The sequence below is a fragment of the Rattus norvegicus genome, chromosome 13 (genome assembly GCF_021556685.1).
Source record: "Rattus norvegicus strain SHRSP/BbbUtx chromosome 13, alternate assembly SHRSP_T2T, whole genome shotgun sequence".
NCBI lineage: Eukaryota > Metazoa > Chordata > Mammalia > Rodentia > Muridae > Rattus > Rattus norvegicus.
Window position 1 is genome coordinate 61,728,658 of NC_141546.1, and position 144,179 is coordinate 61,872,836.

The 144,179-nt window shown below is 37.0% G+C and overlaps 1 pseudogene; it reads right to left on the reverse strand.

The window, feature by feature from the left end:
- Positions 1–9,068: 9,068 nt before the first annotated feature.
- Arpc1b-ps1 (actin related protein 2/3 complex, subunit 1B, pseudogene 1) lies at positions 9,069–70,722 on the reverse strand (annotated as a pseudogene).
- Between the last annotated feature and the right edge of the window lie 73,457 nt (positions 70,723–144,179).

Here is a 144,179-nt window from a genome sequence, read left to right on the forward strand (position 1 = left end):
CATACTACTCACCTGTCACCTTCTCTGAATGCCAGTTAGAGATGCACATTCATTCTTTGCCAAGCAGCCCTATGATAATCATTACCTTTATTGCACAAGGCTTTTGGCTCTAAAACATATTTTCTGCATATTTACTGAATTGATTTCAACCACACAAAGATAACATTGACATTTAAGCTTATGTCCATGTCATATTTGAACATTCATTGTATTTCTATCAGTCCCCCCCCGTGTGTGTGTATGTGTGTGTGTGTGTGTGTGTGTGTGTGTGTGTGTGTGTGTGTGTGATCCCACTGTAACCGTCTTGCAATTTACCAAATAACAAAATTTGGCATGCTTCATTATATTTAGGAAAAGGAAATCTTATTTGATTTTGTCTTATTAACATGTGAGAAATTGTGACTCAGTTAATGAAGAACTTTCCAGAAGAAAATAATCAAAATATAAGTATTATCCTTCTTTTTTTCCACATATCTCTTTATATAAAAATGTCATTATATATATATATATATATATATATATATATATATATATATATAAACACACACACACACACACACACACACACACACACACACACACACACACACTTTGAGAATGAACATGAGCATGTACTGGTAGAGACCAGAAGGAGCCATTTGATACATAGGTGGTAGCATAGGTGATAAGTAGTAGTAAGGTGCCATGTCCCTGGAAGGAACAGAACCTGGGTCCTCTGGGGGGAAAAACAAACAAACAAACAAACAAACAATAAAACAAAACCCAAAACCAAACAGCATCAGGACTTATCTACTGAGCCAGCTTCCCAGTTGTTTAGCCACATTCTTTTTTATTAATCATTTTGTTTCTTTACATTTCAAATGATATCCTCCTTTTCCCTCCACAAACCCCTTATCCCATCCCCTTTCTCCACTTCCCCACCTCACTGCTCTATGCCCCTATGCTGGGGCATCAAGGTTTTATAGGACCAAGGGCCTCCCCTCCGATTGATGTCACATAAGGCCATCCTTTGCTACATATGCAGCTGCAGCCATGGCTTCCTCCATGCATACTCTTAGGTTGAGGCTTCAGTCCCTTGGAGCTCTGGGTAGTCCAGTTAGTTGATATTGTTTCTCCTATGGGGTTTCAGCCCTCTTCAGCTTCCCCAGTCCTTCCTGAAGTTTGTCCATTAGAGTCCCCGGGCTCAGTCTGATGGTTGACTGTGGTTGCCTGAATCTGTATTGGTCAGGTGCTGGTAGAGCCTCTCATTGAACAGCCCTACCACGTTCCTGTCTGCAACCGCTTCTTGGTGTCAGCAATAGTGTGGGGGTTTGGAGTTGGCAGGTGGGATGGATCCCTAGTTGGGGAAGTCACTGGATGGCCTTTCTTTCAGTCTGTTCCATTTATCCACATTCTTTCGAAGGCCAGGAAAGAAGTATCTGATTACAGAAGGTGCTAGGGAAATAGAAGGCTTAAACTCAGAATCCAGAACTAACATTAAAATTATTTCTTAGTGTAAACTTGGATACTTTGGAATTATCATATTATTATAAACCATAATTTATGATATGATGCAGAGAAAGAAATTGTGTCTCTATGCAGAAGTTATAAACTGATTATGTATTCTAAAGGAAGCACTCTATGCAGATACCAAGGACAACATAGTGAAGAGGAAAATCAAGGACACATACCAAACTAGTGTCAGAGTAGGGAAATCGAGCTATTTAAATAGTTTGGGCAGATATGAAGTGATGTTATTTGTAAGTAGCTGAAGGGTACCTGAGTGGTAGGGTGATATAGCTCTTAGATAGATTTTATGAGGCCCACATGAAACCTGACGTTATTCTATGAGTAATTACAAATTACTTAATGGTTAAAAGTAGGAAATACTTGATTTGATTTATGTCCATGTTTGTTTCTTACATTGGATACAGTTATTCCTTCATTCTTCTGAATAGCATTTGCAAGATATATGCATTACTTTTATGCATTTACTTTTAACAACATTAAAAGTTGGTTCTTTACAAGCAATATATAGTTAGAATTTTTATCTCTCCTGATGATTCAATTTTAATAGATGTGTTCTATGTACCCTGCCATTAGACTTCAATATATAATTACTATTTAAATTTCATTTCTTTATGCTGTTTTCTTTTCTCCATCCTTCTTAATGTTTTGTTTCAGTTGTTTTGGTGTGGAGTGTTTTGAGTGTTCTTTTTGTGCTCTATGCTTTCTTCATTGGGATTAATTTTACCTCTTCTGTTTTTCTTAATCAACCTTATTTGCAACACCTTGGTCTTTTATTTATAATATTTGTTGTAATGACTAGAATTTGAATACATGAAAAATGAAGATACTACTTCAAGCAGAATACAGAAATCTTATTACTACCAGGAACATTCCTCTCCTTTTAGATTATAGTGGTCTTTTATATCCCGTTTGCGGGTGTTTCAAACGTCATCAAGCTGGTATGGAGGCTCAAGCTGGCAATCTAGGCTTTGAGTAGACTAAGGCAGATACATGAGCATGTGTTCAAAGCTAGCCTGGATTAAAGAGGGAGTTAAAGGCCTGCCAAGGCTATAAACTCAAACCTTTTTCAAAACAAACAACACAAAACAAACAACAACTGAATAATGAAAAACCAAAACAACAACCACTTCTTCAAACAATGTTGTAATGAATGCTGGACTTCAAATATTAAACTTCCCTAAAGAGCCAAAGAGAAGAACACCTTGTTACACATACACATTTAATATTTTATTGATGTTATCCATTCCCAATGATCCCTGTTTCCTTCAGCGGTCCTTCATTTTTTCTAAGGGCAACCTTCAGTAATTATTTAGAAGATTCTCACACCCAAAGTGTTTCTTCCGCTTTCATTGAGAAGCCTTTATTTTCTGTTTGTTGTTGAAGAATATACTTCTTTTATGTAAATACTTATTTTTCTTTCATGAACTCATTATTGTTATCCACCTTTTCTTCTGCCTTTCTTGGTTTCTGATGAGGACTTAGCAGTCTTAGAATTTCATTACTCTTCAAAGCTTCTGATTTCTTTGGAGACTTCTTCACATGCATTTTTCTATTGCTTGATTAACAGTGTTTGGATCTGGCTTCCCATAAGGTCCCTTGTTTAAATATTCTCGCGTTTCTTTGGTATGCCACCAATGTGACAGATATCAGTCAGTATTTCTTCACTTTCTCCTACACATGACCTCTGGTAGAATAGGATGCTTCTCCCAGAGTTTTAGACAGGGTAATAAAGCTAGTATTTTCTTATTCCATGAAAAATCTCTGTTTTATATTTTTCAACAAAGAGCAGGGATCTTATAACCTGCTCTGACATACATGTTTGTGTATTGAATTCCTTTCCAAACTTGTCTAACTACTCCTTTGTGGTTACCACAGACACAGCGTAAGGGACTCCTCTTTTCTTTTGCATTTCAGGTTTCTATGGGTCCTTGATATTATCATTATCGTGGAGAAGAGACTATGTTCCCAGTATGTCTATTGTGAACCTCATATCCACTTTTGTGATTCAGGTCATTGGGTCCAGAGCAGGAGAAGATTCAGCATTATACTTTCAGAATTACCTGTGACATCTACTTTGCAAAATCCTTGCTGCTTCTTTTCTAGAATCTTCACATATCTACCTGAGTATTTCCCCTAAGTTTTGGAATCAAATACTCTGGGACGTAGGCTGTGTTATTATTAGTCTTTCTTATCTACAACTGCTAATTAATGTAACTTACTATGGGTTCTATCTACTAAGATACAATAGTTTTTAACATCAAAAAGGAAGTGGGTACACTCGTTATTCATGTGATTGAGGTAAAAGATAATGGTAATTTATAGTATTATGGTAATAATGAATAAAGGGAATAAGACATATTTTAGATATACTTTCCTTGATAAGACACAAAGTTTATAGAATTTAATATGAATAAAATGAGATGAGAAGTACTTAGGAGTAAAAATTGATATCTGACACTGACAAATCAAGATATGGCACTTCTGAAAGCTGAGAATAGATAGAATAGAGAAAAAGCATATCTGAGTAAAAGAAAAATAAAATAAAAGTAACTTTGAATCTGCTTGGAAGGATTGAGAGAAAATAAATTATTGTAGATACAAGACAGTAGTAGTTCATAATAATTAAATAGATTATGGCTTCTTCTATGTCTGGTTACGTCATATACATACACATACACATGTACATATATTTAAATGGTTTAACAATGAGTTCAAATTGAAGAGATTTAAAAGAAAGCATGTATTCTGGGTTTTCCTATGAGGAAAGGACTGAGAAACATAAAAGCAGTGATCCAGAGCCTACAAAATGGCACAGTAGGTAAAAGCACTTGCCACCAAGCCTCACAGACTGAGTTTGACTGCTAGAACTCACATGGTACAAAGACAGAACCTAAGCTTTTATGCAGTTTTTCTGACCTTACACACACACACACACACACACACACACACACACACACACACACACAGGGAGAGAGAGAGAGCGAGAGAGAGACAAAGACAGACAGAGAATGTGAGGGAGAGAGAGAGAGACTAGAGAATATTTATGCACCCATTCATAAATAAAGGAATTTAAAAAATAACCATTTCATAATAATAATGATATAATCCATATGTTTGAATTGTTCAAAATCAGTGATTCACACTTAATACAAATAGTAGAGTTTGACACAAAGTACATGATTTTAAAATGCCTCTTGGGTCCATTTTAAAACTAATATCAAGATGATGATAAAGACAATAGTCCTTGGGAGTCACTAAAACCAATTATATTGGGGACATGGAAGCTAAGTGAAATATAATTTTATTTTTTAAAGTATAGTTATGCCACTTTTCCCTTCTTTTTCCCCGTTCTAACTCTACCCATTCATGTCCCACTTGCTGTTTTAATTTTATGTACTAGGGCCTATTTCTGTTTAATTCTTGTCACAAACACACAAAGACACACATTCATTCATAAAACTATGTAAATATAGTCTGTTCAGTTGTTTACTGTTACATGTAAGGATATATGCTTATGATTTCAGGGCTAAATACTTGGAAATGGATAAGCAGTAGAGAAATTCTGTCCTGAGGAGTATTATTTTTTTTGACTAGAAATGATAATTTTTATGTGTTTGCTTTTCCTCAAACATGTAGGAGATGCTTTTATAGAGACACTAGAGGTAAGAGCACTTCTTGTTCTTGGACAGCAGTGAGTTTCAGTTTCCAGAACCAACATTGTATGTCAGACCTGTCTGTAACTCCAGTTATAGGGGATGCAGTGCTCACTTCTGGACTCTGAGAGCACAGATACTCTGGTGGTGCATAGATGTACATGCAGGCAAAACAATAATACACATAAATAAAACAAAATGGTTGTTTCTTTCAATTCAGAAGAAATTGTATTTTTATCTGCTCATTTCCATAATGAATGGCAACAATCAATATTGAAATAGAGAGCATGCTATAAAGGCGAAAGACTAAAGAAGAAAGTAATAAATGAGAAACCCTTACAGATATTATGCTTAGTCTCTACTAAGACCTATAAGTAGTCTTGAGTTAATAATAAAATATGAAGGCTACCAACTTGAGAGTGGGGAAGGAACATGGAAGAAGTTGACTAGAATGCAAGTGAAAAGGGCTTGGTGGAGGGAAGGGTGTGTGTAATGAGATACAGTTCTATGTTAATTTTCAGTGAGCTAACTCAGACCCAAAAGGATATGCATGGTATGTACTCACTATTAAGTTGATATTAGACAAAAAAGTACATAATTCTCAGGATAAAATCCACAGAACTTGAGAAGGCTAACAAGTTGAAGGGGCTAAGTGAGGATGCTTCAATCCCACTTGGGAGGGAGAAGAAAACAGTCACAGGACTGGGGAAGAAAAGGGAGGGAAGGAGGAACCTGGTGGGAAATGTGATGGGGAGGGGAATAGGGGAACATGATCAGGTCTTGGTGAGTATGTGGGCTAAGTACTGAAGTACACGAATTAGGAGGTGGGGAAACTCTAGAATATATCAGAGACCTGGGAGTTGAGAGACTCTCGGGACTTAAAGGGAGGCACCTTAGATCAAATTCCCTGCAGTGGGAGAGGGAACTTGTAGAGTCCACCTTCAGTAGAATGACAAGGCATCAAGTGAGGGATGGTGTTGCCATCCTACAATCAAAAACTCTGACCAACATTGTTCCTATCTGAAAGAACTGCGCAGACAAAAATGGAGAAGAGCCTGAGGAAAAGGAAGTCCAGTGACAGTCCAAAATTGAGATCCAGCTCAGGGGGAGGCCCCAAGGCCTGACACTATTACTGATTCTATGGTGTGATTCCAAATAGTGGCCTATCATGTCTGCCCTCCAAAAGACCCAACAAGCAGCTGAGTCAGATGCAGATATTTATACCCAACCAGTGGACAGAAGCTGCTGACCCCTGTGGTTGAGTTAGGGAAAAGCTGGAAGAAGCTGAAGAGGAGGCTGGCCCTATAGGAGGACCAGCAGTTTCAACTAACCTGGACTCCCTAGTGTCTCTCAGAACCACCAACCAGGTAGCATACACCAACTGGTATGAGGCTCCCAACACATAGACAGCAGAGGACTGCTGGGTCTTGACTCAGAGAAGATGTACCTAGCTCTTGTAAAACTTGGGCCCCAAAGAGTAGGGAGGTCTGGTGGGATAGGGGTGGGGGTGGGGGATGGAGACATCCTCCTGGAGAACAGGGGAGGTATGGGATGTGGAACAGTCAGAGGTTGGACTGGGAGGGAGAAAAAGTTCAGGCTATAAATAAAGATTAAAGGGAAAAAATAAAATAAAGTAAAATAAAAATAAAAACATTAAAACCAAACCAAAACAAGTGTTATTCTCATTCATGTTGTAGGAAAATGAATAGTTACGTAGTATTTTGAATGGGAAACACAGATGATCCATAACCACAGAACTCTGATATGCATCTGATATAAACATATCATGTAAACTCCACTGTGTTCATAACCATAGTGCTAGCTGATGAGAGGGAAAATGACGCGTGTCACTAGGAAATATGATATGGGTGCAGTATAGCGTATATCTATAACAGGACAATTTCTAAGTAAAGACTATATTGGGTGCTTAAAGATTCGTTTCAAAATATATTTTCATGCTTCTGATTGTGTTTTAAGGATGGACTTCTCTACCTTATGCACAATATTTTTTATTTCTTTCTGTAATTACATCTTAAAGGATTTGAATCACGTTGACAAATATAAAAATCAAAGTAATTTTTTTAAAAAAATTAAGATATGCGCTCTTTAATCTTCTGTCTACATTTTAAAGATAAATAAATTCATTTCTTAAAGTACTATCAGTGAAGTTTGAGTATTTTCATTTTCTAGCACGTAAATAATGATGTTGTGGGATACTTGGGTCTTAGTCAGAATTGACCACTTCAGCAAATGGGTAGGATATCATGCTAATGCCCCAGAGTTTTCAGTCTTTACTCCAACTGAAAAATAATCTGTGACTAAAATTTTCACTGAAGAGGTAGAGACAGGAGGATCGCGGCCAGTTAGGCAGCACAGTTAGACGATGTCTCAAAACAAAAACAAAAACAAAATGTGAACATTATCACTTGAGTAAAGAATTTTGTGCATCCACGTGCATTAAATAAAGTTACTGCAAAATACTAATAGGAAATTTTAAAAATTAGAAATGGGGAAGTGGGAGATAGATCATATTTTATTGGTAGCCTTTTGGTGTTCTCAATATTAAAGGAAAAAGGGTTAAGCATTAAATTTTGTTGTAGAATAAAATATTAGCCGAAAAACCATTTTTAAAAAACATAGTCAGGAATCATCTCATTTATAGTTGGAAGTTTCTAGTTACACTTGTCAAATGATCCAAAATAAAAAACAGCACTCTGTGTGCTTGCTCCTAAGTGTCTTTGTATACAAAGAAAGTCAAAATATATAGGGAGTCTGAAACTAGGAAGATTTGCTGACAGCAAAAATATGGCTTAACTTTATAACCATGGTGATGGTGAGACACAGACACTATGCTTTGGAGACTATAAATTATTCATATACATTACCACCATATAAATAATGGTTTATATAATATTAACAATAAAAGTGGCTCTTTTCAGTGTAAATCCCAATCTAAGTTTGCATATCTTTTATTTGTTTGAAAAAAATCACTTAAATTTTACTTTGCACAATAAACATATTAAATATTTATATTTAATTGCACTCTTTAAAACAGCTTATAATCAGCATATGGAAAACCATTGAAATCTACATCAAATTTATTCACTGATAATTAAATATGTTTAGATTTCTAACATGAGGGATTCTTAAGGATTATTACAAAATAAAAATGTAGGCATACATTTTTAATTTTAAGTTACTAGCGACTGCATTGTATTCATAAAACAAGAGACATAAAAATCCAAAATACTTTAAGTAAAATGTGTTAATTTAACAGTTTCAATACCAAATCAAATACCAATTCAACCAAATTGATTTCACACTTTTTACCCACAGAAAGTGCATTAGTTCCTTTTAGTTGTTATGACAAAGTACTCAAGAAAAGCGACCTAAGGAAAAGGGTCGTTTTGACTGTAATCTGGGGTTGAATCCACCCTGGTGGTGCAGCTTGGAAACCCAAACAAGTCCAGCCATCGAGGCAGGAGCAGGCGGCAGTTGGACGCATTCATCCACAGTCAGGGAACAGAGGGAGGGAACTGAAACACAAGATATTTCATTTCTGCTTTGGTATCCTGTTTTTCAACACAGATTTTGCTTTGTGCTAATGGACTTCAAACTGAAATATGTTCTCCACCACACTATTCTCCCAGGTTTCTCCAATGTCTTACTGAGAAAGCCCTTTTTTTTTTTTTCAAAATTTTTTTGTGGGTGCACCAAACTTTATTGATGGTATTCAGGAGAGTAGGGAGGGCTCGCTAGCCCCCTTCTGTTATTATGGGGGTCTGGGATGGAAAGTGGGAGGGAGACTCTCAGTGATGGGGGCTGAGTTGGGATAGGGACTCCTCAGCAACTGAGGGCCTCTCTCTTGCTCTTGTGTCCTTGCTGGGGTGGGTAGTCCAGGGTTTTTTACTCCTTGGAGGCCATAAAGGCCATGAGGTCCACCACCCTGTTGCTGTAGTCATATTCCTTGTCATACCAGGAGATGAGCTTTACAAAGTTATCACTGAGAGCAATGCAAGTCCTAGCATTAAATCTGGAAGAGTAGGAGTTGCTTTTGAAGTCGCAGAAGACAACCTGGTCCTCAGTGTAGCCCAGGATGCCCGTTAGTGGGCTCTCAGACGCCTGCTTCACTATCTTCTTGATGGCGTCATACTTGGCTGGTTTCTCCAGGCAGCATGTCAGATCCACAACGGATACATTGAGAAAGAGTCATTTAAGGATCTTACTCTTACAAAGTAATGAACGTTAAATGACACCAGTAATTTTCACTAGCCTACATTTCTTTCCCAGTGAACATAGGTCTTCTGTATTTCAGATCAAAGTAGAAATGGAACTGTTGTTTTAAGGTCATGGTACCACGGTGGCACTCATCTCATTGGAGGCTGGGATTGCCACACACACACACACACACACACACACACACACACACACACACACGCACACACACACACCCAAACACTATACTGTTTCATGGATGCTGATCTACTGCATTTATCTCCCACCACATTCAGTCTTTTCAGTTCTTCTAGGTCACATTGAATAGCTGCTGTCCTCACATGATCTTGTGAAATAACAAAGGTCAGTGTCTTTACCTCTAGAAACAGGGTTCTTTTCTCCTTGGAATTCCTAGGAAGAAGCAATGCCTCTTTCCCATCTTATAGGGAAAAGAAAGGCAATTATTTCAGTGTGTGTTTTGGGCCCAAGTCCACTTGCACACGTGTTTTATTTTGAGTCAATAAAACAGTATTAGTACTAGCTATTGTCAACAATGCTTACCTGGATGCAGTGGTACATGCAGAAGCTGAGGCAACAGCAAGAGGGCAGTAGAGAGATCTTGTCTCAAAATAACAACCACGAAAATAAAATTTTATGCCAAAAACACAAAGCAAAATGTTACAAGCTTCTTAAATGGGTGAGGAAGCTAAATGGCTAACTGCAGTAGAAAAGATTTTACAGATGCAATTTAAATTTATTTTTCAAACCTGAGGACCTTGTGATGAGATTGAGTTCACTTCAAGAGTAATTTGTTAAATGGAACCTTACTAGGGTGAGGCTGCTGCTCCTGGGGTGCTTCTGAGTTCAGACAGCGTGGCAGCTGCCCTTTCTTTGCCACTATAGCAGCAAGACTCCCAGCTCTCAATAGTGGCCTTGGGATGACTGACAGGAAGCTGTGGAGAAACGCCTGAGAAAAATAACCTCTGGCTCCAAGAATCCCAGAAATGAATACAATCACTGGAAGGCATTGTTGTAATTATTTGCCAGCAATTATTGCTTGACTATTTGAGAACATGTTTTATTTAGTTAGACTATTTCTTTCTAAAAATATGGCTGTCGGTTAATTACAGAGAAATTATAAGAGAGACACCATTATTTTAAAAATTATAAGTTCAAATAATTTGTACTTATGATTCAGTAATAAAAGCCTTGCACACGACCAGAAAAGAAAGATTGCAAATTACATATTCTAATTTAATTGATTTCCTTGTCAAGGATCATTTAATAAATTTCATTTACTAATTTTATATATTTCACCAATTTACCAAACTTCGCATTAGCAGAAATGATAACCATGTCATCACAAGAGAGACCCATTGAGAAATGGAAAGTTCAAAAATATAAATATTATATGTTTAACAACAGTATACATAGATATAGATGATAGATAAATAGATTAGATAGAGATAGATAGATAGATAGATAGATAGATAGATAGATAGATAGATAGATAGATGATAGATATTATATATGGTCAAGAATCACAAAAAGCTTGCAGGATGCTGGTGATTGACTAACATTAGAATTAACTAAAGATATATATCTTCTAAAAGGATCAAGTGGGATAAGCCTCTTCTAGTTAGCTTTCTTCCCTTTTCCCCATTTCAAAAGCCAGGACATTCAGAAGTCTTCTTTTCTTTTGATCTTGCTACTCTAACTGCTTTGGATTCTGTTCATACAAATGGTTGCAGTGTGTTTCTTTCCAAAGAAGATCAGGGAGCCATTATTTTTCCTATTCAGAGGGGCTGTTGATTATTTCTACAATAGGGAGAAATCAGAGAAATGTTGTAATATGGAAATTTAAAGTTTGATTAAATAGTCTATGATTATTTCTATTCGTATATGTCCAGTAGTCAATTTAGATGACTATAACAGGAAAAATCTACAAGATGTTATAAACCAATACAGAAAGTGAAATGCAGAACTAGAATTTACAGACTGTTCTCTCTTAAATGGCTGCTGCTACCTCCAAGGATCTAGGTGCCCATGGGCTAACCTAAATTGGGATGATATTTGGTTTAGAAAGCATTTACCTGAACTTGGTAACCTTTTTATTTTATGATGTTGACCACAGGACAAGATAAAATAAACTATATTCAGGATATCAGGAACAGGGAAACCTGTAGGCAGATGTCTCCAAAATAGGAATGGCTCCCAAGAGTACCACGTACCCCATGATGTTAAATGAGGTTGCCCCCAAACAGGAGCAATTATTTCATGATGAGAGCCAAATTGACCCCTCAAGGGACAGTGAGAAGCAGCGGGAATTCACAGTTCCCAGAATCAGACTTGTGGTAATGATCAAACCACCTTTGATCCATGACTGTTAACTATTCATACTTCCTGTCCAAACTCTTTGTCCCTTTCCCATTTAAACCTGAATCACTTCTCTGAGAACGAAAGCCCCCTAACCTCAGCCTACTCCCACTTGCCAGAATAGCTAATGAATAAATTCATTTCTCTCCATCCCTTACCTTTTTTTTTTCAGTAAGTTTAAGGAGAGTGATCAGATATGCTGTGTTGAGATTCCCTAAGATCACATCCCATTCTGGCCTACAGCACTGTCAAAAAATCTATTGACTATTTAAAAGTAAATAAAGATAAAGTAAACTATTGTACTATATGGGGATAAAAAGATTAATATTGCTAAATACAAAACACACTATTCATTAAAGAGATGATTCTATTTGGTACATTATAATTATGTCATCTCTAATCATCTGAGAATGTGTGAGAAATGAAGAAGCCACTAGGAATGTAAAAACAGTTTCAGCTTCAGACTTTATCTGAGTGTCATGAATCATGAAAAATAATTGATCAAACTTCTTTCCACACACAACACATTCTGTCTCTTGGTCAGCCAGCCTAGGTAAAATATATAAACATTTCTTACTAACCTTTGCTCTTTTTGGAAGTACGAAGATTAGATAAAGATTCTTCTCAAATGAATCAATTTTGAGTGTTGTTGGGAAATGTAGTTCACAACAAAACTTCTATAAAACCTCAAAGTTTTCATTTGAAGCATCATTTAATCTGGAATGTGATGTTAGTCTCAATCCCATAATCATTGAAAAGAGAAAAATAAATTTTCCCACTTTCTATAATTCAGGAGGCACAATCCGCTGCCTACATTTTCTCCATGAAAGCAATGACTAGCTCTCAACTGGACGCTGGTGTTTATCAGGCAAAGCTCATGCTGAATCAAATTGCCAATAGGATTGATCCTCTAGGTGAGCTAACTGGATTAAGAGAGTAACTGCAATATATATATATATATATATATATATATATATATTTTTACCACACAAACAGTACTAGCGTGAGCTTCTTGTCAACAGTAAGTTCATAATTTTAGATTTTCTGAAAGAAAAGCTAGTTTTTTTTTGTATGAATGGTTAATTTTATAGACCTGGTTCCCTGAAAAAATAGTTATTTAATTTTAATAAGACCTCTATGTATTAAAGAAGCAAAGATAGGATTTACATGCTCTCCAATGTAAAGTATTTAAGAAGGGATATAAGATAAAGTCTACTGGAGACGTATTAAAAAATGGGGGAATAGTTGCCTTTATATTTGATCTGTACCTATACTAATAATGGTGTCAGAATTCCACACTAGTTGGATATATTAAGTCAGTCTCTGCACAACTAACTCTATTTTCTTAATTTCTTTTAATAGGGAGGGGTGTATCATAATTTACTTTCTCAATATTTATTCAAATAACATTTACACCACATAAATGAGATATAAATATAAGGGGCTCTGAATACTATATCTTTAATAATAATAAATAATTGAACCCCACATATGATAACCCAGAAGTATCATTATTTATGTTAATCCTGAGTGTAGCAACAAGAAATTGGAGAGACAGTAGTAAGCTGTGCATTCAGACCAAGAAAGCAGACAATAGCACAGGGTGCTTGTCTCAGATAAATCAAATGGGTTTCTCTGGATTTTTTCTTCCCTGGAACCACTTCCTTTAAAGGTTTAAAATGTAGCAAATACCAGTCTATAGGCGAAAGCAAGGAAAGGAAGGAAGGAAGGGAGGATGGAAGGAAGAAAGGGTGAAAGAAATAAAGAAAACAAGTAGAAATTACAGAAAAGAGTGTAATGCCAGTGTCTGCTGGTTCTGTAAATATACTATTATACTCAGTGAAAATAAGTCACTACCTTGAGAACCACAATTTAATCTCTTTAAAGTAATCTGTAATTTAAAAAGACCCTTGTATCTCTTAAAAATTAAGACAAATGAATTCACAAGCAACCATTGGAAACTAATGTTTCTCTTCTGCAAGAGAGCTACTTCCCTGAAGCTAAGAAGAGGTAAGATTGGGAAAGATTAGACTGAACAAGAGTATTTATAGAATTGAAGGCAGTATTTTAATGCACCAGATATAAGAAATAAATAGACAATGGTCTAAAGCCAAGGAGCAATTATTCCCTGTGGCTAAGGTTAGGATAAGGCTTGATTTTAAATAGGTGATATCAGAAACCTAGATGGAATATCCCCTTTCCTTTCATTACAATAGAAACAGTACTGCTAATGGTAGAGAAGACACTTGCTCAAGCTGCACAGGACGGCTTGCCTTCAAAGTTATACAAAGCAAACCAACTCAACCAAAATAATGGCTTTTAAACTAATTAAAAACAAAACTTGTTATCCTCTTTATGCGCTGAAAAAACTCTAATTGGAAACTGCAAGTCTTCTAACATCTGTTAAATGCTTTGTCACATGATCCAAAGTGAGAAGTTGCTTAACATATTTTTTCTTACACATTTTAATGTCCCCAAACACGACTGTTCTATTCTCCCGTAATTTCTTTCTATCCATTGAGCTCCCAATTAAAACTATTTATAACAACTAATTTCTAAAATTTTGTTGCTGTTCTATCTAGGTTAAGAATTTTTTTCCAATTAATTTTTTTAATTTTGAAAATAGCAAAACAGTTTTATAATTTTTTATTAGCAAATGAGAAATTTATATAAAAAAACTTTCATACCCAAAATAAACTTAATGCAACCTAAATTCTATTTGTCTGTAACTAAGGTTCCATTACCTCAAATCATGTTAATTAATATACTGGTCCTCAAACATAATAGAATATTTGAAAGCAAGGAAAATAAATGTTTTAGAAACAGCAAACTGGAGGACACATTCTGATACAGCTGAGATCTTGCAATTATGAAAATAGATACTGTCAAAAATCAGTCACAATAGCATATTGGTATATCCCTAGATCAGCCTCACTTAGTCCCCGACAGAGAAGCTTGATTTTGGAAATTAATTCAGAGACCCACAACTGGATAATGTGCAGAGTCTGAGAGACTTCAGAAGACTCAGCCCTAACTGTGATGTCTTTATCAAATCCCTTGCAGTGGTTAACACTTCACTGGAGAAGCTCCATTTAGTGATGTTCCATTGGAGAAAATCAATTTTATATTTCACCAGGTAATAATTGCTTATAGTTTCCTGATTAGAGGTAAGTCATTGTGTCTACTTCCTCTTCTCAGTGCTAAGATTTGTCTTCTTGACTTGTACAGGTCTTACGTGGTTTCATATTTGATAGTCTTTGTGATTTCATATTTGTTTCAGTCTTCTTGTGTCTAGAAGATACTATTTCCCTGAAATCAGCCATTACCTCTGGCTTTTACACTCTTTGGCCTACAGGATAGGACCCAGGCCCACGGTTAGTTGACCAACACAAAAGAGATTTTATGGTTATTGTGAGTTTTGTTTGTTTGTTTTCTGTTTTTTTTATTCTTTTGATACTTTTTGCTGTATTTTTTCTTACAATTTGTTTTCCTTCTCACTGTTTTGCATTTCTCTCTCTCTCTCTCTCTCTCTCTCTCTCTCTCTCTCTCTCTCTCTGTGTGTGTGTGTGTGTGTGTGTGTGTGTGTGTGTGTGTGTGTGTGTGTGTGTGTTTTGAGAGAGAAAGGAGAGCTTCCTGCTCTTCCAGAGAAAACAAATTTGGTTGACAAAATCCACTTTAGCCAGTTTACCCTTTCTGTAACTCTTGATCGCTGACACCCAACACTGGCTCTGGTGTCCTGGTGCTTAATCCTATGGAAACTTGATGACCTAAAGAAGAGAGATTCTGGCAAAGGTTAGGGTCAGTAGGTGGGTGGGAGAGTATCCTTTCATAGGCAGGGGGTAGGGAGTAATGGGATGAAGAAATTGGACCATGAACAGGGTAACTTTTGAAATGTAAATAAATAAAATAGTTTAATAAATGTAAATAGAAGATCTAAAACTTGTAAGATGATTTTAACATGTACAATTTATCTGATTAGAATACCCTTGGGAGGGAATAGGGAGGCAAAGTTTAGAACAGAGGCTGAAGGAACGCCCATTCAGAGCCTGCCCCACATGTGGTTCATACATATACAGCCACAAAACCAGATACGATGGATGAAGCAAAGAAGTGCAGGCCGACAGGAACCGGATGTAGATCTCTCCTGAGAGACGCAGGCATAATATGACAAAAACATAGGCGAATGCCAGCAGCAAACCACGGAACTGAGAATGGAACCCCTGTTGAAGGAATCAGAGAAAGGACTGAAAGAGCTTGAAGGGGCTCGAGACCCCATATGCAATGCAACAATGCCAAGCAACCAGAGCTTCCAGGGACTAAGCCACTACCTAAAGACTATACATGGACTGACCCTGGACTCTGACCTCATAGGTAGCAATGAATAGCCTACTAAGAGCACCAGTGGAAGGGGAAGCCCTTGGTCCTGCTAAGACTGAACCTCCAGTAAACAGCATTGTTGTGGGGAGGGCGGTAATGGAGGAAGGATGGGGAGGGGAACACCCATAGGGAAAGGGAGGGGAAGGTTTAGGGGGATGTGGCCTGGAAACTGGGAAAGGTAATAACAATTGAAATGTAAATAAGAATTACCCAATTTAATAAAGATGGAGAAAAAAAGAACAGAAGAAGATGAAGAGGAGGAGTAGGAGGAGGAGGAGGAAGAAGAAGGGGAAGGGGAAGGGAAGAAGGGGAAGGGGAAGGGAAGAAGGGGAATGGGAAGGGAAGAAGGGGAAGGGAAGAAGGGGAAGGGAAGAAGGGGAAGGGGAAGGGAAAGCAGAAGGGGAAAAGAGGAACAAGAAGAAGAAGAAGAAGAAGAAGAAGAAGAAGAAGAAGAAGAAGAAGAAGAAGAAGAAGAACAACAACAACAACAACAACAACAACAACAACAACAACAACAACAAGAACAAGAAGAACAATAAAAAAGGAAGAAGGAGGAGGAGGAGAAAGAGGAGGAATATAGTAGATGCTTTGAAAGAATTGGAGTAATGACCAATGGGTTTTATTTTTAGCCATACGATACTTGTTTACTACAAAAAAATATCAACCCATATACTAAATATTAACATAAAAGTCTATTACAATATCAACTAATTTTTAAAAAGAATGAAAACCTGAGTCACCATTCATGAGTGTATTAGCAACATGAAAGGAAAATAGAAGGTAAATGTGTGTGCTATGTGTAGGAGTCTCTATTACAGAGCATATACTTTTAAAGTTCACTGACATATATAATGAAACTAGGGAGATATTGTTATTTTTAATCCAGAAGCAAAGATTGAGCTTAGAGTGTTGCTACATAGGTGTTTTGCTGCTAAGCTATATGCCCAGCCCTCATTATTACTAATAGATAAAAATGTGCTGTGTGAATTTTCTACTCCCAACAACAGTTTTCTATTAGCAGAAGTGAAGAGAGAATAATCAGCACTGTGAAGAAGGTCACCAGAATCAAACTTACATTGCACTATTGATTACCCTCCTTTATAGAATTATAGATAATCATTATCCTAAAATGTTTTTACTATGTCATGAAGGATACAACACAGTGATAAGAAATACATTAATATTAAAATGACAAAACTTTTCAAATGAACAAAAATGAATTTAAAAGACTTTTTATTTTGTAAAATAAAATAAGAAAATATTTTTGATAGCACACTGTGAGAAGATAACAAAAATATTTTACGGTTATGTTAAAATGCAGACAAAATAATGGAATGATTTTAATAGTTTCAGAGTTAAAAGTAATAATATTTTTCTTCAAAATATTTCAAAATATTGTGTCTTTCCTATACAAAATGCTAGATCTTACGCTTTGGGTCAATTTTATAAAAAGATAATATTATAGCATAAAGAGTTTCTAATGGTCCCAGAAATTTTATAAAGAAACTTTTAGTATCACCAATTATGATAACATTGAGTAGAATTAAATAATTTGTATATGAAAAAGTAAAACTTCTCACACACAGGGACAAAGAAAGGGAAGAAGACAGACAGATACACACACAAAAAGAAAGAGAGGGAGAGAGAAGGGGGAGAGAGAGAGAGAAAGAGAGGGAGAGAGAAGGGGGAGAGAGAGGGGGGAGGAGAGATTCTTTGATTGAACATAAGACAAAGTAGTGTGACTAGGAAATGGTTAATCTTGGAAGTACACACTTACTTGTTTTACATGTGAACACTTTGTCTGACTGTGTGTATGTATGTATATACACTATGTGAATTCCTGGTTCCCACAGAGGATGGAAAAGAGAGCCTTACATGCAAAAACTGAAACTAAAAATAGTTTTAAGGCACCACGTGGGTGCTGGTATCTGATCCTTGTTCTTTTACAGAGGCAATGAGTAGTCTTAAGACTTGAGTCATCTCTTTAGCTCTAGAAATATGGTGATTACATAAGACTTGGGAAAGAGAAAAAATGACACCGCCAACTATTGGTTTTGTTGTTGTTGCTGTTTTGTGTTTTTTTTATTATTTTTACAACAAGATTTAAATAAAATTTAAATATAAATAAAATTGATAAATTGTGAACTCTCTTTCTCTAAGGTTCTATCTGTCATGCTTGTTTACATTTTAACTTACCTATAGCAAAGCTAATGGTAAAAGAACAAAAAAACCAAAGAAAACATAGAAGACAGAAACAGTAATAGCCAATAACACATAGCCAACAGAGAAATTACTATGAATCAAAATGCATTAGAGTTTATATCATCGATTTTCTCTTATAAATTACATTACATCTTGAATGGCACATTTATCCTGTCAATTGAAAAAATATTTTAGAAATTGTGTACTGTGTTCACAAGGGTATGATAAAATGTACAGTTTCATTACTCAGTGATAGTAAAGTAAAACATTGTCAGGAGTGCAATTTTAAAATATTGATATTTCTTGTAAAATAGAAATCTAAATTTCACAAGACATACTCTAGATATTTAAACTAAAAATTAAAGCAATTAGTTATATAAACAAATATTCATCTAATTGTATTATTGTAAGATATAAGAACATAGTAACATAAAAATGAAATGACATCCAGTCTATCTGTTCCCCTGAGATAAGGCTGAGACACAGATATCAGTACCAAAATCTGTTCCTGAGAGAGCTGGACTCCCAGGAGCACTGTTATTCCTAAGTCACAGGTGAGACTGACACCTTCTGCTCCAATAACTGACGAAAGAGGGACCTGCCAGGTTTGGCAGGATTGCTACACACCAAGGATAATAGGCTCACAGATTCACAGGGTCACAGACTCACAGGAGGGGACAATCTCCAGTCAGAGAAAGCAAAACCAACTAACCTCAGACATAAGCAAATGGCAAAAGGCAAGAACAAGTATCTAATAAACAGAAACCAAAGCTACTAGGAATAATCAGAACCCAGTTCTCACACCATACCAAAAAATCTTGGATGTACCAATACACTGGAAAGGCAAGATTTGGATTTAAAATTACATCTTATGATGATGATAGAGGAGCTTAAGAAGGACAAAAATAACTCCCTTACAGAAATACAGGAGAATGAAGGTAAATAGGTAGAAGCACTTAAAAAGGGAACACAAATCTCCCATAAAGAATTACAGAAAAATACAACCAAACAGGTGGAGGTATAGGAAAAAAAATCCAGGATCTAAAAATGGAAATAGAACCAATAAAGAAATCACAAAGGGAGACAACCCTGGAGGTAGAAAACCTAGGGAAGAGATCAGTAACATTGACACTGTAAGGATGCACTTCTTGTCATCTGCAGTATTGTATGGATTTGGTGACTGTATACAGAACTGGGTCCCCAATGGAGGAATTAGAGAAAGGACTGAAGGAGCTGAATTGGTGTGCAACCCCATAGGAAGAACAACAATATCATTCAACCACAACCCCCAGAGATCCCAGGGTCTAAACTACCAACCAAAGAGTACACCTGGATTGACCTATGGCTCCAACTGCATATGTGACAGAGCACGGCCTTATTGGGCATCAATGGGAGGAGAGCCCCTTGGTCCTGTGAAGGCTTGATGCCCCAGATTAGAATGCCAAGGCAAGGAGGTAGGTGTGGGTGGGTAAATAGTGGAGCACCCTCATAGAAGCAGGGTAAAAGGGATGGAATAGAGGATTTCCGGTGGGCAAACTGGGAATGGGGAAAACATTTGAAATGTAAATAATTAAAATTTTGTATTTAAAAAAGGGAATGAAATAAAATTCTAGACAAAAAATTCCCAATGAAAATTAAAATTGTAGTAAAAATATGATTTATCTATGCAAATTAATATTAAAAGAAGTAAAAATTTTAATAAATTCTATGCAGATAAGCATGTTTTTTGAGGTGTGCAATAATGTTTCATAATATAAGATATAATGAAATATGGTCCACTTCTTCCAATGCTGAGCTGAATTATAAAAGAGGTACAACAGATGGATATATAATACATATTTTATGTTTTTATGTCCAGATAACTGGTCTTAGAATTGCATTAAGCAGTGATACACATAATCAGTATCTTCAATTAATTAGGAGATGATTTATAAGTTTTATTTGTAATTTGTGTGTATTTATGAATTTATTATAATATTTTTTCTAAATTTTATAAAAAGAACACCAGGTTTATAACATTGATAATAAGAAATCAAAAACGTTTAAATTGAATCTTTATATTTTATTTTGTATTGAATTATGCACACCAAATGTGAGGGGGGGAAGGAAGCTATCAGGAGAAAGGTCAGGGTTTTATATCTTGCTCCCACAGAATCTTCAAATATTTGGTCATGATTCCCAAGTGTTTGCTAAAGCAGTTCTGAACAGAGAAGTACAACAGTAGGTCAAATCCTTGAAATAACAACAGACAGGGCACCACAGGGAACTGGCTGGGTCCACTGATATCTTAGTAAAAGGAAGCAAAGGCATGCTTAGAACATTTTTACATAAAACAACTGGGGAAACACCATCTTTGAAGAATCTTGTCTTTGGATGTAATCAAACATAGACTGTCTTAAAGAGAGAGGAAATATCAAGCCAGCATTCATGATGCTTCCATGCACTGTGCAAGTTAAGCTGAAGAAAAATGTGCTGAATGTATGCACCTTTTTCAGAGCCAGTGCATGCAAAGTGGTCAGTTGGAATTGTCACAATAATGCTTTGCCGAATTCTACTCTTGATAGTTCATTTTTTACCATATATTTTTGAATATCCTATGTTTTAAATGTTTATTATGAAGTTATTTTATTTCTCTTACAGGCCACAAAAATATCTGTTTAATATAAACAGATCTCATTGGAAAATAAGGTTTAAAATAATGTGTGAATAACATATATATAATTTGTATATACACTTAATTACTAGCAGGGTCACAGAATCATAAGTTCTTTTTTCACTTTTAAGATTTTAGTTAAATATAATTAAATCACTTTCTCCATTCTTTTTGTGTTTACCAACTCCCCCTATGTCCATTTCCTTACTTTCCCTCTCTTCCATGTCATTTCCTTTCTCATACTGATGACTACTTTTCAATTTATATTAAATCTCAAGCCAGACAAAGTCTCAGCAAGCAGAGAGGAGGTGGGATGGAAGTCCCAAATCTGGGTAAGGAAATATTTGCAGCTGACAACTTTGGGGAGAATGAGTCACTTTTCTTTAAGGAGGTGTGTTTAAAGTGTTTTCAAATGACTATCACCTAAATAAAAACAGGATTATTTAACTGCACAAAGACCATTATGAAAAGCTATACAGTAAAACTTTCTAACTTAAATATATAGTCAAAAGCATAACATCTTTCTGTTTAACTTCAGCTTAACCAAATTTATTGATTATATACAAATGATTAATGACAAAAGTTTATTTTCAACACATAGACCGTCTTCCAAAAGTAATATTTGAAATATGTACCTCAAAATTAAACAGTTATGTAGGTACTCAAATTTCTATATCACACATAAAGGCAATTGTTTTATATGCATAAAGTTTTTTTATAGATAAGCAACCATGGTCATGGGGATCTGTAAGCTAACTATAGGAGACACATAAATAAGAATATTGATACCTATTAAGAAAATTGTGGTTCCTCAGAAATTTGGACATAGTACTACCTGAGGCCCCAGCTATAAAACTCCTGGGCATATACGCAAAAGATGCTCCAACATAGAACAAGGACACATGCTCCACTATGTTCATAACAGCCTTATTTATAGTAGACCAAAGCTAGAAAGAACCCAGATGTCCTTCGACAGAGAAATGGATACCGAAAATGTGGTACATCTACACAATGGAATACTACACAGCTATTAAAAGCAATGGCTTCATGAAATTCTTAAGCAAATGGATGGAAATAGAAAATATCATCCTGAGTGATATATCCCAGTCCCAAAAGAATACACATGGTATGCACTCACTGATAAGTGGAATTAACCCAAAATCTTCACATACTTAAGAAAAACTCCCAGATCATATGAAACTCAAGATGAAGGAAGACCAAAATGTGAATGCTTCATTCCTTCTTATAAGGAGGAACAAAATACTCATGGGAGGAAATTCAGGGTCAAAGACTGGAGCAGGGACTGAAGAAAAGGTCATGCAGAGACTGCCCCATCTGGGGATCCATCCCATATGTGGCCACCAAACCCATCACTATTGCTGATGCAACAAAGTTCTTGCCATGAGGAGCCTTACATGGATGTCTCCTGAGAAGCTCTCCCAGAGCCCTATTGATAAAGATGGGGATGCTTGCAGCTAACCATCAGTCATGGACATGGAGACCCCCATAGAGGTGTTAGAGAGAAGACTGAAGGAGCTGAAGGGGACTGCAACCCCATAGGAAGAACAGCAATATCAACCAACCAGACCCCACCAGAACTCCCAGGGCTAAAACCACCACCAGTGAATATAGTTGGAGGGACCCATGGCTCCAGTCACATATGTAACAGATGTTGTCATTGTCCAACATAAATAGGAGGGAAAGTCCTTGTTCCTGTCAAGTCTTGTTTTCCCAATGTAGAGGAATGCCAGGGCATTGAGGTGGGAGTGGGTGGGTGGAAATGGGAGCATTCTCATAAAAGCAGGAGAAGGGGTGCAAGGAGATAATATTTGAAATGTTAATACATAAAAATCCAAGAAAAATAAAATTAAAAAATGTTAGAACTGAAAAACAAGAAAATTGTGATCATTTTTCATTTTTGAAATATTAATATGTATGATGGAGTGATGGCTCACTGCTTAGTAGCACTTATTGTTGTTCCTGAAGGGGACTGGACTTGGAATTCTAGCACCTTTAGCATATTGATCACTATTGATTATAACTCTATATCCAGAGGATCTGATTCCTACTTTGTGTCACTTGCCTCACCTGTTAATCATATTATATCTTATAAATTTGTTAGCCAGAACATTCCATACATAGGACATACATAGCTTTAATATGAGCAGGTCATGCATGTGAGTTTCTGTGTGTACAACCAATAACGAGAAGATCACTTAGTGATCCATTTCTCAACATCTACCCATTTTACTAATTGATATACTGCCATATGTATCTGTATGTTTTTTCCTTGTTTGCAAGACATTTTTGAGTATCATAAGACTTCATCTTAGCATTAGTTTGGTAAAGGAACAAAAAGAACATGAGTTCAATAATTGCACAAGTATTATTTGAAACTGTTTTGAAAATAAATTATTTCAAAAAAACATTTGGTTTGTCAAAAGTATAAAGGCTTTGTTAGGTATAGCACTTCTGCAGTATGCTGCTATCAGAATGATTTCCTTAAATAGTGAATTGACATGTAGTGAGTGATATGTCAGGACATAAAGCCTATTATCAGCCTTACCAATGTTCAACCATTTATAGTTTTACATCAAGAGGAAAAATGAAGAGGGTACACATTTGCTTATTTCCCTTTCAGTAACTATTTGTTGAACCAAATCTCTTGGATACTGAGTATACATCACTACATCATGATTTCTGATCATCAATGAGTCCTTCATAATTTGAGAAAATTTCTAGTTTTGGCTTGGTGTGTGTGTGTGTGTGTGTGTGTGTGTGTGTGTGTGTGTGTGTGTGTGCTCTACATTTTTCAATTAGCCCTGGCTTTTCTTCTACATTGATTGTAAAAGCTTACCAGAAAAACAGCATAGTGTGTCAACTGGAAAACATTTCTAAAATCATTGTAGAGGACAAACAAAGAGAAATAACACTTAAAGGGTAGTGTAAAGCTCAGATCATAGCAGTAACTGTTTTAGTACACCAAAAAGATAGTGACAGTTGATAATAATTACATATAACCTCATATATGAGGAATGTTATTGAGGAAGGTTGTTAACATATAAATGATGGCAAACACGAAATGGTTAATATATTAATTTAATGGTATACTCACTCTACAATGCAAACCTATAGAAATATACCACATTACACCCTGTAAATAAATATAATTCATGTACAATAAACAAAAGCCAAATGAACAAAAGTTGTCACGAAATTATTTTGGGTAAAGAAATCATGTAGTACCCTAGAGCAGTTGACTCTCAACCTTTCTAATTGGTTCTGCAGGCCTTCATACACTTACTCAACCTGTTATGCTGAGCCCCACCCATAAAATGAATTTTGTCGCTACTTCATAACTGTAATTTTGCTACTGTTATGAATCATATGTAAATATTCTTAGAGATAGAGGTTTGCCAAGGCTCATGACCCAAAACTTCAGAACTACTTCCCTAGCATATGAAACAAATACTTTTACAGGGATAGGGGTGGGAGACACAAACCTTATAGGGCTCATTTCTGTGAGAGTTAAACAGGTCAATTTTATTAGCTCCAGTGAAATCTAAAGCTGAAAGAAGATGAAATCAAGGATGAGCATGATTCAAGAACTGAGATTACTGACAGTTCTGATGGAACAGACTGACGTTTGAACTGTCCTACTTCCTTGACATTTTCCATATAAGGTATTTGGGAGATATTTCTGTAAAGTACCAGAGAGGGGACTATTAGTCTTGCAGGACATGTGGGTTTTCTTACAACAAAAATGTAGTCTCGGTCAATATGAAAATACAGGGCTTTCACAGTGTTCCAAACAAACTTTAGGTCTCAGAACAGCCTGCTGTCCAGAGCTGATCTGTACATATGACCGCAAAAAACTGATGTTTTTGACCATCATGATGACAATTATGACTTTACCAGTGTCTTTTTTATTATTTACATAGAAATTATTGCAAATTAATTTGAAGTTTAATAACTTTGAAACAATCTGGGTTTACTGACAGTCAACTAATACAGAAGGAGATAGTTATAATAGAAAATAAAAAAGGCCTAATTTTTTTTTTTAAGTTTTTCTTTTTTTTTTTTTTTTTATTAACTTGAGTATTTCTTATATACATTTCGAGTGTTATTCCCTTTCCCGGTTTCCGGGCAAACATCCCCCTCCCCCCTCCCCTTCCTTATGGGTGTTCCCCTCCCAACCCTCCCACCATTGCCGCCCTCCCCCCATAGACTAGTTCACTGGGGGTTCAGTCTTAGCAGGACCCAGGGCTTCCCCTTCCACTGGTGCTCTTACTAGGATATTCATTGCTACCTATGGGGTCAGAGTCCAGGGTCAGTCCATGTATAGTCTTTAGGTAGTGGCTTAGTCCCTGGAAGCTCTGGTTGCTTGGCATTGTTGTACTTTTGGGGTCTCGAGCCCCTTCAAGCTCTTCCAGTTCTTTCTCTGATTCCTTCAATAGGGGACCTATTCTCAGTTCAGTGGTTTGCTGCTGGCATTCGCCTCTGTATTTGCTGTATTCTGGCTGTGTCTCTCAGGAGCGATCTACATCCGGCTCCTGTCGGTCTGCACTTCTTTGCTTCATCCATCTTGTCTAATTGGGTGGCTGTATATGTATGGGCCAAATGTGGGACAGGCTCTGAATGGGTGTTCCTTCAGTCTCTGTTTTAATCTTTGCCTCTCCCTTCCCTGCCAAGGGTATTCTTTTTCCTCATTTAAAGAAGGAGTGAAGCATTCACATTTTGATCATCCGTCTTGAGTTTCATTTGTTCTAGGGATCTAGGGTAATTCAAGCATTTGGGCTAATAGCCACTTATCAATGAGTGCATACCATGTATGTCTTTCTGTGATTGGGTTAGTTCACTCAGGATGATATTTTCCAGTTCCAACCATTTGCCTACGAATTTCATAAACTCGTTGTTTTTGATAGCTGAGTAGTATTCCATTGTGTAGATGTACCACATTTTCTGTATCCATTCATCTGTTGAAGGGCATCTGGGTTCTTTCCATTTTCTGGCTATTATAAATAAGGCTGCGATGAACATAGTGGAGCACGTGTCTCTTTTATAAGTTGAGGCATCTTTTGGGTATATGCCCAAGAGAGGTATAGCTGGATCCTCAGGCAGTTCAATGTCCAATTTTCTGAGGAACCTCCAGACTGATTTCCAGAATGGTTTTACCAGTCTGCAATCCCACCAACAATGGAGGAGTGTTCCTCTTTCTCCACAACCTCGCCAGCATCTGCTGTCACCTGAGTTTTTGATCTTAGCCAATCGCACTGGTGTGAGGTGAAATCTCAGGGTTGTTTTGATTTGCATTTCCCTTATGACTAAAGATGTTGAACATTTCTTTAGGTGTTTCTCAGCCATTCGGCATTCCTCAGCTGTGAATTCTTTGTTTAGCTCTGAACCCCATTTTTTAATAGGGTTATTTGTTTCCCTGCGGTCTAACTTCTTGAGTTCTTTGTATATTTTGGATATAAGGCCTCTATCTGTTGTAGGGTTGGTAAAGATCTTTTCCCAATCTGTTGGTTGCCGTTTTGTCCTAACCACAGTGTCCTTTGCCTTACAGAAGCTTTGCAGTTTTATGAGATCCCATTTGTCAATTCTTGATCTTAGAGCATAAGCCATTGGTGTTTTGTTCAGGAAATTTTTTCCAGTGCCCATGTGTTCCAGATGCTTCCCTAGTTTTTCTTCTATTAGTTGGAGTGTGTCTGCTTTGATGTGGAGGTCCTTGATCCACTTGGACTTAAGCTTTGTACAGGGTGATAAGCATGGATCGATCTGCATTCTTCTACATGTTGCCCTCCAGTTGAACCAGCACCATTTGCTGAAAATGCTATCTTTTTTCCATTGGATGGTTTTGGCTCCTTTGTCAAAAATCAAGTGACCATAGGTGTGTGGGTTCATTTCTGGGTCTTCAATTCTATTCCATTGGTCTATCTGTCTGTCTCTGTACCAATACCATGCAGTTTTTATCACTATTGCTCTGTAATACTGCTTGAGTTCAGGGATAGTGATTCCCCCTGAAGTCCTTTTATTGTTGAGGATAGCTTTAGCTATCCTGGGTTTTTTGTTATTCCAGATGAATTTGCAAATTGTTCTGTCTAACTCTTTGAAGAATTGGATTGGTATTTTGATGGGGATTGCATTGAATCTGTAGAGTGCTTTTGGTAAAATGGCCATTTTTACTATATTAATCCTGCCAATCCATGAGCATGGGAGATCTTTCCATCTTCTGAGGTCTTCTTCAATTTCTTTCTTCAGTGTCTTGAAGTTCTTATTGTACAGATCTTTTACTTGCTTGGTTAAAGTCACACCGAGGTACTTTATATTATTTGGGTCTATTATGAAGGGTGTCGTTTCCCTAATTTCTTTCTCGGCTTGTTTCTCTTTTGTATAGAGGAAGGCAACTGATTTATTTGAGTTAATTTTATACCCAGCCACTTTGCTGAAGTTGTTTATCAGCTTTAGTAGTTCTCTGGTGGAACTTTTGGGATCACTTAAATATACTATCATATCATCTGCAAATAGTGATATTTTGACCTCTTCTTTTCCGATCTGTATCCCTTTGATCTCCTTTTGTTGTCTGATTGCTCTGGCTAGAACTTCAAGAACTATATTGAATAAGTAGGGAGAGAGTGGGCAGCCTTGTCTAGTCCCTGATTTTAGTGGGATTGCTTCAAGTTTCTCTCCATTTAGTTTAATGTTAGCAACTGGTTTGCTGTATATGGCTTTTACTATGTTTAGGTATGGGCCTTGAATTCCTATTCTTTCCAGGACTTTTATCATGAAGGGGTGTTGAATTTTGTCAAATGCTTTCTCAGCATCTAATGAAATGATCATGTGGTTCTGTTCTTTCAGTTTGTTTATATAATGGATCACGTTGATGGTTTTCCGTATATTAAACCATCCCTGCATGCCTGGGATGAAGCCTACTTGATCATGGTGGATGATTGTTTTAATGTGCTCTTGAATTCGGTTTGCCAGAATTTTATTGAGTATTTTTGCGTCGATATTCATAAGGGAAATTGGTCTGAAGTTCTCTTTCTTTGTTGTGTCTTTGTGTGGTTTAGGTATAAGAGTAATTGTAGATTCGTAGAAGGAATTCGGTAGGGCTCCATCTGTTTCAATTTTGTGGAATAGTTTGGATAATATTGGTATGAGGTCTTCTATGAAGGTTTGATAGAATTCTGCACTAAACCCATCTGGACCTGGGCTCTTTTTGGTTGGGAGACCTTTAATGACTGCTTCTATTTCCTTAGGAGTTATGGGGTTGTTTAACTGGTTTATCTGTTCCTGATTTAACTTTGATACCTGATATCTGTCTAGGAAATTGTCCATTTCCTGAAGATTTTCAAATTTTGTTGAATATAGGTTTTTATAGTAAGATCTGATGATTTTTTGAATTTCCTCTGAATCTGTAGTTATGTCTCCCTTTTCATTTCTGATTTTGTTAATTTGGACGCACTCTCTGTGTCCTCTCGTTAGTCTGGCTAAGGGTTTATCTATCTTGTTGATTTTCTCAAAGAACCAACTTTTGGTCCTGTTGATTTTTTCTATGGTCCTTTTTGTTTCTACTTGGTTGATTTCAGCTCTGAGTTTGATTATTTCCTGCCTTCTACTCCTCCTGGGTGTATTTGCTTCTTTTTGTTCTAGAGCTTTTAGGTGTGCTGTCAAGCTGCTGACATATGCTCTTTCCTGTTTCTTTCTGCAGGCACTCAGCGCTATGAGTTTTCCTCTTAGCACAGCTTTCATTGTGTCCCATAAGTTTGAGTATGTTGTATCTTCATTTTCATTAAATTCTAAAAAGTTTTTAATTTCTTTCTTTATTTCTTCCTTGACCAGGTTATCATTGAGTAGAGCATTGTTCAATTTCCACGTATATGTGGGCATTCTTCCCTTATTGTTATTGAAGACCAGTTTTAGGCCGTGGTGGTCCGATAGCACGCATGGGATTATTTCTATCTTTCTGTACCTGTTGAGGCCCGTTTTTTGACCAATTATATGGTCAATTTTGGAGAAAGTACCATGAGGAGCTGAGAAGAAGGTATATCCTTTTGCTTTAGGATAGAATGTTCTATAAATATCCGTTAAGTCCATTTGGCTCATGACTTCTCTTAGTCTGTCGACATCACTGTTTAATTTCTGTTTCCATGATCTGTCCATTGATGAGAGTGGGGTGTTGAAATCTCCCACTATTATTGTGTGAGGTGCAATGTGTGTTTTGAGCTTTAGTAAGGTTTCTTTTACGTATGTAGGTGCCCTTGTATTTGGGGCATAGATATTTAGGATTGAGAGTTCATCTTGGTGGATTTTTCCTTTGATGAATATGAAGTGTCCTTCCTTATCTTTTTTGATGACTTTTAGTTGGAAATTGATTTTATTTGATATTAGAATGGCTACTCCAGCTTGCTTCTTCTGACCATTTGCTTGGAAAGTTGTTTTCCAGCCTTTCACTTTGAGGTAGTGTCTGTCTTTGTCTCTGAGGTGTGTTTCCTGTAGGCAGCAGAATGCAGGGTCCTCGTTGCGTATCCAGTTTGTTAATCTATGTCTTTTTATTGGGGAGTTGAGGCCATTGATATTGAGAGATATTAAGGAATAGTGATTATTGTTTCCCTTTATATTCATATTTGGATGTGAGGTTATGTTTGTGTGCTTTCATTCTCTTTGTTTTGTTGCCAAGACGATTAGTTTCTTGCTTCTTCTAGGGTATAGCTTGCCTCCTTATGTTGGGCTTTACCATTTATTATCCTTTGTAGTGCTGGATTTGTAGAAAGATATTGTGTAAATTTGGTTTTGTCATGGAATATCTTGGTTTCTCCATCAATGTTAATTGAGAGTTTTGCTGGATACAGTAACCTGGGCTGGCATTTGTGTTCTCTTAGGGTCTGTATGACATCAGTCCAGGATCTTCTGGCCTTCATAGTTTCTGGCGAGAAGTCTGGTGTGATTCTGATAGGTCTCCCTTTATATGTTACTTGACCTTTTTCCCTTACTGCTTTTAATATTCTTTCTTTATTTTGTGCGTTTGGTGTTTTGACAATTATGTGACGGGAGGTGTTTCTTTTCTGGTCCAATCTATTTGGAGTTCTGTAGGCTTCTTGTATGCCTATGGGTATCTCTTTTTTTAGGTTAGGGAAGTTTTCTTCTATGATTTTGTTGAAGATATTTACTGGTCCTTTGAGCTGGGAGTCTTCACTCTCTTCTATACCTATTATCCTTAGGTTTGATCTTCTCATTGAGTCCTGGATTTCCTGTATGTTTTGGACCAGTAGCTTTTTCCGCTTTACATTATCTTTGACAGTTGAATCAATGATTTCTATGGAATCTTCTGCTCCTGAGATTCTCTCTTCCATCTCTTGTATTCTGTTGGTGAAGCTTGTATCTACAGCTCCTTGTCTCTTCTTTTGGTTTTCTATATCCAGGGTTGTTTCCATGTGTTCTTTCTTGATTGCTTCTATTTCCGTTTTTAATTCCTTCATCTGTTTGATTGTGTTTTCCTGGAATTCTTTCAGGGATTTTTGCCATTCCTCTCTGTAGGCCTCTACTTGTTTATTAATGATTTCCTGTGTTTCCCTAAGTGTGTTCATGTCTTTCTTGAAGTCCTCCAGCATCATGATCAAATATGATTTTGAAACTAGATCTTGCTTTTCTGGTGTGTTTGGATATTCCATGTTTGTTTTGGCGGGAGAATTGGGCTCCGATGATGGCATGCAGTCTTGGTTTCTGTTGCTTGGGTTCCTGCGCTTGCCTCTCGCCATCAGATTATCTCTAGTGTTACTTTGTTCTGCTATTTCTGACAGTGGCTAGACTGACCTATAAGCCTGTGTGTCAGGAGTGCTGTAGACCTGTTTTCCTCTCTTTCAGTCAGTTATGGGGACAGTGTGTTCTGCTTTCCGGCGTGTAGTTTTTCCTCTCTACAGGTCTTCAGCTGTTCCTGTGGGCCTGTGTCTTGAGTTCACCAGGCAGCTTTCTTGCAGCAGAAAATTTGGTCTTACCTGTGGTCCCGAGGCTCAGGTTCGCTCGTGGGGTGCTGCCCAGGGGCTCTCTGCAGCTGCAGCAACCAGGAAGACCTGTGCCGCCCCTTCCGGGAGCTTCAGTGCACCAGGGTTCCAGATGGTCTTTGGCTTTTTCCTCTGGCGTCCGAGATGTGTGTGCAGGGAGCAGTCTCTTCTGGTTTCCCAGGCTTGTCTGCCTCTCTGAAGGTTTAGCTCTCCCTCCCACGGGATTTGGGTGCAGAGAACTGTTTATCCGGTCTGTTTCTTTCAGGTTCCGGCGGTGTCTCAGGCGCAGAAGTCCTGCCGCTCCTGGGCCCTCCCCCACGGGAGCCCAGAGGCCTTATACAGTTTCCTCTTGGGCCAGGGATGTGGGCAGGGGTGAGCAGGGTTGGTGGTCTCTTCCGCTCTGCAGCCTCAGGAGTGCCCACCTGACCAGGCGGTTGGGTCTCTCTCTCACCGGGTCTGGGAGCAGAGAGTTGCTGCGGGCCGGGATCCGCGGGTGTGGGACTTCCGGTAAACACAGACCGTGCCTCCTAGAGAAATTCTGCTTCCGTGTCCCAAGCTCACCAGGCAGCTTTCTTGCAGCAGAAAATTTGGTCTTACCTGTGGTCCCGAGGCTCAGGTTCGCTCGTGGGGTGCTGCCCAGGGGCTCTCTGCAGCGGCAGCAACCAGGAAGACCTGTGCCGCCCCTTCTGGGAGCTTCAGTGCACCAGGGTTCCAGATGGTCTTTGGCTTTTTCCTCTGGCGTCCGAGATGTGTGTGCAGGGAGCAGTCTCTTCTGGTTTCCCAGGCTTGTCTGCCTCTCTGAAGGTTTAGCTCTCCCTCCCACGGGATTTGGGTGCAGAGAACTGTTTATCCGGTCTGTTTCTTTCAGGTTCCGGCGGTGTCTCAGGCGCAGAAGTCCTGCCGCTCCTGGGCCCTCCCCCACGGGAGCCCAGAGGCCTTATACAGTTTCCTCTTGGGCCAGGGATGTGGGCAGGGGTGAGCAGGGTTGGTGGTCTCTTCCGCTCTGCAGCCTCAGGAGTGCCCACCTGACCAGGCGGTTGGGTCTCTCTCTCACCGGGTCTGGGAGCAGAGAGCTGCTGCGGGCCGGGATCCGCGGGTGTGGGAGGCCTAATTTTTTATTGATGAGTTACTACCCACCACTTTAATAATTTGACTATGTACTGTCTTAGGTTATCATTGCTATGATGAAAAAAAATCTATGACCAAAGCAACATAGGGTGAAAATGGTTTATTTGGCTTATACACATATCTCACTCTTCATCACCAAAAGAAGTCAGAAAAGGAACTCAAACGGGAGAGAAAGGAACCTGGAGGCAAGATCATTGAGCACGAATCCATGCAGTGGAATTGTTTCTAGATTACTTCCTCTGGCTTGCTCAGCCATTTCTTATATAGCCCAGTACCACCAGCCTAGGGATGGAACAATGGTCTGGGCTTCCCTCAGTCAATCACTAAATAAGAAAGTACACTACAGACTTCTCTATAGACTCATTATATAGAGGCATTTTTTAAAACAGGCTGGCCTTAGATTAGCCTTGGACACCCATAGCCCAACCCCCTACCTCTCATTTTCCCTAACAATTTTTATTGATTATATGAGAATTTTACATCTTGCATCCCAATCACCCTTACTTCCCAGTCCTTCCAGTTCTGTCCACTGATCCCAGGTCATCCTCCCTGCCAAAAGAATAAGAAACACACACACACACACACACACACACACACACACACACACACACACGTCTAGTTTGAGACTCCCTCTTCCCAAATGACCTCAGCTTGAGTCAAGTTGATAGAAAAATATGTAGCACAGTTATATTAAGAAAACTGAGTAACTGCACATGGTAATTTATATGAAAAGCATTCTAGTTTATATGGCCAGGAATTTCTTCTGAGCAAATACTTCAAGAAAACTATAGACAGTTGAAAATTTTGTTTACAGAGTATTATCTAGTTAGCATTCTAAAATATTTTTGTGTCATTTTCTGTTCAATGTCTTTTCCACATATTGTTTTCATTTCTGTAAATTCCCTCCCCTTTCCTTCTTTCAATTAAAGCATTCGTGTCCTGAGAATGTTAACTAGTGTTGGTAAATAGAGTTTCTCATCTGAAAGACAAGATGTTTGACAACAATAGAAGTAGCTTGTCCTAACTTCTTCCTTTTCCCCTAAACTGTTAGGCTTTCAAAACTACTGTCACTGATTCAACATACTCCTCCACCATAGTCTCTCATTTTATTGGCTTGCCTTATGTGCTGTTTAGATCCATTTCATACATTTGTTTCAGGGTTACATAAGGTCTGCCAGATAAAATTGCTTTCCTTTCAGTTGTGGGGAATCTTGATAATGCTCAGTTTGTCTTGGTTATAAATGGCATGGATTTTCTAAATATTTTTATTTATTTATTTATTTTAACTTTTATTAGATATATTTCTTTACTTACATTTCAAAGGTTAATCCCCTTCCTGGTTTCTTGTCCATAAGCCCCCATTCCCTCCCCACCCCATACAGGAATTTCCCCTATACATCCCCCTTATCCCCCCCCCCCCCATATAGGGACCGGAAATAGATTTCTGAGAGACACATCCAGAACATGTCCAATACAGTGGGCAATGTTAGCAGCAAACCACTGAACTGAGAAGAGGACCCCCTGGGGGGAATTAGAGGAAGTACAGAAAGAGCTGAAGGAGCTTACAACTCCATAAATATTTTTAACAAAAAGTTTTGGTTAGACCAAGGATAAATGAAAGAAAGTTCTTTTCGTTTCCATATATTAGATGCTCTTTGGGCTACTGGGTAATCTTAGACCTAGTAAGTCACTTACTTTACTTTACAGCTAGCCAAGATTTTAGTCATATCCCACGTTCATGCTAGTATCCAAGGATTGACTTCTAGGTCTTTGTAACTGCTTGAAAAGAAAAATAGAAAATCTGATTGCATTGAACTTCCGTGCCAATTCTCATTGATTGATAGTAGCTGCTCAGAGTAGAATGCTTAGACAAACATTCTAAGGCTACAGGCATGTTCAGTTAAAAAGTGATGCTTTGGAGGATCAGTGACATTTGGGGAGATACAGATTGGACAGTGATATACACACCTTATTACACAACTTCTAAATTAGTATGATCCTGAGAGCAATTAACAAAGTACTAGTATGTAAGTATCAGCAGTTCCAATGAATATTGACTTTGGTCTCCCCATTCTTTCTGTTGGAATAGAGATGTATATATTTCATTCATAACACTTATTATGAATATATAATCACTTTCCTTGCTTAAATTCTTAGACCGAGTCCATAAACTGACTATAAAATGAACGAACTATGTGCTTCAAGTCTATTCTATGTTAAATTAAAGATAGTTAGCAAATACATGGGGGAAGAACAAATATATTAAAAAATTAGCCTGTAAAATAGGTGAAGCAATAGTGACGGCATGATTATCAGGCAATCTCTGGGTATTTTACTGGTATAATATTTACTGCAAATGGCAATGTTTTAATGGTTACTTGTTAGATAACCATGTGGCTTCTTGACTAGACGTTGTGAATATTATATTGAATGTTTTAAGTTTTCTGATTCTATTTGTAGTGCTATGTTTCCATGTTATAGGGTATGCAATCTACTTTATTCATTCTGAAATCTATTAGGTCATAAACTGTGAGATGGTATGAATTGTTAGAGAAATGTTTGATCTGGATTGAAAAACATAAATAGAATCAGGGTAAAACAAACTATATTATTTAAATCTACTGTCTAAATTAGGTTTCATGTTACTAATATCTGGATTACAAGAATCCCTCATCTAATATTCCATTTACTATTTACTGCTCTTTTTCATAAGACAGCTCCAAACTGTCTAATGTGGAGTCTTTCAACTTTAATATTTTAAACAACTAAATGTCAACAAAACTTTTATTGTTATAAATTTAAAGTAGGACATATCAAAATAAAAGTAAGATACATAGGAATGGTCTGGTGGAGCTGGCACACCCCTTTAATGCCAACACTCAGGAGGCAGAAGGAGGAAGAATCTCAGTGAGTTTGTAGGAGAGCCTGGTCTACAGAGCAAGTTCCACATCAGCCAGAGCTATTACACGAAGACAATCTCTATCAAAAAAAAAATAGCAAACACCACCAACACCACCAATAATAATAATAAGAATAAAGTAGAGGGTTGGGGATTTGGCACAGTGGAAGAGCGCTTGTCTAGTAAGCGCAAGGCCCTGGGTTCGGTCCCCAGCTCCGAAAAAAAGAAAAGAAAAAAAAAAAAGAATAAAGTAGAAAAGGCCAACATTGATCAAAAAAATCCTATTTCAGATTCCTGCTGAAATTTCTTTTGACAAATTCAGACTCCTTTGAGGGCTATAATTTGTATGCCATTTAAGTACCTTGGAATGTTCTTTGAAACATTTGTAAAACTTAATATTTAAAGTTTACTTTTGAAAACAAAGTATGCCTTTTTGAAAATTTAATTTAAAAATTTAAGCCTTTCTTTGCAGGTACATGTAATTCAACTTTAATATAACTTTTGTTTAAACATTTATCAATTTTTAAAAGATTTTTGGGCATTCCTTAATTTTTCGAAGAATTTTTCACCCTTTATTTCATCACTGATATGTCCCACAAATATATCCTGCTCACTTTCAGTGTATGTTTTAAATTTGATGCTTTTAATAGCCTGAATTTAATCAGGAGAAAACACATGTCAAGAACCCAAGTATATGTCAGTAGGGGACACACTGAAAAAAATAACAGTTCACTGTCTCTCGATTTTTATAAAAAGTCAATGTAAGGAAAATATTTATGGAGCATAGCCCGAAGGGCATTTTGTCCATACACTCATTAAGTACCTCTTAAATCTATTTTTGGATTAAGTTTTGCAATTAGGATATCCCCACAGGATCTTCTCAGCTACTGAGAGCTATGGCCATGACAGAATCATTAAATTGAAGAACATTAAAAGAAACAGTGCAGGGAATTTGTCACTTTTTTCTTGACTAGAAGTTGAACATGTTTGTTGCTCTGTCATCCAAGGTCAATTTACAGTAATGTATTCCTCTTCAATTTCATTGCAAGAAATCTCAGCTTCTTATTCTCACTTTCTCTATGAAAAGAGAATAACACACTCTGCATGTTTCAGGTTCAAATATATCTAAGGTGATTACAGTTTGCTTCTTCAATTTCTTCATTTACTTAGAGTAACTGAAGTAGTATCATTAGTAAAGAGGAAAAAGAAACCTGCCTTTGGATAAGAATGTTAAAGCAACTATTGCAAAATGAATACTGGTGAATACATTTACCATTTTTTTTATAATATCATGAGGAATAGCAATTAGACATGTTCGTGTATCTAAAACCTAAGACAATACTATGTAAACTATATTAAAATATTTCCAAACGTCTAGAAAAAATGGCTCAGTAGGTAACTGTATTTGCTGCTTTGCTGGAGGATGTCATTTTGGTTCCTACTACATATTGATAACTTCAGTTCCAGAATATCTAGTGCCTTCTTCTAGCCTCTATGTCACCAGACATGCATGAGGTACACATGTATACATGCAAGCAGAACTTATACATTTAAAAACAAATAAGTCACTCACTGAAATAAATTTCTGTACCCTGTTATATATAGATTGTGGATAGGACAAGGCCATAGCATATATTTCTGGCCATTAGCTGTTTCAGAAAATACTAGGCAAAGGCTACATGTAGAATCATACTGCCATGCTTGGGGCACAGTAGGGAAATGGATCAGAGTTATTTTCAAAAAAAGTTTTGAGGGCATCTTCTTTGAAGGAAGTGATTGTAATTTGATACTTGTAAGAATTAGGTAAAGAAAAGGAATGAACAAAGAACTTTGAGAGCAAAGAATATGGTTTCTTCCTAGGGGTTTCAGTAAGATTGTAATGGATTTGTAATAATGTAATGCTAGACACATGCAAAGAAAGAAAAACAAACACTTGAAAGTGCTAAGACTCTGGCAGTAAATGATATGAAAATAAAATAATTTCTTCTTCTTCACTTCCATTTTCATAAACTGCTTTCTCTATTACTGGTAAAACCCATACCCTAAGGCTTGAATGCTAAACAACAGCATGTATGTAATCTCTGTAGTCTGTGGATTTGCAGGGCAGTATTTGATTCATCTCTTCAGACCAACCCTTGTCAAATAACTCTGTCATTGCATGTGAGGATTCTACCTGCCTTCAGAGAGAAAGCACTGCTGGGTGAGTTTAGGCAGTTGATATAGTTCTCATGTCTACATGTTAATTTAGTTTTGCATAGAGTTTTGGTTGCAAGATTCTAAGAGGAAAGAGATAGAAACTCCAAGATCTTTTGATGTCTGCACAGGTATTTTCATGTTACCATCTTTTTATCGTCTGTTTCCTAAGCATGAACACCACATTCCATACTCAAGGAGAGAGATAAATGATAGAGAAATAATTATCTACTAATAAGATAATAATTATACTCAAACTCCACCACCTGCTGCAGGCAGATGAGCTGGCCCCAAGTGCCTGATAGCCAGAGAACTGATTCTAACTCTTTTCTGGTTAGAGCAAGAGTGCTGGAGGGCTGACCAACTCTGCTTCCACACAAGGCCATACCCACAGCTGTGTTGGTCCACTCTAACACTATCCTGTCTATGAACTTCTGGAGTACATGAAGGGGCTGGTCCTGCAAATCCAAAGCTATAAGATCCTGACGACAGAAGACAACAACAGGATATCTGAGAGGAGTCCTGGTAAAGAGGAGTCCTCTGCTAGTGTAGCTGAACCCAGGCATCAAACCAGACCAGTGACTCATTACAATGAATATTACAAGTATAGCTGTTTGGGAAAAAAATGGGTATACTCTGTAATACATCATGACAACATGCAGCTTCCATAGCAAGATTATGTTTTGCTCTGTTTTGCTTTGTTTACTTATCTATCTGTCTATTCAATTATTTTTACTAGTGTTTTCTTTTGAGGAGGACGTTGCTAAGTCAGAGATATAAAGGGATGGGGCGATGAGTATGACAGGGGAGCATGATGTGAAATTAACAAAGAGTCAATAAAAAGTTTTTTAAAATGTTAATGATTATATAAGCTGTAGTAAATTTCAGTGCCAGGAAATATAGGTAAAATTATTAACCATTACACAATACTTTTATATTTTAACTGACAAATAATAATATAATGATGATTCAGCACATGTAGACATCAGGCAATGATCAGTTAAGGTTAAATTAATTTTCAATCTCTTTAAACATTTATCCTTTGATTATAATAGGAAACAGTGATGAACTCATTCTGCAGCCATTCCCATTTCTTCTGCCTGAACTTGAGGACACTTTTCTCCAAGCTTTGTGAAATCCCTCATACAAGGATCCCAGAGATTTCTCAGGCATTGGATCACCAACCAGGCAGCACTCACCAGCTAAGATGAGGCTCCCAACACATATACAGTAGAGGACTCCCAGGTCTGGTTTCAGTCAGAGAAATTGTACTTAACCCTCAAGAGACTGGAGGCCCCAGGAAGATTAGAGGTCTGGTGGGGTGGGTGGGGTGAGGACATTCTGGTGGAGATGGTGGGGACGGAGGCAGAGAGGAGGTATAGGATGTGGAACAGTCAGAAGGTGGACCAGGTAGGGAATAAAATCTGGAGTGTAAAAAATAAACAAACAAATAAATAAGCACACAAGTAAGTAAACAAACAAACAAACAATGAAAAGAGAACAACAACAACAAAAATGAACATCATGCAATGTTTATTTGCTTTATGACTTAATGTCTGTGAACTCTGAGGGGTTTGGGTTAGTTCATTTGTTTCTATATTTGATTTATTTTATATAATGTTGTCTCAGGCAACTCTTTATTATAGGTGTCTAGAATGTCATAATAATTTAAAGAAGTTGGTCTACCCAAGAGGTAAATGGTTTTATTAAATTACTTTATTTACATTCCAAATTTTGCACCATTCCCGTTCCCCATCACAGAGTTCTTTATCCTATTCCCCTTCCCCTTTGTTCCCGGGAGAATGCTCCCCCATCAACATCCCTTCATTTAACCACATACCCCTCCCAACAATTCCCTTCTCTGGGGCATCAAGTCTCTATAGGATTAGGCACATCTTCTCTTACCGAAGCAAGACAAGGCAGTCTTCTGCTACATATGTCCTGGAAGCATAGATTAGCCCATGTATACTCTTTGGTTGGTGACTGAGTGTTCCGGATCTCTGAGGGGTCAAGGTTAGTTGATAGTTCTTTCTATGTTGTGCTAGATACCTATCTGCAAGCAAACTATGGCATCAGTAATAGTATAAGTATTTGGTGCCTGTGCATGAGGTGGGTCCCAACTTCTGCCGGTCAGTAGATGACCCTTCCTTTAGTCTGTCCTCCACTTTTGTCCCTGCATTTCCTTATGATAGGAGCAATTCTGGGTCAAAATTTTTGAATATGGGTGGGTGGCATGAGATTCCATTGCAAATGGTTATGGTCTACCATGTGATTGCTGGAAATTGAACTCAGGACCTTAGAAAAGAAGTCAGTGCTCTTAACCACTGAGCCAACTCTCCAGCCCCAAAGTAAAAGATTTGTTTTAGAAAAATCTAGTTTAAAATGAAGGAAAATTTGAATCCTAAGTTGAAGATGGCAGGATGTACTCAATGCATAGAAAAACTTTGTTGTTTTCATTGAGAGCAAATTAATTACAGACATAGAAAGAAGGCATTCTCAAGGCAAAATTTCAGGAGGACTAATTCAAAGTTATTCACAAATGTTTGGAAAATGCATTTGTGAATGCGTAGTTTATGCAAGTGCATAGATTATACTAATATTTAATAAAATTAGCAGACAAAATCCCAAATCAAACTTAAAAATGAGAAGGAATATGAGTGGGAGGAGTGTGTAGTAGTAGTAGTAGTAGTAGTAGGAGGAGGAGGAGGAGGAGGAGGAAGAGGAGGAGAAAGAGGAGGAGGAGGAGGAAGAGGAGGAGGAGTAGGAGTAACAGTGAGTAAAGAGATGGCTCAGTGTTATAGAGCACACACTGGTCTTGCAGAGGGATGGGATTTGGTGTCCAGCATGTCTACTGGATGGTTCATAGTTGTCTTTAACTTCAATATAAGAGTTGCCTTTTCTGAGATGCCAGACACTTGCAATCAAGTGTATATACCCTTACAGATATATACACATGTACCCATAATTAAATGTAACCATGTTAACAGTTAAAATTTTAAAACTTAAAAGTGCTTGTGCTTATCTCATTTAAAAATTTAAAGGGTAAATCTTATTCCCATTTCAAAGCTGATCAAACTAAAATTAAGTAGTTAGTCCAAAAACGTCTGATATGTCTACCTTAAAAAAAAGCTAAAGCACAAAGGAATGTTGTTCCCGTCTGAGAAGTGAGATGATGGAAACTGTGGTCCCTTTCTAAGGCCTCTTTCTTTCATCTGATACTGAAATCTTATGGAGAAAGAGAGACCTGTATAATCTCAAGCAAGAACTCCAGAGAGGGGATACACTTCCTCCTATAGAATGCTATCATTGTATTTCTATGACTGACTGGCTTAGAGCCAAAGAAATGTCAGGTTTATTACTGTAGGTAGCATCATTTGGCAAAGAGAATGTATCTACTCTCAAAAGGATATTCTGATTCCACACAGTGAATTCTTGTCTTTCAGCTCTAAACTCTACAGCATGTATAGAGTTCCTCCCTTTTACAATCATGCCTGAACGTTAAGAAGGCAAAGAGCAAGGTACAGCCTTTTAGGTGAGAATGAGACACCAATATCTCTAAGTGTACGTATGATGCTCTTTTTAAATTTGTGCTATACACAAAACATATTAAGAATTTGCTTGGGTTTCCAGGTCAGTTACACCTCAAAATATGGCAAGAAGTCAATGCTGGCTTTTTCTGGGTTTGAACATAAAAATTAAAACCTTCTTTATTTCTGACTCTTTTCTTCCTGGAACATCTCCAGGGAAGCTCCACTCAGCCCAGATTGAGTGGGTTAACCTGATGCCCTCAAGACTATTTGTCTCCATGGAATTCTCCTCATTCATCCTCAAAGGCACCTTTTCCTTCACAGGCACACGAGCAGGGAAGTTTTCATACAGAAAGAGAATTAATCATGTGTTTGTCATAGTGCACACAAAATAAGTCATTTGATACAATCGAGCAAACTGCTAGCTGTTAGTTCATTCCGAAGGAGTTCACAATACATTAGGTGTGTACTTCTCAGGAGGCAGGCATGATTGATGGCAAGGTAAAATATTTTAATTTTCAATTTGCACAAAACAGCACTCCACCTCAAAACCACATTTGAAAGAAATCCTGCTGTAGTGGGACAGCATTTAGTATGTTTCTATCAAGAAATCAAAGGCATTTTTTATCATATCCTGAATTATTCAAGGTCAGAGAGGTGGCAATGTGGATATAGATAACATTTTATGATAAACAATTGCAACTTCAGTGATATTTTAATGTATATTTTATTATTTTAAGTTATGTAATATTTTAAATCAATTTTAGCTCAAGAGTGACTTTTGCATCTTATATATTTTGCTATAGTCTTAACTGCTAATAACACTGATATTTATGTAAGCAAATTTACTCTCTTAAAATTGGCCCATGAGCTGGCAGAGAAACAATCTGAGAAAGGGAATCCATGAACTATATTCATCTTTAAACAGCCCAAGGAGAAAATAAAACCTGGATTTCTGCCAAGAAAGCTAATAAAGGGAAAAATAAATTAATTTCAGAAGCTTTAAAGGAATAACTACCACTAATTTGTAGGTATATTTGGAATAATTGATAGATAAATATTTTAAAAATGAAAACGCCTCCAAAGCTCCCTGAATTTATGCATATTGCCTTCCAGACAACTACACAACCACATTGGGTAGCTTTGGTTTACATCTAAGAATTGCTTTATGGAAAATAAATGCTTTTGAAAATTGAGGTATTGATTCAAGTAATTTATAAATGGTTTTACTCAAAGCTTTTCTTTTTATTTTGATAACAGCCAGAATGTTTTGCTATTTCAAACCATCCCAGAGAGCCTTTTGTCTTTGAGCTTGTAAAATGAGCTGTCTTAGTATCGTCTTCTGCAGCAGAACTGTGACTGGATGTATCACGAGTAGGGATGAGTACGGATATTTTCCTGAATAGCCTCAGAAGTAGAAATTGTCAGGTAACTAGTGTCAATATATTTTACCATATTATAGAATACTTCATTTATGTTTCACAAGCTTTCTCAAAAGCATTCTCTGTATTAAAGGAGACTAGAAAAATTACACACACACACACACACACACACACAGAGAGACACACATGCACACAGACAGACACACACACACACACATGCTTTTTTTACCTACTTACCTTGAAATTTTAGGTTCTTTTCTTTCTTTATTTCATTCAAGAACAAATACATATTTTTTTTAATGTTTCAATCAACAGAACACATTGACCAAGTTCTTTATTCCCATATGGCGCTGTCTTTATTACCCAGAAAATAGGTACATTCTCATCTTAACTTGAGCCTAGCCAATTTGTCCCTTGATGTACCCATTCTAGTACAATCTTGAAGCACTACTTGTAAGAGCTCAAGTGTGATAGCTATGGGTATAATATAATGTTCTATTGTCTTTGCTCAGCATCTAAAGAGCCATCAGAAAGCACAGGTAGCAGACAAATGGTTCATGTCATGACACATTATGTTTGGAGCTCATTATTGTTTCTGAGAATATTCAAACATTTTAGTACTCATGTTTCATAAAAGTAACCATGAATTATAATCCAGATATGATTCAATATTGTGTGTGTGTGTGTGTGTGTGTGTGTGTGTGTGTGTGTGTGTGTGTGTGTGTGTTTGTTTTAAATGTTAGTTTTGGTTTTGTCTCTGTTGTTCTGCTGGTATTACTTCCTATCATGCTATGTCTTATAACAACAACTTTGTGTTCTGTGAACAAAAAAATACAGTAACCCATGCCACCTAGTGTTAAGTAGATTGTCTAGTGTAAAAGGAAGTTTTTGGTTTCCTGCTGTCTACACACCTACAGAATTTGCAGGAATTGGTCAGCTCATTAGATTTCTGTAGCAGCCGGTAATATGAATTGTAAGTATTAAATAAAAATTCTGCATTGCACTTCTTGTAATAGGTATTTTGTTACTGTTAGATTATTAGATTTGGGTTTAACTGTTTTCTGAAGTTGACAAATTATGTTTTCATAACAACCACAGAAAAGTAGCAGGCGACATGGTGTCAGTAATTTTCAATCAGCCAATTTTATAATATAAACATGACAGAATGCTTCAGCATGGTGGGAGGAAAATGATTTTACTAAATTCTTAATTCCATTGAGACTGTTATTTGAAATTGGCAGCTAAGGGGATACTATATGAAAATTGCAAACATTCATGGTGCATGATTTGTGATGAGTTTTTTTATTGGATATTTTATATATTTACATTTCAAATGTTATCCCTTTTCCAGGTTTCTTTCCATAAACCCCCATCTCATTCCCCTCCCTCTGCTTCTATGTGGGTATTCCCCCACCCACCCATTCTGTCCCACCTCCTCACCCTGACATTCCCCTATACTGGCAGGATGAAGTGATTCTCCTCCCACTGATGCACAACAAGGCCATCCTCTACTACATATGCAGCTGGAGCCATGGGTCTATCCCTGTGTACTCTTTGGTTGGTGGTTTAGTCCCTGGGAGCTCTGGGGGGGTCTACTTGGTTGATATTGTTGTTCTTCCTATGGGGTTACAAACCCCTTTAGCTCCTTCAATCCTTTCCCTAACTTCTCCATTGGGATCCCTGTTCTCAGTCCAATCGCTGGCTCTGAGCATCTGCATCGCTATTTGTCAGGCTCTGACAGAGCCTCTCAGGAGACAGCTGTATCAGGTTCCTGTGAGCAAGCACTTCTTGTCATCCACAATAGTGTCTAGGTTTGGTGTCTGTATATGGACTGGATCCCCAGGTGGGGTAGTCTCTTGATGGTCTTTCCTTCAGTCTCTGTTCCCTACTTAGCCTCCTTATTTCCTTTATATAGGAGCAATTCTGGGTTAAAAATTTGGAGATGAGTGGGTGACCCATCCCCCAACTGGGGACCTTGCCTAACCTCTGGTTATGGTCTCTAATGGTTTTCCTTTCCCTTTGTTGGGCATTTCAGCTAATCTCATCCCTGTTGATCCTGGAAGCCTCTTGCTTTCCTGGCATCTGGGACTTTCTGGTGGTTACCCACAGTTCCCCATCTCACATTGCAATGTGCTTTTGTATAGTTTCCCGACCCTCTGTCTTCAAGTTACACAATGCATGTGTTAGACAATAACAATTTTCAGCCAATATATACATGCACATGATTCATTTCCTTGTATTCTGTACATGAAAATCAATGCTTCAACAACATTTCATATAAATGTTTTTAAGCAAATTTTATCATTTAAAAATATTTGGATACTTACAAAAGTTTCACATTTTATTTGAAAATACGATTTTTTAACTATAAATATAGTTTTGGATAAGGCATCATTAATCATGACAAAATGTCATAATTGATACATTCATTACATTTCAATCGCTGTATCTTTATATTAGCAAAAATATGGACGTAAGGAGAATAACACATCCATTAGAATAAAATACTTCCAAATCCCATCTCTGATACTTACTACCCTATGTCCTTAGGCAAGTTAATTATCATTACTTTTCTCATCAGTAAAGGGAATAATAGTAATTTGTACTAAACAGAGTTAGCGTGAAGTTCAGTGAAGTGATACATTCAGATAGCAGCAGAATGCTTGAGGATATAGTTCAGCCCAATGTGATACCTTCTCAATATTAATAACTATGCCCGTTGGGAGATTATTCTGATAAAGTCAGCTTTTAACCAACAGCGTGGATTAGCAATGCAAAAACTATTCAGAGCTTCTTTTCCATGACTTCCTTTTTTATTGAGGATATAAAGCCTGATTTGCTATAAATAGTTATAAGACATGTGACCAGTAAGATGGAAATAAGATCTAAGTCTTGTAAAAATTTTTCTTAATTATCTTTAATCTTTTTTTCCAGGCCAGTCACTATCCTTCTCCCATTCGGTGCTCTGACAGTTCATCTCATTCCTCTCCAAGAGGATGTCCTCATACCTCCTGTGATGGTTTATATACGCCCCACCCAGGGAGTGGCATGATTAGAAGGTGTGGCCCTGTTGGAATAGGTGTGTCACTGTGGGTATGGGTTTTGAGACCCTCAACCCAGATGCCTGGAAATCAATCTTCCACTAACAGCCTTCAGATGAAGCTGTAGAACTCTCACCTCCTCCTGTACCCTGCCTGTCTAGATGCTTCCATGTTTCTTCCTTGATGGTACTAGACTGAACTTCTGAGGGCTGTAACACAGCCCCAATTAAATGTTGTTTAAGACTTGCTTCGGTCATGGTGTTTATTCACAGCAGTAAAACCCTAAGTAGGGACACCTCCATAACACCAACACCCCACTAGGCCTCCCCTTTCCTTGGTGGAAGTCTTACAAGGGTTGGGTACATCTTCTCTCATTGAGGCCAGACCAGTTCAGTACTGCTATGATGAGATAGTGTTTGCTGCCTGGTTGGTGACTCAGAGTCTGAAGGCTCTCAGGGGTCCAGGTTAATAGTGACTGCTGGTCTTTCTCTGGTATCGCCCTCCTCCTCAACTTCTTTCAGCCTTTCCCTAATTCAACCACAGGAGTCCCCGACTTCACACCATTGGATGGGTATAAGTATCTACTTCTGTCCCACTCAGCTATTTGTTGAGCTTCTTAGAGGGCAGCCATGTTAAGCTGCTGACTTGGAGCTTCCCCTTGAGATGGGTCCCAATTTGGGCCTGTCATTGAAGCTCCTTTCCCTCAGTCTCCTCTCCATTTTTGTCCCTGAACTTCTTTAAGATAGGAACAATTCTAGGTCAGAGTTTTTGACTGTAGAATGATACTCCCATCCCTCCACTTGATACTGTGTCTTGTCTTGTCTTGTCTTGTTTTGTCTTTTTTCTTTCCTTTCCTTTCCATTTCTTTTCTTTCCTTTTTAAGTTCTTAATGTTGTTTAATATTTTATTGAGTTTTTTATATATTTACATTTTAAATGTTATCCCCTTTCCAGGTTTTCCATCCATAAACCCCCTATCGAATCCCCCTTCCCCTGCTTCTATGAGGGTGCTGCCCCATTTACCCTGTCCCACCTCCTTACCCTGACATCCTTTTATACTGGGGCATCGAGCCTTGACAGGCCATGGGCTTCTCCTCCTATTGATGCCCAACAAGGCCATCCTCTGCTCCATATGCAGCTGCAGCCATTGATCTGTCCATGTGTACTCTTTGGATGGTGGTTTAGCTCCTGGGAGCTCTGGTTGGTTGGACTTTCTACTGAAGGTGAATTCTACAAGTTCCCTCTCCCTACTGTAGGTCATTTCATCGAAGGTCTCGTGCTTTAAGTCTTGAGATTCTCTCACCTTCTAGTCTCTGGTACATTCTAGTGGATCATCCCACCTCATACCTCCCTGGGAACCCTAAGGAGCCCAGCAGACTCCAGACTTACTTCCACCCCCATTCCTAAACCCTGCACAAACTCCACCCATTTTCAGACCTGCACCTTCCTCCTGGGCCAACCATCAGCTTGTAAAATTATTTTGAAGGGACAGGTTTAATTGCCATTTTTTTTAAATGGCAGGAATGAGAGCAAAGAGAAAGTAAGAAATGGGGTAGGAGGAAAAGAATGTAGGAGAGACAGGGCAAGGAGGGAGAGAAGGGAAGAAGAGAGGAAACATTAAACATGGTTTTGAGCAGTGATATAAAAAGCAAGGCATCTGGATCAGTTAGACTTTCCAAGTCTTCTGGCTTACTACTATCCTTTCTTTCTCAATGATTATCATACATTGTCCTCCACCCCAAGGTATTTTATTTTATTTTATTTTTTATCTTTACTCTATCTCAAGCTACCTTTATACAGAGTTAAGGCAGTTGTGGAAAAACTCATCCCCCTCCTGTCTGTGTCCATTAATTTCAAAATAATATTCTTGCCTTAAGTAAGAAGGACCTTGCTTTTATTTTTATGATGAAAAGGGTTTGGGGGACTCTTTGTGGATTTGAGTCAACAAATACTGTGCGGGAATTTCAAACACTGAGATTCTTTCTACCAGAAACCCAGACCTTTTTTTTTTTTAAATTAAGTCATTTGGTTTATAACCTTATTTTAACTCCTGGTCATATCATAGCAAAGAATAACATAATTTATCTAAAAGACATTGGTACATCACTTCCCATATCTATGAAATATAGTTTTTCTTACTTCACAACTGTCTGTTAAAAGCTTGGACATATAGTCTTCATGAAGGGATTTTGAGAGATTGATTTTTATAATCATCTCAAAGATTTTATATTATCTTTATATACTTAGCTATGATATGTGCAGGCGATGGTTCACTGTCATAAACAGTTGGGCTTCAGTTACCGTACTTATACAATACCATAAATCCTATTCAGCATTTTGAAAGAAAAATAAACATGACATTTTTGTAATTAAACATAAACTTCTTAGGACACCTTCACACAAATTAGTTATGGCTCCCTACCATTTTATTGGAGTTTTTCTCTTTTTCCTTTCAGATTCACATTTGTAATGTCTGAATCCTATAACTTAGCTGGAAAGACCTATCAATATGCAATATTGACACCAGTGTCATAGAAATAATGAAACATTTTCTAATTAAATTTGTTCTTTTACAAAGTTGAAATCCACTTGAAATCAGAGGCCTAATATGCATAGGTCTTAGAAGACAATCTACTACAATTAGTATCATAAATGTGTACAATATTAAGCAGACCACTAGTGAATAATAGTTATACCCATTGTTTAGTGTATATGTTAACCGTAATCAGTGAGTCTCCTTTTTGCGGAAGATGGAGTTTAATACATAAACACACAACTAGTCAAAATTCATCTCTAAATGAAAGTTTTATCACTCCTCTGGTCCCAAGGCTCTGGGGTCAGTTCTAAAAAAATAATGGAAGGATGTTAATAGCCAAAACAATGGATGGCTACATAGAAAGAGTTTTCTCAACCTAGCTGAGAAGTTGTACATATGAACTCTCAATAGTTGAGACAGTATGCACAAGCTCAAGTCAGACAAAATTTCAGCACAAATAAGGAATTGTACACAATGACTCACCACTAGCTGAAGAGCTATTTGAAGTTGTTAACTGCAGGTAGAGGAAAAGCAGAGTTTTCTGTAAGGATGTAATTAGTGGTAAGTTGATAACACTCCAGTGAAGGGTCCCCATTCAAGAGCACAATTTGGATTATTTTTTTCTGATATCATATATCTTTATTGGCTACCATTATAGTATAAATCAGGTTCAACATTCTTCATAATTGAGATATTATTTATTTTGAAAAATTATTATTTTAAAAATTGAGATCATAATTATTTTTAAAAAATAAAAAAGACACAGCTCTGTTTTTGAAATGGATGAGGAACATTGGAGGAGCAGGGAGAGCAAGTAAAGAAGATCAAAATACATTGTAAGAAATTCTCAAAGAAATAATACAATGTGGAAAAATATTCTCTTTCCTTTATAAGGGATTTAATTATTCTAAGCAATTTCTTCAGGATACACTTATATTCTAGAGATTGGCATGTTTCATTTGAGGTATTATCACAAGCCATCATTATGTTTTAATAGTGATACTTATTAAAAATTAAAATTGATTAGAAACAGATTTACATCAATTAGGAGGGTTTAACATGTCTTAGGAAAACCTGCCATTGTTCACAATGATATTTGTCAATGTTCACATATTTGATATTCTGGAATATTGTTAAAGTGGTGAGCTTTCCAATATTGTACCCAGTTGGATTTCTGATACAAATTTCTCCAGATGGTAGCCAGTAGTTTATATTTTGTCTCTTTGTAGTTTATCTGCATCATTTTTTATCTAAGAATATGTTGTTGTTGTTCAGGAATGTGTTCAAAACTTCTGAGTAAGTTGGCATGATTTTTATTATCTCTACTTTAATATATGTATGAATTGTCTTTATTGGATGATGGTCTTATTCATGTAAGGACCAGAAAATTATTCAGATCCTGATGAGTTCCAATCACAAATTTGTACCTCCCAATCCTAGAACAGAGTCTGTGGCCTTTGCAGAGAGTAGTTTTCGGTTCCGCTGTACTCTTGCTTGGATTCTTGGCATCTTGCTTTGATGGATCACATTTTACTCCAGGGTTCTACTGCTTAAGTCCTTTATATTCCTTTTTTCTATTCTTAACTTGACTTCTCATACTAAATTCTTTAACACAGAGGATATATAAGAGGATATATATATATATATATATATATATATATATATATATATATATATCCTGTTCAATGCACAGCTTACACTGGGCAAACTCTATTCTGGCTTTACAACAATGCCTTAATTATAGAATTCTGCATTGTCTCATTCCCACCATCATGTTGAAAGCTGTCTGTTTTCACTTATGTCAACATAAGTTAATAATCAAGAAAGTTACCTCAGACTCAGTGTGTAATTCCAATATTTCATCTTACCTGCCTTATCTGGGACAGATAGCATTCAGCCACATCAGAAACTCAACATTTCATAAAGGAAATCATCTTACCATAATTCTTTCAATTTATCCCCTGCAATATGATGCCCATTTCCTTATTTTTCCCAAGAGTTTCCTATGTTTATTAGAGAAAAATATCATTTAATGTTACAAAGACAAAAGTACTTACAGTTTTATTGTATTACAGCATTGCTTGTTTTTAAATAAATAAAATGGATTTGTTATGATAAGAAAAAGCCTTCTTAGCCACTGAGATTATAGTATTTGTAATATATGCTACCCTATATTTCATCAGTAGAAAAAGCACTGGGTACAGAATATAATTGTTCTATCAATTAAATAATTTCTGAAATGCATCCATTTCCAAGAAACAGAAGAAGAACAATACTAATCGTTGATTAGGAAGGAGATCATGACATGGGGCAAAAACATCTGAACACATGTTAAGGCAGAGAGTCAAAGTATACTTTTCTCTAAACACCTTGAGTTATGGAGTGTGTTGCCTTTATTCCAAGTTAGTTTCCTCACATATTTGATTGTCTCTGTGATTAAATGCTTCAGGGACTATCCAAGAACTATAAAGAACTGTACATACATTGTGCTTCATTGTTAATTTTTAACTATGGCTATTGAGTGTGTTGCATGTGCCACAAATGACTAGAAAATTGCATTAATATATACAAATATAAGGGAAAAAAACATTTTCGTGTGTGCTCCCAAGATATCACTCATCAAAATACATACTTGCCAGGGAAGCCTTAAGGTCCAATTATATAATCTCTCATGTGTTCTGAGGTCCAGTTATTTGTTTAATTTTTTGTTTTTTTTATTGTTTTGTTTTCTAAGCTAAGGGGGTAATAAAAAAAATTATTAGCTTTGAATCCCACATTAGTTTCTCAGAAGATAACAGAAGTCTTTAGATTCAGCAATCTGAACATTTTATGTTTTTTTCTTTACAGCGTACAATTAAACATTTTATTTCCCCATTAGAACTTCCTAATGCTTACTGTGATATTTTGAGTAGACAGAGTTAATTTTGACAATGCACTTTATTTCTTTGTCCTGTGTCACAAGGACCACCAGGTAAAAATGGATTTAGCATTGGGATGACTAATGATAGTACCCTGATCAGAAAGAGGGGGAGTGGGATTACATGGTTTATAGTGTCTTTGGAAATGACTTCTTTGCAGTGGCAAATAGCTAAATGCCTACTTCTTTGGTTCTTACAGAAGATTATCTTCATGGGCAACTCTGTTGGGGGTCTTGTCTGAAGCTATCCATTTGTAGGTGAGCATTGTGATGCATTTGATGAATACGTCCTTGTGTTTTCTCTGTTATCCCTTGGAAAATCTAGTTCCAGGTCATCTCTGATTCTTTAGTTACGAGGTACAATTTCAAAGAACTTAGGCAGCTTTTCAGATCAAAATCAAAGCAAGACTGATGATGCAGGACATAATTAGATTCATTCATAAGTCCCATAAGTATACATTCAAAATGAGAGGAGGAAAACATGGGTGAAAACTGGCATTTAGTGCTGAGATGTTTACGTTGCCCACATTTATTTTACCTGACTAATAGTAACAATAATTTCATACAATTATGTATTAAATGTTAAGCTTATTTTGCTCCCCATGCCCTCCCACACTCTCCATTCTTGCCCTACCCTGTATGTATGTAGACATAACTGACATTTTAAAAATATTCATTCTTTTACTGATTGACACATATCTTGACTTTAGTTCAACTATTTTGAACATAACTATTTTGAACACTGCTAAATAAACATCATATGAAGTAGCATATGTCATGTGCTGACTTAGAGTCCTTTGAAAATATACTTATCAATGGTATAGATCATATGGTAGATCAATGTCTTCATGATTTCTGTAGTTGTTGGACTAATTTGTATTTGCATTGTCACTATGTGAGTAAACATTTGTTTCTGTAATGTATTGTTTTCTACGGCTGGGATAATACACACACACACACACACACACACACACACACAGACACACAGACACACACACACACACACACACACACACACACACACACACACACACACATACATCAGACATAGTCCCTGTCTTAAAATGTCTTCCCTGGAAATTAGAGAAGTTTGATACAATTAAGGCTATATAAATGTTCAGTATATTTCTACAAGTATTCAAAAGCTAAATTTGACTAAAGCGGTTTCTGCTTTTGGTTTTTGTTTTGTTTTGTTTTTTTAGAGTCAAATTTCACAATGCAACTCTGGCTGCCATGAATTTTCTTTTCTTTTTTCTTTTTTACTCTTTTTAAAATTTATTTAATACTTAATAATAATTCTTTGGTTTCTGGGCAAACATCCCCCTCCCCCCTCCCCTTCCTTATGGGTGTTCCCCTCCCAACCCTCCCCCCATTGCCGCCCTCCCCCCAACAGTCTAGTTCACTGGGGGTTCAGTCTTAGCAGGACCCAGGGCTTCCCCTTCCACTGGTGCTCTTACTAGGATATTCATTGCTACCTATGAGGTCAGAGTCCAGGGTCAGTCCATGTATCGTCTTTAGGTAGTGAATTTTCTTTTCAGACTAGCTAATCTGGAAATTCTGTAGACATACCTGCTTCTGACACTTCAGTGCTGAGATTAAAGGAATAGTCCACACCCATCAGCTAGAGATCTTGCTTAAAACATAAGAATCCCAATGTTACCTGTGTTCTAAAATTTTTCATAGATAATTCCACACTCATTTCTAATTTTTGTGCCATCCACATTTGATCCATGGTCCCTGAACCTTCTAGAAATTTAACAGATACTTAGAAAATTAAATATAGAAACCTAAAAAATAATTTTAAATAAAAGTTTCCATTGCACAAAAGGAAACATACAAATTAAGTTTTGGTATCTTTGTATTTATCTGTATTTATCTATTTTCTGACATACGTACACCTTTCATCAAGATAAACAATAGAAATCTCAATCAGAAGTAAAAACGAAGCTAGAAATAAAAGAATCGTGATACAGATTAAATGGTCTATGTGATAACGTTTTCTGAATACAAAGGATTTCTTCTTCACTTTTACCAAATAGGAATTCTAAAATAATTTGTAAAAAGTACTTTGCTTTAAAAAAGTTTCATTGCTACTTAGACAGAAGAGTCATAAAACATTTTAAAGTTTTATGTTACAAAGCTTTTGAAAGAAAAAATGCCCTTGATCCATAATTATGTTTCATTTCATAATCTGTTAGGTCCTATATCTCTATGCTGTTAAAGATCTGAAAGGGTAATTTGCATGTTTTGATGGGAAAAACTTAGGATGGAATTTTAATATCCTTTTGAATTTGATTAAAATAAAGGTGAAAACTTGAATCAGTGCATTAAATGTCTATAACGTACAGATCTGCTCAATATAGGGAATTTTATAGTTATAACCACTAAAATAATTCTTGTGTCAGACTGCAGTGGAACTTGAAGCCATTTCTTCCTGTTTGTGTGCAGTTGCCTTACTCCTCTTATGAGCTCAGCAAGTGTCCTTCAGATACTAATGTGACTCTGCTTTTTCAGGTTCAGTTTAAAGTTGTTAAGTTATTCTTACTTCTTTCCTGTAAATTTTTATTGCAATATTCTAGCACTAAGTATGTAAGTTTGTGGGGTGGATATTTATACATACTGACAACCTACATTAAAATAAGCAATATATTTTTTTACAGTAGATTAATCAAACAGAAAAATCTTCTCTTACTGAGTACCTCGAATACCTTATCTAATAATCTTTATATTTTCTCCTTTTTAGATGAATATCATTGTGTAAAAGGAATACGTTATTCCACCTAGATCATTTTATTTTCATGTATGTGAAAAATAATTAACAGCAAAATATAAAAATACATATGAGCAAAAATATATGCACTTAGTAAGATTTCTTTTTGTACACACACACACATGCACACATGTATATAATAATCAAGCATGAATGGTGGCATATGCATTATTTTCTTGTTTTTAACTTTAATATTTTTGTAAATTATATAATATTCAGTAATTAGCAATAGCTTTCTTTTAAATCATTCTATTTTACACAATCATATCACCAAATAACATAAGAGTTTTTCTTTTTCTAATTCATATGCCTTTAATTTACACATTCCTGTCTTATGTGTTAGGCCTTCTAATTCAAAATTAAAAGAAAAGAATGAAATTATATGTTATTTTTATACAACTCTGAAAACTCTAAACGGTTTCATTAGGAAATACAAATCAATACTTAAATTTTTATGTATTTTAGGACGTTCACTTTCTAATTTCCTAATGTTATAAAATTAAGAATTTGATGAAGTAACAATATTTCTGAATTGTTACTGTAGATTACATTTACTTTCTTTTCATTTTTTTCCATTTTTATTAAATTGGTTTTTTCCTATTTACATTTCAAATGGTGTTCCTTTTCCTGGTTTCCTGCCATCAGCCCCGTAATCCCTCCCTCTCCCCTCCTATATGGGTGTTCCCCTCCTCATCTACCCCTATTACTGCCCCCCAACGATCCCCTACACTGGGGGGTCCAACCTTGGTAGGACCAAGGGCTTCCCCTTCCACTGGTGTCCCAACAAGGCTATTGTCTGCTACATATGCAGTTGAAGCCTAGGGTCAGTCCATGTATAGTCTTTGGGTAGTGGCTTAGTCCCTGGAAGCTCTGGTTGCTTGGCATTGTTGTACATATGGGGTCTCGAGCCCCTTCAAGCTCTTTCAGTCCTTTCTCTGATTCCTTCAATGGGGGTCCCATTCTCAGTTCAGTGGTTTGCTGCTGGCATTCGCCTATGCATTTGATATGTTTTGGCTGTGTCTCTCAGGAGAGATCTACATCCGGTTCCTGTCAGCCTGCACTTCTTAGCTTCATCCATCTTATCTAGTTTTGGTGGAAGTATATATGACTTGGAAAGTTCACAAGAAATCCCATGGAACAATTGCAGGAACCAACTGTTTATTTATTAGCATAGTCATTGGGAATGTATCAAAATCACTTTAGATTCTCCAGTTCTTGAGGATTTCAACCACAGAGAGACACATTAGCTTTAAAAAGCAACAATTTTTCTTTATTAAAGAGGAAAGTTGATGAACTAAAAAAGAATATCACAGAAAATACATAATGAGCAACATAAAATTATATGTAAATCAGACACTGCACTTCCCATTAATGCATTTGATTTATCTACAATATGACATTTTGTTACTGATTGAACTTGTGTTTGCAGATCTATGATAGCTGTTGTTTCTTTCCCCATTTAGTGTACAAACCCCTCCACCCACATTGTATTTTATTTAACCAGAATCTATGTCATTGATATACTTCTAACATTTCCCCAGATTGGTTAAATTTTGCATTATATAATCTAAATCCAAACCATCCATCTGTCTCATTGAATTTTTTTTACTTATTATCTTAAAAGAATTACAATTCTGTTATTTCACCGTAGCTTAAAATTAGTTCAATGAGAAATTAAAGAACAGATAGAAAGAAAGAAAAAATGTAGTTCCCTGAGGACATGCCAGTGACAAATTATGCAGTGAAAGCAAGCAAGATGAACTGGTAATGTAGCAAGCAATGTGCTTTTTAAGAGAAACAAACTGTTTCCACTTGTATCTTAATAAATTACTTAAAGAATTTGAGGTAGAACTGATTTTTTTTTTATTCCAGTCAAAATTGTTGCCTTTTCAAGCTCTTATTACTGTAGGTCCACACTTTGCGTAGACAAAAACGTAGTACCTGATTTAGATTAAAGAAAAATTAGAATAATCATCATAATAAAATTACAGTAATTGTTACTATTTAAAATTTCACTAAAATGTGCACGTGTTGAGTGGGGAATTACAATTCTCTTTAGCGTATTACTTTTAATGTGTATCTGAATAATCCACAGTCAAAGTGCAAAGTCTTCCACTCCTATTAGCCTGCCATTATCAGCACAGAATAGTACTGAACATTTTTGTTAATAAATACATCAAAATATAGGGATTTAAAAAGCAGGGCATTTAGCCATTGGGGCAACCTTTCGAATCCTAACAGACTGTCTTTGAGAATCACAGAGCATGATGAAGTATTACACTCCATGTAAGCTTAGTTTGAGAGTACCGGCCAAGTCTTGAAGGAAATCTCACATATCATGGTTGGATGAATTAAGAACATGAAAGGTCTTCATTCTAACTAATAAAACCAAGTGATTTTTAACCCATGTAGTCATCATATTAGCCTTTGCTCTGGTAGAAATCATCTGTTCAGAGATGTTATTTCCAAAACACAGACAACCATCTATAATACTGTAATGCACACATTAATGATCAGATGCATATGGTGATATCTATCCATTGGATTGCATTATATCTCTTCCTCTTTCTCTAAGTTTATGTTATCTTAGAATCAAGAAAAATATCAGTTTCTGACTTCTTTCTCATTTACAGACTCTGCTTTAGTTTCTGGCACTAAATTGTTATGTCTGGAATAATTTGCCCTTTTCTTTATAATAACTCATACCAAATAGGTATGAAAATAGGATTCCAATATGATAAAGAAATAACTAATTTCAAATAAGTATAAAAATAAAGAATTATAATCATTCACTGACTCTCAATAGACATAGCTTCCCGCAATATTAAATACTATATATAAAAATTTAAAATGGAGATGTTATGACATATAAGAAAAAAGAACTACATGTTTTTCAATATACATTTACACAATGTGCAGGTCAATTCTGCAAAAGTTGAGAATATAATTAACCTGTATTAAATGCTTTAGAAGATCATATATGGAAAAAATTTGTTTCTGTTAAAAGTAAGTGCATATTTAATAATTTATCTAGTAAAATCTTGCTTACCTAAAAGAAAATTACTCCTCTTTCATTTTAAAAAAATGAATATAAATATCCCCGAAGGTTCTAATACCTGAAAGAGAACAAAATAACTGACAAGGATAATGTTGAAATCATAGCTAAGAGTCCAGCATCAATAGGAGGAAAAGCCCTGGTCCTGTGAAGGCTCATTTCCTAATGTAGGGGAATGCCAGGGCGTTGAGGTAGGCATGGGTGTGTGGGAGTGGGAGCATCCTTATAGAAGCAGAGTTAGGGGGTAGTGAGTATGGGAGGGGGAAGGGGTTAACATTTGAAATACAAATACATAAAATATTCAAGAAAAATAAAATTAAAAAAAAGAAAAGAAACCCTGTACATATTGGTGAGTCAAACAGCAAAAAGCCATCAATCTACATAGATAAGAAATTATCACTGAAGTTGTATTATTGAAAGAAATAAGGGAAAGTAAGGGCTTTAGAAAGAGTTAGTAGATAGTTAAAATACTTTAAACAGAAGCAAAAACAAACAAATCATTCTAAACTAGATCTATGTCTCCATATATAATACTAGTTTCAAAAGGATTGAAGATCATATCTGAAGGAGGAACTTTAAATAGAGGAAAAATACATGGAAGTTCATGTGTGATACTCTTTTTTTTTACATAAACTTCATGGAACAAATTTTAGGAGCTACCAAAGTGTTTCTCACATCAAATAGAGAAATTATTTATTGATTCATGAAAATAGACCCATATTTGTCACCGGGCACAAAGCTCAAGTCCAAGTGGATCTAGGACCACAACATAAAACCAGATACAGTGATTCTAATAGAAGAGAAAGTCGGGAAGAATCTTGAAGTCTTTGGCACAGGAGAACATTTCCTAAACAGAACTCCATGGTTCATGCTCTAAGATCAAGAATTGATAAATGGGACTTCATGAGATTGGAAAGCTTCCGTAAGGGAAAGGACATAGTCAATAAGAAACATCGACATCCTACAGATTGGGAAAAGAATCTTCACCAGCTCCACATTTGATAGAGGGCTAATATCCAAAATATATAAAGAACCCAAGAAGCTAAACACTAACAAGCGAAACAACCCAATAAAAATGGGGTATAGAACTAAACCAAGAATTCACAATAGAGGAATCTTGAATGGCTGAGAAGCACTTAAAGAATTGTTCAAAGTCCTTAGTGATCAGAGAAATGCAAATCAAAACAACCCGGAAATTCTACCTTACACCTGTAAGAATGGCTAAGGTCAAAGACTCAGGGGACAACACATGTTGGTGAGGATGTGGAGAAAGAGGAATGCTCCCCATTTGCTGGTGTGATTTGTAAACTGGTACTATCACTCTGGAAATCAATTGGAGGTTCCTCAGAAAATTGAAGACAGTCCTATGAAAAGACCTTGCAATACCACTCTTGGGAATATACCCAACAGATGCCCCACCATGCCCCAGGGGCATGTGTTCCACTATGCTCAGAGTAATTATTTTTTCTTCATGTTGAGGGGGTTTGGGTCTTGGCCTCATGGCTGCAAGTTGTCCTAACTGTCCTTTCACAAGGAGAGACCCATGTTACGTAAGCCAATGCTTGTTCCAGTAACTGAACTGCCCAGTTCTGTGAAGGAGAATCTGAGGCCTGGTCTCCTGAACTGAAAGTTTGCAGACTGTCACAGTGTCCTCGTATTTCAGGACAATTTACTCTTCTCAGCCTTTACAACATCCAGCCTACTACCTTTCCTCAGGGAACTGAGAGGCACCATAAAGTCATGCAAAGGCTGCAACTCATGCTGACTAAGTATAAACAGTTAAAAATTCATGAAGGAAAAAGTCTTGAAGGTTGTCCAGGATCTTTTTTTTTTTTTATTAACTTGAGTATTTCTTATATACATTTCGAGTGTTATTCCCTTTCCCAGTTTCCGGGCAAACATCCCCCTCCCCCCTCCCCTTCCTTATGGGTGTTCCCCTCCCAACCCTCCTCCCATTGCCGTCCTCCCCCCCATAGTCTAGTTCACTGGGGGTTCAGTCTTAGCAGGACCCAGGGCTTCCCCTTCCACTGGTGCTCTTACTAGGATATTCATTGCTACCTATGGGATCAGAGTCCAGGGTCAGTCCATGTATAGTCTTTAGGTAGTGGCTTAGTCCCTGGAAGCTCTGGTTGCTTGACATTGTTGTACTTTTGGGGTCTCGAGCCCCTTCAAGCTCTTCCAGTTCTTTCTCTGATTCCTTCAACGGGGGACCTATTCTCAGTTCAGTGGTTTGCTGCTGGCATTCGCCTCTGTATTTGCTGTATTCTGGCTGTGTCTCTCAGGAGCGATCTACATCCGGCTCCTGTCGGTCTGCACTTCTTTGCTTCATCCATCTTGTCTAGGATCTTATAAGCAATTAAGTTTAAGTCATTCTTTATCACACTACAGAGGTGGGGTTATATCTTTTGTCCCTCTGATTTCTTGCCTAGTACAAATAAATAAACCTTTTCATAATTCTCAAAAGATTCATTATTAATACTGTTCTCCATAAATAAAACTACAAAAAATTTGAGTACAAATACAACAAAAGAGGAAATAGTTACTATGAAACAAATTACAATTAAAAATGTTAAAATTCTGTATAATTACTGTGTGTATATATCTTTGATGTGTTGTATGTTTGTGTATGTGTGTGGGGGGATTACAGTATGTGTATGTGTGTATTCACTTGCATTTGTAGGTGCTCCTATTTGCAAATGTGTAAGTTTGTGAAGGCCAGAAGTCTATGTTATAAAATTTGTTCTTTTACTTCTCCACCTTATTTTAGGGACAGGATCTCTCGCTAAAACCAGCTTCTTGCCAGTTTGATCTGAAAATTATGGACTTATGGTGTCAAGATTCATATGCCTCAAAGTGCATCGTTCACAGATATAGAATGCACTGCCATGTTAAGTTTTTAAAGAGTTCTGAGGATCCAAACTCAGGTCCTCAGAATTCCGCTGGGTCATCTTCTCAGCCTCTAGATGATTAATTTTGTTATCTTTTAGGGGAATCCAAAATTAAATTGAGGAATAACTTTACCTTCATTTAATTGATACAAACATAAGAGACTTATGTGTTAATTATTTTTGGAAACCAGCTGCTGAGAGTATAAATTAGATTTTTCACTTTCACAGTGAGGCATGATTTGTTAAAGTTGATTATGTACCAAGCATAGTTGTAACTCAGCTCTACTATTTATTGGCATATGTATGGAAAACTTTACACCCTGATTCACAGATATTTTCTCAACAATGTTAATTTCCAACCTAGTCACAATAGCCAGGAAATGGAAATCACCTGATTGTCCTTCGACAGATGAACGAATGAATGTGGCACATATATAAAAGGAAAGACTATTTATCTGTAAAGGAAATGAAATCATGAACTCTGCAAGTAAATGCATAGACTAAGATTATATTGAAAGGGAAAATGCAGCCTCAGAAATACAGGCCCCACATGTTCTCTTTTATCTAAGGAGCCTATCTCCCAATAATCAGATATATAAGGGGATGTGTACAGACTTTGAAGGAGGGATGAGGGACAAGCAAAACCAAAGTTGTTTTATCAGGCCTCATAAATCATATCATTTTATATTTACCTAAAATTATATACAGCATCTCTCTCTCTCTCTCTCTCTCTCTCTCTCTCTCTCTGTGTGTGTGTGTGTGTGTGTGTGTGTGTGTGTGTAGCTCAAAGAAATTTAGGCCATTTGCAATGACAATGCTCCCCACAAAAACATAGACTAACAAAAACTACAGTGCCAGACAGAAGGCTCTCTCCTACTGTTTGCAAGGGGGGCCAAATGACTTCCAAAAAATAAAGCCTACCGATGCATCCCTTGGTTATCATTCATGTTGAGGATGGGTCTCTCTTGGTGAATACTTGCACACAAACGACACAAGACTCAGATGGTTCTTTCATACAGTCTAAAGTCTACAGTTCCCCCAAATACTATACAAGGTCAAGGGCAGAAGTCAATTAAACAGTTCCACACAGGTGCAACAGCTATGAACCATGATAATACCAGGTGTAATGAGATATCCATAAGATTCATTAATTGGCTCCTGCATATAGGTGGTAACCTACAGTAACTTAATTGAATCTAATAGTATTATTAAAAAAATCAGATGTCACACTCAGTTATTTATATTGAAATGATCAACCAAAGACTGTCCTCAATTGAGATCCACCTCATGAGCAAGCACAAGTTTCTGACAGTATTAATGATAGTCTGTTCTGCTTGAGGACAGGAACCAAACATAGCTGTCCTCTGAGAAGCTCTACCCTGCAGCTGACTGATACAGATTCAGAGACCTACAGACAAACAATGGAATGAGCTTGGGGACTCCTATGGAAGAGTTGGTATAAGTATTGAAGGCGCCCAAGGAACTCCACAGGAAGACCAAGGATCTAACATAGACCCTTGAGGCTGAGAGGGAATCACCAACCCAAAGAGCCTATACAGGCTGGACTGTGGTCACCGACACATATGTTGCAAAGGTGCAGCTCAGCCTCCATATATGTCCCTCCGTATGTGTCCCCCAACCACTGGAGCAAGGGATATCCCTAAACCTGTTGCCTATCTGTAGAATATGTTCCCCTAGCTCAGCTGCCTTGTCTGGCCTCAGTGGGAGAGGACGTAGCTAGTACTGTAGAAACTTGATGTGTCAGGGTGAGGAGATACCCACGGTGGGGGCCTTCATCCTCTCAAAGGAGAATGGGAGGGGAACAGTGGGAGGTGCTATGTAAGAGGCAACCAGGAGTAGGAGCAGTGAATAAATTTAAAAACTATTTTATAAGTATAATGATATATTCATTTCTGATATATAAAGCCATCATCATTCTACTGTTATTGTCCAAATAGAAAATTATATCAGCTAATATGCTAAGAATTTATTTCCACTTGGAGACTACTGCATTCAAAGTGATTTGAAAATGATGACAAATTCAGCAAGAACAAAGAAACAGGTTTGTCATGTAGCTTAGTAATAGAGAACTTGCCTAACATCTGTGAAGAACAGAAAGAAGGAAATATGGGTATATATGGGATTTCAAAGGAAGGAAACCCTACAGCAAAAGACAAAGGGCCAGATGAGATGTGAAAAAAAGCAAGTTCTTAGGATGAAATCACAAAGCTTGAATAAGAAAAGGAAAAGGCAGTTCCATATTCAAACTGCTAAGAATAAAATCTCAGCGCACACAAGAAAAGACAGCACTCTCAATGGTGGCAAACAGCTGAAATCCATCATCTATCTTGGAATTACTACTAGGTTAACAACAGATTTCGCATCAGCACAAACATAGTTCAAGGGTATTTTATTTGCTGAGCACATAGTTCTTTGCCTACAGATTTATACTGACAACTAAATTAAAAAAAATAAATTTATAAATAAACTAAGGACACAGAGATATTTACTATAAGGACACAGTGGATATTTGTTATATTAAACAAGGAAAACAGAAATCTTTGAGAACAAAGTAGAATGTAAGAAACAGTATAGAAAAATTATCAATAAGCAAGTCAACATGATGTATTGGCTAGTTTTGTTTGTCAACTGACACAAGCTGAAGTTATCACAGAGAAAGGAGCTTCAGTTGTGGAAATGCCTTCATGAGACCCAGCTGTAAGGCATTTTCTCAACTAGGGATCAAGCAGGGAAGACCCAGCTCATTGTGGGTGGTGCCATCCCTGGGCTGGTAGTCCTGGGTTCTATAAGAAAGCAAGCTGAGCAAGCCAGGGGAAGCAAGCCAGTAAGTAACATCCCCCCATGGCCTCTGCATCAGCTCCTGCTTCCTGACCCGCTTTAGAGCCAGTCCTGACTTCCTTTAGTGAGAAACAGCAATGTGGAAGTGTAAGCTGAGTAAACCCTTTCCTCTCCAAATTGCTTCTGGGTCATGATGTTTATTCAGGAATAGAAATCCTGCCTGAGACACATGGAATTAGATGGTGTGTAGAAAGTAATAAATTAGTTTGTGACAATAAGAATAAATTAGCAGGAAACAGTAAGGTAAAGTCAATAGCAAAGAGTTAAGGGAAGGTAAATTAAAAACGAATAAAATGAATGATGGATATACCATCATGCCTTTCCTGCTTTTCTACCCTCCTTTCCCCTGACAATAAGAATAGAAATAGGACATTATGTTATAGGTGGGCAATCATCAATGTTATTGTGAGTGTGATGTCAAGAAAGAAAACAAAATTGATTTCAGTAAATTACCTGGAAGAAAAAAAACACCCTATATATTTGTGCTAATAAAAATCAAATGATTTAAAGTATATTCTCTTATCTTTTAAAGTAGAAGTAGAATAGCAAGATAACTTCATTCTCTGTTTTGTTTTTCTATATTTTGTTTTTAATTTTTTTTGGTTTCTTTTGTTGTTGTTGTTGTTGTTGTATTTTAATGTCTAGGTTTCAGTGGTACACACCTTTAATGCTGGAAATTGAGAGCTTTGGAGGCAGAGGCAGGAAAATCTCTGCATTGTGAGCTTGAGGCCAGCCTGGTCTATAAAAGTTAGTTCCAAGACAGCCAGAGCTACAATGAGAAAACCTGCCTCATATATACAAACAAACAAACAAACAACAACAACAAATGGTTTTTTCTGAGATGTTAAATTTTAAATTTTCAGAATTTAAAATGTTTAATCACATTGATTCATCTGTGTGTGTCTAGGCATATATGTGGTTGTGTTTATCCAAGAATGCACATAGAATAACTTTCTGGAGTCAGTTCTATTTTGTAATGTGGTTTTTGAAGAAGGAAGATGGTTAATGCCTTTCTGTTTCAATTATCTTCCTGGCCTCAACTTTGTTTTAATCATATATTTTTCTTCTTTTGGTGTAGAAATATTTGCTTTATGCTAGGCGTGCACATTACTGCTAACCTACCCTCTCAGCTCCTATTCACTGGCATTATTATGTTAAAAGACTGGTTAATGTACAATAAATAAATAAATATTAAGATTATAACAATGGGGAAGATTGGATTAGCAAATTATTTTTAGTGATAGCATTACAAATGAATTATAACATCTACATTTATGGGGTATAATAAGACTTCATCATATGTATGCAAACTGTGGCCTGAGTATGGAGAGGCATGCCACTTGTTCTTTAATCTAGTCAGCTGTCAATGTTGTAGTAAGGAGACATTAATAATATAGTCCCTTAGCTCTTTTAAAATACACAGACAATTATTATCAGTTTAAATCACTTGACTTTGGTTATCAGCATTCTGCAAGACCAGTGAGATGTATAATATCTTTTATGTCCCAATGTTCAATTTGTCTTTGAGTTCAATGCCTTTCCTGAACAATTCCAATAAAATACTACAATTCCTATAGGCAAAGAAATTATAGTATCAATGCATACATTTCAACTTGTTCCTTAGTTACAGCCAAAACTTTCCTTCCTTCATAAAAGTGTGTTATTCTTCAGGTAAACAGTACTAGTCACTCTACATTTCAATGTTCAAAGCTTAGAACTTACATGTCTTTATCTATTATGCATTGAGTTATCCTAAAGTTATGTAGCACTTACTTATTCTGAGCTAGTACCCTTGGATAGGCAAGTACTTTGTCAGGCATGAACCCATCAGGAACTCACAAGGCAAGACAGTGGAGTGTCAAAGAACCTGGGTTAATCACTCAGCGCTTCAACTCTTCACTCAATTTCAACTATTATCTTTCTCCACAGTAAAACACTCCTATATTTAAATGTAATGCTAGTGAAGATAGAGCCACTTAAAGTAATGCTGATTCATAAACACTTCAGTGATCCAAAAGTCTAATTTAATAGCGGAAGAAGTAGAGCTTTGAATGAAGGAAGGAGAAATTTTTCTTATCGGAATGCTGGCAGAAGGTGAGCACGTTCAATTGACTCTCATTTCTTGGGACATTTACTTGGATATCTTATATTTCTAAAAAATCAGGTCAAGTTTGTTATGTATGAATTCACTTTTGTGACTGATTTTAGTAATGAATAATATCTATTTCCACAACAATTATGAAAAAAAAAAACACTTTCGGGGGAAAGAAATGTTTGCTAGGTCAGCTGGCTTTTTAAGCAATGTAGAAAGTATATATGGAAAAAAAACCAGAATTGTTGCACAAATGAGAAAAACAAATATTTTTTTCAACTTTCATATAAATTTATAATTAAATAAAATAATTTATGGAAGTACACTTTTAGTCGGGAACAATTGCTTCAAACATACCATCAACAAAAATTAGCATTTTATACAGAATTTTTTCCACAAACTTGGAGTTGCTTCTTTTAAAGACATATAGTATCATAATTCATTAAAGTCTTTCTTCCAGCCTTTCACTAAAGGCCTGTTCAAATGTAGTGTGTGGTGTGGTGGGTAGAGACATCCTCTTGGAGACAGTGTAGGAGAAATGGGATGACAAACTGTGGGAGGGCAGACTGGGAGGGAGACAACAACTGGACTGTAAAGAAATATTAAAGATAATTGAAAAAAAAAAGAATGTCCTATAGACTAGTATTTAAAACAGCATTTCATCCTAATTTGCGAGAGACAAATTAGTTCATCACTTTGACAATAACTTGTTTTAAATTTACTTATCTTTTTTATATGATTCTGGCATATTTGAGAAAAATTTAAACTACAAATTTAAGGTGATACTATTACAATCTTGTTTCAAAAATTTGAAAACATGGGCGAAGGCTGCTTTAAATATGAGTACAGTCCAGACACCTAAGCAGAATAGGTTAAAAGCAATGTGTGAGTATGTGTGTGGGCTTGAGGGGGAGTTTCAGGGGTGCGGAAGTACTAGTTCAGTAATTGAGTACTGCCAGGTTCAATTTCCAGGAGCACATAGAAGTTCTGGGGGATCTGAGACACTTTTCAGGCCACCATGAAGACTAGATACCCATGCAGTATACATACATACATACATACATACATACATACATACATGAAAAATATTCATACACAAAAACATGAAATGACCTTTTAAAATAATTGTTGGGTTTCACAAGCTTATACTTACAGATTCACCTAGTTAGATACAAGTGTATTCCTAAGGTTCAATAGCTAGCCAACCTTGCCAATCAGAGAGCTCTGAGTTCAGTGGGAGACACTCAAAAGGTTGAGTGAGAAATGATATAGAACAACACCCAGTGATGACCTCTGGTCTCCAGAGGCTTACAGACCAATGTATACTGGCATGATGTATACATACATATGAACATTTACATATATACATGACACATCAGTGTTCACACACATTAGTTTGTCCTTCTACATTTTCATCTTCATAGATGCTCTCATATACTTTTCCAGAATTTGTGTAAAAAAAACTGAAAGTAAGAATATAAGTACTGAACACAAATTCTGAGCAGAAAGTATGTCTTGTGCATATAAAACATGGAGAAAATAGAGAGAACGCACCGATACCCTAAGATTTAGAGACTCCTTCATTCACTGTGAATCTGGGGGAACATTTGATATAGGATGCTTAACATTGTATTCTTCTTGCAGCTATGAAAACCTATTTTTCATTTGGTATAAGATGATTGTGAAACGTCCTTTCCAAAGCCCAAATCTTTAATCAAAAAAACGTTGTAAAATATATCTTTCCAATTGGACATAAATAAACAAAGGAAAAAAACTTGAACAATTAATTTGGTTAAAATAGATAAGCACTTTTCTTACACTATTTTCATCAATCTACTGGTTAAATTAAAATAAAGTATGGAAGGAGGTTGTGATACCTGGTTTCATTTACCCATAAATATTAATAGGCAATTTTATGTTTCACAAGGTGATCCATAAATGAACCCCTGTGTTATCACCCAATATAAACATGCTTTATACAGAGGTAATAGTTTGTAAGCTATAAAACACATATTTAATTAAAATTCATATTATTTGTGTACAGGAACTAAAAAATATTTATTTAACAGTGATAGTGACATGTAAGTGAGAATTATGGGACCTTTCCCAAATAACCTAATTTGATGTTTAAACCCAAACAGTGAAGAATGTAGAACAGGAAATAGCCTGGGAGAAGTTAAGTAGCTTGTCTGAGGTCCAAGTATTGAGAGGCAGCAATAAATTCAGAAATTAGGTCTTTTTTATAAGGTCACTGCTTTCTTCATACTAATACTCTAATGGACCTTCTGTACACACAGAAAATTGATGCATCCTATAGTAACATATCTTGCATAAATAAAATGTATTATACTCACTGAACAATAAAAATGTTTTATTCCAACAAATTAAACTGTAAAACAAACAATTAATATTTTAATATTTAACTTACATTTTCCCATATTGTAAATAATATGTATTACATACTATCTTTACATATTTACTTTTTTAAGAATAAGACAATAAATCACATTCTCATTTTTTTTAATTTTCCCCCTTCCTTCCTGCACTGTATAATGGCTGGTAATATTCTCATCTTACAGAAATTTCTGTGCAGAACTTTCTGTCCTGGAACTCAGAGCTCTTTCTGGCTCTGCCTCCTGAGTGCTGAAATTTAAGACTTATGCAACTGCCACATCTGACCTAGTCTGTATTATATTTCAGAATGGCTTTGAAGACTAAAACCTGCTGCTACCTACAGTAAAATCATGATCAATCTCTTCTGGATGACCTTACTAGAATGACAGATTTTTTTTGCCTTATATTACTTGTTATGGAAGTTTAAATAGGGACAATTAGGTACATTCTGTGCAGGTGCAAACCCACTGTCCTCTACTTGTGGTGTTAACTCTGTCCTTGTTCAAGGACAAGCTAATATTGCAGACATTTGCATCAATGATCTTTCCTCTATGTCATAGTCACTTATTTCTATTTCTTCACTGTCACTGTCACTCTAGACAGGCAATATTTCTGTTGCTATGAATTCTTCAAGTCATGTCAAGCTCCTGTGGTGTTTATAGGTTATAGTCATGGCAAATGTATCCTCCTCTGTTTACTTCTGACAAATCTCTTTTCCTCACATCTTCTGACATTTGATTAGATTTGCATGTCTTGCACTGAATATTACTAACAATATTTATCTGGCTACTTTTCTTTTTTCACATTCGATGTGTTTATTGGCCCACATTTTGAAGCAGTTCATGACCAACATTGTGCTTTGGGTTTTTTGTCTTGTTTTTTTGGTTTGCAATGAATGAAAGCACGTTCTTTAAAAGACACGTTTTCGTTAAATGGGCAGGAAATTTCCCCACCTTCCTCTTCCCCTCTTTTCAGACCTGTACTGCACCATAGAAGCATTCAGCAAAGCAGCCTCCCCAACCCCTTTCCCTCCTTCCCAGCACTTGGGATGAGGACAGCACTCCTCACTGCTCCTTTGATCTTCATGTCCTTCAAGGCTGACTCCAAGCTCTTCACATCCCAGATGCTCATGTCACCACCATCTACGTCTGTGGTGCAGAACTGCGAGCACTTGGCCTTACCCCTGCTGAGTACCCAGATTTGACTGATGCTGTTCTTGTGCAGTGAATCCAGGCTGCACCCTGTGGCTGCACCCCCTTCAGAGCTGGCCTTCTTGAGGTTCTGGAAGCGTTCTCAGGCTGTCAGGCCACGCTGGGAGTTCTTCTTGGGCACATCCAGCGGGCCACCAAAGCTCAGTGTCCCCGCAGCATTGTCATAGGGAAACAGCACCAGGAAGCAGTTGTGGCCCGCTGCCATGAGACTATTTTCTGTGATTAAGGTGATAGTCAAGAGTGGTAATGTCTCAGAGGTCAGGGCTGCCATGGCCATCTTCTCAGCATCTATCAGGCACACAGTGCTGTCATGGCTGACCCAAGCAACTCGGCTCCCACTGGCCGAGAAGCAGACACCATGTACCCAGCCACAGCTGCTGCTCGATTCAAAACATCAGCTCCCCAAAGGGCATCTTGGAGCCCCATGGGGTATGGGATGGCCGTTTCTCCACCCCCTTGATATAGGCAGAGAAGATCCTGCACTTGAAGTCACAGGAAACTGCAGCCACAGTACATTGTTGGGATGCCAGTCCAGGCCAAGGACAGTGAAGTGGATGGGCTTTTTGATGTGCTTGTACACCCATCAATCATTCTCCTGCTCAAAATAACAGATGGAAATGACACGAAGCCACTGCCCACGACAAACTTGTTCTCACTGGGTACCCAGTGGACACAGCTCAATTAATCCAAAGTTGTCGCGCCCACCTTGGCCGGCAAGGAAGACGCAACAGGGTCGGATTCTTCTCAACAGCCCTTACTGCAGGACCACTTCATTGTAGACACGGGGACCACGAGCGGCATACAACAGTATGCTAATAATCTTTCAGGGATTGGCGGGGCACGAGTCACCCCACTATCACCCGACTGTCATCCCAGCTACTTGTCCTCCAGAGATTGGCACAGCATGAACCACCCCATTAGCATAGTACCGCCCAGGCCAGACTGATGCCAGGTGCAAAACCTGAGCATGCGCAGTACTGTTGTTCACCACAGGAGGGCGCCAGATCACCTCATTATCATACGGCCACCCTAGCAAGGGGACAAGCCTGCACATGCGCGGTAAGTTGCTTACATTCAGACGGGGCTGGATGTCGGTGCCATCTTTGTTTTACCCAGCTGCTCCCTACACCCAAGGATGACCAATGTGGGCTTCCACGTGCAGCCCTTCAGTGTCCACACATAGGCATTGTAGTCTGTGCCACAAGTCACAATGCAGTTACTCTCAGGGACCCAGTCGATGTTTGTCACCTGCCTACTGTGCTCCTTAGCTCGTGCACCTCTTTTCACTTGGCACTGCTCTTCTCATGGATGTGCACCTCATGGTTGTTGGGGCAGATGGGGATCTGAGTACAGTCCTTGTTCTAGGCATGGCGACTGATGGGCTCCACCAGGAAGCTGTGGTAGGCTGTAATCACTTGTCTCCTGGACCTCAGGTCTCCTCAGTCGCAGACTCTGCACAGTTGATGCTCTGAACCGGCTCTGAGACTTGCACAGTGCCGTGGCCTACATTTTTGATGTTATCTTTCAAAATCATCTATTATTTTGAATGACTATTTTTCTATTTTTAATTTTTGTTTATTTAGCATTCTCAGGGTGCAAATGTCTTGTGTATGGTACACCAAATATAAAATTTTAGCAATTTTACTTTCTATATATATTTTTTAAATTGGATATGTGTGAGTTCACTGGGATGACTTAGCCAGTATGTGTAGGGGCTTTCTTATAAGAGCTCAGTTTACTCAAGGGATGCTGCATCACCAGAGTGCCCAGTCTAGTGTATCACTCAGCGTTCTCTAGAGGAAGCGAACTGAAAGAACGAATAGTAGACATCTATAAAGGGAATTACTGTCTTGACAGTAAGGGAATTACTAGAATGGTTTACAGTCTGTGGTCCAACTAGTCCACAATGGTTGTCTAGTCACAGAAGATGGAAGGTTTTAGTAGTTGTCAAGCAACTTTTCACTATATACTGTGAAACCAAACAAGTAGGCTCTAATGGCGGGAAGGGATGGACCTTCCAGCAAGAATTAGAGCAAAGAAAAAGAGAAAGCAAACAATCTTCTTCCTTGTCTTTATACTGGCTGCCAGCTGAAGGCGGGGCTCAATTTAAAGGTGGATTTTCCAACCCGAACTAAAGATCATCTACCCACTTCAAATTGTTTAATTAAGGAAAATCCCCTCACAGGCGTTTTAGGTAATTGCAGATGTAGCCGAGTTGACAACCAAGAATGGTCATCACAGAGAGAAAGAATAGAAACTCAACGTTGGGTCAAGAAAACTTCAAATTGTAGGAAATCGGCCAGCTTCAGAACTTCTTCTCAGTAGTACTAATCAATGCTGCTTAAAAGACTTTGGCAAGAACCTTTGGACAACCCAAAAGGCTATAAAATCCAATTTGGCAATTGAGAGTCTGCCTTTCATCTGAACTTGATTTGTTCAAGTTGATTTGTTCATGTTGAAGCTTTGGGTTTTTCTTTTTCCTTCCCCCTTCCCTTTCCAGGTTTTAACAAAATAGTTTTTATTTAAGATGAGAACGTCTTCCTAGCTCTTTATATTCCCATGTAGCTCCTGACTTCCAAGTTCTTCATTATGTTGGCATTCTTTGTTTTCTATAAGAGACTTATTTTCTAATTGCCTTTATCATTGCAAAACCAGAGATCAGTAAAACTCTTCTAATAGAACTCATCTTATGTCTATTAGTGTTGCCAGCCAACTTGGCAGCATCTGGAATCACTTAGAAGACAAGGCCCCAGGAATACTCCTGATGATTTTTAAATTAGGCCAGCCTCTGGGAGGGTCCATGCCTGCAATGGAGTACCTTGATTAGCTTACTTGAGGTGGGCATGTTGCTAGGGAAAAGTTATTAGAATTTTAACAGAGCAAGCACTCTGGAAGTCTCAACAACTGCCTAGAAGAAAGGGATGGAGAAGAAGAAAGGGGAGTTGCAGTTTTAGAGCAGGATCTCTAAAGGTAGGATGTTTCAGATGCTGGTTCAGTGCTAGAGGTCAGCATTCAGTACTACACTGAGAGCGGCTAGGGGAACTTGAGAATGAATGGGAAAGTCAGAAAAAGGATGCCCGGGCTATGGCCAATATTCAAATGGAAAATTTAGAAAAGGAAAAAGGAAAAATTAAGCTTCTCTGAGTGAGGACTCAGGAAACAAAGGCAGCTGCCCCAGTGGTACCTGATAGAAGTCATGTGAGTAGCTACCCCAACAGAGAATCTTGGTAAAGGACAGTAAGAAGGACGTAGATAGACCATGAAAGTGAGAGTGGAGACTTCCATGGGAGCTTCTTGTTTCTGGAAGGCATTTTAAGACAAAACAAAACAAAACCACCACTACCACCAACAACAAACACACATCAGGAAAGCCCAGATTCAGGTACCTAAACTATAGGGGAAAGGATAGGAAACTTGGACTCTATAAACTACCTGAGCAGTGTCTGGTTGAGAGTACTTCCAGCTTCCGGCCTCTCCCATGTTACTGTTTCTTAATCTGCATTTTGATCTGTGTTTCCTGAATGTTCAGTTCTTTGATCCTTCCAAGGAAGAAGCTTGGCAAACCCTTGACAGACAACTACCAGCATTTGCATAATATTCCAGATAAGCATATTTTCTCTTTTTTTTTTTTTTCGGAGCTGGGGACCGAACCCAGGGCCTTGCGCTTCCTAGGTAAGCGCTCTACCACTGAGCTAAATCCCCAGCCCCAAAAAGAGCTGGTCATGGTAGTTTACATTTCTTTTTTTTTTTTTTTTGGTTCTTTTTTTTCCGGAGCTGGGGACCGAACCCAGGGCCTTGCGCTTCCTAGGTAAGGGCTCTACCACTGAGCTAAATCCCCAGCAAGCATATTATCTCATGAAAGGATAAATAAGCCACCTCCCTCCACCTCCTAACCCCCCACCCTCATCCCCACTCCTTAAAATGTCTCCAGGTGGATTGACTTCCCTTGGATGAGGGTGGGAGACTTGGAAAGGTAATTGAATTGAATCTCCGCTCGATTAACTTTATTTGCCCAGAGCTGAGGAACGAACTGAGGCCTTGCGCTTGCTAGGCGATTGCTTTACCACTGAGCTAAATCCCCAGCCCCTTGACTGACTCTTAAAAGCTGAATACTATAGTGTCTAATGTTTAGAGTAGCTTAGAATGGCAGTCCTTCATCCAGTGTGAAAGAATAAACTATAAATAATATTCTTTTCTACCAGGTGAACTAGCTTTGTCTTAATAGGCTTAAAAGGCCTAAAGACTTATTTTCATATGACTATTTAAACCCTACAGGGACACTTCCTTTCCTAGTAATAGCAGGAAAATTTCAGGGTGGAAGGTCTATCCTTAATCACTTCTGAGATAGATAATATCTATTAAGCTACATAATGGAAGATCTATGCTAAAAATGGATAGCACCATGACATGGGCTGAGGTCCTACAGTGAGTAAAACTGTAAACCTATGTGAGGATAAACACTTAGCCCTCTCTTCTTTGTGCCTACAGGCTCACTGTGACCAGATCTTTTAGGCTCCTCATGCCTAGCCTTTCCTGCCAAGACCGGGGTGTACCCTTGATCTGAGAGTTCCAGTGAAGTGTTACCTTGTTAAGGTCCTGTTATCTATGTATGTTGTCTTAGCAAAAGAGAATATAGCTAGTAAACACCTATAATATTTCAGTACCCCGTTACCTAAGAATCTCTGTCTTTTGTTCTTGTGTTTTGTGTGGACAGGAGAATTAGCAGAGGCTGGAAACTTAGGTATTAATTTTAAAAAGCCATTATACTGGACTAGTTTTCCTTTGGCTTGCTAAATTGGAAATGAAATGGAAAATGGAAAAAAAGGGAGTTGATGTATTATGTAACTATAAATAAAGTAATTCTATGAAAGAGCAGTGAGCCTGTTAGGTGTGAGCGTTGAAAAAGTAGTTTCAGGAATGCAAACGTAATGGTGGCTGGCAGAATGGTGTTTTGGAATAACAATTCTTTGTCTTCTATATTTAATGCCTTCTTTAATGAGCTTTTATTATTTAGTGGGACTGAATAACATGCCATGCAATGCATAAAAGCCATTCATAAAAGAAAAATCTCAAAGCAGAACATAATGATAGACGTTCAGTAAACAAGAACAGGTTAAAGAGACCGAATGAAAACTAAATGCCAAATCCCAAATGCACTCAGAGGAGAGCAGATAAATCTTCAGTCCTCAAACATCCCACTCTTGTGCTTTTAAAATTCTAAACTATTATGAAAAACATGTTGGGACTGGAAGGCACTTGTTATCTACAAAATAATAGCCTCAGGAAAGCTACATTTACATTCTTGCTGTATTCTCAAAATTGGTACTACACAGGAGCATCTGTTGTGGGTTCCCCTTCCTGTATCTCAGAATAATAGAAGATGCTGGAGTGTGGGGTGCTTTAAATTCCTAGTGGACATGAAAGTGCATAAAAACTATTTCATTCGTGAAACACTATAGTGTAGAGAGGCAGTATTCTGAATTAAGCAAGTTCAAAAAATAGTGCCTTGGTGCCTTTATCCTAAAGACACTGCGATGTATGAAAGTAGTATATATTGGGGGGTTCTGAATTTTTTATCAGTTGGCTCCTTGTAATTGCACTTTAAATTATATTAGTAATACAAATTTTTAAATTCTGCTTATGAACCAGAAGATATGGCTATTGTTTCCTTTCAAAGGTGCCCTATTTCTTATTCTCTTCTAACTCACCCTCACCATAAAAATAGTTTAGTCAAAGTACCATTTGTGAAAATATGATATTTATATTAATCATAGATTTTGTGGATGAAGTCTATGAAATATATTAATAGGTGAAAATAGAAGGAGAGAAAATTAGCATTTTCTTGGATCCATTTTGAATGAAATTCTTCAACTTGTTTTGAAAAGTTGTACCATTCTATAAGTAAACTGAAATGTATAACTTTATAATAAAATGTAACAAAATTAAAATGTATTTCATTTAGTTTTCATAATATTCCATTTCATATTTGTAGCTAGTTCTGTTAAAGCATATCTCATTTCACAAATATTTACTGGAGCTTATGTTCAAAGACATTGCGTCCAACATATGAACTGCTCACCTTCCTTTCTAAAACGTTATTACAATGCTAATAAAAGCAGAAAAATAAATTTATAGTTACAGAGTAGGGGGAAGCCTGAAGTAGAAAATGGGTTTCCAGATTTGGGGAAGATAAATGTTACACAATTTATAGCTAAGGGAAATGTAACTTAAATTAATTGGTAGAAAGTCTGTCTGCAACAGAAACATCTAGAACATTAAGCACGTACTCTGAGGAGAGAGCTGGCGAGGTCAAGGGCACTAGCTTAGACTTGAAAGGGAGTGGTATATACAGTTATTGCTGATTTTTTTCTTCATTTGTTTGGTTGTGTGGTGTCATTGACCGTTTTGTTTTTATGGGCAAAGAAGACTGGATAACATCCAACTACTCTGGAACAAATGAGCCCTGGAGATGTCAAAAAAACATTACAGCTAGAGTTAAGCAAATTGAAAGCTTTTTAGACTTTCACAAACATAGCTGCTTCCTGTTATATGAAAGAAAGAAAAAGAAAATTTCTCCAATCTACTTTCTATCCCTATTCTCTTCAAAGGTTCAGCTCAGAGAATGCCGAAAGCGGCCATATGCATGCACATGGAGTAGTGTTACGTAAGGTTCTTGCTGCTGTTTTGAGTGTATAGGCCAATCACGAAAATTGTGGGTAGAATTTCTCACAACTAAAATGTTCATATTATTTAACAACATTTGATTTTTGAATGCCTTTCTTCTCAGTTTATATTTCTGAAGTATTCTTTACTGTTAACAAAAGCAAAACAAATCCACAAAAACAAAAACAGGTAGAGTATCATTTGGGAAAGTTTAAGTTAAGGAGTAAGACCTGTTGAAGAAGAGGGTTATGGGTCTGGAAAGGTCTGGAGAGGTGATGTACTTCTGCACTTTCACTGGCTTTCGAGGTATATTTAAATTTTAAAGTATTTTTACTTATTTAGGATTTATGTTTTTAGAATGTACATATGTTTTGATCTGTGTGGGTAGATCCCACATGTATATACATGTCCACAGAGATTAGAAAAGGATATTTCATACTCTGCACCTAAAGTTACAGACAGTTTTTAGCTGCCCAAACATGGGTTATAGGTACCAGACTCCACTTCTCTGGAGGACTGACAAGGAATTTGGACTACACCACCGTCTCCATCCTGTGTAGCTTTCATATAGATAGATAGATAGATAGATAGATAGATAGATAGATAGATAGATAGATAGATAGAGATAGGTAGAGATAGAGAGATAAAGATAGAGAGATAGATAGGGAGAGAGTAGATAGAGATAGAAAGAGAGAGAGAGAGAGAGAGAGAGAGAGAGAAAGAGAGAGAGAGAGAGGAGAGAGAGAGATAGACAGACCTTTCCCACAGACTGACAGGAAAACTCTGAATAAATGCTAAAGTGTTCAGAATATTGATCTGATTGTTGTTGTTAGTCTATGCCACTTTTGGTATACATGTCATGGAGTTTAACACCTCCCAGAAAATAAATTTAATTATTATTAGTCCCATTTTCTGTTTCTCAAATGTTCTACCATCAAAGTGCTGGCGAGTGTCCAGAGCATAGGAAGTGTCAAATACAGAGCTGCTTCTGTTACCGCTCACAGCTGAGAAAAATCCTCAGAACCGCTCATCTTACCAAGCTAGGAACAGAATGTACGCACTGTGCAATAACCCCCAGATATTTAAGAAATTATGACTGGTAGGATGAAATATTGCTCCAGAGCAAGTCACAGCCTTTCTACTTTCACCCCATTTGTATCTTTGCTTTCCTTTTCTACTGTGCCAATGTGGCATACTGGTGAGATGAGAAAGCTACACAATTCATTGCTCCCTTGTTCGTGCAACCTTCCTGTAAGATAATGGACCTGGGTTAATATATATTAGGTAAAGCCATTCAAAGTGTCTTTCATTAATAATATCTGCTATGGATAGTTTTATGTCAAGTAAACACTGCTGAAGTCATCTAGGGAAGGGAATCTCAATTATGAAGATGTCTCCAAAATACTGGGTTAAAGGCAATCTTGTAAGGCGTTTTCTTAGTGAGTGATTGCTGAGTGGAGTTTGCACTCACTATAAGCAGTGCCACACATGGGCTGGTATTCCTGGGTTCTATAAGAATGTAGGCTGAACAGCCATGATGAGCAAGCCATGAAGCACCACCCAAGCATGACCTGTGAATCAATCCCTTGATTCTCCCCAGCTTGTTTTGGGTCACATTGTTTCATCACAGCAATAGTATCCATAACTAAGACAGTACCAAAGTTAAATTTTTCCTGCTGCAGTAAAGCACCTCTTGACGGAACATCATGTTTTATCTTTTCAACATATTTGTTACAGTCTTAGTCTGTGTTCTATTGATGGGAGAAGACATCATACCTGGGGCAACTCATATAAAGGGAGAGGTTTAGCCTGTCATCCTGGTAGGAAGCATGGCAATACCAAAGCAGGCATGGTGCTGGAGAGCTGGGTGAGAGTTTTACCTCTGTATCTACAGGCAGTGGGAAAAGAAACCCACTAGGCTTGCCTGGGGCTTTTGAAATATAATAGCCTAACCTCAGTGACATTTCCTCCAATGAGGGCATACATCCTCCAACAAGGCACCGCCTCCTAATTCTTTTCTAGTGCAATTCCCTGGTGACTAAGCTTTCAATTATATGAGTCTATAGGGTCATTTTTATTCAAATCATCAGTCACTAAACAATGATTTTGAAAGTCAGTCATGGGCACATATTCTTTCTTTCATTCTTTTTATTACTTACTAAGTTATATTCTATTATATGGCTTCAGTAACATTTGTATACCAATCATCTTTTGATGGGCATGTGGTTCATCTCCAGCTTCAGATCTTACAAATATAGCTAAATTTATTAAACAGGATTGTACTCTGATTCTTTAGTGAATTTTTATTAGAATAACCTCTTCTGTGGGAAGCACATAGTCAACTGCCAAGTAAATGCTCAATAATATAAACGTCCTAGCAATGGATAAGTATTAAGGTTACAACCTTGATATATTAGTAGGCATAGGTATTTTTGTTTTAGTCATCATAGTATGTTCTAAATATTTTTAATTTAATTTTTTAACACTCCAGATTTTATTCCCCTCCCGATCCACCCTCTGACTATTCCCCATCCCATGCCTCCTACCCCTATCTCCATGAGGATGTCCCCACCCAACTCATCCCAACGACCTCTCAACTCCCTGGAGCCTCCAGCCTCATGAGTTAGGTGCATCTTCTTTGACTGAACCTAGATGCAGGTGTCCTCTGCTGTATATGTGTTGGGGCCTCATCTTAGCTGGTGTATGTTGCCCGGTTGGTGATTCAATGTCTGAGAGATCTTGGGGATCCAGGTCGCTTTAAACATTTAGACTCTAATAACAGTTAAGGTATTTCTTCTGGAGAAAACCATTTTCAAGAAACTTCTGTTATGCTAGGAAGGTGTTACAAGTTTCCAGACTAATTATTGGATTTGGGTCAAACGAACTGCCATGTATAATCTGAGACTTTCTTGCACTGTCACTGGCATGGCCACCAGCCTTCAATAGAGTTCTGTATTCCAGAATCGTTACATGGAACTGACCTTCCCATGCAAATGTTAGTTGAAGAAACAGAGACTTGCCTACTTCCCAGAATTTTCAACCTAAAACTTTTTTGAGTACTTAACTTTCCCATTTTGTTGCTTACCATTGTATAATTGGAGTAAGGTATATTGGTGTGTGTGTGTGTGTGTGTGTGTGTGTGTGTGTGTGTGTGTGTATACATATATATGTGTATATATATATACATATATATATATATGAAGATGATGAATATATAGATGTATGGCAAGGTCCTATTTAAAAACACAAAAAAAATTCCAGGGCTGGTATTGCTATTATAGCAGAGTCAGTGTTTTCTTTAGCATGCAATAAGCCATTGAATAAAAAACAGAAAATATATTTGTGTGTGTGTGTCTGTGTGTGTGTGTGTGTGTGTTCAGGAATATGCTTAAATACATGGGTGTGCATATACATTCACATATATATGTATAGTGTGTGTGTGTGAGTGTGTGTGTGTGTGTGTGTGTGTGTGTGTGTGTGTGTGTGTGTGTGAATGGGAAACTAATCCTTAAAGTCAACAACTGGGATCAATCAACAACAGCAAATTGCAGGCTTTGGAAAGAGTCATGAATACCTCTTAATTAGCTTCTCACTTGATGATATGGTTGATCAACAATTAAGAGAAAATTGACAAAATGTTCTGAGCAAAGAGACTGTAGTGTTTCTCTGTAGAAGCATTTTCAAGTCTCTGCTTTTCAAAATGTGAAAGGCCCAATTGATTACAAGCACTTTAAAGATGCTATACAGATATCTTTGCAGAAACTGCAAAGAGCAATTCAGGGGTTATATTAAAAAATAAGAAATGTCCAGAACCCTGAAAATTGAACTCACGTGAGCTGAGGATGAAGTTGGATGTCTGTATTGGCTGTGAAACATTGCAGTCTCTTTGACTATGGAGAAATCTACCAGTGTTCCTGCATTGCCCTTGGTCGCGTGTGGCTCAAGGACAAACAAAGCTGTCCAGATATCACACTGACTGACTTTTTGGTTGCTGTTGTCCTTAAACAGGAGACTCTATTGTTTTCAGCAAGTGCTTCTAATAATCTCTGAACAACGAACTAGATAGACATAGCATTAATTTTGGTGAACATAATTAATTTCCTAAACACACACACACACACACACACACACACACACACACACACACACACACATACACACACACACACAGACAGTAACACATAGTGTTGGGTTCACTTATTCTATGGAGAGCAAGAAGAAGAATGTAGAAACTAAGTTGATACTAAATTGCTGTCACAATTAGAGTTTTAAAATAGATTTTGCTTTTACTAATTTGGGATATGGATGTTATGGAAATTAGATAAATTGATTTATTAAGTATATTTTGTTTGTTCTCATTACATTAGTGTAATCTAGAGGCTATTACAATGCCATGGGAATGGCATTAGTTAACAAGTAAAACTTTTAAAACCAAGAATGAGATGATTCCAATTTACTTTGTTAGGCAATCCCTCTGTGGAATGCTGTCCACCAGCTCTGTGTTTAAGTTAAACGTTTCAAGTTAATTGGAAGTAAAGCATGATGACCATGTCAATTTTACTAAGACATGAGTCTATTATCAAAACAGGAAGCCATGAACATCCTCTGAATATAAACAGCTCCACTTAGACCAAAGGGATGATCACAAGTGGAGACCATTTGTCACTGACACTTTATGATGCACATTTGATTTGTCCTCTATCATGCTTCTGAACTGTTTTCCATTCTTACCCTCCATAGCCTTCCTCCTGTTACCATCCTCTTCCCTTCCACATCATTGCTGAGGATAACTGCATCAGCTCCTACAGATACTGTGGTCTATTTAACTGAGACAGCAATATTAACAGTGTGCTGGTACTGACACAGATAAAGAAAAAACATCTCGCCCCAGAATACCTCTTTTTGCTCAAGTACTGAAGCTGGTATCACTGAGACAGAGAAAGTAATAGTGCAGTTGTCAAGATTTGAATGGCAGTCTCCTGTCAGAGTATCAGAGAGGTAGAGCTTGGCCATATGAAAAGTACTTATGGGACTCTGAATTCATTTGTGACTGGTAAATCATATTTCAGAAGGCAGTTCTAAGTACTTGAACCATATGAAGACAGATGAGCCATCTCAAGATGCACCTGGCTGATCTGGGTTTGACTTTTCTTATGTAAGAGAAATATCACAATGCAACGAGCAGGCAGTCCACATGCTCAGCAGATTCCCAGTCATAAATACCATCTGTCAAATTTCCCATTTTGCTTGTCTGTTTCAAAATCCTTCAAAACATAGCATTCTTAATTACAAGTCTAGTTCTAATTTATTTGAGGATATTTCAGAATCTCCCAACTTCATTTTGACTCTTGATTTAATAGGAGTTTCATGGAAAATACACCTTTCTACCATATTTTATTTGAATTACTAACAAAATAATGATGGTAATATAGCTGGGCAAAGTCAAACAGATACCAATTCATGAGAAATCAATGTTACTCTGATAGCAATGTATTTATAGTGTTATCATATAACTATATGACATTAAATAGGATTGTCTCATGATCTAGGAGGGGCCTGGATTTGCCAGCTGCAGATAGTTTAACTCTTGAGACTTTGGAGAAGAGATATGCCTGAGTCCCAAGAGGGGCTGAGGGTACTCTGAAAAAGAAGAGGATGGCTGCTGCTCCACTTGCTGCTGGCCGGCTGCTACTGGTTCATCCTGCTGCTGTATTTGCTGTTACTGTTTTTCAGGACTACTAGATATTCTGATAACAAAGACTGAGCTTGTTCTAAGGAAACTGGCAACCCTAATCAGTAGGAAGTAGCCACAGAAGTCTATGTCCCTTTCTTGTCTAATTTTCTTTCTCTCCTACTTAGTGTTGTGGGCTGGGGGATTAAAAGGGATTAGTATAGAATAAGAGTTGGACAGGAAATATAGAATCCAAAAAATAATAAAATAAACACAAAAAACTAGTAACAGAAGGTTGTCTATTGTGATAGAGAGGGGAACTATTCATCAAAAAAATGATATTGAAAACTTGGAAAAACAGAGCTTGTTTTTAGGAGTTTTAATGAAACTCACTCTCTTCTCTGTTCTCTTAAATATTTTATAAAGATCTACAGACCAGTTGGAGTCTGTAGATGAAGCTGAATGTCGTGAGGTTTCAAGTGATAGCATGATAATTTGAAAGTTGTACAAGCCACAACTTAGTCACAAATTAAATAGGAGAAGCGAAAAGACATCTAAAGATAGAAACTCTATGAAAATAAAATAATACATGTTTTTGTTGCAGGTGATACATTTAAATGAATTATAAATTATAATCAGTTCTTGCTGCTTTTCATCAATTTATAAGCTTAATAGAATATTGAGGTAATACTCAACATTATTGTAAAGATGTAGTCTTCAAGTAGTATTAACACCTCAACAGTTACAGTCAAAATATATATATGAAAGTATATATGAAAGTATTAATATATTTATATTTAAATGTTTAATACTACTCAGCCTCTCTAATTCCACTAGAGAGAATTTTTTAGTCGTTAAAGGAAATTTAAAGTAATAGATGATAGATCTCTTATTAATACTTTTATAATAAAATATCTCATATTTACCAAACCCAAGAGACATTATCAATAGTAATGGTTCCTGGAATAGATTTATTGAATTCAGTGAATTTTATCACATCCTGCTATGTATTCTTCAATTATCTGGAACCAAATAAGAGTAGCAGCACGTACAACTATTGCTATCCGTGAGCTAGAAATGTAGCTGTGGATTGTAAGGAACTGCAAAAGTTCTTTCTACTAAACTTCTGATTCTTTAGCATGCTATAAATCACACTTGCATTCTGACTATGTTAATACTCTGGCTGTCTATCAAAACAAAACTAAAGAAAATAAAAAGAGTCAGCCATTTGGATTATTCCTCAGTTCTTATGCCAAAATAGAAACTACACAACTTCAGAAAGATAGAAGGGGAAAAAGTAAAGAAAGAAGTAGTCCTTTCAGCTAATATAAGAAGGGCACAGACAAATCTATTTTTTCATTTTTAAAAATATTTTTCTGAACATAACTTGGTGAGGCAAGATATATAATCTTACATATTTACTCACAAAATTATTTCTCCTATTTTACAATTAAGCATGTTGCTAGAATATTCTAACAGAATGCCTTGACACTGCTTTAGCTATCTGATCAGATTAAGTTCCTCAATTGTCAATTACTTAGAAACACATACCTGTAGGTTGCATAGGCCATTTTGAGTTACACACAGCTCTGTGTGGCTATGCACATGTTTCATGTCCTCAGACAACTTTTAACTTAACAAAGGAGAAAGGCAAAGCAGGTAAAGGCATAATAAAATACCCGTGCTTCATGATTCACACTAGTATGAAGGAAATAAGGAGGGATAATTCAAGATAAACCCATAGATGGTCATAGAAAAACTTTCTGCGAGTGAATTTCTGAGATCTGAATAAAGTTAAATCATCAGATAGAGAAAAAGAAGGGGCAGGCAGAGGCACACACACATATTCAGAGAGTTGATTCATGGATACAGTGCTTACTTCCCTGTCACCACGTCTGATGAGTCCTGTTTGATTCTGTTAACATCTATAGAACAAAAAAAATAATGGCAAGTTATCTGCTCATTTTTATAAATGAACTTTGGAATGAAAACACATACACACACACACACACACACACACACACACACGAAAGTCAATGCAATAATAAACAAAAATAGTATAGGTTCTTTCTAAACATGCTGATGAATAAGTCTCCATCTTTTTACCTACTCTGAATGGAGATTAGACGACCCCGAAACATGTTTTTATCCTGATTAACTAACATCTACTGCCCCAACTCTAGCTGACTCCAGCACAGTTGCCTAGTCTTAACCTTGCCTCCCAAACTTACAAAATTATTTTTACCCAACCCTCACCCTCTATCATTTTCTTCTTCTCTCTCTTTCCCTCCCTTTCCCACCCTCTTCTTCTCTCTCTCCTTTCCCCCTTCAATCTCTCCCCTTCTCTCTATTTATCTGTAAGGATTGGGGTTATGAGAGAAAGTATAACAAGCAATGGGAAAGAGTGCTACACTCTCTATAAGGTAAGTATTAATCAAGATTAAGAATAATTATAGAAGTCACATTGTTACTGAAAATACATTTCTTCATTTTCACACATTAAAGTTTTGAAATGATAGATACAGAAGTTTAGAACTTACAGAAGAAACAGTTGCTGGGAGGCATAGTGTTAACACAAGAATAGAGGGAAGATAATTTGGATTGTAAGGAAAATTTAGCATGCTAGACTAAACATAAATAACACCTATATTTCTAGATAATGTTAGTAAACACACTGCTGATTGAATAGGTGAATAGAGAGTGCATGGTACAGGTGAGTAATGTGGTACAAATGATTCTTGAATTTTCAACCCCATAAAAATGGGGGACAAAGTGTCTTTTGAAATATTAAGAAAAAATAGCAGAATAATTTGTTTAAATGTATCAGTTTTTGTTTGTTTTTTTTTTGTAAAGTTAAATAAATCTCTGTACATCCAAGCAGAGAGTTCAGAATAAACAAGAGGATATCTAACTTTGATGGTGAAAGATTATTTGTTGCAAGCGCTATTTTTCTTCTTAATGGAGATTAAGTCTGTGGCTGTGACTCAGTTTGGAAGAGAAATGAAGGTCCAGATATGATAATCCTGGAGCAACTTCAACACATGAAGATGGATAGAAAACAAGGAAACTCTTGAAGGAACCAGAAATACATAGAGAGTGAACAGTAGGCATTAATAAAACTTGGAGAAGAATGTTAGGTGCATAGCACTGCTTTGCCAACAAATTTCACTACCATGTGACGTTCTGCCAAATGATGATGGGTGAATCCAGAATCAAATTTGATGAACCCACGATTTCTGAGAACATAAAAACTAAGTTGTTCTGTCATGAATATCTTCCCAACAGGGAAGAAATTAGACAGATCAGTGAAAATTCTAAGACGGTTCCTGAATAAAGATAAAATATATACAGAGAAAAAGGTAAGGTATAGTAAATGTATCCACATTCTAAGAAAAAAAATGTGTTAGGGCTACGGGCCACCTGTGAGAGAACACAGTTTCACAGTGGGCAGGATGGTATCAGGACAGAAGTTGGGTTAAGATCTTAGGTAAGGTTATAGTTTTATTAATGAGGAAAGAAAATGGTCCTATTTTCAGTAAGACATGTTCTACATGATCTCAATCTTATAGTTTAGGAGGACTTAGCTTTTAAGGGACATGTTGTATGAAAGAAATAAGAAAAAAAATAATTTGTAAAAACTGGAGAAAGTATATAGGGAGAAATCTTAAAAACAGTTGTGTTAAATTGGTTTTCAATTATAAGAAATTAATACAAGTGAACAGAGATGCCAATAAATCAGTTGTGGTGTTTGGTGAGAGGAATCATTAGATGCATTCATCTGTAGTACAGCTTTTGCCAGATTCTTCTGACTAGAGAGCCAACCAGAAATTATTTCAAAAGATAAAAGTGCAAGAAAACACAGTGTACCCATGATTATAGTTATTTTTCTCTGAAAAGGAGCTGGCATTATTACACAACATGATATTTTTCTTCTGCTTATTTTTGAATAGGTGTAACCTCTGATCTAATTCACACTAATTACTACTAAAAGTTTTACCCTGTCCCAATCATATTTTGTGCAATAATTGGAACCACACAACTCTATTGCCACTAAGCTTGGCTCATATGTAGTGCAGATAATCAGGCACAAATCTTATTTAAAGAAATACCAAGAGTAAGACATCTACAGAGAGAATAAAATCGAGAGTCAGTATGTTCTATCCTGGTGAATTTCTGTTCCCCCCACTCCATATTGCTTTACAAAATGAATCAAAATCTTAATCAAACTTGCTTCCAGGCAAGTCTGAATTAACTTACTGCCGTTTAGATGAATCTTGCTGAGAAGACTGAAATTATACAATATTGTGACATAAAAATAAGAGGGGCGAGTATCACATCAAAATTGCCTTATGAATGCTCTATTTGTCCTGACATGCTACTTTGTGATGCAGATATAGTTTGTATTAAGTGAAAAGATATGTGAGCCTTTGGAGGAGAAGATGTATATCATTGAAATGAATGTTAAATTATCGCTCAACTTTAGATGTTGTGAAATATGACAAGAACTTAAGTGAAATGAGGATAATTTAAAATGTAAACTCTGTATACTTTTAAAATGGAGATATAAACAAATCCAAGCTGGTTGAGAATTTGTTATTTTTCTTGTTATTTAAGTGCTCTTCTTTCCAATACATGCCGGTAATGTACTAAAAACTACTTACTACAGACGAGCAGTAAGGAAGAATCAAGGGATTAAGATACTGAGTGATAGACAGCACATGTCCCCTCCAAACAAGTAAAAAAGAAAGATCATGCCTTCTGTAGTATAGGAAATGACTTTTAAATGCATAGGGATTAGTGCACAGTGAGGAAGGCACTCTGCTCATAATTAGATGATTTGTGAAACAAATTGGTTATGTGTTAACCCTAAGGCAGAATTCATGTTTAGTTATCCATTTGAATAATGATGGCCAAAAAGGTTCACATATAAAAGTACTTCATGACACTCTCTTCCCTCAAGGCAATATCATTTCTAATCATTAAAATAATAGCATTTTTACATTAAATACCTCAAATTGTTGGAATAAAGGGTCTAATATGTATATTCTATATCAAAATTAAATTATTCCACTAATGAGTATTCAAATTTGTTGATTGCAATTATTATTGGAATAGATTTGATTTGATGATTTATATATGCATACATAGTGGTGTGTGTGTGTGTGTGTGTGTGTGTGTGTGTGTGTGTGTGTATGTATGTATAAAATATTACCAAGAAGATCACTCAGAACCTGAAAACATTAGATCTGTAATTAAAAATTCAACAATATCAAGAAGATCCAGTTATGAGAAATAAAATGATTTGAAACAAACTCAATTTCAATTCCTGCAGGATTTCTGGTAAGTATACTGGTATACTGCTATGAATACACAAGAGAATTCGACTGAATTCAACTCTTTAACATGGTTTTGTGTCATCATAATTTTCATATTTTCAGCTTTGACAAAGTTAAACATAATATGAATATTCTGAATATTATTTAGAATGAACTCTTCTCTAAGGAGTGTATGAAAATGTTTTATTGCATGGTCAGCTTGCTATGAAAATCAGTAAAATAATTTTCATTAAAGCAATGAGAAGGATCAAAAGTTGAATCCTAGTATAGAAAAATGTAAAGTAGAAAAATTAATAATTCTTTATTTATTATTTTTTGTTTTCACAAATGCTTTGATTTGAAATATTATAAATATATTTCAGAAAGTCAAGATGGCAAAAATTTGAGTTATTCAGTTCAATGTGTTATTTGAAAAGTTCAAATAAGCACCTATTAATAAAATATAAATTACTTGCATGGTCCAAAGGAATGCAAAATTATAGTCAGGAATTGTAATAGAATTTCCTAGGAAATGAACCCAGAAAAAAGCATTCATACTTTGTCTTCAGGATAATATTCAGCTATGGTATTTGCTGCCTTCAATGTTCATTGCTTGGCATGTATCCTGAATTGTTCTGTGGATTTGTTCATCATAAATTTCTAGATAAATGCACATAGAAAAATAAAAAAACAGTATCTATAGTCTGCTTCCCCATAAAAACTACAGACACTTTAATGAATTTTTCCAATTATTTCTCAACTTAAGATAACCAAGAGCAATGACAATGTTAAATAATACCTAGGAGTCTATGACATATTACTGGCCCACACCTCAAAAAGAGCTAACCCATTCTAGGTACTTGGATTTTTACTTGCTAGCATTGGAAAAGAATTGTTATATTGTCTTCTCATATCTCTATTTAAATTCCTTATATAGAAATGTGTCTATATCTACACTTATATGTGTATGCTAATCTATCTATTTATAAGTACATGTGTATAAAGTATATTCATCATATACATGGATGCTTTTCTTATAGCAATTCCTATGTGGCTTTTTCAAAAGTATTTTAACATTAGTTATCTATCCCCATATACCATTGTCCTGCCCTCCCATTGGACAACCTACATCCAATTTAATCCTTCTGATTTCATTTTTTATATTTTCTCATTATGAAACATTTCAAAAGGCTGAAGGAATTTGAAATCTTACATCACAAAATCTTAAAAAATATTTGAAGGAATAGATATTATTCACATCATTATCTTACATGTGCACTAAACATTGAATGTTGGAAATGTAATAAATACTTCTTATGATATAGTACACCCATTAAAATAGTTTAATAAAATTAAAAATGTATAATTATTGCATTCTTGAAGTGAGATACAGGAGCGTGGAAGGACATATTAGCAGGTAGGAAAGTGTACAGATTCTGGGTAGTACTGGATATTTTTTTCCAGCCCTCATTTTGAGGCAATTCACAATCACCTGTAACTCTAATGGATTTGATGCTCCTTTTGTTCTATGTGCACACTGAAATAATGTGCACAAAAAGACACATACATATACATATAATTAATTATCAGTTACATTTTTCATGCAATTAGTAATAAAGGCCTGTAATTCAGATAAAAGCACAAAAGAACAAGAACAGCCAAAGATTCCAGAGTTATATTAGAAATGCTAGAGGCCTCACAATACCTTGTAACTTATCATGTAGCCATTGAACCAATCTAACATAGAACAGGCACATAAACCAACTGAATAGAATAGAGATAATGAAAATAGAATTTAAAAATGAGTTAAAGATCAGAACAGATAGTTCTCAAATATGTAGTGTAAATACCCATGGGTTTATAAAAAATATTCAATGCTTTTAGGAAAGGCAGAAAAGAAAGACAAAATAAAATTGAGATTCTCAGTTACTTCGATGTCTATTACATTAAAATAAAATAATGCGGAGTTCATTTCAATGAACATTGATGTGGGTTAAAATAATACCACTACCCTGAAGGTCAGGATAGATGTTTTTTTTTTTTTTTTGTTTTTTGTTTTTTTTTTTTTTTTTCCTGTACACGGCTTTTTTTACTTCCTATGATGGTCCATACACACTTCCACCATTGGCTCCAAATGCTAGCATGCCACTCTTGTTTCTAGCTAATACTCCATTTGCACATTTGCATGTTTTCTCGTCCCCTCCCCATTTTCTTTTTTTTTTTTTTTTTTTTTTTTTTTATTAACTTGAGTATTTCTTATATACATTTCGAGTGTTATTCCCTTTCCCGGTTTCCGGGCAAACATCCCCCTCCCCCCTCCCCTTCCTTATGGGTGTTCCCCTCCCAACCCTCCCCCCATTGCCGCCCTCCCCCCATAGATTAGTTCACTGTGGGTTCAGTCTTAGCAGGACCCAGGGCTTCCCCTTCCACTGGTGCTCTTAGTAGGATATTCATTGCTACCTATGGGGTCAGAGTCCAGGGTCAGTCCATGTATAGTCTTTAGGTAGTGGCTTAGTCCCTGGAAGCTCTGGTTGCTTGGCATTGTTGTACTTTTGGGGTCTCGAGCCCCTTCAAGCTCTTCCAGTTCTTTCTCTGATTCCTTCAATAGGGGACCTATTCTCAGTTCAGTGGTTTGCTGCTGGCATTCGCCTCTATATTTGCTGTATTCTGGCTGTGTCTCTCAGGAGCGATCTACATCCGGCTCCTGTCGGTCTGCACTTCTTTGCTTCATCCATCTTGTCTAATTGGGTGGCTGTATATGTATGGGCCACATGTGGGGCAGGCTCTGAATGGGTGTTCCTTCAGTCTCTGATTTAATCTTTGCCTCTCCCTTCCCTGCCAAGGGTATTCTTTTTCCTCATTTAAAGAAGGAGTGAAGCATTCACATTTTGATCATCCGTCTTGAGTTTCGTTTGTTCTAGGGATCTAGGGTAATTCAAGCATTTGGGCTAATAGCCACTTATCAATGAGTGCATACCATGTATGTCTTTCTGTGATTGGGTTAGCTCACTCAGGATGATATTTTCCAGTTCCAACCATTTGCCTACGAATTTCATAAACTCGTTGTTTTTGATAGCTGAGTAATATTCCATTGTGTAGATGTACCACATTTTCTGTCTCCATTCCTCTGTTGAAGGGCATCTGGGTTCTTTCCAGCTTCTGGCTATTATAAATAAGGCTGCGATGAACATAGTGGAGCACGTGTCTCTTTTATATGTTGAGGCATCTTTTGGGTATATGCCCAAGAGAGGTATAGCTGGATCATCAGGCAGTTCAATGTCCAATTTTCTGAGGAACCTCCAGACTGATTTCCAGAATGGTTTTACCAGTCTGCAATCCCACCAACAATGGAGGAGTGTTCCTCTTTCTCCACATCCTCGCCAGCATCTGCTGTCACCTGAGTTTTTGATCTTAGCCAATCGCACTGGTGTGAGGTGAAATCTCAGGGTTGTTTTGATTTGCATTTCCCTTATGACTAAAGATGTTGAACATTTCTTTAGGTGTTTCTCAGCCATTCGGCATTCCTCAGCTGTGAATTCTTTGTTTGGCTCTGAACCCCATTTTTAATAGGGTTATTTGTTTCCCTGCGGTCTAACTTCTTGAGTTCTTTGTATATTTTGGAAATAAGGCCTCTATCTGTTGTAGGATTGGTAAAGATCTTTTCCCAATCTGTTGGTTGCCGTTTTGTCCTAACCACAGTGTCCTTTGCCTTACAGAAGCTTTGCAGTTTTATGAGATCCCATTTGTCAATTCTTGATCTTAGAGCATAAGCCATTGGTGTTTTGTTCAGGAAATTTTTTCCAGTGCCCATGTGTTCCAGATGCTTCCCTAGTTTTTCTTCTATTAGTGTGAGTGTGTCTGGTTTGATGTGGAGGTCCTTGATCCACTTGGACTTAAGCTTTGTACAGGGTGATAAGGATGGATCGATCTGCATTCTTCTACATGTTGCCCTCCAGTTGAACCAGCACCATTTGCTGAAAATACTATCTTTTTTCCATTGGATGGTTTTGGCTCCTTTGTCAAAAATCAAGTGACCATAGGTGTGTGGGTTCATTTCTGGGTCTTCAATTCTATTCCATTGGTCTATCTGTCTGTCTCTGTACCAATACCATGCAGTTTTTATCACTATTGCTCTGTAATACTGCTTGAGTTCAGGGATAGTGATTCCCCCTGAAGTCCTTTTATTGTTGAGGATAGCTTTAGCTATCCTGGGTTTTTTGTTATTCCAGATGAATTTGCAAATTGTTCTGTCTAACTCTTTGAAGAATTGGATTGGTATTTTGATGGGGATTGCATTGAATCTGTAGATTGCTTTTGGTAAAATGGCCATTTTTACCATATTAATCCTGCCAATCCATGAGCATGGGAGATCTTTCCATCTTCTGAGGTCTTCTTCAATTTCTTTCCTCAGTGTCTTGAAGTTCTTATTGTACAGATCTTTTACTTGCTTGGTTAAAGTCACACCGAGGTACTTTATATTATTTGGGTCTATTATGAAGGGTGTCGTTTCCCTAATTTCTTTCTCGGCTTGTTTCTCTTTTGTATAGAGGAAGGCAACTGATTTATTTGAGTTAATTTTATACCCAGCCACTTTGCTGAAGTTGTTTATCAGCTTTAGTAGTTCTCTGGTGGAACTTTTGGGATCACTTAAATATACTATCATGTCATCTGCAAATAGTGATATTTTGACCTCTTCTTTTCCGATCTGTATCCCTTTGATCTCCTTTTGTTGTCTGATTGCTCTGGCTAGAACTTCAAGAACTATATTGAATAAGTAGGGAGAGAGTGGGCAGCCTTGTCTAGTCCCTGATTTTAGTGGGATTGCTTCAAGTTTCTCTCCATTTAGTTTAATGTTAGCAACTGGTTTGCTGTATATGGCTTTTACTATGTTTAGGTATGGGCCTTGAATTCCTATTCTTTCCAGGACTTTTATCATGAAGGGGTGTTGAATTTTGTCAAATGCTTTCTCAGCATCTAATGAAATGATCATGTGGTTCTGTTCTTTCAGTTTGTTTATATAATGGATCACGTTGATGGTTTTCCGTATATTAAACCATCCCTGCATGCCTGGGATGAAGCCTACTTGATCATGGTGGATGATTGTTTTGATGTGCTCTTGAATTCGGTTTGCCAGAATTTTATTGAGTATTTTTGCGTCGATATTCATAAGGGAAATTGGTCTGAAGTTCTCTTTCTTTGTTGTGTCTTTGTGTGGTTTAGGTATAAGAGTAATTGTGGCTTCATAGAAGGAATTCGGTAGGGCTCCATCTGTTTCAATTTTGTGGAATAGTTTGGATAATATTGGTATGAGGTCTTCTATGAAGGTTTGATAGAATTCTGCACTAAACCCGTCTGGACCTGGGCTCTTTTTGGTTGGGAGACCTTTAATGACTGCTTCTATTTCCTTAGGAGTTATGGGGTTGTTTAACTGGTTTATCTGTTCCTGATTTAACTTCGATACCTGGTATCTGTCTAGGAAATTGTCCATTTCCTGAAGATTTTCAAATTTTGTTGAATATAGGTTTTTATAGTAAGATCTGATGATTTTTTGAATTTCCTCCGAATCTGTAGTTATGTCTCCCTTTTCATTTCTGATTTTGTTAATTTGGACACACTCTCTGTGTCCTCTCGTTAGTCTGGCTAAGGGTTTATCTATCTTGTTGATTTTCTCAAAGAACCAACTTTTGGTTCTGTTGATTCTTTCTATGGTCCTTTTTGTTTCTACTTGGTTGATTTCAGCTCTGAGTTTGATTATTTCCTGCCTTCTACTCCTCCTGGGTGTATTTGCTTCTTTTTGTTCTAGAGCTTTTAGGTGTGCTGTCAAGCTGCTGACATATGCTCTTTCCTGTTTCTTTCTGCAGGCACTCAGCGCTACGAGTTTTCCTCTTAGCACAGCTTTCATTGTGTCCCATAAGTTTGAGTATGTTGTATCTTCATTTTCATTAAATTCTAAAAAGTTTTTAATTTCTTTCTTTATTTCTTCCTTGACCAGGTTATCATTGAGTAGAGCATTGTTCAATTTCCACGTATATGTGGGCATTCTTCCCTTATTGTTATTGAAGACCAGTTTTAGGCCGTGGTGGTCCGATAGCACGCATGGGATTATTTCTATCTTTCTGTACCTGTTGAGGCCCGTTTTTTGACCAATTATATGGTCAATTTTGGAGAAAGTACCATGAGGAGCTGAGAAGAAGGTATATCCTTTTGCTTTAGGATAGAATGTTCTATAAATATCCGTTAAGTCCATTTGGCTCATGACTTCTCTTAGTCTGTCTACATCACTGTTTAATTTCTGTTTCCATGATCTGTCCATTGATGAGAGTGGGGTGTTGAAATCTCCCACTATTATTGTGTGAGGTGCAATGTGTGTTTTGAGCTTTAGTAAGGTTTCTTTTACATATGTAGGTGCCCTTGTATTTGGGGCATAGATATTTAGGATTGAGAGTTCATCTTGGTTGATTTTTCCTTTGATGAATATGAAGTGTCCTTCCTTATCTTTTTTGATGACTTTTAGTTGGAAATTGATTTTATTTGATATTAGAATGGCTACTCCAGCTTGCTTCTTGTGACCGTTTGCTTGGAAAGTTGTTTTCCAGCCTTTCACTCTGAGGTAGTGTCTGTCTTTGTCTCTGAGGTGTGTTTCCTGTAGGCAGCAGAATGCAGGGTCCTCGTTGCGTATCCAGTTTGTTAATCTATGTCTTTTTATTGGGGAGTTGAGGCCATTGATATTGAGAGATATTAAGGAATAGTGATTATTGCTTCCCGTTATATTCATATTTGGATGTGAGCTTATGTTTGTGTGCTTTCATTCTCTTTGTTTTGTTGCCAAGACGATTAGTTTCTTGCTTCTTCTAGGGTATAGCTTGCCTCCTTATGTTGGGCTTTACCATTTATTATCCTTTGTAGTGCTGGATTTGTAGAAAGATATTGTGTAAATTTGGTTTTGTCATGGAATATCTTGGTTTCTCCATCAATGTTAATTGAGAGTTTTGCTGGATACAGTAATCTGGGCTGGCATTTTTGTTCTCTTAGGGTCTGTATAACATCAGTCCAGGATCTTCTGGCCTTCATAGTTTCTGGCGAGAAGTCTGGTGTGATTCTGATAGGTCTCCCTTTATATGTTACTTGACCTTTTCCCTTACTGCTTTTAATATTCTTTCTTTATTTTGTGCGTTTGGTGTTTTGACAATTATGTGACGGGAGGTGTTTCTTTTCTGGTCCAATCTATTTGGAGTTCTGTAGGCTTCCTGTATGTCTATGGGTATCTCTTTTTTTAGGTTAGGGAAGTTTTCTTCTATGATTTTGTTGAAGATATTTACTGGTCCTTTGAGCTGGGAGTCTTCACTCTCTTCTATACCTATTATCCTTAGGTTTGATCTTCTCATTGAGTCCTGGATTTCCTGTATGTTTTGGACCAGTAGCTTTTTCCGCTTTACATTATCTTTGACAGTTGAGTCAATGATTTCTATGGAATCTTCTGCTCCTGAGATTCTCTCTTCCATCTCTTGTATTCTGTTGGTGAAGCTTGTATCTACAGCTCCTTGTCTCTTCTTTTGGTTTTCTATATCCAGGGTTGTTTCCATGTGTTCTTTCTTGATTGCTTCTATTTCCATTTTTAATTCCTTCAACTGTTTGATTGTGTTTTCCTGGAATTCTTTCAGGGATTTTTGCGATTCCTCTCTGTAGGCTTTTACTTGTTTATTAATGTTTTCCTGTGCTTCCCTAAGTGTGTTCAGGTCTTTCCTGAAGTCCTCCAGCATCATGATCAAATATGATTTTGAAACTAGATCTTGCTTTTCTGGTGTGTTTGGATATTCCATGTTTGTTTTGGTGGAGAATTGGGCTCCGATGATGGCATGTAGTCTTGGTTTCTGTTGCTTGGGTTCCTGCGCTTGCCTCTCGCCATCAGATTATCTCTAGTGTTACTTTGTTCTGCTATTTCTGACAGTGGCTAGACTGTCCTATAAGCCTGTGTGTCAGGAGTGCTGTAGACCTGTTTTCCTCTCTTTCAGTCAGTTATGGGGACAGAGTGTTCTGCTTTCGGGCGTGTAGTTTTTCCTCTCTACAGGTCTTCAGCTGTTCCTGTGGGCCTGTGTCTTGAGTTCACCAGGCAGCTTTCTTGCAGCAGAAAATTTGGTCTTACCTGTGGTCCCGAGGCTCAGGTTTGCTCGTGGGGTGCTGTCCAGGGGCTCTCTGCAGCGGCAGCAACCAGGAAGACCTGTGCCGCCCCTTCCGGGAGCTTCAGTGCACCAGGGTTCCAGATGGTCTTTGGCTTTTTCCTCTGGCGTCCGAGATGTGTGTGCAGGGAGCAGTCTCTTCTGGTTTCCCAGGCCTGTCTGCCTCTCTGAAGGTTTAGCTCTCCCTCCCACGGGATTTGGGTGCAGAGAACTGTTTATCCGGTCTGTTTCCTTCAGGGTCCGGTGGTGTCTGTGGCAGGGGTCCTGCCGCTCCTGGGCCCTCCCCCACGGGAGCCCAGAGGCCTTATACAGTTTCCTCTTGGGCCAGGGATGTGGGCAGGGGTGAGCAGTGTTGGTGGTCTCTTCCGCTCTGCAGCCTCAGGAGTGCCCACCTGACCAGGCGGTTGGGTCTCTCTCTCACCGGGTCTGGGAGCAGAGAGCTGCTGCGGGCCGGGATCCGCGTGTGTAGGACTTCCGGTAAACACAGAACGTGCCCGGTTCTAGAGAAATTCTGCTTCCGTGTGTCCCAAGCTCACCAGGCAGCTTTCTTGCAGCAGAAAATTTGGTCTTACCTGTGGTCCCGAGGCTCAAGTTCGCTCGTGGGGTGCTGCGCAGGGGCTCTCTGCAGGGGCAGCAACCAGGAAGACCTGTGCCGCCCCTTCCGGGAGCTTCAGTGCACCAGGGTTCCAGATGGTCTTTGGCTTTTTCCTCTGGCGTCCGAGATGTGTGTGCAGGGAGCAGTCTCTTCTGGTTTCCCAGGCCTGTCTGCCTCTCTGAAGGTTTAGCTCTCCCTCCCACGGGATTTGGGTGCAGAGAACTGTTTATCCGGTCTGTTTCCTTCAGGGTCCGGCGGTGTCTGTCAGGATAGATGTTTTAAAAATAAAATAAAATTAATCACCAGACAGATCCAGATGTTCTATTCCTGGGGTATCTGAAGGAAAGGAAATAAGCTAAAAGAGAAAACCATATGCTCATTGTGACAGATAGTCTCAGTTGTTAAGTTGAATGGAACTAGAATCAACTAAATTGCAAGATGTGGGGCACTCCTGTGAAGAAGTTTTTTATTGGTTATTTTATTTATTTACATTTCAAATGTTACTCCTTTCCCAGGTAAAGCCCATATCCCCTCCCCAATCACCCTTTATCTGTGTATGTTTTAGGAAAGAGTATGATTACAGTAGATAGTGCTTGTATAAGGCAGATGAGGGCATTGCGTTCCCCTGGAGCGGGAGTAACAGGCAATGATGAGTTTACCTGAATTGGAATTGAACTGGGGTAATCTTCAAGAGTAGTATATGCTGATAATTGCTGCCCTATATCTATCTTCATAATCCTGACAGTATATTATTTTTAATACAGCAAATGCTTATTTCTTAAATTTATTTATTATTATTAATATTATTTTTCTTTTTTTTTAATCAGTGTGAACAACCTTCCTAGCATCTGTAAAGAAAGAAATGGGTAAAGGGTACACTTTGGTACATTGATGATAAACCTTTAACCACAGCTTCTAAGTATTTTGCTTACTGAGGTTTGCTTTAATGTATATAATGTATAGTGTGATATAAATATGTTTATGTATATATGTATGTGTATGAGTATGCATATGTATATGAAGTTGCTAGTTCAACTCTTCTTCAGAAAATATAATATATATTATATATTATATATTATATATAAAATGTATTGTATTATGTAATAAATCAATATTAATATAATTTATTTAATTAATAATTATAAAGAATTATAAGTTAATATCAATATAAATTAATAGATTAAATATAAATATCTACCAACTGATTTTTGAAAAATTAGATATTCTTATCAGAAATAATCAAGTAAAAGCTATCTGTGCCCAGTTTCCTCAATTGCCACATTATTTAAGTTTTTGAAAATCTGGTTAACAAATAGAACTTGAGTACAACGCTTTGGGATTTCTTAATCTCCTTCTGAGAGAAAACTCTAGCTTTCTGATTTATATCCCTAGAGAATTAGAGATTAGCTTTCCTTTTCTTTCCTTAATTGCTTTAATCTGAAGAGATAATAGACTTTGTCTTGTATCAGGAAGAGTCTCAACCGAGTGAAGAATAGATCCCATTACTAACCTCCTGGGTACAAGAAAGAATGGAGGTGACCTCTCTAAGCATTTGCATGGCAAAATCAGTGAAACCCCAAACTAAGAAACCAACTCAGTTTTTTAGAGACCTGGAGGCCTAAGACATGCTGTATGCTTTATTTACGTACCAAAGCTTTAGTATTAAAACACTAGGTTCCTAGGAGATTTTCTCAAGGACAGTAGGAACAGGTATCTACCCTTAGTTTAATACTCGACAACTCTATTTCTCTGGTTAATTTGAAGGCGGGAGAGAAAAATAATTCTAATTGAATCAAATATTGAAAACAAGCCAGTAAGAGAAAATCTGCTTGTACCATTCCATGTGTTTGAATGCCATAGTATACATATGCTTAAAAATGTGAATGGACATCCCTTGCATGCGTAGATGCTCCAATGCGATTTACCAGCCTATGTCGTTCATGGTAATGATCCAGTTCATTCCCACCCTTCAAGAGCTCTCCTTCCAACAATATCAAACAATACCCTGAGGGTCCTGCACAGTCCTGCCACCACACCATTTCTGTGAAGTGTATTATACATTTTTATTCACTTTCATTCAGTCTATCCTTTTGTCACCACTACTGTATGTCTTCTCCATTCACTATTCATTGTGCAAAGGACCTAAACATTTTTAACACTCAAAAATGCCTCACAGTAACATTTCCATATAGTTTAGATAATATTTACATTACTTATATCTAATACCACAATACCCTAAATAAACAGTGGTTACACTCTATAATTTTAAGAAAGGTGTCCGTAGATCGTCAGAATGGAGAAGACCTACCTTTAAGCAAGTACTTTTCATCTGCCATATATAGACATGCTTGCTGTTGAATCCATGAATGATGTTTGACTATATAACCTGTGAAATACACTAAATATAAATATAAAATTAACTGAGATTTAGAAAATATCTGACATCATGAGAAAATTAATATGCTATTTTGATTAAATTGAAAAATTACATATACTTGGAATTTGTGAGTCTAAATTCTGTCCAATGTGGAAATTTATTATTTTTTCTTCCTTTGTATTTAGAATATGTTTTGGCAGAAAAAAACATTTGATAATGTTAAATTCCAGTGATTTTGGTCCTTAAATTTTTATAAGAGAACTATGGAAAAACTATGTAAAGATTTTATCAACTTATAGATTTGTCGATATGCATTATAAGAAAATTTACAAAAAATAATGATTGTTGTTTGAACATTTATAAACCTGTTTTTGTTTTTACTACAATTTAAAAGGCAGTGTGAATCTTGCTGAATAATTAGAGACACTAATGATGATTACTCTCCCCACACCCTTTAACCAGGCCAGAACAAAATTAAGTTGTGTCATGCTGGGAACACTGCTGAGGTAATCATTTGAAAGGGCTGAGGAAGGGAATAAAGAAAAAGACACAGAAGACTGTTTTAATAAAATTTCAAAAAGAGTTTGAAGCTGCAGCCAAACTGTCAAAAGTTCTGGGGGGAGGGAGAGGGAATGGGTGTTATTTTGTAATAGTCAAAGGACAGTTATTTGGTCTTAACCTCCCTTGCCATTTGTGAAGCCCTATCTATTCTGTTAACTGGTAAATTTTGCCATGCTTGTTCTACTTATTTTTCCCATATGAATTAAGGCTTACATTTGTTGAGATAAGGATTACAGTCAGCCTCTGAATGATTTTATAAACTAGTAGCCATCACTGAAGTCTGATTGCTAAAGGATGGGGATCTTTGTTTTAGTTGTTAAGTCTTGTTTGTCTCCACAACTTAAACTTTGCAAGGTATTAAATATTGAGACTACCCTACCTTGGGATCCACCCCATGTGCAGACACCAAACCTCCACATTACTGCTGATACCAAGAAGTGCTTGTTGACAGGAGCCATTTATGGCTGTTCCCTGAAAGTTTCTACCAGCACCTGGTGAATACAGATGCAGATACTTATAGCCAATCATCAGACTGAGCCCAGGAACCACAATGGAACAGCTAGTGGAAGGATTAAAGGAGCTGACAAACATTGGAACCCCATAAGAAGAACAATATCAACTAAGTAGACTACCCATGGCTTTCAGGAGCTAAACCACCAACCAAAGACTAAATATGGAGGGATCATGGCTCGAGATACATATGTAGCAGTATGGCCCAATCTGACATCAATGACAGGGGAGGGAGGCTTGATGCCCTAGTTTAGGGGGATGCTAGAGAGGTAAGGCCAGAGGGGGTGAATGGGTGGAGGAGCAACCTCATAGAGGCAAGGAGGGGATAAGATGGGGGGTTGGTGGAGAGGTAACCAGAAAGGGGGATATCACTTGAAATTTAAATGAATATAATGATTAATAAAAAAGGATTTAAAAGTTAAAATTAATGAGTCTCAATGAATACAATTTATTTCTTATTCATTGTTCTCTCATATATTACACTTTGACCACAGTTTTCCCTCCCTCCTCTTCTCCCAGTTTTACCCCCCCACCCCCATCAACTTCTCTGTTTCCCCTTAGTAAAGAGCAAACCTCTAAGGGATATCAACCAAACATGGCATATCAAATTGCAATAAGACTGAGCACATCCACTCATATAAAACCAGTGAGACAAAAAGTCATGCAAAAGAATCAGAGATAGTCCCTGCTCCCACTGTTAGGAGTCCCACAAGTAGACCAAATGACACAACCATAACATATATGCAGAAGACTGGGGTCAGACCCATGAAGGCTTCCTGGTTTTCTGTTCAGGCTCAAGAAGCCCCGAGGAGGTAGATGACTTGATTCTGTGGGTTTTCTTGTGGTGTTCTTGTCCACTCCAGCTTCAACAATTCTTTCTCCTACCATTCAGCAGGATGCCCAGCACTCCCTCCACCTAATGTTTCTCTATGGGTTTATACCTCTGTTTCTATCAGTTGCTGGATGAAGTTTCTGTTAGCCTCAGAGTACAATATTATTAGGAATCACTTTATTGGCTTTTTTTAACTCTTAATTTTCTATCATGTTTAGTTCTTTCCTAAGTTACTAGGCTATCCAGCCTGCAGAGAGTGTCACTCTCAGGGCTTGGCTCTCTGTTCTGGCATGGGTCTCTAACTGGGCCAGTCATTGGCTGACTGCTGCTTCCTGCTTGGCCATGGGGCATCACACACACACACAGACACACACACAGACACACACACACACACACACACAAATGAGGGCAGATAGAGAGGCAGACACATTTTGAGTTTAAGGTTAGCCTAGAAGAGAGTGAGTTTAGGCTCAGGCCCAGGGATGGGATTAGTAAGTAAACTCATGTCAGGATCAACCAGCTAAGTTTATTGTTTCTGACTACAAGGGCAGGAAGATCTCTGAATCCATTTGCATTTTTTAAAGGATTTTTTAATTTACATTTTAAATGTTATCCCCTTTCCAGGTTTCCCATCCCCCAACCCATGCTTATATGAGGGGGCTGCCTCACCCATCCACCCACTCCCTCCCACCTCCCTGCACTGACATTCCCCTACACAGGATCAATGACAGGACCTCTCATTGATGCCAGACAATGCCAAACTCTGTTATATATGCAGCTGAAGCCATAGGTCCACCCTGTGTACTCTGGTACTATTGTTATTCTCATGGGATTGCAAACTCCTTCAGCTACTTCAGTCCTTTATCTAACTACTCCATTGGGGATCCGTTCTCAGTTCAAAGGTTGAATACTCCTCTGTATTTGTCAGGGTCTGGCAGAGCCTCTCAGGAGACAGCTGTATCAGGCTCCTGTCCGCATGTACTTCTTGGCATGGGTAATATTGTCTGGGTTTGGTGTCTGTTTATGGGGTGGATACCCCAGGTGGGGCAGTCACTGGATGCCCTTTCCTTTAGTCTCAGCTCCATACTTTGTCTCCATATATCCTCCTGTGAGCATTTTTGTTCCCTCTTCTATGAAGGTCTGAAGCATCCACATTTTGGTCTTCCTTCTTCTTGAGCTTCAGGTGGTTTGAGAATTGTATCTTGGATATTCTGAGCTTTTGGGTGAATATCCACTTATCAGTGAATGTATATCATGTGTGTTCTTTCGTGAGTGGGTTGCCTCAGTCAGTAGGATATTTTCTATTTCCATCCATTTGCCTAAGAATTTCATGAAGTCATTGCTTTTAATAGCCGAGTAGAACTCCACTGTGGAAATATACCACATTTTCTGTTCCTCTGTTAAAGGACATCCTCTGTTGAAGGTAATTTCCAGCTTCTGCCTAGTATAAATCAGACTGCTGTGAACATAAGGAAGCATGTGTCCTTGTTATATGTTAGAGCATTTTCTTAGTATATGCCCAGGAGTGTTAAAGCTGTGCCCTCACTTAGTATTATGTCCAGTTTTCTGAGGATCTGCCAAACCGATTTCCAGAGTGGTTGTACCAGCTTGTAATCTAACCAACAATGGAAGAGTGTTCCTCTTTGTCCACATCCTTGACAGCATGTGCTATCATCTAAGTTTTTGCTCTTAGTCATTTTTACTAATGTGAAGTATAATCTCAGAGTAGTTTTGATTTGCATTTCCCTAATGACTAAAGATGTTGAATATTTCTGTAGGTGCTTCTAGGCCATTCGATATTCCTCAGTTCAGAATTCTTTGTTTAGATCTGCATCCTATTTTTTAATTTTTTAAAATTTTTTATTAGATATATTTCTTTACACACATTTGAAACGTTATTGTCCTTTCCGGTTTCCTCCCCCATTACCTCCCCTTCCCCTCCCCCATACAAGTATTTCCCCTATACATCCACCATATTCCCCTGCACTGGGGGTCCAACCTTGGCAGGCCCAAGGGCTTCCTCTTCCCCTGGTGCCCCAGCAAGGCTCTTCTCTGCTACATATGCAGTTGGAGCCCTCAATAACAGACTCAATGAAAAATAAAACACATGATCATCTCAATGGATGCTGAGGAAGCATTTGACAAAATTCAGCACCCCTTCATGGTAAAAGTCTTGGAAATATCAGGAAGTCAATGTCCATAGGTAATCATAGTAAAAGCAATATATAGCAAACCAGTAGCCATCATCAAGCTAAATGGAGAGAAACTTGAAACAATCCCACTAAAATCAGGGACAACAACAAGGCTGACTACTCTCTCCCTACCGATTTAATATAATACTCAAAGTTCTAGTAAGAGCAATTAGACAACAAAAAGAGGTCATAGAGATAGAAATTTTAAAGGAAGAAGTCAAAATATTACTATTTACAAATGACATGATAGTATACTTAAGTGACCCCTAAAAGTCCACTGTATTCTCTGCTACATATGCAGTTGGAGCCCTCATTTCTTTACTTGCATTTCAAATGTTACCTTTCCCAGTTTCCTGTCCATAAGCTTCTGTTCCCTCTCTCTCTCTCCCATACGAGTATTTCCCCGATCCATCTCCCTTCCTGCCCCCTTATATTCCCCTGCACTGAGGGTCCAATCTTGGCAGGACAAAGGGCTTCCCCTTCCACTGGTGCCCCAACAAGGCTATTCTCTGCTACATATGCAGTTGGAGCCCTGGGTCAGTCCATGTATAGTCTTTCAGTAGTGGTTTAGTCCCTGGAAGCTCTGGTTGGTTGGCATTGTTGTTCTTATGGTATTGCAATCTCCTTCCACTCTTTCAATACTTCCTCTAATTTCCCCCAAGGCGTTCTATTCCCAGTTCAGTGGTTTGCTGCTAGCATTGACTTCTGTACTGGACATGCTGTGGATGTGTCTCTCAGGAAAGATCTATAGGCACTCAGAGCTATGCGTTTTCCTCTTAGCATCGCCTTCATTGTTCCCCATAAGTTTGGATATTGGATATGTTGTGACTTCACTTTCATTAAATTCTAAAAATTATTCTATTTCTTTATTTCTTCTTTGACAAATTTATCATTGAGTAGAGTGTTGTTCAGCTTTCATGTACATGTGGGGGTTTGGGTGTGTTTTGTTGTTGTTATTATTCTATTATTGAAGACCAGCCTTAGTCCATGATGATCTGATAGGATGCATGGGAATATTTCAGACTTCCTGCATCTGTTGAAGCCTGCTTTGTGACTGATTATATGTCAATTTTGGAGAAGGTACCATTAGGTGCTGAGAAGTAGGTATATTTGTTTGTTTAATGGTGAAATTTTCTATAGATATCTGTTATATCTATCTGTTTTATAACTTCTGTTAGTTTCACTGTGTCTCTGTTGAGTTTCTTTCTTCATGATCTGTCCATTGATGATAGTGGAGTGCTGAAGTCTCCCACAATTATTGTGTGATATGCAATTTTTATTTTTAACTTTAGTAAAGTTTCTTTTATGAATGTGGGTACCCTTGCATTTAGAGCACAGATATTCAGATTTTAGAGTTCAGCTTGGTAGATCTTTCCTTTGATGGGTATGAATTGTTCTTCCTTATCTTTATTGATAACTTTTGTTTGAAAGTTGATTTTATTCATTATTAGAATGGCGACTCCAGCTTGTTTCTTTAGACGATTTTCTGTTAAAAAGTTTTCCCAGCCTTTTACTCTTACGCAGTAACTGTCTTTGTACTGAGGTGTGTTCCCTATATGCTGCAAAATGTTGGGTTCTCTTTATGTATCCAGTTTATTAGTCTATGTCTTTTTATTCGGGAATTGAGTCCATTGATGTTGAGAGCCTTTAGGGACCAATGATTGTAGCTTCCCTTTATTTTTCACTTTTTATAGAGATAGAATTATACTTGTGGAAATATATTGTGTAAATTTTGTTTTGTCATAAAATGTCTTGGTTTCAACATATATAGTAATTGAGAGTTTTGCTGGAGAAAATAGCCTGGGCTGGCATTTGTGTTCTCCTAGAGTCTGTATGACATCTGCCTATGACATCTTCTAACTTTCATACTCTCTGTTGAGAAGTCTGTTGCAATTCCAGTAGGTCTGCCTTTATATTTATATCTTACTTTACTTTTTCCATTACTGATTTTAATATTTTTTTGTGTTGTGCATTAGTTGTTTTGACTATTACGGAACAGGAAAATTTCCTTTCTGATCCAATCTATTTGGAGTTCTGTGGGCTTCTTGTTTGATCACAGGCATCTCTTTCTTTAGGTTAGGAAAGTTCTCTTCTATCATTGTGTTGAATATATTTACTGGTCCTTTAAGTTGGGAACCTTTGCTCTCCTCTATACCTATTATCCTTAGATTTGATCTTCTCATTGTGTCAATGATTTCCTGGATGTTGTGAGTTAAGAGCTTTTGTGTTCTATATTATCTTTGATGGTTGTGTCAAAGTTTTCTATGGTATTTTCTGCCCCTGAGATTCTCTCTTCTACATCTTTGGTATTCTATCAGTGATATTTGCATCTATGACTCCTGATCCCTTTCCTAGGTTTTCTATCTAAAGGATTGTCTCCCTTTGTGATTTCTTTATTGTTTCTATTTCCATTTTTAGATGCTGGATGGATTTTGTTCAATTCCTTCACCTATTTGGTTGTATTTTTCTGTAATTCTTTAAGGGATTTTTGTGTTTCCTCTAATGGCTTCTCCTTGTTTAGCTGTATTGTCCTGTATTTCTTAACGGAGTTACCTATGTCCTTCTTAAAGTTCTCTAACATCACGATGAGTTGTGATTGCAAATCCAAATCCTGCTTTTCTGCTGTGTTAAGGTATCTAAGACTTGTGGTAGTGGGAGAACTGGGTTCTGATGATGCCAAGTGGCCTTGATTTCCGTTGTTTAGTTTCATGCACTTGCCTCTCACTATCTGGTTATCTCTGGTGTTAGCTTGTCTTGCTGTCTGTGACATGCTTCACCCACTTGTAAATCTGTATGCCAGCACTCCTGGGAGACCAGCTCTCTCCCAGTGGGATGTTGGTACTGAAAATTGTGGCACAGTGTCAACTTTGGAAACAGATAGAAACCAGTTGATCCTGTCCCAGAATCCTCCTAAGTTCCTGTGTCCTGAGGGCTCCTGTGAGGTCCCTTGGAGCAGAAGTAGTTATCTTTTCTGTGCTCTTGGGTTTATCAGCATTCCCAGGAGACCAGCTTTGTCTAGCAGGTTCTGCGTACAGAGAGCCCATTCATTTGCAATGTTTAAAAAATTATGTTTGATATTTATTTCTATTAATCATGGAGATAAGGTCATGGAATAATGATTCTAGGGATAATCAAACCAGAGCCTGAAGTATATGACTGCATTGATATATAAATGAAAGACTGGCCCTTAGTCTAGAGAGCTGAGCTACCTGAATGAGCTGTTTAGAGAGATCTCTAGGGAAAGCTGTCTCATCCAGAACATGGGCTATCAGCTTGTACACAAGATTTGACTTTGAGTCATTCTTTCTGCTATTCCTAAACACCCTGCCATTGGTACCCAAATCAAGCCAAGGCTGGTCCTCGGCAGCTGGCTAGTGACCCAATTTCTGTGCCACCTTTACCACAGAACATCTTGTATATCTTATAGGCAGGACAAATTGTAGGTCAATGGTTTAGTGGCAGAGTTGGTGTCAAGTCCTTCCACTGGATGTCTCGTTTCATTAAAGGAGAAAAACAGTTTCAGCTTTGTGTTCCCCTTTACTAGGAGTATTAGCTAAGGCTGAGGCATTCCAGATGGCTTAGTTATAATACTCAGTGAAAACAGAAAAAAAGGAACATTTTTCTCTTTGTTTTATTGGATATTTTACGTATTTACACTTCAAATGTTAATCTCTTTGTCCCCTCTCCCATGCTCCCTTCCCCTGCTTCTATGCAGATGCTCCCTCTCCCACCCACCCACTCTCACCTCAACGCCCTGACATTCCCCTACACCTGGGAAATGAGCCTTCACAGGACCAAAGTCTTCTCTTCCGCTTGATGCCAGACAATGACATCCTCTGCTACATATGTGGGTGGAGCCATGGGTCCCTCCAAGTATATACTTTGGTTGGTATTTTAATCTCAGGGTGCTCTTGGTGTGGGGAGTTTGGTTGGTTGATATTGTCGTTCTTCGTATGGAGTTGCAAACCCCTTCAGCTCCTTCTGTCCTTTCTCTAACTTCTCCCTTTGGGTACCTGTGCTCAGTCCGATGGTTAGCTGCAAGCATCCTCATCTGTATCAATAGGGCTCTTGCAGAGCCTCTCAGAAGACATTCATATCAGGCTCCTGTCAGCAAGCACTTCTTGGCATCAGCAATAGTGACTGGCTTTGGTGGCTTCATATGGGAAGGATCCCGAGGTGAGTGAGTCTCTGGATGACCTTTCCTTCAGTCCATCATTAGAGAATGAATGCAGTAAATGTGGTCTATTTACACAATGAAGTACAACTCAGCTATTAAAAACAATGACTACCTGAAATTCTGAGGCAAATGGATGAAATAGAAAATATCATCGTGAGTGAGGTACCGTAGTCACAAAAGAACACACAGGGTAAGCACTCACTGATAGGTGGATATTAGCCAAATGCTCAGAATACCCAAGAAACAATTCAGAGACCATATAAAGCTCAAGGAAAAAAGACCAAAATGTAGATGCTTTTGTTTTTCTTAGAAGGAGGAACAAAATACTCACAGGAGGAAAATGAGGGACAAAGAGTGGAACATGGACTTTAGGAAAAAGACTATTTTTAAATGTTCATGTTAATGTAGCACCTTGTCCAGTTTCAGATCATATGAACAAAAGATAATGTGAAAATTAGTTAAAATGTATCTATTTCTTAAATAGTCTTGATGTCTTCATGGTGAAATTTTATAAAATGCTTCATTCTATCCTTTTGAAATAGGAACTTCATGATCTCTTCTATAGGGAGATTATTCTATTTACAGATGGCCAAATATGCATTCATCAAATTTTACCTTTCCCCTTATCATTCCTATTCTCCTCTCCCTCCAGTAACCAGAATTTGACACTCAACAAGTTCCACAAGATCAAATTAATTAATATTCATATATATTTATATATACACATGCAGTATATATAAAATTATTAATGCATATGCATATGTGTATGTATAATGTATTTTTGTAGATTTTTCTTCTGTGCCTGCCATATTTCAGTTAATATAATGATCTCAGGTTCTAAACTGATTGCCACAAATGAAGAGACTTCACATTTTCGATTGTTGAACTATATTACATTGAATGTATGTGCCACATTTTTTATTCATTCACAGATCAGTGAACATGTACTTTGCTTCTCATTATTGTCTTCTGTGATTATTGCTACAATGAATATGAGTGTTCAGATGCCCCTTTGTAATATTCTATCTTATGTTCTTTATTCATAGGCTGCATTCTAGATGTTAAATTTTTGTGGGACCTCAACACAATTATTTGTTTGTTTGTGTCTGAGTGTATTTACACATGTATGTGGGTGCACATATCTCTGTGCACATATAGGAGTCAGACAAGCGTTAGATGTTCTATTTTGACTTTTCTGCCTATTCATTTGAGCAAGGCCTCAATTTGATTCTGGGGCTCACATTTTGTTGTTAGGACACATATTACAAATAAATTGTTATTTCTGTTTGAATGGAAAAACCCTTAGTGGTCTTTTTGTCTCTGCCTTCTTATGACCTGAGGTTGCCAGTATCTGTGGTGGCAAATTTGTTATATAAGTGCAGATCATGCGTGTACTCTTGGTTAGGTATCTAGTACCCTTTACCAGTGAGCCACCTCTCCACATAAAGTATTGCTTTTCCTAACTTTACTCAAAATACTTATTTGTTGTCTTTTAGATAATAGACATTCTTCATGGGTAAATGATAGCTCATTTTGGTTTTGATAGTCAATTTTATAATGATTAACAATAATTAACATTTAACTTTTTATTTTTGAATCATTTGTGCATTTATCAGTCTATGCGGGATTCATACACACTCACCTGCAGGGGAGTAGTGATATTACGAATGTCAAAGGCTTTGAATCCCATGGGGCTGAATTACAGTTTTTTGTTAGCAACCCAGCATGGGTGCTGGGAATCATACTCCATTCTTCTGCATGAACAGTGCTCAATTATACAACTCTGGAGCACCAATATTGAACAGTCTCCATGTTTTCGTTGTTGTTTATTTATAACATATGTGTATTTGTGAAAGGTTTGTTTTGTTGTTGTTGTTCCATTTTAAATTCTTTGTGAACTTTCACAAATATCTTGAAATATGCATTGAGCAGTCCCTTTAATTTTTTATGTTTGTTGGCATAATAAATCTGTTGGGCATTGAAAGATTATGCCTTTATTACAATATTCCTAATTTGGCTTTGTTTATGCCTATCTTTCCAGAAATGCTAAGCAGGCTGCTTATATTCTCAGGCTTCTCTAGTCATTCACACAATTTCAGCTTTGGATGATACCCAAGTCCAGATTTGCTGGAGTCTGTTTTTGGTTTGTTACTACTGTTTGAGTGCTAGAGAAGAAGCCAAACCCAGGTTTGTTCCAAGTGCAAATCTAGGGTGTACTGTTCAGCAAGAAATGAGACTGTCTAAAAGTAGTCAACTGTCCTACCAAATCCAGGTATGTGCAGGCATCTTGTTCAAAGCATTGCCTTTCAGTTAGGTACTACAGAAATCGCCCAGCATTGAACAACATGCCCTTTCATAAATGAGTCTCAAATTCTGTATCATCCATGTATATTTAAGTGTCTTATTTAGTGCAGGGGCAGGGTTAGCTCCCCATTTTTAGACACTTTGGAGAAATTAAAGTTAAATGAATATTACTATAGTTTAAATTTCTTATAAGGTAGTTTTAAGGAAATTATAAGTTATGTTAGTATAAGAATAAGAAATTTTACATTTTCTGTGATTGAAATCTTATATTGCATTTTAATGTTCTTCAAATACTGCTTTACCATCTAGAATATATGTATAATGAACTGAAAATACAAGAAAATTATAAAGAAATATGTTCTTACAAATTTATATAAGGACTCTTAATTTTAATCTTGTATTTAAAAATATATTTTAGACAAAAATGAACACATCAACTAGTCAGTTAGCTGATATATGTTGAATGGTCTGATAAAAAGAATGGGATAATCAAAATGGTATTACTTGATGTAAACTTATGAAATAATATCCAACATCTGCACGCCCTAGCCAATTAAAGGTGAGTCTACCATTTTACTTTTCTGTGAATTCTAGTAACTTTTATATTTTTGATATATTTCATGGTGAATATATTCATGCACACATATTTCTTTCTGGAAATTTGTGTACTGGAGGCTCAATACAGATGTTTTTCCTGTAAATGAATTAACTTCCAAAGAGCTATGGTAATATTCAAAAATAATCATGTTAACCAATGTTTGTGGAAAATCTATACCTGTAGTAAAAGCTGGATAACTGATATTAATATACTGACTGAGTGGCCAGAATCAGAAACTCTCGAGCTATTAGTCACTTCATTAGCCACCCATCATCTGCTCTTGAGTCTGATACAACATGCTTCTGAGATCAGTTAAGTCTTTCAAATCTGTTCTTGGCAGACAATTAATTTATACACATTCAAAAATTATGAGTGACCCTGAAAGCATGTGATATATAAAACAGAGGTTTATTTACCTCTACAAACCAACAACTTATCATCTCTAGTGATATATTTGGTAGAGGTTTGGCTTTATTCCTTATTTGTACTATAAGTAGTAAATCTTAGGCAACTCCTTCCATATTGGAAGATGTTATCTGGGGCGAAAAATCTTTCTGTAAGACAGACATTGGAGATATCTGAGGCAACTTGTGCCTCTCATTTTATCACTGCTCCCAGGATAGGACTGATTATCCTGTCCTGCATTTCAATTCTTTATGGTCCAGTGTTCACCTCATAAATTTACCGTATTATTGTTTTGCTTTAATCACCAATGTGATATCCCATGTCATGTTAATACTAATTAACTTGCATTTTTATATCAGTGCCTTACCAACCCCATATTGTAAGTGTATGTGACAGAGGACATCAGATATCTAGGCATAACAGGACAATGGTTATTATCATAGTTAAGATGCAAACTTGAAACTCATTCTACCACTGGGAAGAAATAAAAAGGTTTCTAAGTAATATTATGTATTTGTTTTAATGTTAGAACTACATAGAAGTCTAAGTGTATTCAACAGGACAAATAATGTGTGTCATACTGCAACGAAGTTGCATAGCACACATGTACCTTCCTTAGTATATTTTTCTCGAACTATGACTAAGTCTTTCATTTTATTTTATCTATTTCTTAATATACAACTGTATATTAAGTGTTAGGAATCAGGACAGATGATTTTGGAAATTTGGAAGATCCTAAGCCACAAGTGAGTCTGTAGAATTTAACAAAATACTGCACCAATGTCTTTCAATTATTGATTCCATTTCTTTTTGCATTCGTAAGTCAATTAAAATAAATAATGTGTAATTTATACATTATTCATAGAATTTCTTGTTATAAAATAACTCATATTGCAGAAAGAAAATGATTTACCTTTCATGCATATAGTGAGATGTTTCATGATAGAAAGATAACATCAATTAGATTATAATTTTATAAAAATGTTTTCATTTTAAAAAATAAAACTGTTATTAATTTTTTAATAAATAGATTAAAACTCTCTTATTAGTGTTATCTCTGTGTAATTGAATGTAGGTCATTGTGACATTGTGAGAAGTGGAAAACAAATTGATCAGTTAGAATGGTTTGCTTCATTCAAGTGTTTAAGAGGCTAAGTTTCATATAATCAGCTTCACTTTTAACCAAAGGACCTTGTCCAATATAATTACTTTGAATCTGAAATTACATTAAACAGAAGAAGAAAGAGGAATTAGTGAAATATAGTTCAAAACATAGCTACACTTCACTGACTCTCTGTTGATATCTAATTATTTTGTGCTAGTGGAACAAGGACAGATTAATGCTTGTGCACTAAGCTTGTAGAGTGCTCTACATGGATGTTTTCTGCCTAGCACTGAAATTCAGGTCTCATATTTAAGTATGAAACGATGAAGTTTTAATGATGTGGAGGTACTAAAATAAAATACAGTGGCAAAGTTGTTTCAGTAGGCTTTTAGTGTGTACCAAAATAAATTTTAATTGTAAACATACAGAAAAGGAATAGTTTTATTTTTAATGCCTTTCCCTCAGACTTACAAACTCTATGCTGAGAATTTAATTTTCTATGTCTTATCTTTCTCATAGTTTTCTTGATATATGTTATTCATCCGTGATAGAACTGAATGATTAATGAGTATATCTGTGCATTCTCGCTGTGCGTAGTTGTACCTCTAGCTCTTTCACTCTCTCTGTTTCTCCACTTCTTTCTGTTGTTCTCTGTCTCTCTTGTCTTAGTTGCTTTATGCCTCTGCCTTTTTTCAACATCTTACATCTTACTTTAAAAATCTTTAAATTTGAAAGTATTGTTTTTCAACTCCAAGAGCAATATATTTTAGTTAAATCATTTTGAATGACAGAAGTATGGACTACGTCAAGAATGAAAGCCTAGAGAGTTGTCATGAATGCATGACCATGAGATAAAGGAATCCATAATGTTTCTGTTTTCCAATAGTGAAGTGCAAAAAAAAATGGTTTTAAATGTAGATATTAAAACTTCACATTTAAAATGCAGAAAAAAAGTACTTGTTTTAAATTAGGCATCACATATCTTTTCTGGACAGATTTTGTAGTGGAATAGTGAGGGGTTATTACATAACATCCCAAGAAGTTTAAATTATGTGCGCAAATAGCAGGAGATTAGAACCTGCTCTACAGCGATAGGGTGTGTTTAAAAATTGAATCTCTGTATATTTTGGATATAAGGCCTCTATCTGTTGTAGGATTGGTAAAGATCTTTTCCCAATCTGTTGGTTGCCGCTTTGTCCTAACCACAGTGTCCTTTGCCTTACAGAAGCTTTGCAGTTTTATGAGATCCCATTTGTTGATTCTTGATCTTAGAGCATAAGCCATTGGTGTTTTGTTCAGGAAATTTTTTCCAGTGCCCATGTGTTCCAGATGCTCCCCTAGTTTTTCTTCTATTAGTTTGAGTGTATCAGGTTTGATGTGGAGGTCCTTGATCCACTTGGACTTAAGCTTTGTACAGGGTGATGAGCATGGATCGATCTGCATTCTTCTACATGTTGCCCACCAGTTGAACCAGCACCATTTGCTGAAAATGCTATCTTTTTTCCATTGGATGGTTTTGGCTCCTTTGTCAAAAATCAAGTGACCATAGGTGTGTGGGTTCATTTCTGGGTCTTCAATTCTGTTCCATTGGTCTATCTGTCTGTCTCTGTACCAATACCATGCAGTTTTTATCACTATTGCTCTGTAATACTGCTTGAGGTCAGGGATACTGATTCCCCTGGAAGTTCTTTTATTGTTGAGCATAGTCTTAACTAGCCTGGGTTTTTGTTATTCCAGATGAATTTGGAAATTGTTCTAACTCTCTGAATAATTGGATTGGTATTTTGATGGGGATTTCATTGAATATGTAGATCACTTTTGGTAAAATGGCCATTTTTACTAAAGAACTCAAGAGGTTAGACTACAGGGAGACAAATTACCCTATTAAAAATAGGGTTCAGAGCTAAACAAAGAATTCACAGCTGAGGAATGCCGAAAAGCTGAGAAACACCTAAAGAAATGTTCAACATCTTTAGCCATAAGGGAAATGCAAATCAAAACAACCCTGAGATTTCACCTCACATCAGGGAGAATGGCTAAGATTAAAAACTCAGGTGACAGCAAATGCTGTCAGATGTGGAGAAAGAGGAAACTCCTCCATTGTTGGTGGGATTGCAGACTGGTACAACCACTCTGGAAATCAGTCTGGAGGTTCCTCCGAAAATTGGACATTGAACTACCTGAGGACCCAATTATACCTCTCTTGGGCATATACCCAAAAGATTCCCCACCATATAAAAAAGACACATGCTCCACTATGTTTATAGCAGCCTTATTTATAATCGCCAGAAGCTATTATAAATAGAACCCAGATGCCCTTCAAGAGAGGAATGGATACAGAAAATGTGGTACATCTACACAATGGAATATTACTCAGCTATCAAAAAACAATGACTTTATGAAATTCATAGGCAAATGATGGAACTGGAAAATATCATCCTGAGTGAGGTAACCCAATCACAGAAAATCACACATGGTACGCACTCATTGATAAGTGGCTATTAGCCCAAATGCTTGAATTACCCTAGATGCACAGAACACATGGAACTCAAGAAGGATGACCTAAATGCGAACACTTCATTCCTTCTTTTAAAGGGGAACAAGAATACTCTTGACAGGGGATACGGAGGCAAAGTTTAGAATAGAGGCAGTAGGAACACCCATTCAGAGCCTGCCCCACATGTGGCCCATACATATACAGCCACCAAACTAGGTAAGATGGATGAAACAATGAAGTGCAGGCTGACAGGAAACGGATGTAGATCTCTCCTGAGAGACACAGCCAGAATACAGCAAATACATAGGCAGATGCCATCATTAAACCCCTGAACTGAGAACGGGACCCCTGTTGAAGGAATCTTAGAAAGGTCTGAAAGAGTTTGAAGGAGCTTAAGACCCCATAGGAACAACAATGGCAACCAACCAGAGCTTCCACGGACTAAGCCACTATCCAAAGATTATACATGGACTGACCCTGCACTCCAACTGCAATGAATAGCCTAGTAAGAGCACCAGTGGAAGGGGAAGCCCTTGGCTCTGCCATGACTGAACCTCCAGTGAACATGATTGATGGGGGGAGGGTGGTAATGGGGGGAGGATGGGGAGGGGAATACCCATAGAGAAGAGGAGGGGAAGGGGCTAGGGGGATGTTGGCCTGGAAACCAGGAAGGGAATAACAATCGAAATGTAAATAAGAAATACTCAAATTAATAAAGATGAATAAACAAAACAAAACAAAAAACAAAAACAAACAAACAAAAAATGCATCTCTTAAAGAAACATTTATCCAGTAAGGCCTATGATCATAGGTCTTCTGAAATGAGATTTACTGAACACCTAAATGGCAAATCTCAGATTATGAATAGAGTGTCAGGCCTTGAGGAACCAGGTAGAATAATTGCCTCAGCCAGTCTCAGAAAACGTATCTGAATATAAAACAAAAGAAACAAAGATGTCCAACAAGACATGCAGGAAATGTAAAACAGTAATTTAAAGATCAAACCTGTGAATAATAAGTATAGGAGAAGCAGAAGAGACCCACATCAAAGGCACAGAAAGTATTTTTAAGAAATTGTTAGTCTAAAGAAAGTATTGTTATTAATTCAAGAGAAATGCAAAGTACTAAATATATAAAACAAGAACAGAAACATTCTACATCATGTAATAGTCAAAAGAAACATCGAGGACAAAGAAGGGATATTGATAATGACTTCAGAAAGTCAAATAAAAAGGGAGCTCAATTAAGATAACAGTGGAATTTTTTTCCAGTGAAGACTAAGACACCAACATTCTACAAGTAAGAAAAGATCATAGGTGTTAGTCCACATTACCATATGGTGTAGAACTATCAATCTTAATCAAAAGAGGAAGCAAAAACTTACCATGATTTTAAAAAATGGAAGTTATCATCACTAAAACAGCTCTACAGAGAATTCTAGAAGGAATACTTATATCTGAAGATAATGTGAAAATAATCCCAAGAAGGTATAGGAAAATCCAAAATATTGAATCCAAATAGGGTAATAAAAATCATAAAAATAACAAAAGCAACAGGAATTAAAATGGCTCTCCCTCACCCATGCTGAAGTATTGGTTTACTTCTCCTATGTAGGTAAGTAACCAGAGCTGCTGTAAGTTTTCATGTGCAGGGATCTGTCCTGTCCAATTGACAGCATTCTACATCTTTCCCCTTTAATATTGTCAAATGTATTATATCAATTATATCTGCTACTATAACAATGTGTATATACAAGTAAATGGTAAAAATAGGAAACAATTGGATGATTTGGCAAATATTTACACATTTTATGCATAGGAATTATCTTCACGATAGGAAAAGACTCAAACAAAATATCAAAAAATATCCCTACTTGACACTTAAACAAATGACTGAGGAATACTATATTTAAAAAAATTAAAGTATAGTGTTTTTCTTACATATATTTTACTCTCCTTAAAATGTGTGTGGGTCATGGTATGTACCCACTGATGAGTGGATATTGACCCAAAAGCTCAGAACACAGATGATAAAACCCAAAAACCACATGAAACTTAAGAAGAAGGAAGACCAATGTGTGGATGATTCAATTTTACATAGAAGGGGGAACAAAATAACAGCAGAAGTTAGAGGCAGCAGCACCTGGAATGGAGAAAAGACGGGGGAAAGAAGATCAGGATCAGGAATGGAAAGAGACGGAATAAAAGTTCAGAGGGTCTGGCAATTGAATAAAAATATGTAGCAGTAGGGGATGGGAGATCTAGAAAGTCCCAGATGTCAGGGAAGGTAGAGACTTTCAGGATCCAACTGGGATGACTTTAAGCAAAATATAAACAAAGGGGAGATACTACTTGTAGAGACCAACTCCAGGAGCTAGGCAAGGCTCCCAGTTGAAGGATCTGGCCACTAACTCATCTCAAAAGTTTTAAACCAGAATTGTTTTTTCTTAAGGAAAGGAAGGGGCAAAAAATGGAGTTGAGACTGAAGAAAAGGCAGTCCAGGGACCACCCCTAGGGAATCCATCCCATCTGCAAACACCAAACCCCACACTATTGCTGGTGCTAAGAAGTTCCTCCAGACAGGGGCCTGGTATGGCTCTCCCCTGAGAGGTTCTGCGAGCACCTAATACAGATGCACAGCCAACCATAGGACTAAGTTCGGGGTAACCAACGGTAGAGCTAGGAAAGGACTGAAGGAGCTGAAGGGGATTGCAATCCCAAAGGAAGAACAATATCAACAAACCTGAACTCCAGAGCTCTCGAGGACTAAACCACCAACCAAAGAGTATGTATGGAGGGATTCATAGCTCCAGCTACATATGTAGCAGAGGATGGCCTTATCTGACATCATGGGGAGGGAAGCTCTTGGTCCTCTGGAGGTTTGATATATCAGTGTAGGGGAATACTAGTGCAGTGAGGGGGAAGTGGGAGAGTGATTGGAGAAGCACCCTCATAGAAGTGAAGGAGGGGGAAAGGGGGATAGAATGGGGCATTTGTGAAGGGGAAGACAGGAAGGGGGATATCATTTGGAATGTAAACTAATAAAATGATTAATAAAAATTGAAATGCTAAAAAATGAAGAAAAATGTTTATATTATTGATACTTTCTGTGGTTTTGTACAATCAGGGGCAGTCTTGAATTGTGTTTTGAGCACAAAGGAGGATGGACTATTGTATATTACTATGTATTGAACATTTTTTGCAAGGTAATTTGTGGATATGGCCTCAAGGCAAAAAAACTGGAAAGCCATCAAGTATTACTTTCTGGTAATTGTATGGGCTGCAAAATACACTTTAACATTTGCTTTCGCTGTGACATATTCTTTGTCATGACATACCAGTATCCGTAAAAAGACTAGTAGAAAAGAATCAGATTGACAAGACCCAGTTTGTCTACTGGTCATAAAGACAGACTTTATTTTGATAGCTCTGATTTACACAAAGTATACTTAAAGTGTTTACTAGAAATAAAGAGAATGTTGGTAGAGCAAGCCATCTAAATGGAGCTGTTGTGCCCTCCCAGGTCAGCACTGGGTTGGCAGCAGACACAAGACTTCCTTGTGGAATAGGGCCGTGGCAATGGTTCTGGGGGGAAAAAAAAGTGATCAAAGTCCAGAATTTAATTTGAAAGGTGAATTAATCAATACATTGGTGTTTGTATTTGGGAGACTGAGGGATAAGGAATAAGCATGATTTTGGTTTGAGTAGTTAGAAAAAGTACCTAACCCAACTAGGCTGTCCAGGAGATGTGGAGATTAGTAAGTAGTCGAGTGTTCTGTTCAGGAAGCATTTTGTTGGAGAGGCATATTCAATATTCAAAAAGGGCTGGCAGAATGGGCAATATCTATGCGTACCCAATTGTCAACGGGGGTGCAGAGGGTACCTGGAAGATAAAGGGGGACAAGAGAAACGAAGAAGGACGCCAAGACAACAGTCTGATCAAGGCGACAATTTTATTTTTTCCCAAGGCTGAATTTATACCATAACAGGGGTAACAGAGGGATGGGGGAAGTAAGAAACTTTTACACAGGCCAAGGACACAATACTCATGTGGACAGCTGATATCAGCAGGATGTTGGTTTTTCAGAAAGGTTATAGGTCATCACATTGGGCATCTTGACGTTAGATGTATTTCTCAGCAAGGTCAGAACTTTATCACATTATTATTCATCCTGACCACCAGATTTGTATTAGTCTTCTGCAGCTGGCTGGAGATTTTCCATGAACCCAGTCATACTTAACTCTAACCATTACTAACCATAATATTAACATCAATAATGGAGGGTTTCAAGGGCATCGCTCCTAACACATAATCACGATTTACTTAATGAATTAAATAAAGATTGTTTCATTTAAAATAAAAAATAAAATGTGTGTATGTGAGTGACAGACACACACACACATACATACATACACAGAGAGAGAGAGAGAGAGAGAGAGAGAGAGAGAGAGAGAGAGAGAGAGAGAGAAAGAGAGAGATGGGTTAAGGACTAGGAATAATTTATGTATGTCGATTATTAAAAAACCAACTATTTATTTATTTATTAAAATTTACTTATTTATTTTACCTTCTTAGTCAAAATATTGATACCAAGTTAAAAAGAATTTTCAAATATGATTAGAATGAACTTCCAATATAATCACACAGAATTATAGGTTACAGAACACTGATTTACATAAACAAAATCTAGCCAATGAAGGTTATGAATGTAATACTTCATTTTATGTACTTTGTAAATGGGATGACTAACTTTTTGGATTCCCAATTTTTAAGTATTTTTGTTTGTTTGTTTGTTTTTCTGTAGTCATAGTTTTCTGAAAATTTCCTACAATGTATTTTAGTCATAATCATTCCTTCCTCAGTTCCTTCAAAATCCAAACTTCATCGCCAAGCATGCATTTTTAGTCATTTTGGAATGGCCAAAAATTTACATAAAATAATAAATACTAAAGGGATCGTTTGAAAACGTTAAAATATCACATTATTTTTATTTAAATATTTCTAATAATAAATACATTATCTGTATTAACTTTAACCAATTCGGTAACATTAACCTTTATTCACTCAACTAAAAATACCAAGAGTATTTCAATGGAGAGCAGAAACCCTGCCAACTTCCAATCTGCTTTATACTAAGGACACAGATAAGCTTGTCCACTAAAAAGAAAACATTTGTCTTCTGTGGATTACATTTTAGTGCATAACTGCATCTGGAGATATTTGTATTCTTTTTATTTTTTTCTGCCAATTGTCTGTATGATGCCCATTTCTCAACTTCATTAATAATACTACAAACAAAGCAGTCACCTTAAAAACACATTATGGAGATAAGCCTGATTATTCTCATAGTAACATAGATTCTAGAAGTCATAAGAGCAATTTAAAGGATCACAAATACTGGAAAAATTATTGCCTAGTTTAGTTCATTTATTTTAATAGTTCCTTTCCTATCCCTGCTTTGTCCTGACCCCTGGAGTATGGCTGGCTGAATACATTGCCTGGGTACAAGGGTTATTTACTGTAAAAAATTTTAGAAAGTTCTGTGATCTACCTGCTTATATGTATCTGAAGTTCAAGGAAGCAGAATATCTAATGATTTTCTGGGTATGTTGAAAAAAAACCAAAACATGTAACTCTGGGGGAATGCTTCTTGGTATATAACAAATATTTTAATAACAATAATTATATGTTAATACAGATTTCTACATCTTCCCATACATTCTAAACTGTCTTAATTTTGCAGTATTAGATTTAACTTTACAATGTTATTTTTTTCAAAAGTAAATAAAATACCTTTACACATGAATTTGGTTCTCTGTAAGTTTAGATTGTCAAAAAAAAATTGATCTGGGAATAAATGTTCTTTAGAATTCATTATAGTAGTATATATTGGTGAAGGGGTAACAAAAACATTAGGTATTTGAACAAGGGTAGAATGAAGACAGCAGTTAAGTTAAATTATGCTGACCAAATTAATAACTTCAAGTCTACTGAAAGCAACCCATGACTGTAAAGAGGTGGGACTCTAATGAAAAAATTTATTAATATAGGAAATGAATATATGATTTCTTGCCCTTAAGAAACCTTTGAAAGGAATTCTGGAACTCTTATTATATCTTTTATTCAGTCATTATATCAAATTATTTAGGTTGGAGTACAAAGACATGTGTGAAAATAACTAAAAATTTACTTAAATATTATATCACCATTAAAATTCTATAAATAGAAACATGCTTGCAATGTGTATAGTTTTTAAAATTAATCTCTTCTTTTTCAAGAAAACTAAAGGTAAAATGAAAACTAAATGTAACTAAATGTAAAAGTGCTAATAGTTTTCGAAATTTTATAATTTTGCATATATATATGAACCACATTGCCTTCAGGAGGCCAAACCATATCAATGATTTGTTGGGACTTGAGTATAAATGGGTGTGAGTCTGCATATAATGACTGAGAATTGAGTAGTCTTCTGGGAAAGTAGTCAGTGCTCTTAATTCCTAAACTATCCCTTTAGCCACTACAGAATTGTTTTCTAATTATGTTTCACGAAGAATATTTAACAGAATGAAATTCCAAGTCTCAAAATATTTTTTGTATATTAAGATATGGCTATATCTTGCAAGACTATGCCGTCTTGCTGTAGCTATTAATTATACATTTAAATTATTACTACATCTTTTAATTTTTCAAATATATTGCTATTCCTATATTTTCAACGTTCTTTGTAATGTATTTCTTTTTACATTTCCTAGTAAATTTAGCTAAATCAAAAGATATTTATTATAAACGTTGTGAATTTCAAATGAACATTTGAAAATCTATGAAGAATATTTTTAAATAATGGTGGTTACCTATTGACCAAAATTCATTTAAATATTCTAAATTACATGATAATGGATTGAAATTTAATCAAACATAATGTAAAACATATAAATATTCATAATTTTAGTATAGAGGCTGTCATCCTTGAAGAATTGGAATATAATGGGGACATAAATTTGGGAATTCGATAACAAATATTAGCGGAATGATACTTAAATATGGTGAAACAGTGTTCTCATGTGTGTAATAGGTTGCTTCCTCATGTGTGTAATTGCTTGTGTTAAGGTCAGTAGGAGAAGAAAGATAAAAAGCATAAGGAAGAGATATTATGCATTTAAATATCCAGTATTTTTCCTACATTCTTCTAGATTTAGAATTGCTGAATAATTTGGAACTTTTAGTAGAAAAATAAACAGCATGATAAGTCTATAATAAAATAAGTTAATATTACTATAATATAGTGCTTTAGATTTGTCTGTATGGTCCATGTAATTTGAAGATGCTAAAATAGCAAGGTATTAAATTACATCGATAGAGCTGGAACCCATATTTTCATTTCTCAACTCCAGAAAAAAGATCCTCACACTTTATACTTCATTCCCTGCGCAGCAGACCTTATTATGATTATTTTTTAATTCAGAGAAACAATCCATTTCATGTTGTTAAAATTTTCTTATTTACTTTTGTCAACAGCGTCTCATTCATTTATTTTCCTGTTGGATGAGAACTAGTGTTTTGGTTGCTTTTTCTTTATTAAAAAATGTCATATGCCTTTCTCCATATTTTTTCCGTAATAAAATATTGAGTTTTCAAAAGATCGTATTATAATTGTGTATAGTAGAGACATTATGAATGAACATATCTAGGAAAGAGCTCAAGGAGCCTCATGAGACAAGCTAAAGGATTAATTGTGACTCCATGAATAGAATACAAATGTACCTGTTACACTCTATACTTGCCAAAATGCAACTCCAATGCATTTGTCAGTGAAGAAGTCTTATGAAAATTGCTAACCCTTTAAAATAATTGTGGAATTAATCGCTGCTGGAATCTCTGGTGAAATCCCAAAGAACTAGTTATGACATGCGTATTAATACTAAATAAGTTCGTCATGATTAATGTTATGACAATAAATACCAGAGGGAATTCATAGTGATCAGCTATTATCTTAAAGCATGGCTCCATAACTCAAATATTTTACCGTGATATATAATCATTTTAATGATACACATTGTCTAGTAATTTTCTGTCCTTTGTTCACCTTAGTTACTTTCAATATGCTTTGTTTTTAAATACCCATTGTTGGAAAACATACCATTTACTTATTTTTTTTTAAGAATATGAAGATTTTGACAGTACAAAACAATTTTAATTCATTCAGTTTTCACTTTCTACAACTTAAATTATGAATCCTTTTATATAAGCATAGAACTAAGTCATTCATCTTTTCCCTACAATGATATTTTCCTTCTTAAAAGAAATAAAATCTATGTGGCTTTTACACGTAAACATACATAGCAGACCATATATACTAAAGTACGTCATTTTTCCAAGGGAAAGCTTTACAGCATGTTTTACCGGGATATTAATAACAGAAATTGGAATCTGTACAAATACAGGCCAAACTCAACAGGTCAAGAGTTTTTGCTAAGCAAACTATTTTTACAGGTCATTCTCAATTTTCAATTATTGTCAACTTGCCAATTCTAATCACCGTTTTGACAGAAGCACATTTAAGGGAATTAATGTCTACTCTCTCCCCTGATATCTCATAGTGTAACTGTGCTAGAAGTTGTCTATTAATTTTATGTATTTTGAGATTTCTTTTTTGAAAATTTATTTTTTATTAGATATATTTCTTTATTTACATTTCAAATGTTGTTCCCTTTCCTGGTTTCCTGTCCATAAACCCCCAACTCCTCCCCCTCCCCCATAAGGGTGTCCCCTGCATCCACCTCCCTTACTGCCCCCCACCCTGGAGATTTCTTTCTCTTGTTTTATAGGGAGCTTTCTATCTGACTTTTCCTAATGTAAATAACTTACATATTACTCAAAATTTAACGATTCTATTTGAATTCTTCCCACCTCGATGTGCCATTTAGATATATTAATGCATGCCAAAAAGTTTTCAATGGTAGTGAGCTGTATAATTTCTGCTTCTCATATGACAGAGTGACTGGTACTCCAAGGCTTTCTCCGTATTTTTACATTCTGAGCATTACTCTCATTATTTTATAACCTGTATTACTTTAAAATCTGTTGTTTATTCTCCTCAATAACTACGAAGAGCAATGTCTCTTTCTCCTCTCCTCTCTTAGTTGGGTCATTAGCAATGGCTCATACTGGGAGTAACAATGGCTCATACTGGGAGTAACAATGGCTCATACTGGGAGTAACAATGGCTCATACTGGGAGTAACACACAGTTTATGTTTGTCACTTGTAACATAAACTGAACAATAAATAAAGGTAATTTGCCTTATGTAGATCTATATAAAAACCACTATTTTAAAACCCTGTAAACCACTGGTCCTTGAAATGTGTACTTAGCGTGGTTTATCATGGCAGGTTCTCCATCTTCTAGGGCAAGTGCCTTATTATTGAGTCTAGGTTTTCTTTTGTCTTGAAGCTTAATCTTCTACATGCTGTGATCTATGTGTTAATTCTCTCCACATCTTAGGTTAAATCCCAATAAAGGGCAGGACGAGTATTAGAAACACAAAGAATGGTAATCATGAAGATATATGCAGTTCTAATTTGACCTCAGTTATAAAATTCTGCTGTCTTAAGAGATAATAAATGCCCATGGCTTATATTTTACTATTAAGCTTCATAACAAAAGCAAGAAGCAAATGTACTGGTATAAGAACATCATAAAGTGTAATATCCTATGATGGATCAAATCCTGAAAGAGTATGTGTCATTCCTCAGTGCATTCAAAATACTGGTTGAAATCAGTTTTGGAAACATAATTATGACAAAATAAAGGCATCAGGAAAATTGTGCACTTGATATTTGATCTCAGCTTTATGTAAATCTTTTGAAAAGGGGATGCATATTTTGAAAGGCTTGGGTATTTGAAATCTGTTGCTGTAAAATCCAGAAGCCAGGAATTGATTCCTACAGTTTGGGTTTATACTGCCACATCTATTCTATAACATGCACACACCTGAATGCAGGTGCAGGCTGCTAATAATACTTAAATAACTAAATTTGAATAAGTAATTGGAAGTCACAAAAATAAAATCTAATTTGAATTTAATTTCACAATCTAGTACTAGAATTTTACTCTACAACAGAATTCCACAGGAAGTGACAAGGATTGAAGAAATTAGCACTTGACCCTAATCCTGCCTAAGAAAGAACTAATATGTATTATTTTTGCTTTATTGTAAACAAAATTGACAATCTGTTGCCATTATAGATCCCACATAATATATCAAGAAAATGCAAATTACTATCTAGCTCCAATCTTTACATGCACATTAGTTTAAAAATATACCTCACAATAGTTCTTATGTATCAATGATAATTGTAAAAATATAGATGCTGTTTACAACTATTTTATGTCATATTTACTAACCTCAATCTTTACTACATAATTTAATAAAAATTCAACAGGACATCCAAAACCATGTCAATGATCTATGTACACAATATTACTTCTTATAGAGCAATTTTTAGAAAGAAAAATAGCTATGAATATGTTTCCTCATAGTATAAAATATTTCAACAGGAATTTCTTTAATTATCTTTAATAATCATAGTTTTGTGAAAATAGACTTTGTTTGCTCTGTTTGGATTTGAGCCTCGCATGAACGAATTTTTCATGTCCTGTATTACAATTTCTGTATCAAGTAACAACAACAACAACAACAACAACTACAACAACAACAACAGCAGGAGCAGCAGCAACACTCTCATGTGAGGTCATATACCCTTGATGACATTTACTGCTGGTGTTCTGTTAAATTGACATGATATCAAATCATCTTCTCCATATTTATGCTTATATGTATATACAAATGCTACTTTCATTCTAAAGTTAGAAGAGCATCTCTTTGCACTGAGCAATGATGAACGCAGACACTCACTGCTGCAGAAGTTACTGAGAGTAAACGACATTGAATACTAGCAATGGTGGGATAACTATGTCAGAAACTAGTCTAAGCATACGTATTTCTCTTCAGGTGGTAGAAACATGCCTTGGGATGTTACAGAGGAAATTCTATGAGGGCTATTTGCTATTTGCTAGACTACATAGGATTGCAATGATTTTATTTATTTGTTACTCATGTTAAATGTTTCAGTAGCCATTTTCTTTTAAATAATATCTTATGCTTGAGTTCAAATGTCACTAGTATTAACTTATATGCAGTGAGAATAGTTGGAAATGATATATTTAACTTTCAAAGAGTATGTTGAATCAATTGTTCTATTTTGAGATAAATTTAGCTTGTTTAAGTAATAATCAAGGATCAGGAGATCACTGTGTATGCAGTACTTTAATGCAATCACATAATTATAAATTTAATTTAATGTCCAGTTTTATGATTCTTGTACTAATTATTCATTGCTGCTTAATAAAAATGTTCCTTTTAGTCAGAACTAAAAACTTGAAAATGTGATTAAATGTCTGTAGGTCCATTGTCTTCACAAAGATTTTGTGAGTTTTGAGAAATTCCATGTGCTGCAAAATAATGTTTAGCAAGATTTGAGCTCCTTAAAAGATTTAACTCAGAAAAGATCTGCCTCTAAACTCCTTGATATATATCATGTTTGGCAGGATGGAATGAAGTTAATTAAGTGTGGTAGGATTGCAAGCTCTAGTTCCATACTGGCTCTTGTAGACCATTGATTGCTGATACTCCATTTGTATTACACTTTGTAGGAAAGCACTTAAGAATTTTTCTTTTTTCAATCAGAGGCTGCATCATGAAGAACCATAGACAGATTAGGAATAAATAAAACATTTATAACCAAGTCTGACACATGGTAAGTCATGATGTTTACAATATCAACTGAAGCAAGTGTCTAAATGAAGGCTAACTTATTATGAGATATTATTCATGGACTAGAAAGTCATAAAACAGCTCTTGGGACCTATGATAGGTAGTAGCCTATAGCAATGGTGATTTTCAAGGGAAAAAATAAAATAAATAGAAATCAAACAAAGGCCTTGGTATTGAAATGATTTTAAACATTTGTTAGGTTTTTATGAACTTATCATTGTACTTTAGAAATTGCTTATGCTATTTTAACTTATATCTTGTTGATATTTTAATCAAATTTTATTAAACTATACATTTCTTTTTTACTGTCTACCCTTGGCTCAGTGACCTTTGCAGAAGTATGCTGACAACTGTTTAAGATAGGCTCTGAAAAGTAGTACAATTTTAGTGCAAGTTTTATTGATATAAAAGATATGTAGAACATAGTTTAAAAACATCAATGAAAATACAGTTCCCTAGTGTGAGTCCATAAAACAATTGATTATTTTTATCAAAATGTATTGACTTTTGTCTAACTCATATCTTTAGCAAGCTTAGGTTTATAGTTTTACCATGGATTCACAAAATCAGTCTACAAATAAACGCTTGATCACTATCCAATTCACCAAAAACAAAAAAAAAAGTCATTCACATAACTGATGGATGAGGGTTCTGTCAACATTAATGTTGGTTCATAATTCTACTTTTTCAGAAAAATACAATGAAACAAAGGTTATTTGGAACTTCAGTCACTGATCAATGACATTGGTAAGTTCTTTACTGAATCAGGTGATAATGTTACTTACTAGGAAAATATTTTCACTTGTGCTTGTAGGATATGAATACCTCTCTTATTGACTATAGACATGCTATCTTCATAACTTTTGAGTAAACTATTAATATTCCCCCATGGATTAATTACTCTGAGTCACGAACAAACAAAAGAATCAAGTATTGGATTTCATAGTTTTCCCAATTCTTTCTAAAAACTGTCCTATCATATCTATATGGTCTCATCCAAGAGGATTTAGGCTAATACATTTTCAGAAAAAGATGATTAGTATTTCAGTATTATTTAGCTTGACAAGTAGTTAAAATAATTTTATGAATGCGGCTCAGAATTAACATAGCAACCAAATGCTGATTATTATATTTTGATTGAATAATATGGCATTTTATTTTAAACATTTCTTTCAATTATTAATTAGTTTACTTTAATTCTTGATGCTGTTTCCCTTCCCTCTTCTCCTCCTAGTCCTTCCTGCTCCACCTGCCCCCTTCCCCATCATCTGCTCCACATTTCTCTTCAGAAAAGAGGTGACCTCCCATGGATTTCTGCCATTTTTGGCATATTAAGACTAAGTACATCTTTTCCTATTGAGGATAGATGAGGCAAGCCAGTAGGAGAAAAGATTCCCAGTGGTTGTCAATAGAGTCAATGTTAAGGCTTCCTGCCACTCTCTAGGAGTTCCACAAAAACACCTAGGTACAGAACTGTGACATATTCAGAGGTCCTAGGTCAGTCCCATGCATGGTCTTTGGTTTGTGGTTCAGTCTCTGTGAGGCCCTATTGACCCACATTAGTTAATTCTGCAGGATATTGCATGGTGACATTTAACTCACTGGCTCCAAAGTCCTTCCTTCCCTTTCTCATAGGATTCCTTAAGCTCTGTCTAATGTTTGGCTGTGGGTCTCTGTATCTATTTCTGTCAGTGCTGGGGGTAGCTTAGATGACAGTTATGCTAGGTTCCTGTCTTCAAGTATAGCAGAATATCATTAAGAATGTCAGGTGTGAGTTCCCTCTTAGCGTATGTGTCTCAAGCTGGATCAGTCATCAGTTGGCCATTCCCTCAATTTCTGCTCCATTTTCACCTCTGCATTTCTTGTATGTAGGAAAAGTTTTAATCAAAGGTCTTGAGGCTGAGTTGGTGGTACAATTCTTTGCTAAGAATACTTGCCTGGTCGCAGAAGATGTCCTGTTCAGGTTCTACAACCCCTAATTCTAGGAGTCTTAACTAGAGTCACCCTCACAGATTCCTGGGAGTTTCCACTGCCTTAGATTTCTCTTTCTAGAGTGCCCCCCCACACACAATTCAGTTCTCACTTCCAGTGCTCTCTCTCCATCCTTCCTCTACCTGATGCCTTCTGTTCCTATTCCCACCCCATTTCCCTAAGCATACGATTTCCCTATCTACCCATGATGTCTATTTTATTTCCTTCTCAGTGAGATCCATGCATCCCATTAAGCCTTCATTGTTACTTGACTTCTTTGCATAGGTGGATTGTAACATGTTTATTCTTTGTGGCAGATAGATAGATAGATAGATAGATAGATAGATAGATAGATAGATAGATAGATAACATATGTTTGTCTGTCTGGGTCTGGATTACCGCACTCAGGTACTCCTTTTCTAGTTTCGTTAATTGGCCTGGAAATTTCATGATCTCATTTTTTAAAATATCTGAATAATAAGTACTCCATTATGTAAATATACAAAATTTTCTTCATTCATTTTTCAGTGGAGGAACATCAAAAATGTCTCTAGTTTCAAGCTGTTACTAGTAGAGATACTATGAAAATAGTTCTGTAAGTGTCCTTTGGTATAGTGAAGCAAACTTGGAGAAAATGCCCAGGAGAGATATAACTGGGTTGTGAGGTAGACCTATTCCCAATTTCATGAAAAACTGCCAACTTGTATTGCGAAGTGGATGTACAAGTCTGTGCTCCCAACAACAATAGAGAAGTCTTCATCTTGCTTCACATTCTCACTAGCATGAGATGTCACTTGGTATCCTTTGCTATTCTGAGAGGTATAAGTTTGAAACTCAGAGTCATTTTGATTTGAATTTCCATGATAACTGAAGATATTGAATATTTCTTAAAGTGCTTCATGGGCATTAGATTCCTCTGTCAAGAATTCTCTGTTTAGATCTGAATGACATTTTCTTCAATTTTATTTAATCTTTTTTAAAGTCCAGATTTTATCTCCCTCCCTATCCACCCTCTGACTGACTGTTCAGCATACAATACCCCCTCCCCTGTCTCTGTCTTCATGATGACGTTCACACTCCATAACCGCCCCCCACCAGAGCTCACTAGACCCTGGGGCCTCCAATCTCTTGAGAGTTAGATGCATCTCCTCTGACAGAATCCAGACCCAGCAGTCCACTGCTCTATATGTGTTGGGGGCCTCATATCACCTGGTGTATGCTGCCTGGTCAGTGGTCCACTGCCTGAGATATCTCTGGGAACCTGGTTAGATGAGACCACTGATACTCCTACAGGGTTGCCCTCCTCATCTTCTTCCAGCTTTTCCCTAATTCAACCACAGGGTCAGCAGCTTCTGTTCATTGTCTGCATATAAATATCTGCATCTGGCTCTTTTCACTGCTTTTGGGTTTTTCAGAGAGCAATCGTGATAGGTCCCTTTTTGTGAGCACTCCATAGCCTCAGGAATAGTGTCCGGCCTTCCCTTGAGCAAGATCTCACTTTGGGCCTGTAGCTGGACCTCCTTTTTCACAGACTCTACTCCATTTTTGTCCCTGCAGTTCTTTCATACAGGAACAATTATGAATCAGAGTTTTTGACTGTGGGATGGCAACCCCATCCCACACTTGATGACTGTCTTTTTGCTGGAGGTGGGCTATACAACTTCCCTCTCCCTACTGTAGGGCATTTCATCTAAGGTGTCCCCCTTTCATTCCTGAGAATCTCTCGCCTCCCAGGTTTCTACCTTCTGGAGTGTCCCCCTCAGTTCCGACCTTCCAGAGTTGCCTGTTTCAGTTTTTGTCTGCTGGTCCTCAAGGATTCAGTACTATTCCTACCACACAATACCTGATCATGTTCCCTTCTTCCCCTCCATTTTCCCTTTCCCACCCAGCTCCCTCCCTCCCTCCTTCACTCCCTCCCTCCTCCATTCCTGTCACTTGCTTTCTTCTCTTTCCAAAATGAGATTGAAGTGTCCTCACTTAGACCCTTTGGCTTGTCAATCTTCTTGAGTTCTGCCCACTGTATCTTGGCTATTCTGTACATTTTCTTTGGTGAATATCCACTTATTAGTGAGAACATACTGTGCATGTCCTTTTGGTCTGATTTACCTCACTCAGGATATTTTCTACTTCTATCCATTTGCCTAAGAACATCATATAGTTATTGTTTTTAATAGCTGAGTACTATTCCACTGTGTAAATGAACCACATTTTCTATATCCATTCTTCTGTTGACGGACATCTGGGTTGTTTCCAGTTTCTGGCTATCTCAAACAAGGCCACTATGAACATAGTGGAACACGTGCCCCTGTGGCATAATGGGGCATCTTTTGTGGATATTCCCAAGTGTGGTTGATAGGTCTTTAGGTCGATCTATTTCTAATTTTTTTGAGGAGACTCCAGATTGATTTTCAAAGTGGTTGTACAAGTTTGCAATCCTACCAGCAAGGGAGGAATGCTCCTCTTTCCCTACATCCTCACGAACATGTGCTATCATCTGAGGTGATCTTAGCCACTCTGACAGGTATAAGATGAAATATAAGGGTCATTTTGACTTGCATTTCCCTGATCACTAAGGCCTTGAGCATTGTTTTAGGTGCTTCTCAGCCAATCGAGATTCCTCTTTTGTGAATTTTCTTTTTTTTTTCTTTTTTTTTAAATTTTTTTTATTTACTTGAGAATTTCTAATATACATTTCGAGTGTTATTCCCTTTCCCGGTTTCCAGACAATCATCCCCCTCCTCTCTCCCTTATGGGTGGTCCACTCCCCGCCCTCCCCAAATGCCGCCCTCCCCCAAACAGTCTAGTTCACTGGTGGTTCAGTCTTACCAGGACCCAGGGCTTCCTCTTCCACTGGTGCTCTTACTAGGATATTCATTGCTACCTATGAGGTCAGAGCCCAGGGTCAGTCCATGTATAGTCTTTAGGTAGTGGCTTAGTCCCTGGAAGCTCTGGTTGCTTGGCATTGTTGTACATATGGGGTCTCGAGCCCCTTCAAGCTCTTCCAGTTCTTTCTCTGATTCCTTCAACAGGGGACCTATTCTCAGTTCAGTGGTTTGCTGCTGGCATTCGCCTCTGTATTTGCTGTATTCTGGCTAGTACTCTCAGGAGCGATCTACATCTGGCTCCTGTCGGCCTGCACTTCTTTGCTTCATCCATCTTGTCTAATTGGGTGGCTGTATATGTATGGGCCACATGTGGGGCAGGCTCTGAAGATGTTCCTTCAGTCTCTGTTTTAATCTTTCCCTCTCTATTCCCTGCCAAGGGTATTCTTCCCCTTTTAAAGAAGGAGTGAAGCATTCACATTTTGATCATCTGTCTTGAGTTTCATTTGTTCTAGGCATCTAGGGTAATTCAAGCAATTGGGCTAATAGCCACTTATCAATGAGTGCATACCATGTGTGTCTTTCTATGATTGGGTTAGCTCACTTAGGATGATATTTTCCAGTTCCAAGCATTTGCCTACGAATTTCATAAAGTCATTGTTTTTGATAGCTGAGTAATATTCCATTGTGTAGATGTACCACATTTTCTGTATCCATTCCTCTGTTGAAGGGCATCTGGGTTGTTTCCAGCTTCTGGCTATTATAAATAAGACTGCTATGAACATAGTGGAGCACGTGTCTTTTTTATATGTTGGGGCATCTTTTGGGTATATGCCCAAGAGAGGTATAGCTGGATCCTCAGGCAGTTCAATGTCCAATTTTCTGAGGAACCTCCAGACTGATTTCCAGAATGGTTGTATCAGTCTGCAACCCCACCTACAATGGAGGAGTGTACCTCTTTCCCCACATCCTCTCCAGCATCTGCTGTCACCTGAGTTTTTGATCTTAGCCATTCTCACTGGTGAGAGGTGAAATCTCAGGGTTTGTTTTGATTTGCATTTCCGTTATGACTAAAGATGTTGAACATTTCTTTAGGTGTTTCTCAGCCATTCGGCATTCCTCAGCTGTGAAATCTTTGTTTAGCTCTGAACCCCATTTTTAATAGGATTATTTGTCTCCCTGTGGTCTCACTTCTTGAGTTCTTTGTATATTTTGGATATAAGGACTCTATCTGTTGTAGGATTGGTAAAGATCTTTTCCCAATCTGTTGGATGCCGTTTTGTCCTAACCACAGTGTCCTTTGCCTTACAGAAGCTTTGCAGTTTTATGAGATCCCATTTGTCGATTCTTGATCTTAGAGCATAAGCCATTGGTGTTTTGTTCAGGAAATTTTTTCCAGTGCCCATGTGTTCCAGATGCTACCCTAGTTTTTCTTCTATTAGTTTGAGTGTGTCTGGTTTGATGTGGAGGTCCTTGATCCACTTGGACTTAAGCTTTGTACAGGGTGATAAGCTTGGATCGATCTGCATTCTTCTACATGTTGACCTCCAGTTGAACCAGCACCATTTGCTGAAAATGCTATCATTTTTCCATTAGATGGTTTTGGCTCCTTTGTCAAAAATCAAGTGACCATAGGTGTGTGGGTTCATTTCTGGGTCTTCAATTCTATTCCATTGGTCTATCTGTCTGTCTCTGTACCAATACCATGCAGTTTTTATCACTATTGCTCTGTAATACTGCTTGAGTTCAGGGATAGTGACTCCCCCTGAAGTCCTTTTATTGTTGAGGATAGTTTTAGCTATCCTGGGTTTTTTGTTATTCCAGATGAATTTGCAAATTGTTCTGTCTAACTCTTTGAAGAATTGGATTGGGATTTTGATGGGGATTGCATTGAATCTGTAGATCGCTTTTGGTAAAATGGCCATTTTTACTATATGAATCCTGCCAATCCATGAGCAAGGGAGATCTTTTCATCTTCTGAGGTCTTCTTCAATTTCTTTCTTCAGTGTCTTGAAATTCTTATTGTACACATCTATTACTTGCTTGCTTAAAGTCACACCGAGGTACTTTATATTATTTGGGTCTATTATGAATGGTGTCGTTTCCCTAATTTCTTTCTCGGCTTGTTTCTCTTTTGTGTAGAGGAAGGCTACTGATTTATTTGACTTAATTTTATACCCAGCCACTTTGCTGAAGTTGTTTATCAGCTTTAGTAGTTCTCTGGTGGAACTTTTGGAATCACTTAAATATACTATCATATCATCTGCAAATAGTGATATTTTGACTTCTTTTCCGATCTGTATCCCCTTGACCTCCTTTTGTTGTCTGATTGCTCTGGCTAGAACTTCAAGAACTATATTGAATAAGTAGGGAGAGAGTGGGCAGCCTTGTCTAGCCCTGATTTTAGTGGGATTGCTTCAAGTTTCTCTCCATTTAATTTAATGTTAGCAACTGGTTTGCTGTATATGGCTTTTACTATGTTTAGGTATGGACCTTGAATTCCTATTCTTTCCAGGACTTTTATTATGAAGGAGTGTTGAATTTTGTCAAATGCTTTCTCGGCATCTAATGAAATGATCATGTGGTTTTGTTATTTCAGTTTGTTTATATAATGGATCACATTGATGGTTTTCCGTATATTAAACCATCCCTGCATGCCTGGGATGAAGCCTACTTGATCATGGTGGATGATTGTTTTTATGTGCTCTTGGATTCGGTTTGCCAGAATTTTATTGCGTATTTTTGCATCGATATTCATAAGGGAAATTGGTCTGAAGTTCTCTTTCTTTGTTGGGTCTTTGTGTGGTTTAGGTATAAGAGTAATTGTGGCTTCATAGAAGGAATTCGGTAGTGCTCCGTCTGTTTCAGTTTGTGGAATAGTTTGGATAGTATTGATACGAGGTCTTCTATGAAGGTCTGATAGAATTCTGCACTAAACCTGTCTGGACCTGGGCTCTTTTTGGTTGGGAGACCTTTAATGACTGATTCTATTTCCTTAGGAGTTTTGGGGCTGTTTAACTGGTTTATCTGTTCCTGATTTAACTTCGATCCCTGTATCTGTCTAGGAAATTGTCCATTTCCTGCAGATTTTCAAGTTTTGTTGAATAGAGGCTTTTATAGTAAGATCTGATGATTTTTTTGAATTTCCTCTGAATCTGTAGTTATGTCTCCCTTTTCATTTCTGATTTTGTTAATTTGGACACACTCTCTATGTCCTCTCGTTAGTCTGGCTAAGGGTTTATCTATCCTGTTGATTTTCTCAAAGAACCAACTTTTGGTTCTGTTGATTCTTTCTATGGTCCTTTTTGTTTCTACTTGGTTGATTTCAGCTCTGAGTTTGATTATTTCCTGCCTTCTACTCCTCCTGGGTGTATTTGCTTCTTTTTGTTCTAGAGCTTTTAGGTGTGCTGTCAAGCTGCTGACATTTGCTCTTTCCTGTTTCTTTCTGCAGGCACTCAGCGCTATGAGTTTTCCTCTTAGCACAGCTTTCATTGTGTCCCATAAGTTTGGGTATGTTGTACCTTCATTTTCATTAAATTCTGAACAGTTTTTAATTTCTTTCTTTATTTCTTCCTTGACCAGGTTATCATTGAGTAGAGCATTGTTCAATTTCCACGTATATGTGGGCATTCTTCCCTTATTGTTATTGAAGACCAGTTTTAGGCTGTGGTGGTCCGATAGCACGCATGGGATTATTTCTATCTTTCTGTATCTGTTGAGGCCCATTTTTGACCAATTATATGGTCAATTTTGGAGAAAGTACCATGTGGAGCTGAAAAGAAGTTATATCCTTTTGCTTTAGGATAGAATGTTCTATAAATATCTGTTAAGTCCATTTGGCTCATGACTTCTCTTAGTCTGTCTACGTCTCTGTTTAATTTCTGTTTCCATGATCTGTCCATTGATGAGAGTGGGGTGTTGAAATCTCCTACTATTATTGTGTGAGGTGCAATGTATGTTTTGAGCTTTAGTAAGGTTTCTTTTACGTATGTAGGTGCCCTTGTATTTGGGTCATAGATATTTAGGATTGAGAGTTCATCTTGGTGGATTTTTCATTTGATGAATATGAAGTGTTCTTCCTTATCTTTTTTGATGACTTTTAGTTGAAAATTGATTTTATTTGATATTAGAATGGCTACTCTAGCTTGCTTCTTCCGACCATTTGCTTGGAAATTTGTTTTCCAGCCTTTCACTCTGAGGTAGTGTCTGTCTTTGTCTCTGAGGTGTGTTTCCTGTAGGTAGCAGAATGCAGGGTCCTCGTTGTATATCCAGTTTGGCTCCGATGGTGCCATGTAGTCTTGGTTTCTGTTGCTTGGGTTCCTGAGCTTGCCTCTTGCCTTCAGATTATCTCTAGTGTTGCTTTGTTCTGCTATTTCTGACAGTGGCTAGACTGTCCTATAAGCCTGTGTGTCAGGAGTGCTGTAGACCTGTTTTCCTGTTTTCTTTCAGCCTGTTATGGCGACAGAGTGTTCTGCTTTCGGGCGTGTAGTTTTTCCTCTCTATAGGTCTTCAGCTGTTCCTGTGGGCCTGTGTCTTGAGTTCACCAGGCAGTTCAATTGCAGCAGAAAAGTTGGTCTTACCTGTGGTCCCAAGGCTCAAGTTTGCTCACAGGGTGCTGCCCATGAGCTCTCTGCGGCCGCAGCAACCAGGAAGATCTGCGCTGCTGTTTCCCGGAGCTTCTGTGCACCAGGGTTCCAGATGCCGTTTGGTGTTTTCCTCTCGTGTCCGAGATGTGTGCAGAGTGCAGTCTCTTCTGGTTTCCTAGGCATGTCTGCCTCTCTGGAAGTTTAGCTCTCCCTCCTACGGGATTTGGGTGCAGAGAACTGTTTATCCGGTAGATCCCTTCAGGTTCTGGTGGTGTCTCAGACGCAGTGGTCCTGCTGCTCTTGGGCCCTCCTCTACGGGAACCCAGAGGCCTTATACAATTTCCTCTTGGGCCAGGGATGTGGGCAGGGGTGGGCAGTGTTGGTGGTCTCTTCGGTCTGCAGCCTCAGGAGTGCCCACCTGACCAGGCGGTGAGGTCTCTCTCCCATGGGGTCTGGGAGCAGAGAGCTGCTGAGGGCCGGGATCTGCGGGTTTGGGACTCCCTTTTGTGAATTTTCTGTTCAGTTCTATACCCCATTTTTGATTGGGTTTGGTGTTTTTGTGGTTAGCTTCTTGTCTTCCTGGTTGGGAGACTTTTGATGATTTTTTTCCTGTACCTTAAGTGTGATAGTCTATTTAGCTTTTTTGTATGATGTTGGTTTAAATTTAATACCTGATATCTATTAAAATATGCTCATTTATTTTATATTTTCCAATCCTTTTTGAGTACAGGATTTTGAAGTAAACCTAATGATTCCCTGGATATCATGGACCTGTATTATGTCTCCCTCTTAGTTTCTGACTGTGTTAATTTGAATATTTTCTTTCTTCCTTTTAGTTGGTTTGGCTAAGCATTTGTCTATCTTGTTATTTTTCATAAAGAACCAATTCTTTGTTTCATTTTTGTGCTTTTTTGTTGGTTTGTTTGTTTCTATGTTATTGATTTCAGTCCTAAGTTTGATTATTTCCTGCCATTTACTCTTTTTGGCTGTAATAGCCTCTTTTTGGTCTAGAACTTACAGGTGTCCTTTTTTTTTCATTTTTATTAACTTGGGTATTTATTATTTACATTTCAATTGTTATTCCCTTTCCCGGTTTCCACGCCAACATCCCCCTAACCCTTCACCCACTCTTTTTCTATGGGTATTCCCCTCCCCATCCTCACCACATTACCACCCTCCCCCCAACAATCACATTCACTGGGGGTTCAGTCTTGGCAGGACCAAGGGCTTCCCCTTCCTCTGGTGGTCTTACTAGGCTGTTCACTGGTACCTATGAGGTTGGAGCCCAGGGTCAGTCCATGTATAGTCTTTGGGTAGTGGCTTAGTCCCTGGAAGCTCTGGTTGGTTGGCACTGTTGTTCATATGGGTTTCAAGCTCCTTCAAGCTCTTTCAGTCCTTTCTCTGATTCCGTCAATGGGGTCCTGTTCTCCTGTTAAGTCGATGCCACATGCTATTAATTTCTTTATGAAAGCACATGGTGCTATGAACTTTCCTCTACTGTGCTTTCATGGTGTCCCTTAAGTTTGGGTTTCATGTGCTTTCATTTACATTGAATTGTAAAAAGTCTTTCATTTCTTTCCTTTTTCCCCCTTGACCTGTGGTAATTGAAGAGAGAGTTGTTCGGTTTCCATTACGTTGTAGGCTTTCTATTGTTTCAGGTGTTGGAAACCAGTTAAATGGGTTGTTTTTTGATTTTTTTGTTTGTTTGTTTTCTTTTCTGGCCTTCTGGCTTAAGATTCTAGTGACAAGTGAGTCTGTCTCTGCTAGAGATTTTTTTGTTTTTTTGTTGGTTGTTTGGTTGTTTGGTTTGTGTGTTGGGGGGATAGTGTGGGCACGTGGGAGGGATAAGACCTATGAGGTACTCAAAATCATCTTGGGCTCCACAAAAATCATTTTTCTACAGAGGTTATGAGCCAGAATATGGAGTCCAAGTGATAGGGTAGAGTTTATGGCTGTTGTGTGTGCTTTAACATGAGCTAGCAGGCATAGAACATAAAGCCGGCTATTTCCTGGGGTCCCTGATGCTGCTGAGACACTGTGAAAGCAGGCAGAGTGTCATTGTATGTTTATATAGATTAAACTTTAATAAAGGTTGTACTTAAAATACAGTGATAGAATCTCTGAAAATTGCACAATAGGCTTTTGTGATCTAGCATAAGCCAATCTAATACAGGATAGATTATTTATACCACTTGGAAAACATGATTTCCATAAAGAGTGCTTTGTGCTTTTTTCATATTACTTTTATAAAATTTAGAAGCAAGCTAAAGATCAGTAGTTTTTGAACAACAGGTTTGTAATTTTTAATGTTAAATTATTTAAAAAAACAGTTAAAAACAAATGTAGATTACCATAATTTACAGGCAAACTGTTGAGACACAAAAAAGATAGAGATTAAGAAAATTTAGTAACTCTTTACTCATGATCACAATTCTTCATATTTTCCATTTGTAAAATGAAGACAAACACTACTTACCTCTTTGGGTAATTGACCACATTCAATTAATTACTATAAGCAAGTATTTATAGTGAAAAATTAGATCAAGATGAAGAAATCACATGCTATGCCAAGTGATATAATTTTAAGATGTTGTACAACAATCCTTAAGTTTTGTGCAATATTCTGTTCAAACGTTGTGACTTTTTCTTTTCAAACATACAGCTTTAAGGCTGGGGACAGTTCAGAGAAAATTTTCATATAATAGTGTCCCTTTCATGAGAAATGACTATAATTTTATTTCTACTTTTTTATTGTAGTGAAGTAGGAACAATAAATATTTGTGGAATTTAATATTTGTTCTCTAAAGGAAGACAATTCTGCCATACTAAAAGAAATAAGCTACTTTAAGATTATATTAGTAGTACATATCTATATCATCGAACATACAGCTTGTATAATTCAAAAGACACAGGTAAAGTAAAACAACTTCAATGGCAGGTTTATTTGAAGTAAACTTTAATATGGCTGTGTTTTAAAGGATCAGTGCTCTTCCCTGGGGAAGATGATTTTTCTTCAGCTCTCAGCATTTCTCAGCTGCATATAGTTTGGGTGGGGTTGAGGCCTTCTGTGCTTTTACAGGTGACATTGCCAAGTGTATTGTTGTCCCAGTTCAGCTCCTGTTATAAAGCCATTTTACTGATAGCTCATTGTTGTGCATTCTGACATTCTTTGGAGGGTTTGTAGGGAGGAAAGCAAAGGGGAATTGTGTAATTATAATTCAAGTTATAAAGTTAATAATTTAATAAATGTTTAGTACCATGATACAATAATGAAAACTATGCAGACTTTCATGAAATAATTTTCTATGTAAAAGGGTAAAACATTACTGTAAATACTTATCCTTTGCAGCAAGAAAGATCAGAAGAGTTATAGCCACACAACCCTTTGGAATGCTGTCTCACCTTTAAAGAAATTGTTAATTAATTTTGTTTTTCATATTTGTAACCTGCATTTTTCTATCATTCATTATGCATTTTTACTACTGTGGGTTTAATTTATTATACAAAAAGTAAATGACTTCTGATAAGCAACAATAAACTAACAAGGCATAAAATTCTACTCTCAGGATATATAGTTCATCATCAAAAATCAAACTCTTGTCATTAGCCAATAATCCTTATTCACAATTTTAGTAAAGATAATTGAAACAGTGTTTTAATGTCTGTTACCAATATTGTCCTATGAGTAGCAAAGATTATTATTTTGCAGATATGGGGGGAAAGGAAGTAAAATAACTGGTATGACCTGGGGTGACTTTGTAGCTGCCATAATACAAATTTCAAACTGTGTAGAGCCATAAAATACTTGCTGTGGAGAAATTTTAGGGCAGAGATTATCAGGGCTTAGGTTTCATCTGTATTAATTCATTGGCTTTAGATAAGTTGTTAACTCTCTGTATTTTCTTTTCATCACCTTTAATGAAGAGATAGTGATGGGGATTAACATACTTGTGATGCATAAATACATTAATATGGGGAAAGTATGCTAGAGATGCCTGACATTATCAAACTGAGTAAAGACATTTTATTCATATCATTTGCTGCTATTTATGACAGTCCTACTAGCTTATTCTGTATCATGTAGTTACAAATTTAAAAGAAAGCATGGCCTTTCTTTTAAACATATGATGCCCATTCATGTGCAGCATCAGGATTTCTTTTGATATTGATGTAAAAACAATGAAATTACATTTATTATATTTTTATAATCAAGAGCTATACACTAAAATAAATATAAATAAAATTATGATACAATACATAATCATTTTTAGTTAAGTGAAACGTGGATGAGGAAATTGCTTTAAAATACAAAATAAATTGTACAGATGAGCAGAATAATGAATGGATTGCTTTTTATATGCATGAAAAACAAGGACAGTATGGAATCCAACAAATTCAGTCACTTAGCTCTCTCTATGCAAACGAACATAATTTGTCAATAAATTTGAAAACAATTTAGGAAATGATCTTTGTGTAAGATTGCGAACCGATGATAAATTTAAAATAATTGAAATGAAATTATGTGCCAGTCAAATAAGTATATTTCACAGAAAGAAATAAGAAATAATGTTTTCACTATGTGAGGAGATTATTAATGATAGTATAAATTTAAAAGACAAATTCAAATGTTTTGGGATTTCTTTTGGTATCAGAATTACCATGAAAGATTACTCAAATTCTTTGTAGTAGCCTTTCTGATCTGAACCCTGTGCCCTTAGCAGACTTTGGGTGCTGACTCTGCACCCATTCCCACAATACGCAGAATAAGCCTGACTCCCAGGTGCTCTGAAATGCACTTGATCACAGGCTCACAAGAGGTACAGGTTCCTTCCAGCTTGAACTTTTGCCTGGAGCAAACCTAGGGTCTGGCTCCCCACCCACTCCTGCAACACCCTGATAAAATTTAACTCGTGGGAGCTGTGACACAACAGGATTTCAGGAGCTTGGTCACAGCAGAATTTTGGGATCCCAGAGGCAGCTAGACTCCCAGGAGATTGGACACAACCAGCATCTCAGAATCACAGGAACCCAGAGTAAGAGATCACAGAGACAGCTTGACTCTGAGTTCTGATACAACCAGGATCACAAGAGGGATAGGCTCCAATCAGAGACAGCAAGGGCTGGTAGTACTAGTGATAACCAAATAGTAAGAGGCAAGCAGAAGAACATAAACAACAGAAACCAAGGCTACTTTGCATCATCAAAACCCAATTCTCCCACTAGAGCAAGTCCAAGATATCCCATCACACCCGAAAAGCAAGATTCGGATTTAAAATCACATCTCATAATAATGATAGAGGACTTTAGGGAGGACTCACCTAAAAAAATACAGGAGAACACAGGTAAACATGCAGAAGCCATTAGAGGAAACACAAAAATCCTTAAAGAATTACAGGAAAACATAACCAAATAGGTGAAGGAATTGAACAAAAAGCATCCAGGATCTAAATATGGAAATAAAATCAATAAAGAAATCATAAAGGGCGACAACCCCAGAGATAGAAAACCTAGGAAAGAGATCAGGAGACACAGATGCAAGCATCACTAAAAGAACCCAAGAGATAGAGGAGAAAATCTAATTTGCAGAAGACACTGTAGAAAACATTAACACAACAATCAAAGAAAATAAAAAATGCAAAAAGATCCTAACCAAAAACATCTATGAAATTCAGGACACAATGGGAAGACCAAACAGAAGGATAGTAAATGTAGTAGAGAGCAAAGATTCTTAACTTAAGGGGCCAGTAAATATCTCCAACAAAATTGTAGAAGAAAATTTCCCTAACCTAAAGAAAGAGATGCCTGTGAACATACAAGAAGCCTACAGAACTCAAAAGAGACTGGAAAAGAAACTTCTACTGCTACATTATAATCAAAACACCAAATGCAAAAAGGAAAGAAAGAATAGTAAAAGCAGTAAGGGACAAAGGTCTAATACTATATAAAGGCAGAACTATCAGAATTACACCAGACTTCTTACCAGAGATTAAGAAAGCCAGAAGAACCTGGGCAGATGTCATACAGACACTAAGAGAACACAAATGCCAGCCCAGGCTACTATACCTAGTAACACTCTCAATTAACATAGATGGAGGAACCAAGATCTTCCAAGACAATACCAAATTTATACAATATCTTTTCATGAATCTAGTCCTACAAAGGATAATAGATGAAAAACTCCAATAAAATTAGTGAAAACACATCCTAGAAAAAGCAAGAGAATAACTGTCTTTCAACAAGCCCAAAAGAAGATAACCACACACACATAATTGCACCTCTAACCACAAAAATGACAGAAAGGAACAGTCACTTTTTCTTAATATCAATTAACATCAATGGGATCAATTTCCCAATAAAAATACATAATCTAACTGACTGGATACAGAAACAGGACCCAGCATTTTGCTGCACACAAGAAACATACCTCAGTGACAAAGACAGATATAACCTCAGAGTAAAAGGCTGAAAAGTATATTTCCAAGCAAATGGTCCCAAGAAACTAGCTGCATTATCCATTCTCACATTGAATAAAATAGACTTTCAACTAAAAGATATCAAAAACAAGGAGGAATACTAAATACTCATCAAAGGGAAAAACTACCAAGATGAATTTTCAATTCTGAACAACTATGCTCTAAATTCAAGGGCACCCGCATTCATAAATGAAACTTTACTAAAGCTCAAAGCACACATACCACCTCACACAATAATAATGAGAGAATTTAATACTCTAGTATTATCAATGGACAAATCAAAGAAAAAAAAACAAAAAAATCAGGCAGTAAACAGACACATAAAGAAACGAACAGTAGTTATGAACCAAATGGATTTAACAGATACCTATAGAACATTTTGTGCTAAAACAAAAGAATATACCTTCTCAGCACCTCATGTTGCCGTCTCTGAAACTGATCATGTAATTGACCACAAAACAGACCTCAATAGATACATGAAGATTAAAATATTCCTTTGCATCCTATCAGATCACCACAGGCTAAGGCTGGTCTTCAATAACAAGAACAACAACAAAAAAATCCCAGAAAGCCCACATACCATACACATGGAAGCTGAAGAACACTCTACTCAATGATAAATTGGTCAAGAAAGAAATAAAGAAATTAAAGACTTTTTAGAATTTTTTCTTTTAGAACTTAGTTTATTAAAATAGCTAAAGCTTAACAATGTTAACAAAGACAATAAGGCTAGCCATCAGTTTGAACTGTTAAACAATCTTTAACAGTTATTGTTAATGTGAGTAGACCATAGTAATTTTTTAATGAAAATCAAGGCATAACATATCCAAACTTGTGGGACAAAATGAAGGCAGTACCAAGAGGAAAACTCATAGCTCTGAATGTCTTAAAGAAACTGTAGAGACTATACACTAAGTGCTTGTCAGCACACCTGAAAGCTGTAGAACAAAAAGAAGGAGATACACCCAAGAGGAATATACAATAGGAGGTAATCAAACTTAGTTGAAATCAGCCAAGTAGAAACAAAGAGAACTATACAAGAGTCAGCTAAACCAAGAGCTGTTTCTTTGAGAAAATCAATAAAGCCAGACTAACAAGAGGGCACAGAGACAGTATCCAAATGAACAAAATCAGAAATGAAAATGGAGACAAAAATAACAGAAACTGATGAAATTCAAAGAGTTATCAGGTCCCGCCCCCCCCCCAAAAAAAACCTTGCAAAATCTGGATGAAATGGACAATTTTCTAGACAGATACTAGGAAGTAAAGTTAAATCAGGATCAGATAAACCATCTAAACAGTCCCATAATCCCTAAATAAATAGAAGCAGTCATTAAAAGTCTCTTAACCAGCAAAAACCCAGGATGAGTTTAGCTCAGAATTCTTTTAGACCTTAAAAGGAGACCTAATACCAATACTCTTAAAAATATTTCACAAAATAGAAACAGAAGGAACACTACCAATTTTGTTTTCTGAAGCCACAATTAAACTTACACCTAAACCACACAAACACCCCCCCAAAAAAGAGAATTTCAGACCAACTTCCCTTATGAATATTGATACAAAAATACTCAATAAAATTCTTGCAAACCGAATCCATGAACACAACAAAACAATTATTGACCCTGGTCAAGTAGGCTTCATCCCAGGAATGCAGAAATGGTTCAATTTATGGAAATAAATCAATATAATCCACTATATAAACAAACTCAAAGTAAAAAACCACAGGATCATCTCATTAGATGCTGAGAAATATATGACAAAATTTAACAGCCTTTCATAGTAAAAGTCTTAGAAAGATCAGGATTTCAAGGCCCATACCTAAACATAGTAAAAGCTGTATACATTAAACCAGTAGCCAACATCACATTAAATGGAGAGAAACTCGAAGCAATCCCACATAAATCAAAGTCGAGGCAAGGCTGCCCTACTTACTCAATATAGTACTCAATTTCCTGACAAGAACAATTAGACAATAAAAGGAGGTCAAAAGGATAGAAATAGGAAAGGAAGAAGTCAAAATCTCACTATTGCAGATGATATGATAGTATACTTAAGTGACCCCCAAAAGACACCAGAGAGCTCCTACAGCTGACAAACAACTTCGGCAAATTAGCTGAATATAAATTTAACTAAAAAAAAAAAAACAAAACAAAAAAAAAAAAAAACTCAGTAGCCTTCCTGTGTTCAAAGGATAATTGGTCTGAGAAAGAAATTAGGAAAATAACACCCTTCACAATACTCACTAATAATATAAAAATATCTTAATTTGATTCTAACCAAGGAAGTGAAAGATCTGTATGACAAGAACTTCAAGTGGCTGAAGAAAGAAATTGAAGAACTCGGAAGGTGGAAAGACCTCCCATGCTAATTGATTTTCAGGATCAATATAGTAAAAATGACCAACTTACTAAAAGCAATCTACAGATTCAATGCAATTCCTATCAACATTCCAACTCTCTTTTTCTTAGAATCAGAGAGAGACATTTGCAAATTCATTTGGAATAAGAAAAAACCCAGGGGAGCAAAAAAACTATTCTCAACAAAAAACATAACTTCGGTGGTAATCACCATCCCTGATCTAAGGCTGTATTACAATGCAATCATAATAAAAATTTATATGGTATTGGTATGGAGACAAGCAGGTAGATCAACAAAATTGAAGACCCAGAAATGAACCTATGATCACTTGATCTTTTACAAAGGTGCTAAATCCATCCAGTGTAAACAACACAGTATTTTCATGAAATGGTGCTGTTTCAACTGGAAGTCAGCATGTAGAAAAATGGAAATTGATCCATTTTATTCCCTCTTTGTTAAATTGGGTATTTCTTTAAGTCCTTGTACAAAGCTCAAATTCGAGTGTATCAACGATGTTCACATAAAACAAGATACACTGAAAGTAATAGAAGAAAAAGTGGCGATGAGCCTCGAATACTGGGCACCGAGGAAATGTTGCTGAACAGAACACCAATGGCTTATTCTCTAAGATCAACAATAGACAAAATGGGACTTCATAAAATTGCAAAGCTTCTGTAAGACAAAGGTCACTGTAAATAGGATGAAATGGCAGCCAACAGATTAGGAAAAGATCTTTACCAGTTCTACAATCAAATAGAGGGTTAATATCTAATATATATATAAGGAGCTCAAGAAGTTAAGACTCCAGAGAATCAAATATCCCTATAAAAAATGGGGTATAGAGCTAAACAAAGAATTCTCAACTGAGGAATAGCAAATGGTCTAGAAACACCTAAAGAAATGTGTAACATCCTTAGTCATCAGGGAAATGCTAATCAAAACAACTCTGAGATCCCACCTCATACAAGTCAGTATGACTATGATAAAAGAAACTCATGTGACAGCAGATGCTGCCAAGGACGTTGAGAAGAGGAACACTCCTCCACTGACAGTGGGTTTGCAAGCTGGTACAAACACTGTGGAAATCAGACTGGAGTTTCCTCAGAAAATTGCACATAGTACTACCTGAGGACCCAGCTATACCACTCCTTGACATATATCCAACCTATAACAAGGATTCATGTTCCACCACGTTCATAACTGCATTATTTATAATAGCCAGAAGCTGAAAGGAACCCGATGTCCTTCAACGGAGGGATATATACCAAAAATGTAGTGCATTTACACAGTGGAGTGCTTCTCAGCTATTAGAAACAATGACTTCTTGAAATTCTAGACAAATGGATGAAACTAGAAAGTATCATCCTGAGTGAGGTAAACCAATCACAAAAGGACATAAATGATATGCAGTCACTGATAAGTGGATATTAAATCAAATGCTCAGAATATCCAAGATACAATTAACAGACCACATGAAGTTCAAGAAGCAAGACCAAAGTGTGGGGTGAACAAATACTCGCAGGAGTAAATATGGAGACAAAGTATGGAACAGAGACTGAAGGAAAGACCATCGAGATGCTGCTCACCTGTAGACCTATCCAATATTCAGTCACCAAACCCAGACACTATTGTGGAAGCTAAGAAGTGCTTGCTGACAAGAGACTGATATTGCTGTACCTTGAGAGGCTTTTCCAGAGCCTCAGAATTATAAGGTGGTTGCTTGTGCCAACCATTGGACTGAGAATGGGGTCCTTATGGAGGAGTTAGAGAAAGAACTGGAAGAACCGGAAGGGTTTGCTACCCCATAGGAAGAAAATCAATATTAACCAACCAGACTCCCCAGAGCTCCCAGGCACTAAATCCCCAACTAAAGAGTAGACATGGAGTGACCAATGGCTCCAATTGCATATGTAGCAGAGGATGGGCCATGTTGGACATCAACTGGAAGAAAGGCCCTTTGTTGTGTGAAGGCTAGATGTTCCAGTGTATCAGGATGCCAGGGGTGGGCGATATGGAGAAGGTGGGAGTGAGTGTGTCGTTTATTGGGGGAACACTTTCATAGAACAGGGGCAGAAGGCAGGGGTTTGGGTTTACAGAGGGGAAACTGGGAAAGGAGATAACATTTGAAATGTAAATAAAGAAAATATCCACTAAAAGAAATGAAAAAAAAATTCTCTGTAGTAATGGTCTAGATCAAATTAATCAATAAGGTGTGATTAATATTTTGCAGTACTATCAGAAGTAAGCACACTTTGAATAAACATTTCCACTTGAGGA